This window comes from Rana temporaria, chromosome 10 (genome assembly GCF_905171775.1).
Source record: "Rana temporaria chromosome 10, aRanTem1.1, whole genome shotgun sequence".
Classification (NCBI taxonomy): Eukaryota; Metazoa; Chordata; class Amphibia; order Anura; family Ranidae; genus Rana; species Rana temporaria.
The window spans coordinates 26,009,973-26,131,868 of NC_053498.1; the positions used below are offsets into that span (position 1 = coordinate 26,009,973).

The 121,896-nt window shown below is 43.8% G+C and overlaps 1 protein-coding gene across 1 annotated transcript; it reads left to right on the forward strand.

The window, feature by feature from the left end:
* The first annotated feature begins 7,789 nt into the window (after positions 1-7,789).
* LOC120915819 (carcinoembryonic antigen-related cell adhesion molecule 1-like) lies at positions 7,790-121,539 on the forward strand. The gene is made up of 14 exons (XM_040326618.1): positions 7,790-8,007; positions 24,949-25,257; positions 71,872-72,147; positions 73,867-74,148; positions 77,513-77,809; positions 82,400-82,636; positions 88,977-89,276; positions 90,678-90,773; positions 96,507-96,531; positions 109,882-109,907; positions 115,174-115,244; positions 118,070-118,099; positions 118,364-118,428; positions 120,896-121,539. The coding sequence occupies exons 1-13, from the start codon at positions 7,953-7,955 to the stop codon at positions 118,424-118,426; spliced, it is 2,067 nt and encodes a 688-aa protein (XP_040182552.1). The 5' UTR covers positions 7,790-7,952; the 3' UTR covers positions 118,427-118,428; positions 120,896-121,539.
* Positions 121,540-121,896: the final 357 nt, after the last annotated feature.

Sequence of the window (121,896 nt, forward strand, 5' to 3'; positions counted from 1 at the left end):
GTTCACTGGGGCCCCGCCACAGCTTAAACGTTCTGAACCATCATGGTCACAGAACCAGGAGCATTGCATGGCACGAACACCCCGGCCTGGTAGGCCATCTACCGTGTGATGTGTGGACACCCTGAAGGTGGGTGCCACACCGGAAGAAGAACCCCGCATTCACGGCTTCTGTTGCAGAAGTACCCTCCCCCAGCATGCCCCGCGAGAGAACCTCTCTCCTCATTGGCTGCTGGCGAACGGCACCCAAGACTCGACTCCATTGCTGCCACCTGCCGCCCCGGGGTAGTACGACACCCCAGCCACGACAGAATGGGCACACAGCACAGCCAAGCCGAAACAGAGACCCCTTTCAGAATTCAAATTGAAATCAGAGTCACCTACACTCTGATCACCCCCTAAATTTTGTCAGCACCGGTACTTAGAAGTAACCCGGCGCTACATATGTACATTTGTTGCAGATAATAGTCATTTAGATTATCAGGAAAGTACCAGAGTTCTATTTTAAAATTTCAGAATGCTGCAACACAGTCTCTAAAGCTTCCTAGAGCACAGTTTGCACTTTATCCGTATATTAATAATTTACAGACATTATTGCGATATGCAGTGTGAAGCTAGGTAAAATAAGGAAGCATTGACTAAACAAGGGAATTCCCATATTTACTGCTTTGTTCTGTTAAAATAAGCAATTCTTTCTAAGCCTAAAAGAAGAAAATATTCCTAACTGCAAAATTATAAATTACTTCATCCATATACTACAAACGTATGCAATTTTGACAAATGATGCAGCCAGCAGATATAAATGTCATTTGATGTAATTAACAATTTGAGGCTGCCCATGGGAGTTTAAAGTCAACAAATATTTTTAATTAAAAAAGTTAACTTTTATTGAAATGCATAATAAAATGTCTTGTCAAAGTAGCAAGCCTCAAGAGGGAGCACTGACCAACAATGTAGGAGGGTACACTAAGCAATGACTGCCAATGAACCACCCCCCCCCCCTTTTTGAGGGACCGGTTTTGTTGACACAATTTTTGCCAATGACTGGGGGGTGGAGGCAACTGGCGAATGGGCGGTGGTGTGCGAGGTGGAATGTAGTCTCAGCAGTTGAAGGGGAATTTGGCAGGTGAATGGCTGGTGTTAGCACTTTAATCATCCTGACACCATGCTTGATATGGTGCCAGGATGATCAAATCACATTATTTCTATAACTACATTGTAATATTTAATAAAATAGCTAAATTCACCATAATGTAGAATTAGTGGGAACCCTGAGCTTGTCTCTTGCCATCAGATGCAGTGTGTCCAATTTGTCCACTGCAACATCGCAGTCCAGCTATAAGTCGCTAATTGCCACCATTACGAGTAGAAGAAAAATGAATACAAATTCCATAAGACCCCTTTCACACTGGGTCGTTTTGTAGGCGATATTGAGCTAAAAATAGCGCCTGCAAACTGACCTGAAACAGCCGCTGCTATGTCTCCAGCTTTCACACTGGAGCGGTGCACTAGCAGGATGGTAAAAAAAAGTCCTGTTAGCCGCATCTTTGGAGCGGTGAAGGAGCGGTGTGTATACTCCTCCTCCACCGCTCCTGCCCATTGAAATCAATGGGACACTGCGGCGATACCGCCGGCAAACTGCCTCTGCAGAGGCGCTATGCAGTGGTTTTTAACCCCTTCCTGGCCGCTAGCGGCCGAATAGCAGCGCTTCACCGCCGACGCACCTCCGGCCCCAGTGTGAAAGGGGCCTAAATGTTTCATGTAGATGCTATAACCATATAGGCACAAACCAAATAATATACGCTTATTGGGATTTTTTTTTACCAAAATATGTAGCAGAATGTGTACATATTGGCCTAAATTGATAAAGAAATTATATTTTTTACAATTTTTTCATTGGATGTTTTATAGCAGAAAGTAAAACAAAATATATATTTTTTTAAATTGTTGTTTTTTTTTTTTGTTTATTGTGCAAAACATAAAAACTGCATAGGTGATCAAATACCACCAAAAGTGGGAAGAAAATTACATCAATTTTGTTTGGTTACAGCGTCGCATGACTGCGCAAATGTCAGTTAAAATAACAGTGACGTTTTGCAAAAAATGGCCTGGTCATTAAGGAGGGGTAAATCTTTCGGAGAGCAAGTAGATAATAAGGACCGTTTCTTTAATGTACTGTCTATACCATGGACTTTCTCTATACATCAGGGACTGTGCTTACCAAACAGAGATTAGAACTATGATAGTTACACTTGGTAGAGGGACAGGAGACAGAAGACAATAAAAGTACACAGTGGCTTGTTTTTTAAACAGGGACTATCCCTAATAATCAGGGATAACGCCATAGACAGTAGTGGGTGAAGGAGAGGGACTGGTCTACAGGTGGGTGAGCAGTGGTGAGTGGACGAGCAGTCACTTTGCACACAGCCAGTTTTGTCTCATGTCTAATGCCCTTTACACACGGTTGGAATCTCTCATCTGATCTCTGCTATAAGGACAGCGCCCTGACAGCACCCCAAACAGCCCTTTTTAGGGCTAGTATATCAGTCTGCTTTTTTTTTCTTTCTCTGTAATCTAATTGCAGTTACCTGCCAGGCAGCGTGTGTGTCTCAGGCTCACAGCGTATACTAGTATTTAAAACATTTTTTTTTTTGGCTGCAATAGAGAATAGTAGTCAGTTGTTTAGAGTTACAGATAGGGTTAGGGTTACAGACAGGGTTAGGGTTTCCATCACTATTGTGGCCAGAAAGAGTCCCTGTGGGTTTTAAAATTCGCCTGCCCATTGAAGTCTATGGCGGTTCGCCCGGTTCGCGAACATTTGCGGAAGTTCGTGTTCGCCAACCGAAAATTTTAGGTTCGCAACATCACTATTTATATACTGCCATTTGCTCAAGCCTGAAGCAGAGAAAGCAGCTATATCTATTTTTCACTTAGCCTTATCCTTCCATTTCTCCCTCCTGTCATCCATTCTCTCTCACTTTCCTTTCCTTACATTCCTCTCTCTCTCTTTTTCGCTCCTCTCTCCCCATCACCTCCCCCTCATTGTGGCATTGTACCTTCATTTCTGTTTGCTATAGTGGGTGGCGTGCACCTCACGCTGGCTCTTCTGAGTCCCTTAGCATCTTCCTGCCTGCTCTGCGAATGCGCGGACGTCAGGAGCTGGCTCGGTGGGCCGGGCTGAGTCGGGCGGGCTGCAAAAAATCCTAGTGCTGCCGGCTGCACATGCGTGGTCCGGCCTAATATCCCTACGGCCTTCTTGAATAAGGGCACATTTTTTAAATGTTTTGCCCTCATGCCTTATACACACGATCGGAATTTCCGATGGAAAAAGTCAGACGGAATTTTTTCATCGGATATTCCGACCGTGTGTGCGCCCCGTCAGACTTTTTTCCCTTCAGAATTTAGATGTTATCTTTTTTTCAGACGTAAAAAAAACTGAAATTCCGTTTGTCTGTAGGGAACTCCGACGGAAAAAAAAACCACGCATGCTCAGAATCAAGTCGACGCATGCTCAGAAGCAATGAACTTTATTTTTCTCCGCTCATCGTAGTGTTGTACGTCACCGCGTTCTTGACGGATGGAATTTGTTGTGACTGTGTGTATGCAAGACAGCTTGAACGGAATTCCGTGGGAAAAATCCATCTGAGTTTATCCAGATGGAAAATCTGATCGTGTACAAGGCATTACTTGTCAAAATCATTTTTGAAAGGGTTGTATTTTCCACAAATGTCCCTCCCCTCTCCATTGTTTATTACTGGGGTCTTTCAGCATGGCATCCTGTTGCCATCTTAGGAGGTTGCCTATAGTGTTGCTCATGAATATTCGCATTTCGAATATTCGTTACGAATATGGCATATTTGAATATTCGCGAATAACTCGAATTTCGCGGCCAATATTCGCAATTCCGAATATTCGTATTTTTTCAAATTTATTTTTAAAACAGATCACATCCTATCGACGTCTAAAAGCATTGCTGGTATGATTAGAGACCCTGGGCCGAGTAGCTAAGCTGAGGCGATCCTTTTATGTTGCCGAATATTCGCAATCGCGAATATTCGATTTCCGAATATTCGCGAATACTTTCTCCGCCCTTCTTTTGCATCAGAGCCAATCAGAGTTCTCCTACCACAGTTGTCAAAATCTCGCAATCAATTTCGCATTCGCATTAGCGAAATTTCGATAAAATATCACCAATATTCAATTTCCGAATATTCGCGAATACTTTCTCCACCCTTCTTTTGCATCAGAGCCAATCAGAGTTGTCAAAATCTCGCAATCAATTTCGCATTAGCGAAATTTCGATAAAATATCACCAATGTTCGATTTCCGAATATTCGCGAATACTTTCTCCGCCCTTCTTTTGCATCAGAGCCAATCAGAGTTGTCAAAATCTCACAATCAATTTCGCATTCGCATTAGCGAAATTTCGATAAAATATCACCAATATTCGATTTCCGAATATTCGCGAATACTTTCTCCGCCCTTCTTTTGCATCAGAGCCAATCAGAGTTGTCAAAATCTCGCAATCAATTTCGCATTCGCATTAGCGAAATTTCGATAAAATATCACCAATATTCGATTTCCGAATATTTGCGAATACTTTCTCCACCCTTCTTTTGCATCAGAGCCAATCAGAGTTCTCCTACCACAGTTGTCAAAATTTCGCAATCAATTTCGCATTAGCGAAATTTCGCAATTTTTTTTTTTTATAAAATATCACGAATATTCGATTTTAGCGAATATTTCACGAATATTCGGCTATATATTCGTGATATATCGCGAAATCGAATATGGCGTATTCCGCTCAACACTAGTTGCCTATGCTGGCAGCTCCTAGAGGGGACACTGTTTTTTGCCAATGGTAAATGTAATTTCTTTCTTTCCTTGCTCCAGCTGAAATACCAGTCGCTAACCTTTATCTTTCTCAAACTGATTTTTATGTCTGTGACTTAAGATAAGCATTACGCCAACCGAACAAGACCCTCTCTAACATTTAAGGTAGGGACCATCAACCAGGTGAGTAAAAAAAAAAAAAAAGAGAGCACTTATGCTGGTACATTTATGTTATTCAGCCTTGTACGCCAGAAGAAGTCCCATGAAGTCCCCAACCAGGGCAGGCCATCAGGATACCATGCAAGTGGCAAGGGTTCATCCATGAAAAGACATTTTCTTCACATTCACCAACTCTCAAATCCCTAAAATGCCAAGCATGCAGGACCATCCCATTGGTCTGCAAAAGCTGTTTTGGCCTGGGTTTCCACTATTGCGACCTGAAAGTCATTCAATTTTTGCCACAATTTTGATGCGACTTGAAGCAATGCTGTGTATTCTTGAGGTCTATGGACCTCAAGTCGCATCAAAGTGACACCAAAATAGTGCAGGGACTGCTTTGTAGTCGCTGTGACTTGAAGTCGCACACATATGAACGGTACTCATTGGAAAGCATGGGGTACGACTTGTCATGCGACTTTGCAGTCCCAAGTCGCATGACAAATCGCACTAGTGGAAACCGAACCTTAGAGTCTATGCAGCAGAGAGTCAGAGGGTTAACAGGTAGCTGACCTACTCAAAAAGATGGGCAAGGGTTGCATTGCGGAACAAGCAACAGCAGTCCCTGGACCTGCATTTAACACTTCCTGGACCATCCTCAAGAGAATCCTCTCACCAAGCAGCAAGTATCCCTCATAGACATCTGGATGATAATGGGCCATCTGATGATACCTCAGAAGAGCTCGGCCCTCAGACTTCAACTTTTCCCTCGTTCAGCCCTATGTCCAGGCTGTAAAGCCAGCTATTGGCTGGCTGGAATTTGACACTACATCTAAAGCCTCGTACACACGACCGGTTTTCCCATCAAGAAAACTGCTGGGAGAGCTATTTGCTGTGAAAACCGGGTGTGTGTATGTACCCTCGCCGGGAAACCTCCCGGGAATCCCGGCGGGAAAAATAGAGAACCTGCTCTCTATTTTCCCGCAGGGATTCCCGGCGTTTTTTTTCACCAGATTTACTACACTTGCCAATGGACGAGGGAGCATAAGCCCTGTACACACGGCCGGGATTCCCGGTCAAAGCTCTCCCCGCAGTTTTCCCGTCGGGATTCCTGGCGGACTTTATACTACCGGGAATCCTGGCCGTGTGTACAGGGCTTGAGAGGTTAAAGATGTAATTCCCATTTCTAAAGAAGCAGGTTTCCTTCTTTCCTCCGATGGATGATAGAGACGTTATTGAAGAAGAAAACAAAATTTTTTGTATATATATATATATATATATATATATATATATATACACACATACATACTGTATATATATTATTTTTTTCATTTGTCTAGGAAAACTATATCCACTGTCAGAAAAAGATTCTGCAATGCCAGACAGTCCACCAGAGGTAGACTAGAAGTTCGTATAGCAAAGAATTTCATCTCACCAATCAATGATTCAGCCTCAATTGAGGATCCTTTAGACAGACGAATAGACCCCAACTTAATGGAGATCAACAATTGCCTTATTATCTGTATACAAAGCCCTGTGGGCATGGACCGAAAACATGGAAACAGCGATTCTTCAAAATATCCCTAGGGAAAATATAGTCAAGGCTTTGGATGAGTTATAGCTCTCAGCAGACTTTACTGGTGAGATGAGGATGGGTACAATTTGATATTTCGCAAGATCAAAGTCACTCTTTGTGATAGCCATACGGGCATTGTGGACAGAACCACGGGCAGCTGAGACTGAGTCAAAACAAAATTTGCGTAAAAATAGTTTTTTGATGGTAAATCACTTTTTGAAGAAAGGTTACAGAAAGCCATCTCCTGCTTCACAGAAGGGAAGTCAGACTTGATCCCCCAGAACTGTAGAATTAGACGTACCCAGGAGGATGCTTACTTGCACGCACCCATACTACAACTGCTACAGAAGTACCTGAGATTTTTGGTCGACCGGGTCCATCTACAATTCGAGTCTCCCCTTTGGATTCTGCACTTCTCCCAAAGCCTTCACTAGTGCTCGGATCACTATCCAAGCTTCCTTACTAGAACTGGGTTTCAGATCTTATCACTAATGAGACAATATTCTCCTTTTATCAAGAGATCCAGCCCAGCTAATGGAACACAGGAGGATTTTGTGGTCTACACTATCAAGATACGGTTGGATGGTAAATCATTTTTTCTCCATTTAATTTACTTATGCGCCTTATTCAACACCACAAAAGGGATGGTGTTCCTTTTATTTTCTAAGATTCACTGGTCCTGAGGGAGGAGGCAAGGCAGAGCTTGTCATAGGTATGGTGCCATGGATAGGTACCAGGAAAAGAAAATTACTGTAAGTATGATACAATTTTCACTGGCTTTCCCAAAAGATGTTTATAATATGTTAGCGGTTACCACTTTTACATTTTTCACATTGCTTGCATAGTACATTTTAGAGGGCTATACATCAGAAATAAAAGAGGGTCAACTAAGGTGGAAAGAGGAAAGAGGCCCCCTGAATGATGGACAGCTGGAAGATATACCTTGTGTGTGCTGCACTGATAGATTTAAATGCAGGATTGTCTTGTCCCTGAGTACACTTGTGGCACAATGTAACAAATAATAAGAAAAGATGGGATACTTCTGTCTGCATGAGGTAACCGTATATTGCCAATGCAGTACACATGTACTAATTTAACCTCAGAAAATATTACTACAATGCTGCTACCTGATAACTTCTTCATGTAATTATAACTATTGGCAGAGCATACAAGGAAGCTGGTTATGACAACACTCTACAATGTTCCAAGGGACGTTGTTAAAAATTAATATTTATCACACTTCCCTCTAGCAGTGAGTGACTGTGCGGCTTCATTATGAAGGACTAGAAAGCACAACACAAAGGCTCCAACAAGGAGAACAACTTGGAGGAAATTGACTATACAGGAAACGTGTTAAGCAACCATTTCCAGTTAAAGAAGCAGGAGTACGATGTCAGCAGGAATGGGTTTGATGGTCCATAGTGTTCTCCTGCTGCTAACCTCAGGTAAGTTCACTCTGACATTTAATATATTGATCCAGAGTTTTTAGTCCCGTGTTACTCACACCACCTACTTTTAATAATTCCACCAGATAAATGTACTATAGTGGCACTATAGTGTTGAGATTTGCTGTTTACAAGTTAAAATCATTTTTTTTTTGCTAAAAAATTACTTATGTAGAACTACCCCCAAAGGAGCTGCTGGTTTGTTTTGGTATCTTACTCTGGCTATCAACCCCTTAAACTGGCGCGAACCCTCCCTTGGCACAACTGGTATTATTAAGGATTGTGGATCCCACTGACTGTAGAATTTATAAATAAACTGTTACCTTTGTGTTGTAATGAGTCTAGGATGAGTCTAGGATGAGTCTAGGATGAGTCTAGGATAATGGATAGAAAGCACACAGGTTTAAACTTAACCAAGAGAACTTTACAAGCAATTAAAGTAAATAACAAAGTAAAACAGTTAGGGCGCGTACAGACGATCAATCCATCCGCTGAGAGCGGTCTGAAGGGCAGTTGTCATAGGTTAACCGATGAAGCTGACTGATGACTGATGATCAGTCGTGCCTACACACCATCAGTTAAAAAAACGATCGTGTCAGAACGCAGTGAAGTAAAACACAACGACGTGCTGAAAAAAAATGAAGTTCAATGCTTCCAAGCATGCGTCGACTTTATTCTGAGCATGCGTGGATTTTGAACCGATGGTCGTGCCTACTAACGATCTGTTTTGACCCATCTGTTTGAAATCCATAGGTTAAATTTAAAGCAAGTTGGCTTTTTTTTAACCTATGGTTAAATAACCTATGGGGCCCACACACGATCGTTTTTGACCGATTAAAACGGTCCATCAGACCGCTGTCCTCTGGTTAACCTATCGTGTGTACAAGGCCTTAGAGTCAATGGTTATGATAAATAAATAAATAAATACAGGTTTTATTATAGTACTTGAGATAGACCTGTGTAAGCACACGATAAAGGGGTTCCTTCAGTGAGATATGTCTAATACTGAAGCACTTCTTCACCAGGCCTCACCCAGCTCTCGCTAACAGCAACACTGTGCAACCTAATATAACCAAATGCCAAAGGCCCCAAGCTTCTCATGCCTATACTCCAGGAGACAAGCCTCACACAGGCCTCCTACTTGCTTGGAGAGGCGGTCCAGAGAGAGCGAGGCAAGGACGTCCTCTTCCTTAAATTCCTTCCCCCTGCAGGCTGTGCGGGGCGCAAAGCATGTTGGGATTACACAGTTGCACTCTGGACATTGTAGTCTGTTAATTGACCAGGGCAGTGGAGTCTTTATCTCCCTGTACTTCAATTCCCAAACTGCGTTGCTGTACCAGGGTAATACAAACAGGAGGTGGCTATAACACAATTGGCCACCGGAGGGAGCTGAGTGCCTTTTTTATCTGCAAACGGCAGTCTTTTAACCATATCAAAGTGGCACCCCGCTACACTTAGAACCCCAAACATTATATATATTTTTTTCAGACACCCTAGAGAATAAAATGGCAGTCATTGCAATACTTTATGTCACACCGTATTTGCGCAGCGGTCTCACAAGCGCAGTTTTTTGGGAAAAAATACACCTTTGTGAAATATAGTGTTGCTCACGAATATTCGTATTGCGAATATTCGGCTTGAATATGGCATATTCGAGTATTCGCGATATATATTTCGAATTTCGCGGTGAATATTCGCAATTCCGAATATTCGCATTTTTTCAATTTTATTTTTAAAACAGATCACATCCTATCGACGTCTAAAAGCATTGCTGGTATGATTAGAGACCCTGGGCCGAGTAGCTAAGCTGAGGCGATCCTTTTATGTTGCCGAATTGAAAAAAAAAAAATTGTGAATTTTCACTAATGCGAATGCGAAAATGATTGCGAATTTTCGATAACTGTGGTAGGAGAACTCTGATTGTCTCTCATGCAAAAGGGGGGGGCTTTGTGTATGTTTCTGTTATGAATATTTGTATGTTTGATATTATTTTTTTTTGTAAGAAGGAAAAAATTGCGCATACCTTAAAAAAGGGGAGAATACAGCAGCAACTCAAAAATGTTATACAACATAAATTAATACAAGACAGAAAATGGAGTCGCTCTACAAGAATAAAAAATATGTCTAGTGACAAGACATGTGGGCAAATTATAAAATAAGCAAGCACAAATAACTTGTGAAATACACAGTGAAACAAATATATAAAGAAATATAGTCCCAATAATAGAAAATTAATCTTTCATAAAAATGTCTTTGATATGTGAAGTGAAAAAAAGTCCAAAGCATACAGCATGAACGTGTTCAATCTTCAAGGTGTTTGATTGACAAACGGCTGTGACAGATGGATAGAGTAAAGAATCACCACCAATGCAAAACACTTTTTATTTTCTATTGTAAAATATCAAAGAATATTCTGAGCCAATCAGAGTGCTCCTTCCGCATTTGCCGAATATTCGCAATTATTTTGTATTGTAAAATATCAAGAATATTCTGAGCCAATCAGAGTGCTCCTTCCGCATTTGCCGAATATTCGCAATTATTTTGTATTGTAAAATATCACGAATATTCTGAGCCAATCAGAGTGCTCCTACAGCATTTGTCGAAATTGCGCAGTAAATATCGCATTCGCATTTTGCGAAATTTCGAAAAAATATCAAGAATATTCTGAGCCAATCAGAGTGCTCCTACCGCAGTTTTCGAAAATTTGCAATTATTTTCGCATTCGCAATAGCGAAAATTCGCAATCATTTCATTTCGATAAAATATCACGAATATTCGAATTTAGCGAATATATCTCGAATATTCGACTATATATTCGAGATATATCGCGAAATCGAATATGGCGTATTCTGCTCAACACTAGTGAAATATTCCTTTAAATATCATACCTGCTGGGTGTCTATAGTATGCCTGTGAAGTGGCACATGTTTCCCGTGTTTAGAAATGTCCCTGCACAAAATGACATGTAGGAAAAAAGTAATTTAAAACTGCTTGCGGCTTTAATGTGATGTCTGGTCCCTGCAATATGGATAAAAATAATTGAGAAAAATAGCATGGGTCCCCCCCCCCCAGGTCATTACCAGCCCATTTGGGTCTTGTATGGATATTAAGGGGAAAAGGAAAGGCGTTTTCCTGTGTAAAAGGCTCTATATACTCTGAAGAGCAGTATACAGGCAGTGCATACAAGACAGGGACTGTAGGCTTGTTGTTAAGTAGAATCTGTTTGTGATTTTGAACTGGTACATTTTTTAAAGTGTAAAGATCTATTTTGAAGCTTTTTTGGAAAACAGAGAAGGGTTATCACCCCTGTAACATTTGTTTTGCTGTCTGTGCATCTGTTCAGAAGATTGCACCTCACTTTCTGTCCCAATGACAAATGTTTTTTTGAAAAAAATTTTTTTTAGTGAAACAAGGATTGGTGATAAAGCATCAGTGGACAGGAGACACCTCTTACAGAAGATAATTTCCCTTCCTAGGGGTAGATTTCCTCTCACTTCCTGTTGTCTCCTTTTGTTTGCAAGTATGAGTCGTTTGTAAGTTGGATGTTTGAAAGTAGGGGCCTGCCGTATACACTCTGCAGAAATTTGGCCCTTGGGTGTTGGTGTTGCCACAACACTGTAAGCCCTCAAAGTTAGTCTTGGTGGGTCTTAGCCACTGGTGGCAGTGCCCAGAACCAAAAATGTTCTTACAAGCCATCAGCATGATCATTGAGGAGGAAAAGGATAGTCACTCAGCATGACAGGATAGTCACTCAGCATGACAGGATAGTCACTCATGCTGAGTGACTATTCTGCCATGCTGAGTGACTATCCTGCCATGCTGAGTGACTATCCTGCCATGCTGAGTGACTATCCTGCCATGCTGAGTGACTATCCTGCCATGCTGAGTGACTATCCTGTCATGCTGAGTAACTATCCTGCCATGTTGAGTGACAATCCTGCCATGCTGAGTGACAATCCTGCCATGCTGAGCGACAATCCTGCCATGCTGAGTGACTATCCTGTCATGCTGAGTGACTATCCTGCCATGTTGAGTGACTATCCTGCCATGCTGAGTGACTATCCTGCCATGCTGAGTGACTATCCTGCCATGCTGAGTGACTATCCTGCCATGCTGAGTGACTATCCTGTCATGCTGAGTAACTATCCTGTCATGCTGAGTGACTATCCTGCCATGTTGAGTGACTATCCTGCCATGCTGAGTGACTATCCTGCCATGCTGAGTGACTATCCTGTCATGCTGAGTAACTATCCTGTCATGCTGAGTGACTATCCTGCCATGTTGAGTGACTATCCTGCCATGCTGAGTGACAATCCTGCCATGCTGAGCGACAATCCTGCCATGCTGAGTGACTATGAGCATAGGCAGTCTTGAAGGGATCTGACATTTCAAACCAAAAAAATTATTTGGTTACATCAGCATCAGGTGCTTGGTAGCTGGTGGTGATCCAAGCCCGATTCATTTTTATGAAGGTCAGTCGATCGACCGAGTCGGTGGAGAGACGCACCCTGTGATCGGTTACAAAGCCTCCAGCAGCACTGAATGTGCGTTCCGAAAGAACGCTGGATGCAGGAAAGGCCAGTAGCTCAATTGCATACTGTGCAAGCTCTGGCTAGTGATCCATCCTCAAGACCCAGTAACCCAGAGGATTTTCGGTGGGAAAGGTGTCCAAGTCTGATCTTACCCCTAGGTATTCCCGCAACATGTAAAACAGACGCGGACGATGGTTGCTGGAACTGGTCATACCTTGGGACTGCGGACTAAAAAACGCATCAGTCAGACGGCCACCTTCTCCACCGCTCCTTCTTTGACTGACCAAAGAATCAGCAACACGTTGTTCAGGACCAGGATTTTGTAACCTCCCAGTCTCTGGGAATGCATTGCACAGACCTTTTTGCAAGGCCTCCCGAAGATGTTTCATCTTCTGCTCCCTCTGTGCCGGCAAGATAAGGTCCGCAACCTTACTCATGTAACGTGGATCAGGGAGGGTTACCAGCCAGTAATGATCCCTCTTCTTGATAGCACGAATACGAGGATTCTTCCACAGGCTTTGCAGGATCAGGAAGGCCATGCAGCGTAAATTTGCTGAGGCATTCGGTCCTCTGGGTCACTCAGGACGACATGATCCGCAGCCACCTCCTCCCAGCCATGTACAAGTCAATGGGTTTCTTGGGACTGTAATTGATCCCCTAAAGAATGCTGCTGATGCTGAGTGCTAGGCTCCACCTCCATGCTGACACAATCTTTCTCCTCATCCTCTTCCTGTGTGATAGGCTGGCAAGCAGGAACACTGTCTGGATAAAGGGGGCCTTGAGAGGTAAGGAAGTCCTCCTCTTCCTCCCTCTGTTTTGCCTCAAGTGCCCTGTCCATTATTCCATGCAGCGTGTGCTCCAACAGGTGGATAAGAGGGACAGTGTCACTGATGCATGCACTGTCACTGCTCACCATCCTCGTGGCCTCCTCAAATGGTGACAGGACAGTGCATGCATCCCTGGCGTGGGGAAAAAAATACAAGCTCCCCTGACCCTGTCCTGGTGCCATATTGGCACAGATACTCATTAAAGGCCCTCTGCTGCGTGTGCAGCCACTGCAGGATGGCCAATGTAGAGTTCCACCTGGTGGGCATGTCACAGATTAGGCGGTTTTTGGGCAGGTTGTATTCCTTTTTGGAGGTCAGCCAGCTGAGCACTGGCATTATATGACCGTCGGCAATGCACACAGAGTTTCCTGGCCTGCTTCAGGACATCCTGTAAGCCCGGGTACCTGCCCAAGAACCGCTGCACCAAGTTAAGGACGTGAGCAAAACAGGGCACATGGGTCAGTTGTCCCTGTCGGAGGGTGGAGAGGAGGTTGGTGCCATTGTTGCAAACCACCATTCCTGACTTAAGCTGACGTGGCGTCACCCACCTCTGTGCCTGCCCCTGCAGAGCTGATAGAACCTCTGTCCCCGTGTGGCTTCTGTCCCCCAAGCACACCAGCTTAAGCACTACATGGCATTTTTTTGCCTTTGTACCTGCGTAGCTCTATGAACACCTACGGAGTACCGCTGGTTCCGAGGACAAATCAGCACAGGAAGAGGCCATGGAGGAAGAAGAAGAGGAGGGGGTGGAGAAGAGAGGTGTGTCACAATCACCAGTAGTAGCATTTTGGAGGCGTGGTGGCGAAACCTCCAACACTACTGTACCTTGTCCTGCATCCTTCCCAGCTGCCAGCAGAGTCACCCAATGTGCCGTGAAATATAGGTAATGTCCCTGTCCATGCCCGCTGGACCATGAGTCAGGGTAATATTCACCTTACCGCTGACCGCCCTGTCCAGCGTGGCATGGACATGGCCTTCCACATGCCGGTAGAAAGCCGGAATCGCCTTCCGTGAGAAAAAGGCGTTTGGGAACCTGCCACTGAGGTACCGCACATTCCACAAACTCATGGAAGGGGGCAGACTCTACCAACTGAAAAATAAGCAGTTTAAGTGCTAGCAATTTAGCTAAGCTAGCATTCAACCGCTGGGCATGTGGATGGATGGGAGCAAACTTCTTTTGGCGCTGCAGCAGCTGAGGTAGGGAAATTTGCCTAGTACAATCTGACATTGGTGTACCGAAAGTAGATTGCCCGCAAGTACTTGGCTGTGACACACCTAATTCTACACCTTCTGTTCTATCAGTGCAGGCTTCAGAAAGGACTGAAGGTATAGTGGGGTTGGAGATCCCAGCTGATTAGGAGCAAGGAGAGGTCCGCTTTGTTCTTTGGTGTGGGTCTTTGAGGTACATGTGACTCAGTACTGTGTGCGAGAGGTTTTCCTAAGGGAACGACCGCAAGATGAGTGGAAGGCGGAGCTCGGAAGATTGGTCCGGGAGGAGAGGAAGCTGGACACCAGCTACAGAGCCCTCCGGTGGTTCACGGCTCAACTTTGGCCAGGTACAGCAGATGGCAGCCCGACAGAAGGCGTTGGCTACGGCGGCATGGGGCTGCTCCGTAAAAAATTGTACGGAGACCCAGACTTTGGGAGCGATGAGGAGTGGCGGCTGGAAAACATCCTGGACTTCCGAGATGAGGTGCTGGACCTCCCCGAAGAGGTGTGTGACCTGGAGGAATTGGAGTTCCTGGTTGAGCAGGAATGGGAGCTTGAGATTGCATACAAGCGGCTGTTTGATGGTGATCAGCAGCCTGGCATGGCTCCCGTTGCCTGGGACTGTCCAGGAGAAATAGCGGACAATCACAAAGATGAGGAGCAAATGGGGCCAGGGGTGCCCCTATGTTTTCCCATCCTAACCGCAATGCAAGAAGCGGCGATGATACAGAGGGCACTGCGAGTGCTAGAATGCCGAAATGCACCGGAGGTCCCCCAGGCAGCGAGACAAGCTAATAGCATTAAGGTCTCAGAAAGGGGAGTTGAGACAGGCGCTGGAAGGCTGGGAAATGGTGATCAGCAGCAAGTCCAGAGTATTGCATCCGGTGCCCCAACAGAAGAGCTGGCTACAGGGCAGATTTCCACTGGCCTCTGCCGAGCATCAGAAAAAGAGTTGAATCCGGAGAGTCTGAGAGATGATCTGCATAAGCCGTTTCCCCAACAGCATCCCACTGCTGCCACCAATTGTAACGGCACCCCAAATGGGAAAGGGCTTAAGGCCGTTTAGGATATTCCATTCCCGAACACAAGGCAGCTACCGACACTCCACAGTCAGGTGAACGCGACCCATAGGAATATTACAAGAAACAGCTCTGTATGAAGTTCAAAACAGGGAATGCCTTTAAAGAGAAATACAGGCTCTTATATACAATTTAGGATACCTCAGGAGATATGGCCCGGATCCATCCACAACATCACACAATGGTACCTAACGAACCCCCCCCCAATACACATCATCCTCAATACATCTTTTAGCAGACATCCTGACTCCATGGCCTGACCTAATTTACATGAGCTAATTAACTACAGCTGATGACTCAGACACCTGACCTTTAGGCTGTCTGTTAACTTACAATACACATTATCAGTTATCACAGGACTCCTTCACACAATACAGGGTCAATTAGCACAATCCACAATGAAAGATACTTAGAAGTTAGTCTGGATTCAATTTACATTACACAGGCAGCTGGAGGTGATGACATTAACATCTTTCAATTAACCTGTTGAGTTCAGAATCAACAAACAGTAATTCGTTCTTTACAGATATCCTGGAATATATTGTGGATAATAATTACATAATAGTCCCATCTCAGGTAGTCCAAGATATATTCTGAATGTCCATTATTTTCTGACTCATGCTTTCTAAGAGCTTCTGGGTTCCATGGGCCCTCCCGTTGCAGTACGCTTGCCAACGAACTGCATTGGCCAAAAAGCCACCCTGGCTTTGGCCAATTACGGCTCTCTGTACAGGTGGTGCTGTGATTGGCCAAGCATGCGGGTCATGATGGATGCTTGGCCAATCATTAGCCAGCAATGCACTGCGATGCCGCAGTGAATTATGAACCGTGACACGCCACTCTAATTTGGCACGAACGGCCCATAACGTTCGCAATTCGACAAACGGTCGAACATACGATTTTCGAGTCGAACATGAGTTTGATTCGAACACGAAGTTCATCCCTATTTGACAGTAGCGATGAGCTAAACGTACCAGGGTTTGGTTTAAGGTGGGCTGAACAAGCATTACTAAAGTTTCTGGAGTCAAATCTAAACATTATAAGGGAACCCTACAAAGGAAAACAAGAAAAAAAAGCACGCCCCTCCCCAAAAAAATTTAAATGTATACTAGATACTTACATATAGTTGGTAAGGTTAAATAACAATAGTCCATGTAGTTCAACCTGTGTAGGTGTGAGTGTAGAACAAATTTGTTTTTTCCCCATATCCCCTCATATTGTTTTCGCTAAGATGCACGTCCAAGAGTCTTTTAAAACTAACCATACTTCCTGTCAACACCACCGATTGTGGAAGAGCATTCTACATCCTTACTGCCCTGACAGTGAAAAACCCCCTACATAGCTTGAGGTTAAACAGCTTCCATTACAGTCTCATCATGTGACTCCGTGTCCTCTTACATTCCCTGGGACTTAAAAGTTTCATACTTACACTGGGATCACCATTGAGATATTTGTATATCGCTATCAAATCTCCTCTCGCGTCTCTTCTTTATGGATAATAAATGTAGTGCTTTTAGCTGTTCCTCATAATTGAGGTCCTCCAGTCCCCATATTAATTTAGTTGCCCTTCTCTGAACTCTCTCCAGTTCCAGCACATCTTTTCTGGGGATTGGTGACCAGAACTGGATGGAATACTCCAGACGCGGCCGAACCAGAGTTTTATAAAGTGGCAGAATAATCACTTTATCTTTGGAGTAAATTCCTTTTTTAATGCATGCTAATATTCTGCTGGCTTTGGTAGCTGCTGCATGACATTACATGCTACTTCTCAGTCTGTCTTCTACTAGAACTCCTCAAGTCTTCTCCATCCTGGAAGCCCCTAGGGGGTTTTCCCCCTAAAGAGTAACTTGCGCTTATATTTTTACCCCCCAAGTGCATTACCTTAACATTGTTAAACTTTATTTGCTATGCAGTAGCAATGTCCCTCATTCCTCCTCATTTGTCCCTCATTTTGGTCTGATCTATATAGATGTCTATAAAATGCACTTTTTATCTATCCAAAAGACCAAAAGTGATTTCCAGTGCTAAACCTTTCATTCGAATTTCTAAATTGCTGCATTTGTAAATTTCAAAAGCCAATATAAAGTAATAGTAGTGGTAAAAAAGCACTTGTGGGTTTAACCAATCTTGTTTTTTTGTACAATTCTCCATAAGGGGGTGTGGCCAGGGGTATGTCTTATGCCTGCATACTTTTGCTGCTAGGTGTCCCTCATTCCCATCTCAAAAAGTTGGGAGGTATGACATCATTTTTAATTATTCTTAATCAGCACCATATTAACATTTTAGGATTAAGTGATAGCAGTGGCCACCCTGGCGGTATGATTAAATAAGTTGACCACCAAAGTGTATTTCAAACCGACGGACCGAAATAGCTACTTGTCTATCAGAAGTGGCCATCACCCATCTTGGATTAAAAATATACCAAGGGGACAAATTTTTACGAGTCCGAAGAAACTGCACTAACATTTTGGATTATCACCAACAAGCAGAGCTGCTAAGGGACACATTTGTGCAGAAGGGGTACACTGAGGAATCTCTGAATAATATCATTCAGGAGGTAGCAAAAATCCCAAGAGAATTATGCCTTAAGAAGAAATCTGAAGTCCAGGGCCCTAATAATCAACATCAAATGGGATTTATATCCAATTTCCATTGTCAGTACAAAGACATAGTGGATATCTATAAAAAGACACTGGCATATATTATGCAGGGATAGACACTTGGGGAACATTATTCCTAATCACCCTAAGTTCATTTACAGACGAGCCCCTAACTTTGGAGACCAAATAGTTAAGAAAATGTTGGATCCTCCGGCTCGGCAACAATTTGATTTAAAAGGTTTCTTTAGTTGCAGGAAATGTATATGCTGTAGAACAGTTAAAACTAGCAATAGGGGCAAAACTACAGTCTGCAACAGGGATGGGAAATCATTTGACATCAAGGAGTTTATCACCTGTAACTCCTCCCATGTTGTTTATCTCATGTGGTGCCCTTGTGGGTTATTATATGTAGGAAGAACAAAAAGATTGTTAAGAGTGCGTATTGCTGAACACCTGGCTAACATTAAGAAAGGTTTCCGCTATCATAGCGTGTCACTTCATTTCAGACAAAAACATAATCAAGATCTGACAGTTTTACAGTTTTGTGGTATAGATACTATCCACCCGTCTTGGAGAGGTAATAACAGGGTAAGGGACCTCTCTCAGAGGGAAACCCGTTGGATATTTTTGATGAAATGTTTATCGCCCAGGGGGTTAAACATAGAAGTAGACCTTAACTGCTTCATTAATAATTATTAAATGATAGATACTGATTGGAGAGCTGGGATAGTACTGTTCATCCATAATTTTTTCTGTATTCTTCATAATACTGATAGGACCTTGTTTCTTAATTTAGGGTTTCTTTATTTACATATGTGAGATATGTCGTAATAGGATTATGATACACATATTGTAATAGAGTCAATGGGCAGATTAGGAAGCCCTCTCTAGATGGATCATGGGGAATTTGTTGCAATATATTTTATTGACAACATTGTACCAGTGTAATTTGATCGGCATTTTATAATGCACACTACTTGAGAGTTAATTATTGAGAGTCAATTTAACGTCAATGTTACTTTCACTCATTATTTTATCCTTAGTTTTATATAAATCATTATTGTATTTAACAATTGGTTTATATTAGTCAGGGGATCATAGTGGTGTGTTATGGTCTCATTTGTTTATTCTAATTTTACTCCTGGTATTGGTTAACATGCCCTTATATAATGCTTTCTCATTTTAATATTATTTATATGTGCTCAATTGAGTGACCATGTATTTCTGGGATTGATATTAATCATGCCGTCTGCAACTAGTAATATTATTTTAATTTAGGGTTCTCGCTCAAAATAATTTTAATTGATAAATTTTAGTTACCTACTGCTTTTACCGTGTTATTTATATGCAGATTATGTTGGCACCTTGATGGATGTGGGGCTGATGTGATGAAGTGTGTGCACTTCAAGCAGCTTTCCTCTCCTAAGGTCCGTAGATTGTTGTGCTTTCTGATCATGGGGACATGACGTGCGCGCATGCGCGGGATGACCAATTATGTGTTAGGCAGTGGGAATCTATAAAGGGAGTGGGTGGGAGTTCAGTAGCCAATCCCATGACTAAGCATTTACTGCGAAACATGTCGGGAACGTGGCTACAGTTTTACTAGCTTCACTGACTAGAGACACCGCTGCTGTTTAGACAACTTGCCGTTACTGGGAGCTGGGAATCTGGAGTGTGGTGAGCCTATACCAACTGAGCACACACCTCAGGTCCGCTGTGACCGCCTAGCACTGCAGAGCCAACTAAACACTGATGTTTGCTGTGATTTGTTTGAAGCTGACTTATCATTCATTAACCACTTGCTTACTGGGCACATAAACCCCCTTCGTGCCCAGGCAAAATTTCAGCTTCCGGCACTGTGTCGCTTTAACTGACATTTGCGCGGTCGTGCGACGTGGCTCCCAAACAAAATTGACGTCCTTTTTTCCCTACAAATAGAGCTTTATTTTGGTGGTATTTGATCACCTCTGCGGTTTTTATTTTTTGCGCTATAAACAAAAAAAAGCGACAATTTAAAAAATATATATATATTTTTTACTTGTTGCTATAATAAATATCCCAATTTTTAAAAAAAAAAACTATTTTTTTCTCAGTTAAGGCCGATATGTATTTTTCTACATATTTTTGTAAAAAAAAAAAATCGCAATAAGCGACTGGTTTGCGCAAAAGTTGTAGCGCCTACAAAATGGGGAACAGAATTATGATTTTTTTTATAATTTTTTTTTACTAGTAATGGCGGCGATCTGCGATTTTTATTGGGACTGCGATATTGCGGCGGACGTATCGGACACTTTTGACACAAATTTGGGACCATTCACATTTATACAGCGCTATAAAAATGCACTAATTACTGTATAAATGTGACTGGCAGGGAAGGGGTTAACACTAGGGGGTGAGGAAGGGGTTAAATGTGTATCCTGGGTGTGTTCTAACTGTGTGGGGGGGAGGGGGGTGACCTATGCTGTGTCCCTATGTACAAGGGACACAGATCGGTCTCCTCTCCTCTGACAGCACGTGGAGCTCTCTGTTTACACACAGAGCTCCACGTCCCTGCTGTCTTACCGACGATCGCGTGTACCCGGCGGTCATCGCGGCCGCCAGGTACACGCATCGGCTCTTCAGCGATGGGCCGGGACAGTGTTTACCCGCTGCGCGCCCCCCAGAGGCGCGCGCGGGTAATGCACTTTAAAAGACGTCCAAAGACGTCCACTTGGCACTTGAGAGCCGCGCTGTTGACGTCTTTTGTTAATAGCGCGGGTCTCAAGTGGTTAAACTCACATGTAAAACATTAAGTGTTGCTGTGATTTTGAATTAAACTGGTGGTACAATTTTACACTATTTTAGCACTTCTTTTGTTTTCATGTATATTATTGAGGGATTATCACGGTGGTCCAGCTGAGATTCGTTTATCCATTTGTGGGATCATACACAAGTGATTTAGCCTAACACGAGAGTGAAAGGCAAATCCGTCTGATGAGTGCGTTTTTCAGAGGGGAGTTATCACAGCATGGTGGTGAGGTGGAAGGTTCACAGAATAAGGAATTTTCTCATCGAATTTGTTCATCAATTTTTTATGGACTTTTTTTTACTTGTAACGTGGTGTTATTGAGTTTATATGTTATTGTTTATTATTATATTAATTAGCGCTGCAATTTTCTTACACCTATTTAGGTTATGTTTTTTTTCATTTTAATTTTATATTGTAGGCCTGTAATTCTTAGAAATAAATCACTTAACCCCCTCAGCGGTATTCCCGAGTCTGGCTCGGGGTGGAATTTCAGAACCAAAAGCGGTAGCCCCGAGCCAGACTCGGGATCGCCTCGCAGTGTCCACAGGCAGGGAATTACTTACCTTGTCCCTGGATCCTGCGATATCTCCCCGCTGTGTGATCAAGCTGTGTCCTCGCTCGATTCACACAGTGTCTGTGTGCCGCCGAGCTCCGTTGCTTGCGACGTTACACACAATACATACAGTATACTGTAATCTTATAGATTACAGTACTTTATGAAAAAAAATACACACCCCCCTTGTCCCTAGTGGTCCGTCCAGTGTCCTACATGCACTTTTATATAATAAAAACTGTTCTTTCTGCCTGGAAACTGGAGATTGTCCATAGCAACCAAAAAGTGTCCCTTTACATCAAAAGTGGTTTTAGACCAGCTAGAAAACAGCGATAATAAATTAGAATCACTTGCAGAATTGAGTGATAGTCATTTGTGGGAAAATTCGTCATCAAACACTGAAAGTAATGACAGCGACAATTCTGCAACTGAGCAAATTTCAGTGATTTGATTACATTATTGAATAATTTTTATTACAATTACATTATTATTTGGTATAATTATTTATAATTATTTATGATTTTGTTTTTCAAACTTTATCATACCTGAGATGTCTACTAGACTCTTGTTTGGACAGATTTAAGTGAGTTATTCCTAAGAATTACAGGCCTACAATGTAAAACGCCAAATTTCCATGCAAAATAATTGTACCGCTTTCAACACCTAAAATCTGAAATAATCATACCGCCAGGGAGGTTAAATCTGTCCAAACAAGAGTCTAGTAAACATCCCGGGTATGATAAAGTTTGACACACGAAATCATACATTTTAACGTAACAAATATGTATTAATAATCATAAAAAATTAATATAATAATAATAAAATGTATTTCCCCACGATTCACTATCACTTAATTCTGCAAGTGTTCTAATTTACTGTCACTGTTTTCTAGCTGGTCTAAATCCACTTTTGACGTAAATGGACAATCTCAAGTTTTCAGGCAGAAAGTATATATATATAATTTAAAAATGCATGCAGTGCATTGGACAAAGCACTAGGGACAAAAGGGATGTGAAATGACTTCATACAGTAATGTAATCTGTAAGATTACAGTGTACTTTATTTGTTATGTTTTGCTCCTACCCCATACGTTGCGACGCTCGCAAGGAACAGAGCCTGTCACATTGAGGCTTTGGGCAGAGGACACAGCCCGTGGACACAGCGGGGGGACATCACAGGATCCTGGGGACAAGGTAAGTATACTGCACCAGGATCCTACAATGCAATCCTGAGTTTGGCTGGGGGCAGGCCCGTCGGAACAGGAGAGGCAATGCAAGCAATTGCTTGGGGCCCCGAGCTGGAAGGGGGCCCCCAACTAGGGTGCCCACGTACATTGTCCCAGAATAAAAAGAACACTGGGAACATTCAGGAAATCATAGGACTGAGCCACCATAGCTTTGGCTCTGGCTCCGCCTCCACCTGACTATACACCAAATCACTGGTTGCTATAGCTGCCTAGCGTCTGGCAACCAGTGACGTCACTGCCCTGCTTGAAGGTGGAGGAGGATTTCACTTCCTCCTCCTCTGCGCTAGTGCTTGGTTTTGAATTTGCCTGAGACCCGATCAAATAGTGGTAGCCCTGTAGCACCAATCCTCCTCTCCCTTACAATCTGCTTTCACAGCTTTGACCAATAAGGGAAGGGGGCACTTCAACTCCCTGCATATATTTCTCCCCGCCTCCACCCTCCCCCTTGTGCAGAGCCCGGGATTGTCTGTCCACACTTGGTGAAGGGAGAGAAGTTTCAGCAGCATGGAGAACACAGACAGAGGCAGCAGTGACAGCCCAGAGCTTCAGACATCGGAGCTGTGCAGGAATTCTTCCTCCTCATCTTACTGTGAGTCCCCCCTCCTCCACCTCTGGGGCTGCTGTGTGTATAATGACTTTCTGCATCTGTTCAGTCACACACTATTCACCTTCTGGGGGGGGGGGGGGTCTGCAGTCTTCCTGGCCAGTGCTCTTTTTTTCTATTAGAGGGGGTGAGCAGGGTCCTCACATCACCCCCCTGCAGTTCTCCAAGCTGGGGGTCTTTTTTAACTGGTGGGGGAGGGAGGGGAGTTCCTATTTTCCTGGATGGTGGTCCCCTAATATCACCCCCTGCAATCCTCATAACTGGAGGGGGATTCCTTTATTAGGGACCCTTCTTATTACCCCCCCCCCCCCCACACACACACAGTCCTCCTAGCTGGGGGGCCTTGTTTATCTAGAGGCAGTGTGTCCATAAGGGCGCCACCCCCCCTCTCTCCAGCCACCCCCTCTATCAGACAGGGGGGGCACAGTAGGAGCATTTGATGGAACAGTGACAGCGTGTGTCAGTGTAGGGATCAGGTAGGTTAGTGTAGTGGTCAGTGTAGGGATCACAGGTAGGTTAGTGTAGGGATCAGGTAGGTTAGTGTAGGGATCAGGTAGGTTAGTGTAGGGATCAGGTAGGTTAGTGTAGGGATCAGGTAGGTTAGTGTAGGGATCAGGTAGGTTAGTGTAGGGATCAGGTAGGTCAGTGTACGGATCAGGTAGGTCAGTGTAGGGATCAGGTTGGTCAGTGTAGGGGTCAGGTAGGTCATGCTGGCATCTTTATGCTTCCCACATTGCTTTTATTTATATTTTAACATTTTGTGATAACTTTTATTGGCTATATTTACACCGATTTGTAAGATATTTTTATAAATAAAATTCATTGGTTGATCTACACCATATGCAGCCCTCTTTTATAGGTCATGCTATGCTGGGGCACTAGTGATTCATCTTGCCCCACCATCACCCCTCCATCCACCCGGCTGTTTTTCTGCTTGCTGTGGTTCTGCGCTGTGCGTGCGGGGCGGGGGGGGTTCCTCCATGTCCATTTTGCTTGAGGCCCCCTAATTCCTTCAAACGGCCCTGGCTGGGGGTTACCGCTAATGGTACTGAAATTTAACCCAGAGCCACACTCTGGAAAACCGCCATAGAGGTTAAGAGTCTTAGTAAATCAACCCCTATAGTGTTTACAAAAACTGGAGAGTGCATATTCTGGTGCAGTTTTGCATGGAAGCCAATCAGCTTCAAGATTTTATTGTCAAAACCTAATTGAATACGCTGAAGTTAAAAGCTCATTAGTTTCTATGCACAGCTGCACCAGATTTTGCACTTTCCATTTTTAGTAAATCAATTCCTATTACTTAAAAAGAAAGTCACTTGACTGTAGCATTAACATTTTCTTCACAACTACAGTTTTATTTAAACTGTCTTACATGCCAAGGTTTTTAGATGCCTGAAAACGGCAATTTTTTTCTGCAATGTTAATATTAATATGAATTTTTTTTTTTTTTTTAAGGACACATTGCACATTATATTTACCTCCCATTTAAATCTTTACCCGCAGGCGCTGTATTGGCCTACAAGGTTGAAAATGGAACTTTTGGAAAATCCGTTTATTTTTATGAGTCTGTACCAACTCAAGTTATTCCTTTCATACAATGGATTTTTAACGATAATACAATTGCACAGATCATTCCCTTTGGAACTCCTGTTTGTATTGGAAATCAGTACACAGGAAGATGTAACCTGTATGAAAATGGAACTCTGAGACTGAACAGTCTGACATTGGCAGATGAGGGGAATTATACCATGACTGCACAATATCCAAACACTACACTTATAAAGAGGTCTATCTATGAACTCAGAGTCTATAGTAAGTAATAACTTTCTATTTATGTTATCATTGCTAAAAAATATCTCCTGTGGAAGGGTAAGGTCCACAGATTTTATTCCAGGGTTATTTGCATCTGACTTTACTACATTACTACAAGTACATCTATTTATTACCACTTAACCACTTAAGCCCCAGAAGATTTTATCCCCTTAATGACCAGAGCATTTTTGCTATTCGGCACTGCGTCGCTTTAACTGACAATTGCACGGTCAAGCAAAACTGTACCCAAACAAAATTGACGTCCTTTTTCCCCCACAAATAGAGCTTTCTTTTGGTTGTATTTTATCACCTCTGCAGTTTTTCGCTATAAACAAAAAAAAACTGTATATTTTTTACTTTTCGCTATAATAAATATCCCCAAAAAATATCAAAAAAAAAAATTTCTTCCTCAGTTTAGGCCTATATTATTCTACATATTGTTGTTAAAAAAAAAAAATCGCAATAAGTGTATATTGATTGGTTTGTGCAAAAGTTATTGGGCCAGATTCAGGTAGCTCGGCGCATCTTTGTGCGGGCGTAGCGCATCTCATATGCGCTACGCCGACGTAACATTGAGAGGCAAGGGCAGTATTCACAAAGCACTCGCTCCCTACGTTGCGCCAGCGTAACGTAAATTGGCCGGCGTAAGCCCGCCTAATTCAAAGTCAGAAGGAAGTGGGCGTGATCCATTTAAATGAAGCTTGACCCCATGCAAATGATGGGCCGAACGGACGCATGCGCCGTTCCGTGGACGCATCCCAGTGCGCATGCTCACAATCACGTTGAAAATATTCCATAAGATACGTCGAATCACTGCCTACGATGTGACGTAACCTACGCCCAGCCCTATTCATGTACTACTACGTAAACGACGTAAAATACGACGGCTGTTCCCTGGTCTATACCTTAACATGACTTACCCCTGCTTTAGGAGGGATAACTTTACGCCGGACGTAAACCGCGTATATGAATGCGCCGGGCGCAAGTATGTTCGTGAATCGGCGTATCTCCCTCATTTGCATATTCGAATCGTAAATCAATGGAAGCGCCCCTTGCGGCCAGCGTAAATATGCGCCCACGATACGACGGCATAGGAAACTTACGTCGGTCGGAAGAAGCCTATTTTCAGGCGTATCTAGTTCTGTGGGTACGGCGCACAGATTACGTCGGCGTAAGTGCTACGTGAATCCGGGCCATAGTTTCTACAAAATAGGGGTCAGATTTATGCCATTTATTATAATTCGTTTTTTTTTTTTATTAGTAATGGCAATGATCTGCAATTTAATCAGGACTGCAACATTGCGGTGGACAAATCGAACACTTTTGACACTATTTTGGGACCATTGACATGTCACTGGCAGGGAAGGGGTTAAACACTAGGGGAGATCAGGGGTTAAGTGTGTTCCCTCAGTTTGTTATAACTGTAGGGGAGATGGGCTATCTCTGACATGACAGAGATCACTGTTCCGAATGACAGCGTGCGCTATCCTGCTTTTGCGGACTGACGAACAGGTATATCAGTTTGCGCAGGAGAACCCTTCTGCCGACTTACAACGGTATGTGCCGGTCGGCAAGCGTTTAATTGGCATGCAGCTAATGAACAATTTTTGATGATATAGTATTATCCTGTTTGTTTTTCATTTTGACATGAACATAATAAATATCTATTTGTCCAGTAAATTGGTCATTAACCTCCCTGGCGGTATGATTATGTCTGGAATTTTGTACCAAAAGCGGTACAATTATTTTGCATGGAAATTTGGTGTTTTACATTGTAGACCTGTAATTCTTAGGAATAACTCACTTAAATCTGTCCAAACAATCTCGGGTATGAAAAAGTTTGAAAAACAAAATCATAAATTATAATATAATAACTATAAATAATTATAACAAATAATAACGTAATTCTAATAAAAATTATTCAATAATGTAATCAAATCAAAATCACTGAAATTTGCTCAGTTGCAGAATTGTCGCTGTCATTACTTTTATTTTTTTATGATGAATTTCCCCACAAATCGCTATCGCACAATTCTGCAAGTGATTATAATTTATTATCGCTGTTTTCTAGCTGCTCTAAAATCACTTTTGACATAAAGGGACACTTTTGGTTGCTATGGACAATCTACAGTTTGCAGGCAGAAAGAACAGTTTTTATTTTTATAAAAGTACATGTAGGACACTGGGCAGACCACTAGGGACAAGGGGGGTGTGTATTTTTTACATACAGTACTGTAATCTGTTAGATTACAGTATGCTGTATGTATTGTGTTTATTTACTTTTTTGAATTTGGCGCCGTTCTCCGCCCCCGTGCGTCGTAACGTCGCAGGGAACGGAGATCGGCGGCACACAGGCACTGTGTGAATCGAGCGAGGACACCGCTCGCTCACACAGCGGGGATGCATCGCAGGATCCAGGGACAAGGTAAGTAACTTGTGCCTGTGGATGCTGCGAGGCGGCCCCGAGTCTGGCTCGGGGATACCGCTTTTGGTATTGAAATCTTACCCCAAGTCAGACTCGGGAATACCGCTAAGGAGGTTAAAAGGGGACATTAGGTAGGGTGGTCTGGCACGTGATGCACCCTGCCCAGTGAGGGGCCCCTATTTTAAGTTAGGCTGCGGAAATGAACAAATGCTAGGGGCCTGGCCGGGAACCAGGACTGGTTCAAGGATTTCTCATCCATCTGGCACCCCCCACCCCCACACACACCATCCTCCCGCCACACCCACCATTGTGACAGAAGAGCACTTCAAAAAAAATATTTTGAAACAAATACAAATTTTCATTACATGCTTTTGTGCACACAAAAAAGATATCATTTTGTCTGACTGAGCCTACCTTAGAGATTAACTTAAAGGAGTTGTAAATAAAACATTTTTTTTTTGCTAAAATGTATGTCTGCAAGGTACATAGATAGAACAGTTAAATGATTTTTTTTAAAAACAAGTATAAAGCGATTAAAATCATTCCCATTTATTACCTCTGTGTTTCTAGTTTTGTTTCTGCAATTAACTTCCTGCTTCGTTCATGTGAGCGCCGCCGCTGTACAGTTAAAACATTTCCCAGTATCCATTGCGCATCGCGCATGTGCAGTTAACAAAAACAGACACGAGAGCGCTCAGTCAGAATTTGAATGAACCGCCCACTATACCTCCCACTATACCGTCCAACGAATATGCAAGTCTTGTAAACCCACCCACACAGCCATAATCACACCTCCTTGAAGTCTGTATGCTGTGCAGAGCGAGCATGACGCACTGCTGTAGTCCCGAGGACAGGGACGAACACGTTACTGACCACAGCTAGAAAGCTCCCGTCACTGTGGTTATCTCCAAACAGACAACCAGGAAGTGTCCACAACAGAGAAGAAATAGAGCAACATCAGAGCAAAAACGAACAATGAGGATATGAAAAGAGCACTGCAGTAAGGTAAAGAAAGCTATTTAGATCAAAAAATGGATTCAAATGGAAAATAGTATAAGTAAAACAACACTGCACAAAAATCTATGGGTACCACGAAATTATAGAGTGTTGGATGAAGATACACATGGAATAACAAAAAATGTTTTCAAAGTTTGGGACTTAATTTATTGACAGAATAAATGGACTTACAATTCACCTTTAATTTCACTTACGGAAACTCATTTTTTTATCCCTGGGAAAGGGACTCGGCTGGGAACAAAAATGGGAGCAGCACAAATAAAGGACATCATGGAGCAAGGAAAAATAAAAACATTGCGAGAGATAAAGGAAAAGAATATATGGGACATCAGTGAATGGGAATATATACAACTAAAACATCTAGTAAAGTCAATACCCTCGCCTATAAGAGAAGAAAAAAAATTAACAGCCCTGGAAAAACTATGCTGTATAAAAATCCCATTACGGCATGTTATATCAAAAGTATATCAAATCTTGACAGAACTAGATTCACAAGGAACAACTACACACATATGGTGGGACTGTCCAAGGATAAAGGAATACTGGCAGGAAATTCTGGTGTATATTGAAACCATAACTGGGAAAAAGGTACCTAATACCATACAAGCTTGCTTGTTCCATGAATCAAAAGAGTCATTGATAAATGCCGCAAAGGGACTGATACCAAAAAACTGGTTAAGTATTAGAAATCCCGACATAAAAGAATGGTTCGAAAGGGTGGAAAATTATAACAATCTGGAACATCTATGTAGCTGTGATAAGGGTCAATTTAATACATATAATAAGAGATGGAAGCCGTGGAGAGATTTTAAATCAACGGAGCAATATCTGGAGAACATTATATTAAACAGCAACTAAGGAGGTAGATTAAAAAAAAAAAAAAAAGTATGGGACAAACCATTAGGGGTGGGGGAGGAAGAGGGTGGGTATGGTTTAAATTAACGGAATGAAAAGAGATTAGGAAAAATAACTAATAATGAAAAAAAGTAAAAATATATAAAATAATGTTTGAAATACCACAAATGATACAAAGCCGAAAGTGGAGACGGAATGATGAATACAATCATGAGCAAAGTCTCTTGCTGTGGTTGAGTCTGAGGTGGAAAAAGAAAAAAAAAATGTTTTCCTTTACAACCCCTTTAATTAAAAGAAGTGTAGCAAAGTCTTTAGCCTCTTCCAGTCTAATGAGAACCTCCAAGGCCAAAGATAGCGGACATCCTTCAATATGTAGTGGGTTGTGAGGCATAGTGGGTGCAAAGATGGTGAAAGTCATTGGGTGCCAGACACTTCTTGGATTAAAGAGGTTTTATTTATTTTAACAGTCTTTTTTGTAGTTTTGGTGGGAAAGAGTGTTAGGGCCAGGACACCCTTAAGTAGTTGTAGATTCAATTGGCAGACTCCGAGGCTTCAAAAGGAAGACAGCCATACAGGGAAAGGCCCCAGCAAGGCGCCACATCTGCACATGCAGGAATGCTGTCTCCTATGGCAACAGTCTTTAACAGTTCCTAGCACAACGTAACAGTTCCTTCAGCTTCACTACAACTGCTTCTAGTAGTTCTCCAACACTGAGCTTCCGGTCTGTCACTAGACCCACTGATCCACTGACTCTGAATCCCTTGAGCTCTTCCAATCTTTGCGGTGGCATCTCCCTCAAGCGTCACTCACTTTTCCCTGCTGGGTCCCTAGCTTGGCACTCCAGATACTCCTCAAGCTTCACCACTGCTGACCTGCTTGGTCCCTGGCTTGACACACAAGGCTGCTCTGCAAGCGTCACCTCCGATGGTTGGGTCCCTGACTTGATCACTGCCTGAAGTTTCCCAATTCTCCACCGTGCCCATTCAGTAAGAATGCTGCTCCGGGAGTTGCTTCAGTTAGTCACTGTGGTCCCTGGTAGGGATGAGCCGAATACCCCACGGTTCGTTTCCCATCAGAACCTTCGAATGGGCTGAAATATCACGCGAACTTTAGAACCCCATTAAAGTCTATGGGACTCGAACGTTCAAAATCAAAAGTGCCAATTTTAAAGGCCAATAAGCAAGTTATTGTCATAAAAAGGGTTTGGGGACCCGGGTCTTGCCCTAGGGAACATGTATCAATGCAAAAAAAAAGATTTAAAAACTACCATTTTTTCGGGAGCAGTGATTTTACTGATGCTTAAAGTGAAAAAAAAGTGAAATATTCCTTTAAATGTTGTACCTGCTGGGTGTCTATAGTATGGCATGCGTTTCCTGTGTTTAGAACTGTCCCTGCACAAAATGACATGTCTATAGGAAAAAAAGTCATTTAAAACTGCCTGCGGCGTTAATGTAATGTCTGGTCCCAGCAATATGGATGAAAATCATTGAGAAAAATGGCATGGGTTCCCCCCGGGCTATTACCAGACCCTTTGGGTCTTGTATGGATATTAAAGGGGAACCCCATACCCAAATTAAAAAGAAGAAAGGCGTGGGGCCCCCAGGCCCTATATACTCTGAACAGCAGGGACTGTAGGTTTGTTGTTAGGTAGAATCTGTTTGTAATTTTGAACTGTTACATTTTTAAAGTGTAGCTCCAGCCCAAAAATCTATTTTTAAGCTTTTTGAAAAACATAGGGAAGAGTTATCACCCCCTGTAACATTTGTTTTGCTGTCTGTGCACATGTTCAGAAGATTTCACCTCACTTTCTGTCCTAATGACAAATGTTTTTTTGAAAATTTGGGGTTTTTGAAACAAGGATTGGTGATAAAGCATCCGTGGAGAGGAGACACCCTTTTCCCATATTAACTCTTACAGGAGAGAATTTCCCTTCCGAGGAGTAGATTTCCTCTCACTTCTTGTTGTCTCCTTCTGTTTGCAAGTAGGAGTCGTTTGTAAGTTGGATGTTTGAAAGTAGGGGCCTGCCGTATATACTCTGCAGAAATTTGGGCCTTAGGTGTTGGTGTTGCCACAACACTGTAAGCCCTCACAGTTAGTCTTGGTGGGCGCTGGAACCCCCTGCTGTAAACTATTATATTAAGAATTGTAATTACATGCCATTGTTGAACAGTGGTAGAAAAATTGGGCTTTTGGTGGTAGTGGTGCTGGTGCCACAACACTAAGTCCTCACAGTTACTCTTGGTGGTCGCAGGAATGGGCCCTGCTGTGAAATATTAGATCAAGAATTGTAATTGCATGCCCCTGTTGAACAGGGGCAGAAAAATTGGGCCTTTTGTGGTGGTGGTGATGTTGTCACAAAACTGTAAGCCCTTACAGTTACTCTTAGTGGGCACAGTAATGGGCCCTGCTATGAAATATTAGATCAAGAATTGTATTTACATGCCCCTGTTGAACAGGGGCAAAAAAATTGGGCCTTAGGCACTGGTTCCACAACACAGCAACCTCTCACAGATACTCTAGTTGGAGCGCAGGAATGAGCCCTGCTGCAAAGTATCGCATCAAAAATTGTAATTACACGCCGCTGTTAAACAGGGGCAGAAAAATTGGGCCTTAGTCACTGGTGGCGGTGCCCAGAACCAAAAATTTTCTTACAAGCTGTCAGCATGATTATTGAGGAGGAAGAGGATAGTCACTCAGCGTAACAGGATAGTCACTCAGCATCAGCATAGGCAGTCTTGAAGGGATCTGACATTTAAAAAAAAAAGACTCAGTTACATAAGCATCAGGTGCTTAGTAGCTGGTGGTGATCCAAGCCCGATTCATTGTTATGAAGGTCAGTCGATCGACCGAGTCAGTGGAGAGGCGCACCCTGTGATCGTTTACAAAGCCTCCAGCAGCACTGAATGTGCGTTCTGAAAGGACAGGCCAGTAGCTCAATTGCGTACTGTGCAAGCTCTGGCCAGTGATCCATCCTCAAGACCCAATAAGCCAGAGGATTTTCGGTGGGAAAGGTGTCCAAGTCTGATCTTGCCCCTAGGTATTCCCGCACCATGTAAAACAGACGCTGGCGATGGTTGCTGGAATCGGTCATACCTTGGGGCTGCGGAATAAAAAATTGTCTGAGTGCATTGGTCAGATGGACACCTTCTCCACCGCTCTTTCTGTGACTGACCGAAGCCTCAGCAACACGTTGTCTAGGACCTGGATTTTGTAACCCCCCAGTCTCTGGGAACGCGTTGCACAGACCTTCCAGGGTGGTTTAGTACAGGCCCCACACTATAAAAGGCTGCCTGCAGGTCGGCCTTGTGTAGTGTGTTGCAGCGGTGGTTAAAGACAGAGAGAGAGAGAGACAGTGTAATTTTTTCTAGGTAGATAGAGCAGGCAGGCTAGTCAGTTAAAGTTACAGTGTTTAGAGGATATATATGCATCCCAGGTGTTGTACACATATTTATACACTGTATAGTTTAGCTAGATAAGCTATTCCTAATTTACTGGCAGGCAAGTGATTGTGCTGGCTGCAGTATTCTCACATGGTGTATTGCCTGTGTCCTCTGTAGTTTGCTCCTAAAGCTACTTGGTGTGTGCTGCCCGTGTCCTCTGCAGTTTGCACCTAAAGCTACTTGGTGTGTACTGCCTGTGTCCTCTGTAGTTTGCACCTAAAGCTACTTGGTGTGTACTGCACGTGTCCTCTGTAGTTTGCACCTAAAGATACTTGGTGTGTACTGCCCGTGTCCTCTGCAGTTTGCACCTAAAGCTACGTAGTGTGTGTACTGCCTTTGTCCTCTGCAGTTTGCACCTAAAGCTACTTAGTGTGTAGTGCATGTGTCCTCTGTAGTTTGCACCTAAAGCTACTTGGTGTGTGTAATGACACCCAGAGACTTTGGAAGGATGAGGGGTACTCCTGTGCCAGCGTCACTAATAACTCTTGGGTCTAGGTTTACCCTGTGCCCCTTTTGGGCATAGGGTGACTGAGAACTGATATCTCGGATTACATGAGATGGGACATTAATGATAATTCATATATTGCAGGATATCTTGAGATATTACAAGTTGTTAAAGTCTGACTCCAAATTAAGCGTTTTCATTCAATGGGGGGGGGGGACATGCCTTTGAGGTGTTAATTGGGTCTGCTATGTATGCTATGCTATGTCATTATGTATGCTAATAACACTGTTTGTGTGAAGATGCTATTGATGATAGATATGTGTTGTGAGTTAGCAGTCTAAAGGTCAGGGGTCTCCTTTCAGGGATAGGGAATTAGCATGTCAAATATGTTTAGTAAAGGAATGTGACTTCTCAGCTGTAGTAATTAGGTCATGTTAAATCGGAGACGAATTGTCTGTGGGATAATGAACTCCTCTACGTAATTATCTAAAAGAATGTGATTGAAGCCCATTGAGTGATGTTGGGGGTGGAGAGTTTGATTGTTCCTGTGATTACTGAAACATGCCATGTAACTGTATATAAGAAGAAAGAAGAAGAAAAAAGATGAGTTGCGCTAGGAGTCGCAACTTAATGCGAAAATAATATAAATAAATAAATGCATAAATGAATAAATAAATAAATAAATAAAGTGCTAGTGCAAAAAATAGCAAAAAAAAGGGATGATGCCCAAACAGTTATGGAAAAAACCTTTCGGAGTAAATACAACAATCTGCTATTTGGGACCAAACGCTTAGAAAACTTTGTTAGTCCATTAGCATTGCATACTAATCAATTGTTAGGCAGTCCAAAATGAGAGGGGAAATCAACAGCAGAACCCAAAACATATGAATGTCCAAATAGATGGGCAAAAAACAGTTGCAGAGTAATAAAATGATCCAAATATTGAACAGCCTCTGGTCTCTGGTCAGAAGAAACATATATTCCCACCGAGAGGTAAGTAAGGGTGTGCTCTTACCAGATCCACGATCATAAAAAGCGTGTCGATCCACTCAGGTCATGGAGAAAACTCGGTCACAGCTGACAGGCAGAATATCCTCTCCAATGTGTTTAACGGCTCCACGTCCATCCGGAGAACCAGGGGAAGAAATAGGCTCAGAATGTGAAGTACCGTCAAATATTTATTAAAAATTGTGCAACATATACACAGCGGTACATATAATTTAAAATTGCCGGCTGTATATAAACCTGAGAGCTAACCATTAAAGTGTTCATACATTTTCACTCAGAGAACGGAGCTTGTCTCGTTATTCTGGGAAATGAAATGGATCGTGTCTGCTAGATTGTGGAGTGTCCGATAAGCTGTCGGGGTAATGGAATGGGAATATCGTAAACGGTGGTGACCGTTACAGTGTGTACTGCACGTGTCCTTTGTACTTTGCACCTAAAGCTACTTGGTGTGTACTGCCCGTGTCCTCTGCAGTTTGCACCTAAAGCTACTTGGTGTGTACTGCCCGTGTCCTCTGTAGTTTGCACCTAAAGCTACTTGGTGTGTACTACGCGTGTCCTCTGCAGTTTGCACCTAAAGCTACGTAGTGTGTACTGCCCGTGTCCTCTGCAGTTTGCACCTAAAGCTACTTGGTGTGTACTGCCCGTGTCCTCTGCAGTTTGCACCTAAAGCTACGAGGTGGGTGTACTGCCTTTGTCCTCTGCAGGCCATTAGTATGTCTGGAAGGACAACAAGGAGAGGCAGAGAGTCACGAGGGCAAGCAGGCTCTGTGTCTAGTGGCAACAGTGCTGGTCGTGGACACAGTGCATCCTCATCAGCACGTGGCCGTTGGGACACGCTCGTCCTTGTTTTCGGCAGCTGGCCGTGTTGAGCCGCAACATGCCGAAGACTTGGTAGAGTGGATGACCAAGCCGTCCTCATCCTCCTCATCCTCTCTCACCCAGGCTCAGGGTACTTTGTCTGGCAAAGCATCTGCCAAGGCGTCCTCTTCCCTCTGCTCAATGGCATCAGTCACTCCTTCTCTAGCCCCACCATGTCCTCCTGAGGAGTCCCCTGAACTGTTTGACCACAGTGTTGGGTACATGCTGCATAAGGATGCGCAGCATTTTGAAGGCTCCGATGATGGTACACAGATAGAGGAAGGCAGTAACGTGAGCCCAGGGAGGAGGAGGAAGGAGGAGGAAGAAGGAGGAAGGAGGAAGGAGGAAGGAGAAGATCACTAAAGGATTTTTTTTTAGCTAAATAGCTTAATTTACCTTACTGCAGTCCTGTTTTCATGTCCTCATTGGTCGTTTTTGCTATGATGTTGCTGTAATCCTTCTCTGTTCTGAACAGTCTGTTTCCTGATGAAAAAAGTAATGGGAGCTTTCTCTCTGTGGCACTAATCAAGGAGGTGTGATTATTGTGTGTCTTAAACCCCTCAGAACCAATCACTTTCGTTTTACAAACCATCACTGCCCTCTATTGGCTCTGTGTCTTCTGTACTTCACAGATGCATGAAACTAGATGCATAAACGAAACTGAAACTACAGGTACATTATATGATTGATTTTTATCTATTTTTAATAATTTTTAAAAGGAATCAGTTAACTAATCTGTGACATGCCCACCAGGTGGAACTCTACGTTGGCCATGCTGCAGCGGCTGCACACACAGAAGAGGGCCATCAATGAGTACCTGTGCCAATATGGCAGAGAAACTGGGTCAGGGGAGCTTGTTTTTTTCCCCACGCCAGTGGGCCATGATCAGGGATGCATGCACTGTCCTGCCACCATTTGAGGAGGTTACGAGGATGGTGAGCAGTGAGAGTGCATGCATCAGTGAGACTGTCCCTCTTATTCACATGTTGGAGCACACGCTGCATGGAATTATGGACAGGGCCCTTGAGGCAGAACGGAGGGAGGAAGAGGACTTCCTTCCCTCTCAAGGCCCCCTTTATCCAGACAGTGTTCCTGCTTGCCCGCCTATTACACGGGAAGAGGACAAAGAGGAGGAGGAGGAGGATTGTGACAGCATGGAGGTGGAGCCTAGCATCAGCAGCAGTCTTCAAGGGATCAATTACAGTCCCAAGGAACCCATGGACTTGTACGTGACTGGGATGAGGTGGCCCTGGATCCTGTCATCCTCAGTGACCCAGAGGACTCTGCACCAAATGCCTCAGCAAACCTACGTTGTATGGCCTCCCTGATCCTGCAAAGCCTGCGGAAGGATCCTCGTATTTGTGCTATCAAGGAGAGGGATCATTACTGGCTGGCAACTCTCCTTGATCCACGTTACAAGAATAAGGTTGCGGACCTTATCTTGCCGGCGCAACAGGGGCAGATGATGAAAGATCTTCGGGAGGCCTTGCAGAAAGGTCTGTGCAACGCGTTCCCAGAGACTGGGGGGTTACAAAATCCAGGTCCTGGACAACGTGTTGCTGAGGCTTCGGTGGAGAAGGTGGCCGTCTGACCGATGCATTCAGACAATTTTTTAGTCCGCAGCCCCAAGGTATGACCGGTTCCAGCAACCATCGCCAGTGACTGTTTTACATTGTATGGGAATACCTATGTGCAAGATCAGACTTGGACACCTTTCCCACCGAAAATCCTCTGGCTTACTGGGTCTTGAGGATGGATCACTGGCCAGAGCTTGCACAGTTACGCAATTGAGCTACTGGCCTGTCCTGCATCCAGCGTTCTTTCAGAACGCACATTCAGTGCTGCTGGAGGCTTTGTAACCAATCACAGGGTGCGCCTCTCCACCGACTTGGTCGATCGACTGACCTTCATAATAATGAATCGGGCTTGGATCACCACCAGCTACCAAGCACCTGATGCTTATGTAACTGAGTAATTTTTTTAAAATGTCAGACCCCTTTAAGACTGCCTATGCTGATGCTGAGTGACTATCCTGTTATGCTTAGTGACTATCCTTTTCCTCCTCAATGATCATGCTGATAGCTTGTAAGAACATTTTTGGTTCTGGGCACAGCCACCAGTGGCTCAGGCCCAATTTTTCTGCCTCTGTTTAACAGGGGCGTGTAATTAAATTTTTTGATGCAATACTTTGCAGCGGGCTCATTCCTGCGCTCAAACTAGAGTATCTGTGATTGGTTGCAGTGTTGTGGCACCAGCACAAGTGCAATAATGGCGGTTTAGATAGATGGATCTAGTAGGACCAGAAGAAATAATAATAATCATAAATACCTTATATGCACACAATTCCTTCCACCACAATGGAAGAAAGGAAAATATTGTAGTCAGAAGGATATCATAATAGGGATGTACATACCCAAGTATATAGTGCAGCAAACTAGGAGCTGATCAAATTAGTAAACAGATATACTAATGCAGATATTAGCCTGCATACATGGAAGTGAGGGAAAAAATCCCATAAGAGCAGGGAATTGAAAGAAATCCCTGCAGACAGAGATCAGGAATGTCAAAGGTGCTGCAGTAAACTGGATGGGTGTCTGGTCAAAAGGAAAAAAAAAAAAGGCATAGGCATTAGTGTTGCTCACGAATATTCGCATTGCGAATATTCGACTCGAATATAGCATATTCGAGAAATCGCGCTATATTTCGAAATTCGCGGTGAATATTCGCAATTCCGAATATTCGATTTTTTACAATTTTTTTTTTGAATCAGATCACATCCTAGATATCTCCATCGACGTCTAAAAGCATTGCTGGTATCATTAGAGACCCTGGGCCGAGTAGCTGAAGCGTTCATTGAATTTTCCAGAAAGATCGCAATGCGATTATTCGGCAAACGCAATATCGCGCGATTATTTTCCTCGCCCCGATCTTCCGCATCAGAGCGATTTTTACAGTTTCATTTTTAAAACAGATCACATCCTAGTGATCTCCATAGACGTCTGAAAGCATTGCTGGTATGATTAGAGCCATTGGGCCGAGTAGCTGAAGCGATCATTTTATATTGCCGAATATTCGCAATGCGAATATTCGGCAATAGGAATATTGCGCGATTATTTGCTCCGCCCTTTTGCATCAGAGCCAATCAGAGTTCTCCTTCCACACTCGTCACAGGTTAGCAACCAATAGGAACCTGCCTGCATGGACATTATATAAGCTCACTCCCAGCACCATTTCATTGCAGATTCAGAAGCTGGCTATAGAGTGTGGAGGCTGTTTCTGTGTTCCTGGTTTCCTGTGTCTTTGTTCTTGATTGATTTAGATCATCACCAGCATTGCTATTTAGTGATTCCAGTGGATCTTTTCCAGTATATCAACTGCTTTTTTCAAAGCAATAGACCCAAGAGCTTTTTTCAAAGCTACGTTTTGTGCTGTTTTGTGCTGTTTTTTTCATTTGTGTTACTGTTTGATCCTGCAATCCTCCCTGTTCAGTTATATTTGCAAGAGATTTCAGAACACATATTGATCTGAGCTTTATAAAAGAGCTTTTCTAAAAGCTAAGTTTTGTTCATCTTGTGTTACTGTCAGATCTTGCAGGTTCACTGTTCAGTGATATTTGATAGGCATCTCAGTTCAAATTTTGTTTAGTTTTCCCTAAAGAGCTTTTATAAAAGCTAAGTTTTGTGTTCAGTTTAGTTAAATTTTGTGTAGTAAGTGTACACACTGTTAGTGTACATTTATTTCATCTAGCTTAGCTTAGTGTGTGTTTAGTGTCTGTGTTTTGTGTTTAAAAAAAAAAAAAAAAAAAAAGTTAGTGTTTGTTTAGTGCTTTTTTTTTTTTCTTTAATTTTGTAGTCCTTGTCTGGTGTACTACTTTTCTTATAGTTTAGTAGCTGTCTGTGTACGTCTTTGTCTGCGTGCCTGTCTTGTAAAAAAAACACAAAAACACATTTTGTTCACATTTTCCCCCCCAATAAAGTTTAACCCCCCCACACACATATCAGCAATTATGAGCGGCATCCGTGGCCGTGGCAGTAGGGGTAGGGGAGTTACTCCCAGTGCTGGATCGCTGCCAGCACGGGGTACCTCTCGTGCCCCTACTAGTGGTAGAGGATCGGGTGCAAGGGGAGTACGCCTGATCCGGGAGTTCTTCCCATCGGGCAGCCGCCCGATATTGCCATCTCAGGCTCAAGTAGTGGTGGACTACATGGGGCACAGCAGTGCCACTGAGTCGTCGGTCCCGACTCACAGTAGTACCACCATTACACCGTTGCCTGTACTACCCCCCCCCAGCCCCCAAGAGTCCAGCATCTTACTGTTCGACAGCGACAGTGATAGGGATCTCTTGGGGGAGGCCATGCATCAGGCAGACCTCCAGCTCTGTCCTGATGGTCAGGACCTTTTTGAAGGGATGGATGAGGAGGATGGGATACCTGCTGGCAGTATCCCAGAGACATCCCTTCAAACTGGTGCTGCTGTTTTGGTGCAGGAAACAGCAGCACCTAGTCAGACCCAGGCGTGGGTGAGGGGACAGCGGAGCCAGGCTAGAGGCTCCATGTCACGTGGTTCCCTCAGACCAACACATCTCAGCCCTTGGTCTGACATCTCTGGGGGCGAAGAGGGTGACCCATCATGGTTGCCATCTGACGCGTCGGCTCACTACGTCAGTGACGACGGGGAAGGTAGGCACCCTGGTGAAACGGTGCGCCAGGTCACCACCAGGGAGACCATCGTCAGGGTCTCCACTGGTGATGGCAGCAGGAGGTGTCAGGAGGAGGAGCAGCAGCAGCAGCAGCAGCAGCAGGCAGCTCCACCTGTGCGCACCGAATCCCAGCAGGTGCAAGTAAGCGTCACCCCATCTGACAGGAGGGCGGTGCTGAAGTCACCTGTCTGGAATTTCTTTACCCTGGTGGCAGACAACCCTACCGTGGCCATCTGCCGGATTTGTAAAGTGAGGGTGAAGAGAGGGAAGTGTTTGGCTCGGGTGGGTACCACAGCCCTGAACCAGCACCTCAGGATAAACCACTGGGCGTTGTATGAGGAGATGAAGCGTGGTGGTGGTAGCAGCGCCACCACCACAAGTGAGCAGGGTACAGCAGCCCCTGCCACATCTTCATCTGTTTCCAGCAGGTCATGCCCCCCCGCTCCCTCTAGTAGAGGTACTGGTACCGGCAGCCAGACCTCTACTTCCACAGCACCCTCCACGTCTGTGTCCCGCACTGCCGTCCGGCGCCAGGCGTCGATTTCAGACGCCTTTGACCGCACCACTCCCTTCCCCCCTGGAGACCGACGTGTGCGTTCCCTCAATGGGCTCCTGGCAAGGGTTATTGCCCAACATCTGCTGCCCTTCAACATAGTTGACAGCAACCCCTTCAGGCAGATGTTGGAGCAGGCCCAACCCCAATGGCGTGTCCCCAGCCGCCATTTCTTTGCCAGGACTGGTGTCCCTGCCCTACACCAGCACATTGTTCAGAATGTAACCCTGTCGCTGGATCACGCTGTCAGCGACAGGGTTCATCTGACAATGGATGGCTGGACCAGCAGGCATGGGCAGGGACGCTACATCAGCTTCACGGCCCATTGGGTTTCCCTCCGAGGCGTCGGTGAGGGATCGTCGGCAACCGATCTTGTGGTGCCGCCCCGGGGTGTCCAGGGGAGAACTGCTGGTCTCCCTCAAGCCACTGTCTCCGCAGCTGCTGAGCCTCCCAGCAAGCGCCCCCGTAGCTACTCAAGTGTGGGGCACGTGCGCTGTCAGGCCGTGCTCCAGCTTGTTAGTTTAGGGGACCGGAGACACACTGCAGAAGAAGTGCTGAAAGCACTTCAAGCTCAGGTCCAGAAGTGGCTGACACCCCGAAGGCTCCAGCCAGGTATGGTTGTCTGCGATAACGGCAGCAACCTACTCGCCGCCCTCCATGCTGGCAGTCTGACGCACGTGCCCTGTCTGGCACATGTCCTCAACCTGGTGGTGCAGAAGTTCCTGCGCACTTATCCAGGGTTGAGTGACATTGTGGCAAAGGCGCGTAGGATTGCCAGCCACTTCAGGCGCTCCCCAACCGCTACCGCGTCCCTGTCCAAATTGCAGCGGAAGTACAATCTGCCCCTTCACAGGCTGATTGTGGACAGTGTGACGCGGTGGAACTCCACCCTCCACATGCTGAAGAGGTTGTGGGAGCAGCAAAGGGCGGTGAGGGAGTACCTGATGGAACTAGGCACTCAGAGGGCTTCACCACAACTCCCTTTCATCGCCTGTGCGCAGTGGGGGCAGATAAACCAGGTCTGCCAAGTGTTGTCCTCCTTCGAGCAGGCGACCAAGATGGTCAGCAGTGAGCAAATTGGCCTCAATAGCGTGCTGCCAATACTGTTCATGCTGGAGAGGACACTAGATCGCCTGCTCGAGGCTGGGGAGAGTGCCTTGGTGGAGCAGGAGGAGTCAGCAATGCTCCACCGAGACCAGGGCCAGGACCAGGAGGAGGAGGAGGAGGAGGAGGATGATGATGAAGAGGAGGAGGAGGTGGTTGCTGGTGTCGTCCCGGAGTCAGGGCCTGGTCAGGAGGGAGAGCCGGTGTTGGGGGCACCGATAGTCCGGGGGTTGGGCATGTCTGAGTTTGACCAGCAGCGCCTCAGGGAAGAAGAGTCGCACCTCATTCACCTGGCCAGCATTGAGGAGTCACAGCGGGCTGTGCTCTTCCCCATGGCTGCCCACATGCTCAGATGCCTCAGGAGGGACCCCCGGGTTAAGACCATCAAGACGAGGGATGATTTCTGGATGGCCACCCTTTTGGATCCCAGGTGCAAGGGGAAACTGGAGCAGTTCATCCCAGCCAGCCGGAGGCAGCACCGGATGGAGGAACTGCAGGCAGCCATTGTCAGACGGTTGGAGCAGGCAACTCCCCGGCCTCCAGTTGTCCCCCCTCATCTCACCCAGCAGGTGGCTGCACCCAGCTGCAGCCGAGCAGGGGACCTAATGGAAGAGATGAGGATGTTCTTCCAAACCGAGCGACCCAGTACCACCACCAGCAGCAGCAGCAGCAGTCACCACCAGCGGCTGGCCCACATGGTGGCAGACTACATGGCGTCCGTCGGTGCTTCTGACAGTATGAGCACCGACGACCCCATGGAGTACTGGGTTGCCAGATTGGACACCTGCCGCGAGCTCGCTCAGTATGCGCTGGAGTTATTGTCTTGCCCCCCCTCCAGCGTACTATCTGAGCGGACATTCAGCGCGGCAGGTGGGGTGGTCACGGACAAGAGGACCCGTCTGTCCACAGAGTCCGTGGACAGACTCACATTCATAAAGATGAATGAGTCCTGGATCGGCGGTGACTTTCTGGCACCCGTCGTCGGTTCAGGGCGCTGAAGGGTCCCTTGCCATGCATTCCCTGATGAAGCCCCGGACCTGATGTATTTACAGTGCTGAATATAACTATTTCAACATCAGAGAAAATCAATGTTAATATTTGGTACAGTAGGCTTTCTTTGCAATTACAGCGGTCAAAAATTTCTTGTAGTTTTACACCAGCTTTGCACACACTGGAGGAGGGATTTTGGCCCACTCCTCCACACAGATCTTCTCTACATCAGTCATGTTTCTGGGCTATCGCTGAGAAACACGGAGTTTGAGCTCCCTCCAAAGATTCTCTATTGGGTTTAGGTCTGGAGACTGGCTAGGCCACGCCAGAACCTTGATATGCTCCTTACAGAGCCAATCCTTGGTTATCCTGGCTGTGTGCTTTGGGTCATTCTCATGTTGGAAGACCCAGCCTCGACCCATCTTCAAAGCTCTAACTCAGGGAAGGAGGTTGTTGCCCAAAATCTTGCAATACATGGCCCCGGTCATCCTCTCCTTAATACAGTGCAGTCACCCTGTCCCATGTGCAGAAAAACACCACCAAAGCATGATGCTACCACCCCCATGCTTCACATTAGGGATGGCGTTCTTGGCATGGTACTCATCATTATTCTTCCTCCGAACACGGTTAGTGAAATTATGATCAAAAAATTATATTATAGTCTCATCTGACCACATGATTTTCTCCCATGACTCCTTTGGATCAGTCAAGACAATTATGTCAGCAGTTATTTCACACCCTATATACTCTTATTAAGACTGCTGTACATCATGGCAACTCCTGCCCATGTGATATGACTCTGTATCAACTACTACTGTTAATACTACTGCTGCTGCTTCTGCTGCTGCTGCTGCCCAGTCAAGACACCTATGTCAGCAGTTATTTGACACTCTATATACTCCTATTCCTACTGCTGTTCATCATGGCACCTCCTGCCCATGTGATATGACTCTGTATCAACTACTACTGTTAATACTACTGCTGCTGCTTCTGCTGCTGCTGCTGCCCAGTCAAGACACCTATGTCAGCAGTTATTTGACACTCTATATACTCCTATTCCTACTGCTGTTCATGATGGCACCTCCTGCCCATGTGATATGACTCTGTATCAACTACTACTGTTAATACTACTGCTGCTTCTGCTGCTGCTGCCCAGTCAAGACACCTATGTCAGCAGTTATTTGACACTCTATATACTCCTATTCCTACTGCTGTTCATCATGGCACCTCCTGCCCATGTGATATGACTCTGTATCAACTACTACTGTTAATACTACTGCTGCTTCTGCTGCTGCTGCCCAGTCAATACACCTATGTCAGCAGTTATTTGACACTCTATATACTCCTATTCCTACTGCTGTTCATGATGGCACCTCCTGCCCATGTGATATGACTCTGTATCAACTACTACTGTTAATACTACTGCTGCTTCTGCTGCTGCTGCCCAGTCAAGACACCTATGTCAGCAGTTATTTGACACTCTATATACTCCTATTCCTACTGCTGTTCATCATGGCACCTCCTGCCCATGTGATATGACTCTGTATCAACTACTACTGTTAATACTACTGCTGCTTCTGCTGCTGCTGCCCAGTCAATACACCTATGTCAGCAGTTATTTGACACTCTATATACTCCTATTCCTACTGCTGTTCATGATGGCACCTCCTGCCCATGTGATATGACTCGGTATCAACTACTACTGTTAATACTACTGCTGCTTCTGCTGCTGCTGCCCAGTCAAGACACCTATGTCAGCAGTTATTTGACACTCTATATACTCCTATTCCTACTGCTGTTCATCATGGCACCTCCTGCCCATGTGATATGACTCTGTATCAACTACTACTGTTAATACTACTGCTGCTGCTTCTGCTGCTGCTGCTGCCCAGTCAAGACACCTATGTCAGCAGTTATTTGACACTCTATATACTCCTATTCCTACTGCTGTTCATGATGGCACCTCCTGCCCATGTGATATGACTCTGTATCAACTACTACTGTTAATACTACTGCTGCTTCTGCTGCTGCTGCCCAGTCAAGACACCTATGTCAGCAGTTATTTGACACTCTATATACTCCTATTCCTACTGCTGTTCATCATGGCACCTCCTGCCCATGTGATATGACTCTGTATCAACTACTACTGTTAATACTACTGCTGCTTCTGCTGCTGCTGCCCAGTCAAGACACCTATGTCAGCAGTTATTTGACACTCTATATACTCCTATTCCTACTGCTGTTCATGATGGCACCTCCTGCCCATGTGATATGACTCTGTATCAACTACTACTGTTAATACTACTGCTGCTTCTGCTGCTGCTGCCCAGTCAAGACACCTATGTCAGCAGTTATTTGACACTCTATATACTCCTATTCCTACTGCTGTTCATCATGGCACCTCCTGCCCATGTGATATGACTCTGTATCAACTACTACTGTTAATACTACTGCTGCTGCTTCTGCTGCTGCTGCTGCCCAGTCAAGACACCTATGTCAGCAGTTATTTGACACTCTATATACTCCTATTCCTACTGCTGTTCATCATGGCACCTCCTGCCCATGTGATATGACTCTGTATCAACTACTACTGTTAATACTACTGCTGCTGCTTCTGCTGCTGCTGCTGCCCAGTCAAGACACCTATGTCAGCAGTTATTTGACACTCTATATACTCCTATTCCTACTGCTGTTCATGATGGCACCTCCTGCCCATGTGATATGACTCTGTATCAACTACTACTGTTAATACTACTGCTGCTTCTGCTGCTGCTGCCCAGTCAAGACACCTATGTCAGCAGTTATTTGACACTCTATATACTCCTATTCCTACTGCTGTTCATCATGGCACCTCCTGCCCATGTGATATGACTCTGTATCAACTACTACTGTTAATACTACTGCTGCTTCTGCTGCTGCTGCCCAGTCAATACACCTATGTCAGCAGTTATTTGACACTCTATATACTCCTATTCCTACTGCTGTTCATGATGGCACCTCCTGCCCATGTGATATGACTCTGTATCAACTACTACTGTTAATACTACTGCTGCTTCTGCTGCTGCTGCCCAGTCAAGACACCTATGTCAGCAGTTATTTGACACTCTATATACTCCTATTCCTACTGCTGTTCATCATGGCACCTCCTGCCCATGTGATATGACTCTGTATCAACTACTACTGTTAATACTACTGCTGCTTCTGCTGCTGCTGCCCAGTCAATACACCTATGTCAGCAGTTATTTGACACTCTATATACTCCTATTCCTACTGCTGTTCATGATGGCACCTCCTGCCCATGTGATATGACTCGGTATCAACTACTACTGTTAATACTACTGCTGCTTCTGCTGCTGCTGCCCAGTCAAGACACCTATGTCAGCAGTTATTTGACACTCTATATACTCCTATTCCTACTGCTGTTCATCATGGCACCTCCTGCCCATGTGATATGACTCTGTATCAACTACTACTGTTAATACTACTGCTGCTGCTTCTGCTGCTGCTGCTGCCCAGTCAAGACACCTATGTCAGCAGTTATTTGACACTCTATATACTCCTATTCCTACTGCTGTTCATGATGGCACCTCCTGCCCATGTGATATGACTCTGTATCAACTACTACTGTTAATACTACTGCTGCTTCTGCTGCTGCTGCCCAGTCAAGACACCTATGTCAGCAGTTATTTGACACTCTATATACTCCTATTCCTACTGCTGTTCATGATGGCACCTCCTGCCCATGTGATATGACTCTGTATCAACTACTACTGTTAATACTACTGCTGCTTCTGCTGCTGCTGCCCAGTCAAGACACCTATGTCAGCAGTTATTTGACACTCTATATACTCCTATTCCTACTGCTGTTCATCATGGCACCTCCTGCCCATGTGATATGACTCTGTATCAACTACTACTGTTAATACTACTGCTGCTGCTTCTGCTGCTGCTGCTGCCCAGTCAAGACACCTATGTCAGCAGTTATTTGACACTCTATATACTCCTATTCCTACTGCTGTTCATCATGGCACCTCCTGCCCATGTGATATGACTCTGTATCAACTACTACTGTTAATACTACTGCTGCTGCTTCTGCTGCTGCTGCTGCCCAGTCAAGACACCTATGTCAGCAGTTATTTGACACTCTATATACTCCTATTCCTACTGCTGTTCATGATGGCACCTCCTGCCCATGTGATATGACTCTGTATCAACTACTACTGTTAATACTACTGCTGCTTCTGCTGCTGCTGCCCAGTCAAGACACCTATGTCAGCAGTTATTTGACACTCTATATACTCCTATTCCTACTGCTGTTCATCATGGCACCTCCTGCCCATGTGATATGACTCTGTATCAACTACTACTGTTAATACTACTGCTGCTTCTGCTGCTGCTGCCCAGTCAATACACCTATGTCAGCAGTTATTTGACACTCTATATACTCCTATTCCTACTGCTGTTCATGATGGCACCTCCTGCCCATGTGATATGACTCTGTATCAACTACTACTGTTAATACTACTGCTGCTTCTGCTGCTGCTGCCCAGTCAAGACACCTATGTCAGCAGTTATTTGACACTCTATATACTCCTATTCCTACTGCTGTTCATCATGGCACCTCCTGCCCATGTGATATGACTCTGTATCAACTACTACTGTTAATACTACTGCTGCTTCTGCTGCTGCTGCCCAGTCAATACACCTATGTCAGCAGTTATTTGACACTCTATATACTCCTATTCCTACTGCTGTTCATGATGGCACCTCCTGCCCATGTGATATGACTCTGTATCAACTACTACTGTTAATACTACTACTGCTGCTTCTGCTGCCCAGTCAAGACACCTATGTCAGCAGTTATTTCACACCCTATATACTCTTATTAAGACTGCTGTTCATCATGGCACCTCTTGCCCGAGTGATTTGACACTGTATTGTCAATGTCTACTACTACTATTACAGCTCAGTCAAGACACCTGTGTCCCAATTTTTTGGTACACTATTGACTACTATGACCACTACTGATGCTGTAAAGTATTCCCCAAGTGTTTTTATGCTATGTATTACTATTACCACTACTGCTTGTAAATCATGCCTGTGTGATACTTAGTGGGAATGCTTTAATAAGCATTCCTAGTATGGATACCCGTAAATGTATTAATCTTAATTAGTGTGAATGCTTTAATAAACATTTCCAGTATTGATATCCGTAAATTTAGTAATCTTATTATTCCTTAAGTTTTTTGGTTCTGCGTAACTTCGGCATACTTTCAACTATTGAGACCATTCAACTGTAAAAATGTTCGTCTCGTTCAGCTAATGATGGGACTTCTTCAAGTTTTTTTCTACTTTTTACACTTTTATAAATTTTAAGCTTTTAGACCCTTTTTTTAAACATTGAAGTCAATGAGAACATCCTTTTCCCCTTTGAATTCACATGCCATGCCAAAAGTTTCAGCTACTTCATACTTTCACTTACAGACACTGAAAAAACTTTAAAGCGGTCACAAAATATTTAGCTATCCGGCTATGACTTTTCAAATCGTTATCGTTTACAATTTTTTGGTGAAAACGCAATTTACGTTTTGCGAATTTTTCACAAAAATGCAATAGGTTATAATGTAATCCTATGGAGGGGATTTAGAGTCTGTCAGGTGACCTTAACATTGGAGATCTTTGTAATTAAAAATATCTTTACAAAAAGGGGAAACAAATTGGTCTCACGCCCACAAGATCTACTTTTCATACACAATTTTTAGATCAAAACGTAGCTATGCTTGTCTGGTTTATGGCAATGTGACCAATTCTGCGATACGTATTTTAGTTTTAATTATTGGAGCAACAGCCAGAAATTATGTCTCATAGACTCTCATGTGAAATTATCTAAAAAATGTTGCTGCAGAACTCACAAAGACGCTCTTTTCTAAATCGCAGAAATGGCCACATTTTTAAGTTTATCTACATAAATTTCATATCGATGCGTTTACAAGGGCCGTGTATTTCAAACGGTGTAGTCGTTGTATCAATTGCATGTACGTTTGAGGATTTATTAAGCTTTGTTTGGAGGCTTAAATCATGTATTAGATCTGTGAATTAAAAGCGTTTGTAATGTTATTTCTTTCCATAAATAACTTTCCTGACCTCAGTGCAATATTCCTCCTCACTGACCTGGGGGGGAGGGGAAACCTATTGAGGGGGGGGGGGCGACCAGGAAGTCAGCATACTCTATACTTTGCAGATAGAGAAAGAAGCTGTGTGTCCTAAAGATAGTGTAGTGGTTATGGTGAATGTCTTTGGCAAGGGGCTCACCAATTAAGCTATTCAGCATTCCCACTCGCATTTTCCTCAGGAAATGCATTGTCTAGTTATATTATATTTTAATACTCCTGCTGCTGCCTCCATGCTGAGTAAAGCTTCATGAGCTTTCTGGCACAGCGGATCCACCAACAGCCTCCGCTACAAGCTACCAGACCGGACTACCAGACCGGATCTAAACAGCAAGTGTAACTATAACAATGAACCTTATGTTAAACCCTGTTTTGCGGCATTTATACTGCAACCATTGGGCTGACTGCAAGAGCTCATCTGCATTCTCTCTCTTTCTTGCTCTCCCTCTCTCTCTCTTTGTATATATATATATATATATTGTTGCTTTTGTTATGTTCATTTTTCAACAGTTTATTTTGTGTTCGTCGTGTCTGTGTCGTGTGCTTTAGTTTGTCCTAGGTTAATGTTAAATAAAATAATAGTATAAAATGTTTTTGCTTATTATGAAGTTAAATGTGTTGATGTTGATTTGTTTGATGTGAAGTTAGATGTGTTGAAAAACCTACAACTCTATCTCAAAAAGAAATGAAACATTTCCAAAAAATAAGTTTTTTTAATACAAAAATAAATTTAAATATAGCTCTCAATCCGTTTTTGAATGCGGTGCATTTCCGCAATCTGACCCGATAGCTGCTGCTCTAGCAGAGCATTTTGTTGGTTGAGGTAGCTCATCTTACGCTGGTTCTGAAGGATCTTCTGGTGCGTCTTTTCAATGAGTATATTTTGCCTCTTCAGATCTCTTGATGCTTTTAGGATATAATAAAAAAACATTTGGATTTCAAATAACGTTACCAAATAAATAAATATTTTTTTTTGCTTATTAATCAATCATTATCATGTGTATACACTTGTTATGTGTCTAACACATCCCGGGAGTGCAGAATTATTAGGCAAATGAGTATTTGGACCACATCATCCTCTTTATGCATGTTGTCTTACTCCAAGCTGTATAGGCTCGAAAGCCTACTACAGATTAGGCATATTAGGTAATGTACATCTCTGTAATGAGAAGGTGTGTGGTCTAATGACATCAACACTCTATATCAGGTGTGCATAATTATTAGTCAATTTCCTTTTCTTTGGCAAAATTGGCCAAAAGAAGGATTTGACAGACTCTGAAAAGTCCAAAATAGAGAGATATCTAGCAGAGGGATGCAGCACTCTTAAAGTTGCAAAGCTTCTGAAGCGTGATCATCAAACAAAAGAAGCGTGTGGAAAAACAAAGGTGCAAAATAACTGCCCATGAACTGAGAAAAGTTAAGCGTGCAGCTGCCAAGATGCCACTTGCCACAAGATTGGCCATATTTCAGAGCTGCAACATCACTGGGGTGCCCAAAAGCACAAGGTGTGCAATACCCAGAGACATGGCCAAGGTAAGAAAGGCTGAAAGACGATGACCACTGAACAAGACACACAAGCTGCAACGTCAAGACTGTGCCAATAAATATCTCAAGAAAGATTTTTCTAAGGTTTTATGGACTGCTGAAATGAGAGTGAGTCTTGATGGGCCAGATGGAAGAGCCCGTGGCTGGATTGGTAAAGGGCAGGGAGCTCCAGTCCGACTCAGACGCCAGCAAGGTGGTGGTGGAGTACTGGTTTGGGCTGGTATCATCAAAGATGAGCTTGTGGGGCCTTTTCGGATTGAGGATGGAGTCAAGCTCAACTCCCAGTCCTACTGCCAGATTATGGAAGAGACCTTCTTCAAGCAGTGGTACAGGAAAAAGTCACCATCCTTCAAGAAAAACATGATTTTCATGCAGGACAATGCTCCATCACACGTGTCAAAGTACTCCACAGCGTGGCTGGCAAGAAAGGGTATTAAATAAAAAAAAGTAATGACATGGCCTCCTTGTTCACCTGATCTGAACCCCATTGAGAACCTGTGGTCCATCATCAAATGTGGGATTTACAAGGAGGGAAAACAGTACACCTCTCTGAACAGTGTCTGGCAGGCTGTGGTTGCTGCTGCACGCAATGTTGATGGTGAACAGATCAAAACACTGACAGAATCCATGGATGTCAGGCTTTTGAGTGTCCTTAATAGTGGTATAAGCTGCGCTGCAATGTGATGTGAAAAATCAATATAACAATCAAATTATAAAGAATATGATGCACACAAAACGCTAGTGCAATGTGAAATGATCAGGTGAAGGTGCAAAGTCCATATAAATGGATGTATCTCAGGGAAAATCAGGATGACAGAAAGTTCTCCGAGTGTGTGAAAAAGTATCCAAACTTATCCAGTGAATCTGTAAAGCAGATAGCAAAGTCCTCCACCGTTAAATCCTAACTGCTTACCACAACGATAAGTAAATCAAGCATGTAACCGTGACTGCCAATTCCAAGATTCCAAGGGAAATTTTTCACTTTATCTTTGTTTCAAATATCAGACTATTCACTTTCCAGAGTATGACCCAAAAGAGAAAAGGCTGACATAGCGTGATACCGTAATAAAATTCGTTTATTAGTAAAAGTGTTGCACTTACAGTTATGCAGTAAAACAGTGCGTGTATAGTAATAGCCGGCCGGCTATTACTATACACGCACTGTTTTACTGCATAACTGTAAGTGCAACACTTTTACTAATAAACAAATTTTATTACGGTATCACGCTATGTCAGCCTTTTCTCTTTTGGGTCATACTCTGGAAAGTGAATAGTCTGATATTTGAAACAAAGATAAAGTGAAAAATTTCCCTTGGAATCTTGGAATTGGCAGTCACGGTTACATGCTTGATTTACTTATCGTTGTGGTAAGCAGTTAGGATTTAACGGTGGAGGACTTTGCTATCTGCTTTACAGATTCACTGGATAAGTTTGGATACTTTTTCACACACTCGGAGAACTTTCTGTCATCCTGATTTTCCCTGAGATACATCCATTTATATGGACTTTGCACCTTCACCTGATCATTTCACATTGCACTAGCGTTTTGTGTGCATCATATTCTTTATAATTTGATTGTTATATTGATTTTTCACATCACATTGCAGCGCAGCTTATACCACTATTATTTGCAATTTATGTTTATCTGACATTTTGAGCAGCAGCAGCTTTTTAGTTTCATATTTGTTATTTTAATTATTTTTATTTTTTGTTTATTATTTTTTTCACTGTTTTTTGAACCAATTCAAGTGGTTTCTCACCATATAAGATTGTTTAGACCTGCGCAGTATTTATTTTTATACACATTTTGAGTGTCCTTGCAAAGAAAGGTGGCTATATTGGTCACTGATTTGTTTTTGTTTTGTTTTTAAATGTCAGAAATGTGTATTTGTGAATGTTGAGATGTTATATTGGTTTCACTGTTAAAAATAAATCATTGAAATGGCTATCTATTTATTTTTTGGTTAAGTTGCCTAATAATTCTGCACAGTAATAGTAGTCACCTGCACACACAGATATCCCCCGAAAATAACTAACACTAAAAACAAACTAAAAACTACTTCCAAAAAAATTCAGCTTTGATATTAATGAGTTTTTGGGGTTCATTGAGAACATGGTTGTTGTTCAATAATAAAATGAATCCTCAAAAAATACAACTTGCCTAATAATTATGCACTACCTGTATACTTCTAGCATCAATACCATATTATGGTTATACAATCTGACAGGTGCGCTTTATATGTTGTCCATTTTTATATCTACATTTTGTTGTTGAAATGTTATTAATCATTGTGCACATATTTACCTTCCTGAATGAGGCTCACAGGACCGCTCTCTTCCTCCTGCTCTTCTGCTTGAGAAGTTGGGGTGGTGGGGGGGGGAAGCTCCTCAGCTTGCTCCTCAACAGGAGCTGGGGTTGGGGAGTGGGAGGGCCCTGGCTGCTCCTCCTCATCCATGTCCTCCTCTGCCGCATCCTCCTCTGCCGCATCCTCCTCCTCCTCCTCATCGGCCTGGCGCCTTCTGCGCTTGGCGCGGACAACTGGCATTGGAGCTCCTATAATAACACAATGTTCATATATTATAAAAATGTTTTCTAATGACGTATGCAAATTCTGTGTACTGTGCTGTATTGTATATGAATACAAATTGATTTATATAGACAGTTAACCAATGGGACAATGTTATATTAAAGGGTCTTGTGGGCACTACAGGGGACTGAGCGTGAGCTGGGATGCAACCATGTTAAAATGAGCTGTTTTTGTCTCCTTTGTTTTGTTCAGACCATCTCATGTTAAAAAAAGGGCCTGATGGAGCACACGGGATTACTATAACAACCCCACTCCTAACACAGGAATTTAGTGGTAATCTATATATATAAAACTCAACGTGTGTGTGTGCATAAATGTATGTATGTATGTATGTATGTATGTATGTTCCAGCATCACGTACAAACGGCTAAAGATATTTATATGAAACTTGGCACACAGGTTACTTATATGTCAGCCACAAACATAGGATAGGTGGTTTAAACCTTACCCACCCCCACTTGCCATGGTCGGGGTTTTTCTTTAAAGTCCCATGCAAAGCAATGGGAAAATTATGTTCCCACATAACTTCTGTGTTCCTGTCTGCTGCCCCATGTCTTTTTTCAACAGTACTATGAATACCTTGGCCGGTGGTGATATATGTTAGCACAACATGGCATCTTGGTTAACAACATCTGACCTTACATGAATTACATATGACCTTACATAACTGTCACCAAAGGAGCTGCGGTGGCTCCACGCGATTGCCACTGCACTGACAACTGATTCACCTCTGCAGCTAGGGGTTCGGATCCCGCTCTCGGCTACCTGTGAATTGAGTTTGGTGGTCTCAGCCCCGCCACTGGTGGGTGTGCTATGCGAGGTTGGGTTGGGAGGACCCCCTCACACCCGCCATTGCCAACCGGGGCATGGAGAAAGGTGGCAGATTGCCTCTGGGGGAGGCCTCCCAACTCCTGCAGGCCGGCTCCTCTCTCTTTCGAGTTCACGCACAAAATACACTTTTTTTAAAAAAAACATAACTGTCAACAATAACTTACCTGGATGATATTTAGCCCGAAGACGTCTGACATTACCCATTTGGCGCCTCTTGAGGTCAGACCACTTCTTAACAATGGCCTTGTGGTCATGTTGGCCGCCAAAGTCAGCGATTAGGGCGCTGACCACAGCCCTTTTCTGTGGCTGCCGCCGCAGGTCATCGTATCCTGTTTCCAGGAACTTCTGCAAGATGAAGAACAAAGTATATTGTAATACTTCTGTTGACAGCCTTATGGATATATGACGTAAATGTATGCTATTCAACAATTGGAAGCATTCTCGCCTTATTAATCAATGACAGGGGTAACATGAAAGATTTTATATCCTGCCATTTCGGTCGCCACCTTTTTTGCATAAATATAGCAGCCATTATCATTTGCATAATTATGAATATATTATTAACAACACAGGATACACGTATAGGGGAGATATGCGTTGCTAACTCTTTTCCCTGTCAGGAGCCTAACGCCCCGGGGGGTCAGAGACGGGACCTTTTTCGGAGGACCACTGACGTATGTACCAGTCGCAGTTTTTTGTGATGTCACTCTTTAGGTGTGTGCACATTTTTCACTGCATCCGGGTGGAGTTTTTGGGTTGTGTTTTGCACGCCACAGGCTTTTCAACAGGAAAAAAAACAGCTGGAGGCAGAATGGTTGCAAAACACTACGTGTTTGTTACTTAACTCTGGGTTTCAAGACCAGTCCACCTCCAGCTGTTGCAAAACTACTACTCCCATCAGCCACGGTCTGTCAGTGCATGCTAAGAATTTTACTTTTGCTGCATTTAGGGTGCCACAGTTTAGAGACCCGTGCATAAAGGCCTGAAAAATGGGGGCCTGCAGAACTTACAATACTAGAAGTGCCAGCATTCCCAGGCATGCTGGAAGTTGTAGTTCTGCAACATCTAAAGGGCAATATGTATTCGAACGTCCTTGGGCCTTGAGGACACTGAAGTCAGGACGTTCGCATACGTCCTATGTCCAAAAAAATTTTAAATTCATTATGCTAAATAACAAGGAAAAGTGCCTAAATACACATTTGCCAACCAGGGTGTCTGCAGCTGTCCAGGCATGCTGGGACTTGTAGTTTTGTAAAAGCAGGAGACACATTTTTTGTGAAATACTAATATATGATCATATATACTAACTTTTAAACTAGACTTAAATGCTGGGCTGGGCTGGGACTTGTAGTTTTGTAAAAGCAGGAGACACATTTTTGGTTAAATACTAATATCTGATCATATATACTAACTTTTAAACTAGACTTAAATGCAGTTGAAGATGATGAAATAACAGTGGTCAAAATACTTACACAAATCAGCAACTTTTCCTCAGACTTAGTGAAATTGCTTCCAACCATGTTGCTGTGTGATTGCGCTGCGATCATAAGTTGGAAACTGGCAAGGCTCCAGGAAATGGTCGCGTGTTGTTCGCGTGTTGATTGCGCTGCTTGGACCGAGATGGGTCCATATGGCTTCGGCTGTATGGACCACAGTAACTCTTTTCCCTGTCAGGAGCCTAGGAGCCTAACGCCCCGGGGGGTCAGAGACGGGACCTTTTCGGAGGACCACTGACGTATGCAACCGTCGCAGTTTTTTGTGATGTCACTCTTTAGGTGTGTGCAAATTTTTCCTTGCACCGGGTGGAGTTTTTGGGTTGTGTTTTGCACGCCACAGGCTTTTCAACAGAAAATAACCAGCTGGAGGCAGAATGGTTGCAAAACACTACGGGTTTGTTACCTAACTCTGGGTTTCAAGACCAGTCCACCTCCAGCTGTTGCAAAACTACTACTCCCATCAGCCACGGTCTTTCAGTGCATGCTAAGAATTTTACTTTTGCTGCATCTAGGGTGCAACAGTTTAGAGACCCGTGCATAAAGGCCTGAAAAATGTGGGCCTGCAGAACTTACAATACTAGAAGTGCCAGCATTCCCAGGCATGCTGGAAGTTGTAGTTCTGCAACATCTAAAGGGCAATATGTATTCGAACGTCCTTGGGCCTTGAGGACACTGAAGTCAGGACGTTCGCATACGTCCTATGTCCAAAAAAATTTTAAATTCATTATGCTAAATAACAAGGAAAAGTGCCTAAATACACATTTGCCAACCAGGGTGTCTGCAGCTGTCCAGGCATGCTGGGACTTGTAGTTTTGTAAAAGCAGGAGACACATTTTTGGTTAAATACTAATATCTGATCATATATACTAACTTTTAAACTAGACTTAAATGCAGTTGAAGATGATGAAATAACAGTGGTCAAAATACTTACACAAATCAGCAACTTTTCCTCAGACTTTGAGAAATTGCTTCCCACCATGTTGCTGTAATATTGGGAAACTGGCAAGGCTCCAGGAAATGGTCGCGTGTTGTTCGCGCAATTGCGCATGCGCGATCGAAAAAATCGCAATCGCAATATGTATTTTGGTTAAAATATCATACATATTCGATTTCAGAGTGCTGCTACAGCAGTTTTCGAAATATCTGCAATAAATTTCGCATTCGCATGTTGCGATATTTCGATAAAATATCAGGAATATTCTGAGCCAATCAGAGCGCTCCTCCAGCATATCTCGAAATTGCGCAATAAATATCGCATTCGCATGTTGCGATATTTCGATAAAATATCACGAATATTCTGAGCCAATCAGAGCGCTCCTCCAGCATATCTCGAAATTGCGCAATAAATATCGCATTCGCATGTTGCGATATTTCGATAAAATATCACGAATATTCTGAGCCAATCAGAGCGCTCCTCCAGCATATCTCGAAATTGCGCAATAAATATCGCATTCGCATGTTGCGATATTTCGATAAAATATCACGAATATTCTAAGCCAATCAGAGCGCTCCTACCGCAGTTATTAAAAAAATCGCAATTATTTTCGCATTCGCAATAGCGAAAAATCGCATTCAATTAATTTCGATAAAATATCACGAATATTCGAATTTAGCGAATATATCTCGAATATTCGAATATATATTCGAGATATATCGCGAAATCGAATATGGCATATTCTGCTCAACACTAATAGGCATATATTAAGTCTGGAACTCTACCTCACTAGGAGGAATAAATGAATAAACAGGGAGATAGATGAGAAGGAACCCTGTCTACACTTACCAAATATCAGCCATCATGTTGAGAAAAGCTTGTGGTGTTGGGCTGTCTGATCCATTATATAGGCATGTCTCCAGTCACATGTGCGGGCGGGACTTCCGCATCACGTGACCCAGCCAAAGTCTCCCCGGACCAATCATCCTGCTCGATAGCCCTGCGAGCGTCAGGTGACACTCACAGCAGGCTTACACAATGCAGGGCAGGTCCAAAGGAGAGGGGAGGAGTGGAGACACACGTCCCGCCAATGGAATCAGTCGGGGCATGTCCCAAGTCCACCGCACATTCACGATGGCAGAGCCATCAAGCCGGCGCTGAACGAGGGAGTTGCTCCACTTAACCCCCGGCATCCCATGGCGTGTGAACACGCCATGGTTACCTGGCTGTACAGAACCAGCAGTGAGCCCCCAGAAATCGTGCAAATCCCCGATGACATTGGTGCAACCAGGACCATAAGCATGCAACAATATAAATGATGTATTAAAAAGACAAAAATATGTTTATGTTAGTATGTCTAGCCACTTGGCAACAGCGTGTGGGTGACAATCAATATGCAAAGTATCTTAGTTTATAGTGCAAGCTAGATACAGACATTTTCTTCAGAACATTTTCTTCAGGACAGGATATACATATCTTAGTGGTAATAAGATAGTCAACAGATGAAGGGCAAAAAAAAAAGGAAAAAGAACACAGCAGGGAGGGGGGAGCAGAGCCACAGGTATAAATCAGTTCAAAATACTACCGCAGTTTATATATAATAAATGGAACACTTGAAGGCTATTTATCTTTTTCAGGTGGATTACATATATATTAAGGAGCAGGGACAAAAGCCCTTAAAGTAGTAGTATTCAAAAAATACACAAAATACAAAATTATACCATGAAAAAACAAATGTTTCAATCTCATAGATCCTGTAGCACCAATATATATATATATATATATATATATATATATCTGCAGTGCGACCCTGAAGGTCGCATCACGGTGTGTTAAAGAAATGATTTGTATGTTTGTACTTCATTGATACCTGGAGGTTGAGTGGTATTGAGTCTTTCAATCCATTTTGTTTCACTTTGTAGGATTTTTTTATCCCAATCGCCTCCTCTTGGGTCGCGTTCAATCACAGCGAGAACCGAGAATGAGGCTGAGGATGTATTAAACCGATGGTAAAGGTCTAAATGGCGACTTACGGGTGTCAGGATTTTACCACTGGAGGAATAATATACATGGTCTCTTATACGATGACGTAGTGGGCGGATAGTGTTTCCGACATAATAGACACCACAAGAACACGTCATAAGATAAACCACACCCATAGTGTCGCAATCTGCTCTAAACCTTGGTTTAAATCTTTCGCCATTGGGTAAGATAAATTTGTTTCCTGTTGCAATATATTGGCAAAATGTACAGTGTCCACACCTAAAGATACCTTTAGCAGGCGGAGAATTTCGCCCCACGGGGGCATAATGGCTACAAGTCAGTTGGTCTCTTAGCGATGTTGATCGCCTAAACACCATCTCAGGGCGTTCACCCACATATTTGCTGAGGATCGAGTCCTCCAGCAAAATATGCCAGTGTTTGGTGAGTACCTCTCTCAATTCGGTCTGTTAGTCAGAGTACTTGGTGATGAATTTAACCGAACCATACGGGTCCTGTGGTGTGCGTGCTTGTGTGTGTGCTGTGCATTTTTTCCTTTTTACAATAAAGAGCACGTCTTTTTTCAACAAGACTTTTTGGAGTGCGGCTGTCCATCCATTCTCCCACCTGCTTAATTCTATGCATTGCCAGCACCTGTGTGATTCCTGAGTGGACATTGATTACCTGCCTGTGCTCACCTGGAGCGGCGGTCTCCCTACCTATCGCCTGTTCAACAGGAGCAGGGCGCTACAAAATTACTGTAGGTCCCTGCCTGTATTTGTATGAGAACACCAGCAATTGTATTCAGGTAAGCTTTAGGTGCACACTGTGCAAAGGACACAGTACACTAAGTGAAAATACTGCAGCTAGCACAATCACCTGCCTGCCTGTCAGTAGATTAGGAAGATAATACAGAAACTGATCTAGCTAAACTGAATACAGTGTATAAATATATATACAACACTTAGGATGCATATATATCCTCTACACACTGTAACTGAAGCTAACTGACTTGCCTGCCTGCTCTACAGTATCTAACTCAAATGAAATGATACACTCTCTCTCTCTCTCTGTCTGTCTTTAACCACTGGCCTTATATAGTGTGGGGCATGAACTAAACCCCCCGAGACATAATTGGCCAAAGCCACCCTGGCTTTGGCCAATTACAGCTCTCTGTACAGACGGCGCTGTGATTGGCCAAGCATGCGGGTCATAGTGCATGCTTGGCCAATCATCAGCCAGCAATGCACTGCCGCAGTGAATTATGGGCCGTGACGCGCCACTCGAATTTGGCACGAACGGCCCATAAAGTTTGTAATTCGACGAACGGTTGATGTTCGAGTCGAACTTACGTTAGACTCAAATTCGAAGCTCATCCCTAGTCCCTGGTAATAAGGTAGACAGTCATTTTCTGACGACAGCTTCCCCTCTACCTCCGACCACAACAGGTTCCCTGGCCGACAGAACCTTCACTTCTGGTTGGACTGCAAGCCTGCACTGCCTTCTTATTTTTGGATAGGCCCTCACACAGCCTGGCAGCTAGATGCTCCTGGGATAAGCCTAATCTCCAACCTAGCAGCCCGGTGCATACAACACATGTCCACTGTGACAGACTCACCCGGGACATGCTCGGACTCTCTTATGTCTAAAATAATCCTATGTCCACTAGGGGCATAGGATGAATAAGAAATGATATCTTGGACTACCTGAGATGGATTATGTAATTATTATTCACAATATATTCCAGGATATCTGTAATGAACTATTTACTGTTTGTTGATTCTGAACTCAACGGGTTAATTGTAAGAGTGACTCATTCATACTGTTGGGACACATACTGTTAGATGCTAATGTTCTCACCTCCAGCCATCTGTCTGTTCTCTGTGCTAATTGACCCTGCTATTATGTGAAGATGTCCTGTGTTTACACTTATGATAATGTGTATTGTATAGCAGGAGACGTGACGTCTACTCTGAAAGGTCATATCTCGGAGTTGCCTCGTCTGGGTAAACGATTCGTTAATTAGCTCATGTTAATTTATGTTCTGGTTACCTCCTCTAACTGTATATAAGGTTGTATTCTTGGTTCTATACAAGTCTCCATGTTCATCACACAAACAAGTCTTGTCTCGTTGTGTAAATGTAGGGATATACTGCGCAGGTCACAACATATGAATATAATAAATGATAAAGTAATAAAAAGTGTGAAAATTATAGATGCATATAATAAATGATAAAGTACTAATAAGTGCAAAAAATTATTCAAAAGAAACGAATCATGCTGCTGCAGCAAAAAATGTCAGATATAAACATAGGTAGCAGATAAAATTGTAATAAGCTGCGCTGCATGAATCATCTACTATTCAAGTGAAATGATAGTAAATAGACAAATTGTTTATAACACAAATCGTGTGCACAAAACACCTGTGCAGACACAAACCGTGACCATTAATTATTGATAAAAAGTGAAAAAGCAATAGTCCATAAGAAATCCAAATTCCCATAAAGTTCCAAAAGGATTTCTAAAGAAACAGTGCCAAACAAGTCCAAGGAAACCGTGCCAGAAAGCAGGGTAGCTGAAAACCTTCACCTCTTATCTCTTTATCTGCTTACCGACTCAAGTTGATCTCTGTTACTGAGATTAGTGATGTCGCGAACCTAAACATTTTGCGTTGGCGAACGCGAACTTGCGCAAATGTTCGCGAACGGGCAAACCGCCATAGACTTCAATGAGCAGGCGAATTTTAAAACCCACAGGGACTCTTTCTGGCCACAATAGTGATGGAAAAGATGTTTCAAGGGGACTAACACCTGGACTGTGGCATGCCGGAGGGGGATCCATGGCAAAACTCCCATGGAAAATTACGTAGTTGTCGCAGAGTCCGTTTTAATCCATAAAGGGCATAAATCACCTAAGATTCATAAATTGTTTGGAATAACGTGCTTTAAAACATTCTGGTATGATGTTGTATCGATCAGGTAGTGTAAGGCTTAGGGTTGGGTTACAGACAGGGTTAGGGTTACAGACAGGGTCAGGGTTAGGGTTACAGATAGGGTTACAGACAGGGTCAGGGTTACAGACAGGGTCAGGGTTACAGACAGGGTCAGGGTTACAGACAGGGTCAGGGTTACAGACAGGGTCAGGGTTACAGACAGGGTTAGGGTTACAGATAGGGTTAGGGTTAGGGAAACAGATAGGGTTAGGGTTACAGACTGTAACCCTAACCCTATCTGTAACCCTAACCATTACCCTAACCATAACCCTGTCTGTAATCCTAACCCTATCTGTATCCCTAACCCCATCTGTATCCCTAACCCCATCTGTAACCCTAACCCCATCTGTAACCCTAACCCCATCTGTAACCCTAACCCTGTCTGTAACCCTAACCCTGTCTGTAACCCTAACCCTGTCTGTAACCCTAACCCTGTCTGTAACCCTAACCCCGTCTGTAACCCTAACCCCGTCTGTAACCCTAACCCTGTCTGTAACCCTAACCCTGTCTGTAACCCTAACCCTGTCTGTAACCCTAACCCTATCTGTAATCCTAACCCTAACCCTGTCTGTAACCCTAACTGTAACCCTAACCCTATCTGTTACCCTAACCCTAACCCTGTCTGTAACCCTAACACTACCTGATCGATACAACATCATACCTTATGTTTTAAAGCACGTTATTCCAAACAATTTATGAATCTTGAAGGTGATTTATGCCCTTTATGGATTAAAAACGGACTCTGCGACAACTACGTAATTTTCAATGAGAGTTTTGCCATGGATCCCCCTCCGGCATGCCACAGTCCAGGTGTTAGTCCCCTTGAAACAACTTTTCCATCACTATTGTGGCCAGAAAGAGTCCCTGTGGGTTTTAAAATTCGCCTGCCCATTGAAGTCTATGGCGGTTCGCCCGGTTCGCTAACTTTTGCGGAAGTTCGCCTTCGCGAACCGAAAATTTTAGGTTTGCGACATCACTACTGTACAATGTATCTTAATCCAGATGCGGAAAAAAAGGGTCCTTTTTTACTCTTGTGTGCAAGAGGTCTTAACCTCCTTAGCGGTATTCCCGAGTGTGGCTCAGGGTGAAATTTCATTACCAAAAGCGGTAACCACGAGCCACACTCGGGATCGCATCGCAGGATCCATGTACAGGTTACTTACCTTGTCCCCAGGATCCTGCGATGTCTCCCCGCTGTGTCTGCGAGCCATGTGTCCTCTGCTCGATTCACAGTGCCGAGCTCAGTTCCCTGTGAGTGTTGCGACGCACGGGGACAGAACTTCCGCCAAATTCAAAAAGTGTAAAACACAGAACACATACAGTACTGTAATCTTACAGATTACAGTACTGTATCAACAATTACACATCCCCTTTGTCCCTAGTGGTTTGTTCAGTGCCCCGCATCCAGTTTTATATTATAAATACTGTTCTTTCTGCCTGGAAACTGGAGATTCTCCATAGCAACCAAAAAGTGTCAGTTTACGTCAAAAGTGCTTTTAGACTAGCTAGTAGCACTCTCGCCTAGCAGTAAAAAGGGTTGCTGGTTCGAATCCCGACCATGACACTACCTGCCTGGAGTTTGCATGTTCTCCCTGTGCCTGTGTGGGTTTCCTCCGGGTACTCCGGTTTCCTCCCACACTCCACAGACATGCTGGTAGGTTAATTGGCTTCTGCCTAAATTGGCCCTAGTATAAGAATGTGAGTTAGGGACCTTAGATTGTAAGCTCATTGAGGGTAGGAACTGATGTGAATGTACATTGTATATGTAAAGTGCTGCGTAAATTGACGGCGCTATATAAGTACCTAAATAATAATAATAAATTAGAATCACTTGCAGAGAGATAGGGATTTGTGGGAAATTCGTCAAACACTGAAAGTATGACAGCGACAATTCTGCAACTGAGCAAATTTCAATGTTTTTGATTTGATTACATTATTAAATAATTTGTATTATATTATTATTTGTTATAATTATTCATAGTTATTAATTATATTATAATTTATGATTTTGTGTTTCAAACTTTATCATACCCGGGATGTCTACTAGACTCTTGTTTGGACAGATTTAAGTGAGTTATTTCTAAGAATTACAGGCCTACAATATAAAACGCCAAATTTCAATGCAAAACAATTGTACTCAGATAGCTGGATTCAGCTAGGGGCGCGCATCTTTGCAGCGGCGTAGCGTTTTTACACTACGCCGCCGTAAGTTAGCTAGGCAAGTACTGTATTCACAAAGTACTTGCCTGCTAAGTTACGACAGCGTATCGCAAATGTGGCCGGCGTAAGCGCGCCTAATTCAAATTAGGCTGGGGGGCGTGTTTTATGTTTATATGGGTTGACCTGACGTGATTGACGTTTTTTACGAACAGCGCATGCGCCGTCCGTGTACATATCCCAGTGTGCATTGCGGCAAAGTACGCCGCAAGGATGTATTGGTTTCGACGTGGACGTAAATTACGTCCAGCCCTATTCACGGACGACTCACGCAAACAACGTAAAATGTTCAAATTTTGACGCGGGAACGACGGCCATACTTAAAGGGGTGGTTCCCCCTAAAACACATTGCTAACAATAGATTCGTAAGACCCGTTACACTGCGGGTAGGCTGGCTTTTTTTTTTTTTTTTTTTAGTACATACCGAGATCTCCCCGTCTCGTCCCTCGTCGGTGGGCGTTCCTAGTTGATTGACGTTCCTCGGACGGGCGCGTACGTGACGTCACGACTTTCCGAAAGAAGCCGAACGTCGCTGCGCATGCGCCGTATAGAGCGGAAAGTCGTGACGTCACGTACGCGCCAGTCCGAGGAACGTCAATCAACTAGGAACGCCCACCGCCAAGGGACGAGACGGGGAGATCTTGGTATGTACGAAAAAAAAAAAAAAAAAGCCAGCCTACCCGCAGTGTAACGGGTCTTACGAATCTATTGTTAGAAATTAGTTTTAGGGGGAACCACCGCTTTAACATTACTAGTCCATCTATTTGATGGAATAACTTTACGCCTGAAAATGCGTTACATAAACGGCGTATCTTTACTGCGACGGGCGGACGTACGTTCGTGAATCGGAGTATCTATACATTTACATATTCTACCCCGAACTCAACGGAAGCGCCACCTAGCGGCAAGCCTAAATATTGCACACTAAGATACAACAGCGCAAGCCGTCGTATCTTAGATAGGTTTAAGTGTATCTCAGTTTGAGAATAAACTTAGGACGGTGCAGATTCCGAGTTAGGTCGGCGTATCTACTGATACGCCGGCCTAACTCTTTATGAATCCACCTAAGAGTCTCAGGTAATCGTGCTAGGGAAAGATTTGAGGGGAAAACAGGGACAGTGACCTGAGGTGTGCCGGGGTCACGTGGTCAGTATGCCTTAAAGGGGGCATACCCAAGTAGAAGTAAAAGAGAAGAAATAGCAAGAAAAAAGTTGACGGGTGGGTGGGACACGAGAAAACCGTCACCCAGAAAGGAGGATAGAGGGCGGGTTTCAATACCTCCTGACTCCTCCTACAAATTCAGGCTGACCTGCAGTCAGCCTTCCACTTGTACTCAGAGTCTCGGGTAATCGTGCTAGGGAAAGATTTGAGGGGAAAACAGACACAGTGACCTGAGGTGTGCCGGGGTCATGTGGTCAGTATGCCTAAAAGGGGGCAAAAATAACACAGTAGGATGAGCTACCAAGGAGATTGAAATGAAAGTAACCGTATGTAACCCCGGGCCGCCAATGCAAGAATGCCTGTGACAAACATGTGGATCCGGGATGTCCGGAAATGAAAGCTGCCTCCCACCAAACTAACTCCTCAACAACGTGAATACAGACCCCTAGACGAAAAGCAGCAGAAACTGCACCTGTACTGAAGAGTCTTCCTAGGCTGAATTGAAAATGACTTGTAGATCAAGCTTCATCTGTAACAAAAGAGAAGGCCGAATCGGGAGGTTTCAAGGAGGGCGTGCTACCATGTACAGAACCCCTAACTGGAGAAGGACGGATGGCAGCCACATCTTCGATATCTGCTGCCCATGACATGACCTCTGTGAACAAGAACAACACCATTATAAACAAAAAAATAACCAACGAACCCCAACTTACCTTAGGAAAAGGAAAATCTCTACCTTCCCTTACCGCTACTTACGCAGGTGTTCGTGATTGAGAAACGCAGTAACGTTGTGCAGGAAAAAATACATAGCACAAGACTGAAAATGTGTCAGTCTCAAGGAACTAGCGAGGCTGAGCAATTAAAAACTTAACACTCAAACCTATGAACCTGAAGACTAGTCAGGCAAGTGATGTAAGTAGTAAGATAACATGACGTATGAAAACGTAATGAAAGCCGCGAGAAGCGGATGAGGGGACTTGCCAAGGCACAAGCCAATTAGAAACGAACATCTCAATCCGTCGGTACCCATAAACTTGACAGGTAACCAGCAGTGGAGTGTAGCCATAAAATCTAAGTGAAGATATGAACCTGACATGTATGCAAAGACAATGAAAATGAAATGTAGATAAGTGTAGGACTAACCATGACAGTCTCGGGAACGTGATAGGAACACTGCTGTGGTGTGATGTTGTACAACCTACAATGTGAAAAATGAACCAAACGTACCGATAATACAAGGTATGAGCAGGACTGAGAATGTGACAAACCCATGAATTTGCAAAGTCCGCGCAACCTGTGGCGTAGCAGGCAAATTAAAAACGTAAACTCAGGCCTGATGAACCTGAAGACGTGTCAGGCCATTATATGAGAAATTAAATGACAAGATGCATGAAACATATGAGAAACGGATGGGGAGTCTTGCCACCGTACAAGCCGATAAAAAAACGCTCATCTCAATCCGTAAGCTCCCATAAACGTGATGGGTGACCCCCCCAGTGGTGAAACGCCATGAATCTAACACGAACATACCAATACTTACTACCAACTAGGAAAACATCACGACTGAAAACTGCATGAGAAACGTAAAATTGCATGAGAAACGTTAACACCCGAGAACCTGAATAGCATGAGAAATGTAATTTGCATGAGAAACAAAAGAACATGAGAAATGTAAAATTGCATGAGAAACGTGAACACCCGAGAACATGAGTAGCATGAGAAACGTAATTCGCATGAGAAACCTTAACACTTGAGAACATAAAAATACCATGAGAAACGTAATCGTATGAAAAAACGGAATCGCATGAGAACATGAGTAGCATGAGAAACGTAATTGCATGAGAACATGAGACCATAATACCATGAGAAACGTAATCGCATGGGAACATAAATACCATGAGAAACGTAATCGCATGGGAACATGAATCGCATGAGACGGTGAGACCATAATACCATGAGAAACGTCATCACACGAGAACATTGATACCATGAGAAATGTAATTGAATGAGAACATGAATACCATGAGAAACATAATCGCACAGCAACATGAATGTCATAACATGAATACCATGAGAAACGTAGTTTTATGAGAAACGTAGTCGCATGGGAACATAATACCATGAGAACATGAATACCATGAGAAATGTAGTCGCATGAGAAATGCAATCGCATGAGAAATGCAATCGCATGAGAAACGTAATACCATGAAAAACGTAATACCATGAGAAACGTAGTCACATGGGAAACGTAGTCGCATGGGAAACGTAATCGCATGGGAAACGTAACCGCATGGGAAACGTAGTCGCATGAGAACATAATACCATGAGAACATGAATACCATGAGAAACATAGTCGCATGAGAAACGTAGTCACATGAGAACATAATACTATGAGAACATAAATACCATGAGAAACAGTCGCATGAGAAACGTAGTCGCATGAGAAACGTAGTCGCATGAGAAATGTAAAATTGCAACTGCACCTATCCTGCGTGACTCCCCCCTAATACCAAAATACTGGTAACTGACAGATACACTGCGCCCAGCCCCAACTACCCCAGCCTGAGAGGAACCCCAAGAGCCCCTGTAACCCCCCACCGGACATCATGTGGGAAGAGAGGTGCAACAGGTACCCAGTATGAGTAAAATCCAACAAACTTTATATTGACAGTGTGTGACAACAGGGAGCCCACAGCACTCACTGGGCTGTCACTGGAAGACACATCATATCACAGGAGAGGAGACAGGTCACACTAAGGAAGATTCTCCTTCAGCCAATCAGTGCTCAGCTTACCTGAAACTGCACAGCTGGGAGGAAGCCATGTGTGACAGGATGGATATGACAGAAGACATGACAGCCCCTCCCTCCCAGCACATAGTGGACCCCCCTTACTGGGTTGTAGATAGGTCCGTGGGACATAATAAGAAGGCTGTGTGGAGCAGTAAAGTGTACCAGCTCTGCAGAAAAACGAGTTAGAATTGCCAGTAGCGCCCCCCCCCCCCCGACTAGAGTGACCACGTGTCCCGGATTGCCCGGGTCAGTCCCGCATTTTGCAGGTCTGTCCCAGGCACCTTCATTCCAGGACAATACAGTGTCCCAGAATGAAACTGAGACAGCCACCTCCCGGTGCCAATCTGATGCCCCCAAAAAAGGCCGCCACATCACCACTTTGCTCATTGACAGTACTTGTCCTGGCTGGGAAAGCCTGGAGGAGCATAATCCCCGCCCCCTGCTTGTGATTGGAGAAATCATAAATCCCGCCTCTTGTGTCTAATCACTGTGCTGTGATTCATTACAGAACAAGCTGATTTTTTGGAAGTGGATAGGGTGGGGTTGTCCCTGAATTGTAGTTTGGAAATGTGGTCACCCTACCCCCGACCGATACCTTTGTCCGCACGAGTAGCGGAGAGGTGAGCTCAGCAGCAGCCGCACATCCCCTGGAAGTAAACCGGAAATGTCACGGTCGCACAGGAAGTGACCTGTAACATGGGAGGCCTCACACGAGAAAACTGTCGCCCAGAAAGGAGGATGGAGTGCGGGTTTAAATATAATCTATTTTGTATCTATTTTTGACCTCTCAAAGCATCACCCAATGTTGAAGGGCCCTCAGACTGTCATCAAGGCAGCATACTCAATATTACCTTGCTATCGGAATACCAGCCTGTATGTTCGTTTTGGGAATTTGGGGGGGGGGGGGTGGCACACTTTTTTTTTTACTTGAACAAAAATATTAACCATGGAAGTCCTGAGTATATGTTAAAAACAGGTTCAGTACAGCTGTGGCCAAAAGTTGTGAGAATGACAATTATTAATTTTCACAAAATCTGCTAATTCAGTGTGTGTCGATCTTTTTGTCGGATGTTACTATGGTACTGTATACTGTAAAAGTTTATGCAAAGAGTCAATAATTGCAGTGTTGACCCTTCTTTTTCAAGATCTCTGCAATTGGCCCTGCTTCTGGGCTACATCCTGACTGATGACAGCTCATTCCAGAATCACTTAGGCAGTGGTGTGCAGAGAGGAATGAGATGGTCACTGACAGTGTGTGAGAGACATTGCAGCCACCCACCCTGTTAAGCTGCGTACACACAATCAGTCCATCCGATGAGAACGGACCGATGGACCGTTTATCGGTTAACCGATGAAGCTGACTGATGGTGCGTCGCGCCTACACACCATCGGTTAAAAAAACGATCGTGTCAGAACGCGGTGACGTAAAACACAACGATGTGCTGAAAAAAAGTTCAATGCTTCCAAGCATGCGTCGACTTGATTCTGAGCATGCGTGGATTTTTAACCGATGGTCGTGCCTACTAACGATTGGATACCTAACCGATAGGTCAAAAACACACGATCGGTTTTGAGCGATGAAAACGGTCCATCAGACCGTTGTCCTCTGTTTAACCTATCGTGTGTACGAGGCCTTAAACATTCATAGGATCTTCGGTGCAAGTAAAGGCCTTGGCTGGGCTATAGCCACATGCCTTGTTTGCTTGCTATCCGGTAAGCAGGAATTTTTTGGCGGCACACTTTTTGATGTGAATCACTGGGATGGCATTGTGATTAAGATCTACCTTATCATTCCGATTATGGACACATATTACCATGATATGCAATCAAGGAACCACTAGCATATTTTGGGACTTTATTAGCGCGGCTAATCCTGGCCATGGACCCAAAAATTTGATATTTTGTTCCTCAAGCCACTTAGTTATCACTTATGCCTTATGGCAAGGTGCTCCATCATGCTGTAAAAGGCATTGTTCATCACCAAACTTTTCTTTGGTGGTTGGGAGAAGTTGCTCTTGGAGGATGTTTTTGTACCATTCTTTATTCATGGCAGTGTTCTTAGGCAAAATTGTAAGTGAAAAAAGTGATAAATCTAAAAAAAAATAAAAAATCAGTAGCGCTGAAGATACTACTAAACGGTGCCTGTGTTTACCAGACTATATAGTGATAATATCCTTCAAAAATTACACCCTGTGACATAAGTGTTTATGTGCACAAACTAAAAATATTGTATAAAGTCCAAACAATGTATCATTAAAATCCAGTGCATAAGATCTCTTCTAATCTTCCACCACACCCAGTTTTCAGTGATTCCTCTACCGTCAGATGCAAAACTCACCACAGCAAGTTGCCTCACACTCTCCTGTTTGGCCTGTAAATGTAAACAAAGTCTCACAGATAAGTATAGCCGGTTTTCCAGATTCCAACCAAATGACTGTCAGATTGCTCCATATGCAAATATGTAAAAAAAAGCTCCAATAGCGTGATATCATAAAAATCTGTTTTAATAACACACTGTAAACACTTCAATTATTGCACTCACATGAATCAGAGAAAACTTGAGCATTAAATAACCGCAAACTCTTAAGATAACTGTACCAAAACTGAGTGTATTGGTCGCGGCGGACCCAAGGTAAACCACTGATCTCTCACCGCCTCCTTGCCGCTCTACCCTGGACCTCCACTGCCTAGTTTAACTTCGTGACATCACGCATTCCTTCAGACGGTTGCTGCACAACCACGCCCCTTTTTTCACAAGCGCAGAGCTGGGAACATAGGAAGGGCAGATTCATTTGGTTACAATCTACCTCAAAATTGTAAATAAGCCCACTCCCTTGGCTGAGAAGCAACCCCACACATAAATGGTCTGAGGATACATGCCCCAAACAATCCGAAAATGGATTTATCAGAGAAAATTACTTTACCCCAGTCCTTTTTCCTGTACCGTTTGAAGAATATCTGTCTGTCCCTGTCCATGTTTATTAATGCCACATGCCGATCTTTAGTATAGTATAATAGGTAATCACCACACTGCTATTTACAATAAACTACTGTAGGTAAAATAAAAAAAAGTGTCAGTAAAAGGCTTGCTGCTAAGCACTGTTAGGTGTTCCCACACCACAAAAAAAAGTGCAGCACTAACTTACTAATCAATAACTTAAAGGAGTTCTCTGACCTAAAACTTTTAACCCCCGCTGTGCCCGGGCTGTAAAAATATACAAAATAAACTTTCACTTACCTGCCTACGATCCCCCGTTGTTCCGATATCGCCGTCCCGTTCTCTGGTCCCGGTCTCTTCCGCTTCCTGTGTGTCGGTGACTCATAGTGCGCTCAGCCTATCAGCGGCCGCGACGGGACATTGCTGCGGCCGCTGATAGGCTGAGCGCACTATTAGTCACCGACACACAGGAAGCGGAAGGGGCCCGGGACCGGAGAACGGGACGGCAATATCGGAACAACGGGGGATCGTAGGCAGGTAAGTGACAGTTTATTTTGTATATTTTTACAGCCCGGGCACAGCGGGGGTTAAAAGTTTTAGGTCAGAGAACTCCTTTAAAGCGGAGTTCCACCCTAAAGTGGAACTTTCGCTCATCTGATCCCTCCCCCCCCCTCCAGTGCCACAATTGGCACCTTTCAGTGGGGAGGGGGGACAGGACACCTGTCTTTGAGGCTGCGTACACACGACCGGTCCAAACCGATGAAAACGTACTGAAGTTCAGGTTCATCGGTCCAAACCGTCCGTGTGTACAGCACATCGGTCTGTTGTCCTTCGGACAAAAATGAGAGAACTTGCTTTAAAATCGAACCGATGGACGGCTGACCATCGGTCAAAACCGATGGTTAGTACATAAAAGCATCGGTTCAAAACCTGCGCATGCTCAGAATCAAGTCGATATCTTGGTATGCTGCCCCCTTTAGAGTTTCCTTCACTGGAACTAGGGGGCCAAGCCCAACTCCTGAAGAACAACCCCACACCATAATCCCCTCTCCACCAAATGATTTGCACCAGTGCACAAAGCAAGGTCTATAAAGACATATGCATCAGCCCAATTTATCAACATAAACAAGTGGATATGAATATATATATATATATATATATATATATATATATATATATATATATATATATATATATATATATATATATATACACATCCAATATAGAAAAGTGACAAGTTCAATTATGTCTCCACTAATAAGGTGCAAGGAGTGAAGTGCATAAAAGATCATCCAAAATTGAGTGAGTAAATTAATAGTCTTACAAAAACGATCCCCTTAAAAAGAGTGATGCTGAAACTTCACACAACTGCTCAGTGCTCACAGAACTCTCACCTCCATAAAATGATGAATCAGCCTTATGGATATCCCCATATGTGAAGGTCGCAATCTTGTATTTCTCAGTTCATATGCATTGAAGCTCTAGTCTTAACTGTGTCAGTGCCACAATTATAAGTCTCCATTATTACTGGTAATACGATTGCATTACAAATAACTTTCATTATTTACTATTTCCAGATGTTCTCAATGCTCCTGTCCTCAGTAGTAATAGCACTTCTAATAATCTCATTGGTGGCACCTATGTGTCTCTCCACTGTAATGCCAATGGCCAAACTGTCACTACTTACACCTTCTACCTGAATGGGAAGAACTGCTCTGGATCCCATGTGACCTGCCAGGATGCCAATCTCTACTTCCAGCCAATCACAGGGATTGACAGTGGACGCTACACCTGCACCATACAGAACCCTGTCAGCTCCAGCACCAGCAACACCCTACATCTAAATGTATCAGGTAAGAATTATATGATATGTGGTGTAAAAATGAGACGTCGTTGGGAAATTCTTTCAGCCTTGCTGCCCTCTAGGACTGGGGATATCCTGAAACCACTACAAAAAATGAACAAAAGAGGGTGCACCAGCCTAGTGCATTATCCCACAGAATTTATTTGAGATCAGCAAGAATAATACTCACAAATGTGTGAATTAAAATCGCTCATTGAGCTACTCATCCTTAGTCCAGTAGTCCTAGATTTGGCACACTTCAGAGTGCAGGGGGACCTCCCCAGGATCCTTTATGGCTAATGGATTTCAAAGTTTACCACTTCTTAATCAGAGCCAAGGTTGGTAGCCATAAAGGATTCCAGTGAGGTCCACCTTTGGAGTGTACCAATCTAGGACTACTGGGCTATAGACGAGTAGCTCGATGAGCGATTTTAATTCACATGCTTGTGAGTATTATTCTTGTTGATCTTAATAAATGATATAGGATAATGCACTAGGCCATTGTGCCCTCTTTTGTTCATATCTTGAAATTATTTACAGGGTTTAAATAAAGTGTACATTCCTTCCAAATTTGAAAGGTCTTAAAGTAGTTGTAAACTCTTTACAACCACTTTATGCTACAGGTAAGCCTATAATAAGGATATTACAGTAGGGGAGATGTCTGTGGATATTACAGTGGGGGAGATGTCTGTGGATATTACAGTGGGGGAGATGTCTGTGGATATTACAGTGGGGGAGATGTCTGGATATTACAGTGGGGAGATGTATGTGGATATTACAGTGGGGGAGATGTCTGTGAATATTACAGTGGGGGAGATGTCTGTGGATATTACAGTGGGGGCGATGTCTGTGGATATTACAATAGGGGAGATGTCTGTGGATATTACAGTGGGGGAGATGTCTGTGGATATTACAGTGGGGGAGATGTCTGTGGATATTACAGTGGGGAGATGTCTGTGGATATTACAGTGGGGGAGATGTCTGTGGATATTACAGTGGGGGAGATGTCTGTGGATATTACAGTGGGGAGATGTATGTGGATATTACAGTGGGGGAGATGTCTGTGAATATTACAGTAGGGGAGATGTCTGTGGATATTACAGTGGGGGAGATGTCTGTGGATATTACAGTGGGGAGATGTATGTGGATATTACAGTGGGGGAGATGTCTGTGGATATTACAGTGGGGAGATGTCTGTGGATATTACAGTGGGGGAGATGTCTGTGGATATTACAGTGGGGAGATGTCTGTGGATATTACAGTGGGGGAGATGTCTGTGGATATTACAGTGGGGGAGATGTCTGTGGATATTACAGTGGGGGAGATGTCTGTGGATATTACAGTGGGGGAGATATCTGTGGATATTACAGATTTCTGTGGGCTAAAGAAAGTGTACCCCTCAAAATACACCATGGTGTGGCAGTAATGGGTGGACATGGTAAAAGATCATTCCATTGTTCATTTATGGTTTATTGCAACAAACCCTTTTATGCCTTCCATCATCGTCTTCTTTTGCAGCTCTCTGCATTCAGCCATGTGACCTCTCAAAGCAACAAAAATAATCTTATTGTATGGGAAACCCTAATAAAGTCATGGGCTGGTTATACAGCCCATTTTTTTAGTGCCTAGATTTTTCTTTTTAGTGCTATAACCCCCCCTACATAGCACTGTTGTTAGACTTTGAATAAGGAAATTATGATTCTTTCACAATTTGTTTTTAATTTGGCAGATCCGGTCTCTGACGTGAAATTAACCAGCAATATATCAGGATGGGTCTGGCCGGGAATAGACGTGGTGTCTCTGACCTGTTCAGCTCGTGGTACAAATATCACTTACTCCTGGAGCCTTCAGGGGGTGCCACTGCCCCCGGACTCCCGATACCACTTTACTGTGAACAACACAGTCCTAACAATCAGCAATGTCACTGCTAATGACACTGGAAACTTCACCTGTACAGCCACCAACTGGATAAACAACCAGACCAGCAATGAAGTAAATCTCACACTGGGCTGTAAGTGTAAAAACAAATTACATTTATTACCAATAAGCAATTTTAAATGCAACTGTCTGATTTTTTCATGTACATAGACAGTGAAAGTCACAACTGTGCTTATGCTAGAATTTAAAGGTTCAGTCTTAAAATTGTGCACGTTTTATATATAAGGGGGCAGATCCACAGAGCGAGTACACCGGCGTATCTACTGATACGCCGGTGTACTTTCAAATTTCCCGTGTTGTATCGTTGTTTTGAATCCTCAAAACAAGATACGACGGCTTCTGGGTTAGATCCGACAGGATTTTCTTTTGCGCAAGTCGTCCGTGAACCAGGATGGACGTAATTCACGTCTATGTTAAAAAAAAATGACGTCCTTGCGACGTCATTTAGCGCAATGCACGGCGGGAAATTTAGGGACGGCGCATGCGCAGTTCATTCGGCGCGGGGACGCGCTTCATTTAAATGAAACACGCCCCCCTAATCGCCGATTTTAATTCCGCGCCCTTACACTGCCAGAGATAGACTACGCCGCCGTAACTTATGGAGCAAAATTTTTCAGGATTCGAACCAAAGCCGGGAAAGTTACGGCGGCGTAGCGTATCTCTGATACGCTGCGCGGGTGCAGATCTCTGTAGATCTGCGCCAAGATTTATAACTGCACCTTATTTTACTTTTCCTACTTTTCTGAGCCGGCTGACACTTAGGCTTTAGGTGACCTCTGACCCAAGTTTGACCCTCAAGTTGGACAGTCACAAACTTTCTGCTCAGTGAGAACATACCAAATCGGTATCAACCAATAAAGATCTTTATCTAAGTTCCTGTTACCTAAAAGTAATACTACATTTGCATGGGTGTTTAGGCACGGTGCAAATTGCAACAGCAGAAACCTACTGACTCTTGCTGCTGTTTTTGCCATTGTGAGTGGCTGGCCAAGGCTACCGAATCTGTATACTCTAATGACAGGTTACTGGATGGATAATCAGTCAGTGTCAGTTCAGTGAGGGAGTAGGACGCTTCCCGACGAGTCTGCTCTCTCCAGGGACCAGACAGATAGCCAGCTAGACACCGCAGACAGGCAGGCAGGCTCCTACAATCTTTGCTGCATGAATCAACTTGCAGCCCATAGGACCGGCTCCTTCCTTCCCTTCGTGGGCCCCTCTCTTCAGGTAAGAACCTGTCTTTCAGGGCCATCTTTCCACCCCCAGGAAACGCTAGTGACCGTCCTTTTCAGGACAGCCACTCCAGCAATCCAAATTGCTGCTGTTTACCTTCTCTTAGAGCCGCATGCACCCCAATCAGTCACCCATAATCACCCCGGCCACCCGCCGCGCATAGCAGCGCTTTTTTCTGGCGATCGGCGGCTCTTTCCCGCATTCGCGCCAGACCAGGCCTTATTCGCGGCCGCCGCTTCTGAGCATGCGCGGGTTTAAAACGTCGTTTTAGCCCACACACGATCATTTTTTACTACCCGAAAAACAACATTTTTTAAAACAACCTTAAAAAATGCAGCATGTTCGAATTTATTTTTTGTGAAGCCCACACACGATCATTTTAAATGACGTTTTTAAAAACGTTGTTTTTTTCATGACAAAAAATACAGCTGGCAGGACATTTTTTTGAGCATCTTGTCAGCACACCGCTCCAGTGTGAAAGGCCTCGGGCTTTCACACTGGTGTGAAAGGAGCGGCTCTTTCAGGGTGCTTTGCAGGCGCTATTTTTAGCGTTATATCGCCTGCAAAGCACCTCAATGTGAAAGTAGCCTTACTCACAGGCAGCAGGCACTTATTGGTCAAAAGTTAACAAAATCAGCACCCAGCAGCCATGTTATGTGACACACGGTGACAGAGCCAACCAGAGCCATGATAGACTGCCTGCTGCCTGTGAGTTATCATAATGCTGATGATGTTAACCAGTTGCTGATCACCTGATAGCAGATTTACTGCTACAGGGCAGTCGCGCTGCTCAGGATCACGTATATACATGATGCTGCATTTCAGGTACAGGGATCTATGCATTCCCTTAGTAAAAGCACCTCCCCCACAGTAAGACAACATTTGTTAAGCACACAGTTAACCCTTTGATTGCCCTAGATGTTATCCCCTTCCCAGCCAGTGTCATTAGTACAGTGACAGTGCATATTTTTAGCAGTTATCTTTCATAAGCAAGACTGCACACTTATGCCGCGTACACACGATCAGTCCATCCGATGAGAACGGACCGATGGACCGTTTTCATCGGTTAACCGATGAAGCTGATTGATGGTCCGTCGCGCATACACACCATCGGTTAAATAACTGATCGTGTCAGAACGCGGTGATGTAAAACACAACGACGTGCTGAAAAAAATGAAGTTCAATGCTTCCAAGCATGCGTGGCCTTGATTCTGAGCATGCGTGGATTTTTAACCGATGGTCGTGCCTACAAACGATCGGTTTTGACCCATCGGTTAGGAATCCATTGGTTAAATTTAAAGCAAGTTTGCATTTTTTTAACCAATGGTTAAATAACCCATGGCGCCCACACACGGTCGGTTTTGACCGATGAAAACGGTCCATCAGACCGTTCTCAACGGTTTAACTGATCGTGTGTACGCGGCATCTTTGTATAGTAAATACTGAATATTCAGATTATTGCATAAGCCTCTCTGTATCTAGTAATGTTAAATTAAAGTCTAGGTATAATTTTTATTACATGCAGTAGTTACATTGGTCCAGCTTGGGCCAATATAAGTATGCATATCTCACATGTGAGTGATCAGTATGGCAAGTGACAATCGCTGTAGTAGTTGGTGCAATTAGAGTGATTGCCATTATCTTCTGACTCCTTTCCTCCACCCTGCCAGCAGTGACCCTTGTCCTTCACCCTGCCCGCAGTGACCCCAAGTCCTCCACCCTGCCAGCAGTGGCCCCATGTCCTCCACCCTGCCAGCAGTGGCCCCAAGTCCTCCACCCTGCCAGCAGTGGCCCCATGTCCTCCACCCTGCCAGCAGTGACCCCATGTCCTCCACCCTGCCAGCAGTGACACCATGTCCTCCACCCTGCCAGCAGTGACCCCATGTCCTCCGCCCTGCCAGCAGTGACCCCTGTCCTCCGCCCTGCCAGCAGTGACCCCTGTCCTCCGCCCTGCCAGCAGTGAGTCTTCCACCCTGTGGACCCCTGTACACTGCTCTGCTAACCCCTGTCCTCCACCATGCATACCCTTGTACACTGTCTTGCTGACCTCCCATCCTTTTTCTTGCTAATCTCCTGTACACAGTCCTGCTGACCTCCCTTTTTTTTATGCGTCAATTGCTGATGATGGCATCACAACCTTGTGTTTTAGTAGCTGGCAAATGCTTTTTGTTCAGACTCTCAGTAACAATGACTGTTGTAAATTGCAGCTAAGATCTCGGCTGTGACACTGACCGGTAACATATCGGGATCATATATTTGGGTTGGAGAAGACTCTGTGTCTTTACATTGCTCAGCTGATGGATCGAATGTCACTTTCTTCTGGACACTAAATGGAGCACTAATAACCCCGGGTTCTCAGTATCGGATATCAGAAGGTGATTCTCCTCTACTCTCCAACCTCCTCATCAGTCCCGTCTCTAAAACTGATGCTGGACCTTTCATCTGTGCAGCATCTAATCGGCTCGGATCTAAAACCAGCAATGCCCTGAACCTCAGCTTGGCCTGTGAGTAATTATTTTTCATTGCTATTTAAATATTTTCAAATCGAATACAATGCTAGCACTAGAAACTTGTACAAGAATATCCAAAGTAGATAGGTTAGTTTAGATGCAACTCATCAAATGTGATGTCATCACACTGGGTGGGGCTATTTGGGCAGCCAATCTTTTACCGCTGTTTATGGGAGACAGCTGAATGAATACTGATAGATATGAGAGACAATTGATTCTTGTACTACATGTGAGTGTTTTTATCAGGGCCGTCTTAATAGCATCATGGGCCCCTGGGCAAAGTAATGCTCTGGGGCCCCTACAATGGAGACAGTGCATGTAAACAGAAATCAAGTAGGTAGAAGGTAGGGGATATCTAGGGTGTAGAGGGGTCAGAGTGCTGGGGGATAACTGGGATGTAGAGGGGCAGCCTGGGCTGCCCCAATTTCAGGGCAGCCCGGGCTCAAGGACCAGCTGCTTTGGGAAAAGGGCAGGGGCCCCCCATGCAGCTGGGGCCCCTGGGCAGTGCCCAGGTGTGCCCTCTCATTAAGACAGCCCTGGTTTTTATGCTATGTTTTTCTAATACATTTTACACACAGAGTACTATTTATTTCTCTGCATGAGATGATCTGTGTCCATTGGACACATTGATAATGGGGAGAAAAGTTATTGCATTCTATACGCTGCTCACGCTATACTGACCTTCTATGATTAAGAAGTTCATCTTATAAGGTGAAGGCACATCCATAAGCACGTGATGTGTTTTCTAGAAGACAGAAGGTTTGCAGTTCTCAATGGACTACGATTGCACTCATCGGCACATTTGTAGAACATTTACACTTACTCCAGCATGCTAACTGAAAGTCTGTACATCAGAACAGGCAAAAAGCTGGAGAACATGTCTTCAGGAGCCTGGCATTGCACCCATGATCTGCTGATCGCAAGTGCAATGCTCTGCAGGTTTCTGTGGGAAAAAAATCACTGCACATTTTCTTTGCAAACCAATGTGCATTTATTATTTTATTTCTTTAAGATTAAATCCAGGCTGGAGACAACGTTACCCTTCCAGTGTTTCCCTTTCATGCTGCAAAGGTTAACTGCTTGTTTTGTCTAGGGAGAATAGAATAAGGTAGAATACTTACTGTGATGCATTTGCCTATATGTCTCAGTTTAATTCTCCCTGCTTGCCATGTGTGATTCAGTCCTCGGCTAACAAGTTATTGACGTGCTAATGTCCCCTCACTATTTCTAAAGGTTAATTGATCTATTGTCTTGTGTGAAGGAGATCTGTGTTTAAGTGGCTTGTGTTAATTATTCTGATTGCTCCATTGTGGTAATTATCTCTCTATATGCGGGGTCGAGCTGTCTAGTTAATGTATTCAGTACAACTAGTAATCAGCGTCACTGATCGGCTCCGTCATGTCTGCCTAATCATCTGTATGGAAGCCCCAGTGTGAGGGGGCGGAGATTTGTCATTGTAACAGTTTTGGAAATTACATATAAGCTCTGTGTTATAACATTAAAGTCTGTCTTGTTCTAGCAGTAAGCCTGGACTCATGTGTGGCTTAATGGGCGATCTCAGGAATATTCCTCCTAGTGGAATATTGGGTGATGTTCTTATGGAAGAAGGGAATCTTTGACGGGGATATCATACCAATACCGTCACACTTACCCTATTCTGCATTCCCACAGGCTTCCTCATTGTTATACAACTTGCATTGTATGTGAGGATGCTGAGGGCCCACCAACACTGGAGGAGAGTGGTGGCTGCCAGGGTAGCAAGAAATAAGGTAAATAATTGACTTATTTATAATCCTCTACACAAAAGCAACCATTATGCCCAGTACACACGGCCAGACTTTTGACAGTGCAAAACTCCGTCAGAACTCTGACGGATAGATTGAGAACATGTTATTTATCCAAGTCCGTCTGAATTTTTGATGGAAAAGCTCACTTTTTCCATCGGAAAATCTGGCCGTGTATTCGAGGCATTACAATTATGGTCTTCAGGACTGGAATTCAGCTTTACATTGTAAACAGGTGCCATGGCTTCTTACTGGGGATGGAGGGGGTGGCATTGGACTAAAGTGTATCTAAAAGCAAAAATTAAAAATAAAAGCACATTTCTGTAAATAAAAATGAAATATATTGTAATTTACCAGCTCTTACATGTGGTTTTCTTTATTTCAGTCTTCCTTTTTCTTTATTGAAACCTGCTGATTTCGTTAGTAGCACACTTTCCATTTTAGGATGACAAATCTCACTTTTTGCACAAATCTGTTGCTTACAGAATAAAGCTTGGTGGGCAAATAACATTGTTTGAGATCTCAGTTAAAATCTGATCATTCAGTCCTTGTCCACTTAAACCGGAGAGCACTGGCTGGCAGTTACCATTCTCAGCTCTGCTCCTCCAGTGCTCACCGGAGCATGAGGCTGGGGAGGGCGTGGCTGTGGCTGGCTCCAGTTCTCAGCTGCTCACTGAAAGGGGGAGCCAGCAGGGGCTGCTGGTGGAGGATGCCAATAATATTTTGGGAATCTTTCAGAGATTGCATCAGCTCTGCCAGGTCAGATGATAATGGGTAATAACCTGCTCAGCTAACTCTGGATCACAGTAGAGCAAAATAGTGTATACTTCTCTTTGAATCCACCCCACTGAATTCAGCTACAAAACATAAGGACTAGCTGACTTGCAATACCAAGATAAGAACTGGGAAGGATAAATAGATTATTTGAGTTAACCCACAACATATGCAGAGGATATAGGACAGCTTTGAATTTCTAACAAAGATTGACAGTTTTTTCCACAATATGCATTCAACTATATATTTAACAGATCAAAATGGAGCGAATTAAAAAGTAATTGTTAGGGTTTACAAACACTTTAAGTGTATGTAAACCCTCACATTGGGAAACCACCCAGTTTAAAATAGAAGTGAAAGGCAAAAAACTTCTGTACAGGTATAAAAAAGGCAAAAGAAGGTATGTAGCGGTACCCCCGTAGGGGCTGCTGAATGTTGTGGTCCATCTATCACCTGTCATCTCTGCCCACTCCTCAATCCTTATTTACTCTTAAGACAATGAACAGTCCTGTGCTTTTCTTTTTGTTATTTTATTGAGGGAATTTGAACTTGGGTGGGTAAGGGGTTATAGGATGCCCAGAGATCAATAGTTGGATCAATAAATGATCAATAGAAACTTCTATACACACTGTACAGCTCCAGTCTTCTCCAGCACATCGCTTGCTTGCAGACTGTTACTCACTTCTCCTGCACAACCCTTACTTGAAGCTACAGCTAGCATATGGTTAGGCCCAACTCTGACTCAGTTAGGCCTTAGCAACTGCCATTTGCAGCCAGGGACCGTGGGTCCCTATGATGTAACAACAAAATAGTAGGAAGTTCTTTAGTGCTAGCTGCCCTGTGGTAGAATACTGTTCCCAGTAAGCCTTCTTCAGGCTCTGCCAGCCCTCCTGACTGCAGCTGTCCTACTCCACTGCCTGTAACATCACAGTCCTTATTTCTGGCTCTACATCCATCTCAGTCTGCACACTCACAGTCCGCTCCGGCATGCCTCCCCAGCTCTCCAAACTGTGCCTGTCACTCCTGGCTGCAACCGGTGGATTCCTCCTGGAGACTTGCCTGGCAACGCTAGCTTCTGTTGTCCTCTTTGGTTCCTCTTGGTGCATCCTGTCCAGATACTTCTTGCTTTCCAAAAGGCTCTGACTTTTACCCAAGCCTTAGGCCTCCCTGCCCAGGCTGGGGAGCGCCATCAAAGGCCCCCTGACAACCTAGTGCTCCATTTTCAGCTTCTTCCCCCTGACAACTCCTCCCCAGGGTATTTTAAGGAGGCCTGCCCCCCCCTGCTAATCTTAGTTGGGGATTGGTCAGGGCTCCTTGAGACACCCCAGACAGCTCCACCTCTCTTCCCCTCCTCTCTTCTGGAATCCTCTAGAAGCCAGAGGGAGGTAACTGAAATATGATGCATCTGTGAGTCACTAGCCTACTCTGAGCCACTGCCAGCCCACACAGATCAAAACAAACAGGCCTAGCTTCCAGCTAGACCTGCCTAAATTTACCTGTACTCACCAAAAATATACCTCTAGCACCTACCTAGATAGAGGGTGCTACAGGTATTTATAATGTTTTGATCACATTCCCTCTGTTCTCAGCTGCAAAAAAGCAGGGGGGAGGAGAAGCAGCAGCACACTGTGCTTCCGAGTGAATGTCTGTGTAGGGGGGCGTGGCAGGACAAGTCTGCTCATTGGAGGAGAGCAGGCTGAGTTTCCAGCATAGCTAGAGAACTGACCATGCTGTGTTCAGTGGGACTGGCAGGAACACCAGGGATTGCACACAAAGGAAGCAATACAAAGAACAGGATAAAATGTTGGCTAAACAAACACTTTAAAGCAACCCTGACTGATGGGTATACAGTCAGCAGATTGTAACAAATGAATAACACTTTTTTGTGCACCAATTTATAATGTTCATACATGCAAATTTTCCTGTTGCTCATTTATGTGTGAGATTATCTATAGGTAAACATATAGATTTAGAATGTATAATTGATGATGATAATGTTGCTGAGTTGACATTTTACATTTCGTAGGGAATCCGGAAGAAAACATTGCTTGCTCTGTTATGCCTGATGGACAGGATTTTAAACTTGGCTGTTCCTGGTCAGGAGGGCATCCAGAAGCTAATGTGTCCCTGACCTTCAATGGAACAACAGAGAATGGAACGAACAATGTAACCAGCCCGGCATCCATAGGTGATGTTCAAGGAACAGATCTCACTTGCCTTGGAGATCAACTAGGAAGAAAATCACTTTGCACATTGAGAATAGGTGAGTTTCAGATATGTCCACTTGAAGCCCATCTTCTACCACAGCAAGGGTTGTATTAATCAGACTCAGAGCCCAGATAAAGTAGCATAACCCTGGGCTCCCTATAAAAGGGAGCAAAATCCAGAGCCTATAAAAATATGTCGGGGCAGATCCACAAAAGGATTACGCCGGCGTATCTACTTATACGCCGGCGTAATTTTAAATTTCCACAAAACAAGATACGACGGCATCTGGGATCGATCCGGCAGGCGTACATTTTAGTACGCCGTCGGATCTAAGCTGCAATTTTTCGGCGGCCGCTAGGTGGCGTTCCCGTCGAAATCTGCGTTGAGTATGCAAATTAGCTAGTTGCGGCGATCCACGAACGTATGTTGGCCCGGCGCATTTTTTTACTTCGTTTGCGTTCGGCTTTTTCCGGTGTATAGTTAAAGCTGCTGTTATGAGGCGTACTCGATGTTAAGTATGGCCGTCCTTCCCGCCTAGAAATTTGAAATTTTTACGTCGTTTGCGTAAGTCGTTCGCGAATAGGCATTTGCGTAGAATGACGTCACCGTCGGAAGCATTGGCTTGTTCCGGGTTAATTTCGAGCATGCGCACTGGGATACCCCATGGACGGCGCATGCGCAGTTTAAAAAAAAAAAACGTTGTTTAGGTCGGGTCACAACGTATTTACATAAAACACGCTCCCATCACTTCCATTTGAATTCCGCGCCCTTACACCGCAAAAGATACACTACGCCACCGTAACTTACGGCGCAAATTCGTTGAGGATTCGAAACAAAAAAAAGTAAGTTACAGCGACGTAGAGTATCTTAGATACGCTACGCCCGGCGCAATAATGCGCCGTTGTACGTGGATCTACCCCGTCATGTTTTCAGATCTTTGTACCTATAAACAGGAGGATTTTCTTATTTATACAGAGAATCTTTGGAAACATTGCAAATACTCACTATGGGTTAATTTCCTAAAACGAATAGACCGTTTACTTTGCAAGAGAATTTTCCCCAGAGCTTAACGAATGTGGTGAGATTTTAAAAAAAAAAAGCATTTTTGCTTGGACATGTTCGGATGATGGGAGTAGGTCTTCACCTTATTCCCTATGCTCGGGGGAAATATCCCTTGCAAAGTGAACCACCTTTTTGCCTTTAGTAAATCAACCCCTATTCGTACTGGGGTTGATTTCCTAAAGGTAAATACGATGTTCACTTTGCAAGGGAAATTGCACCCTGCAAAGGAATTTTCTTTTAACTTAGTGAATGTGGTGTACATGCACTTTGCAAGGAAAAAGAATAACGAATCACATGCAAAGAAATAACGCAGTATTTTTGCTAGAACTTGATTGGATGATGGACATCAGCAGTTCTTCACCTCATTCACTAAGTTAAGGGAAAAGTCCCTTGCAAAGTAAACACCCTAAATGCCTTAAGCCAATCAACTCCATTCCAGATAGCAAGCTGCAAGTTTAGAAAATAATATGTTAAGCTATTGCTAGACTTGTCCGACTTCACAAGTTTGTTGCACAATTTCGGCAAGTCCACATTGCATGACTCCAGATCAACTTTCTTTGCTAACATTCTGCAAGTCTGCTGCACGTTTTGGTTCAGTTATGCTGTGCAATGGTCATCCCACCACAGGGGGGCACTGTGGCTTGCAGAGGTCTTGCTGTAGACTCACCACTGCAACTTTGCTCTGGATAGAGACTTGCCATGCAAATTTGCTACAAATTAGAAAAGTGTCAACTAAGCGCATCTGTGATCCACACCACGACCTGGTCGGACCATGCCCCTGTCACCATCACAATTTCTGACTCTCAAAACGTAAGACCTGCGTTTATCTGGAGAGCTAACAACTACATCTTGCAACACCCTTCTTTCTCACCAAAAATTTCTGACCATCTGAAAGAATATTTTGACACTAATATGGGCTCTGTGCCCGATCCAGGCGTGGTGTGGAACGCGCATAAGGCATGTATTCATTTATTAGAGGAATTTCTATTAAACTGAGCTCTACCCATAAAAAGAACAGATCGATAAGAATAGATACTCTTATATCGCAAATAGAGCGCCTTAATAAATCCAACCCGATCCGACTAGGGCCGCTCACATACTTTCCCTAAGACAGGTGCTAAGGCTCCTTCTTCTGCAATCCTTTGAACATAACCAAAGAAAATTGAAAGCATTTTCTTACTTCACATCTAATAAGGCTGGTAAAGTTCTAGCACAACGTATTAAGGGTAGGAGAACTAAAAATAAGATTGACCATCTCTTTCATCCGCATACCAATGCACAACTTAACAATCCCCTAGCAATCGCTGGTGCATTTAGCACGTACTATGGAGACCTGTACAACTTATGTAATGACCATGACACGCATCAACCCTCCCCGACAGACATAGACAACTTTCTCAACCACATATGTCTCCCATCCCTTTCAGCAGACCAACTGGCTCGGCTGAATGAACCCTTCACCATTTCAGAAATTCTTGCAACCATTCACTCTTTACCTTTGGGTAAATCCCCTGGCCCAGATGGGCTCACCGGGGAATATTTTAAACACTTTGCCCAACACCTAGCGCCCACCCTAACAGCAGTGTTCAACAACGCGGCCGCCTCTTCCAAATTCCCTAAAGAATCCCTGCAAGCACTTGTTGTTACTCTGCCCAAACCGGGAAAAGACCCGCCAACACCCCAAAACTTCCATCCGATATCACTCCTCAACCTCGACCTAAAAATCTATGCGAAAACGATTGCCACAAGGCTTATTAATATCATGCCCACACGGATCCACAGGGACCAATCTGGTTTCACAACTGGTAGACAAACGTCAGACGCCACGAGACGAGTGATCGATATTCTACATTATGCCGAGTCCAGCGGAACGCCTTCTCTGCTCCTAGCCTTGGATGCAGAGAAGGCGTTCGATAGAATCCATTGGGGCTATTTACGACGAGTTCTCCAAAAATTTGGGTTCCAGGGACACATACTAAACTCCTTACTTGCTCTTTATACATCCCCGGCAGCACAAGTGTTCTCTGCCGACATGCTCTCCAAACCATTCAACATAACAAACGGCACCAGGCAAGGTTGCCCGCTGTCGCCACTGATTTTTAATCTACTTATAGAACCCCTTGCAGAACACATTAGGCAAAACCCGTACATTTCAGGATTCCAAATAGGTCCCAATTCTCACAAGATCAGTCTGTTCGCAGACGATGTCATACTTATGTTAACTGATCCAACAACATCACTTCTGGAAGTGCTTCAGTGGTTCAGTGAGGTGTCATACTATAAAGTTAAGACCTAAGTCTAGTATATATGATTTGTTGGCATTGACACCACTACCAGGAACTTGGTGCAAACACAATTTCCCTATAAATGGGCAGATCACGAGATATCCTACCTGGGAGTCCAACTGACAAGCTCCACCAAAAATGTAAATATTTAAAAGTAATTTCAAGCCCTTCCTCGATACACTCCAGAAAGATACTACTGACCTAGACAAACATGAACTCTCATGCTCTGGCAGGCTCGCAGCATTTAAAATCATGCACCTGCCTCAACTACTGTATTTATTCCAGACACTCCCCATCCCTATCCCAGCGTCCTACTTCCATTCTCTACAAACTACCCTGAATAAGTTGCTGTGGCAAGGTAAGAAGCCCCGCTGCGCAAAACAACTTCTCACCAAACATAAATCTGCGGGGGGGTGCAGGGTCCATAGATTTTAAAGAATACTACTGGGCCTCAATTCTCACTCAGCTTAGGGATTGGTTCCAGCCGCCCCCCCCTTACCTTATGGGGACAGCTGGAATCATCATTGTTTAAACACAACAACCTTTGTGACTGGATTCTGGGGGTCCCACATGGTACACTTGTCTCCAATTCACTCCCTCCCACGATGAGAGCTTCAGCTTTAGCTTGGAAATTCCTTGTCCAGCAGGGTGAACTTCACCCTCATCCATTCCACCCTCCTATACAATTGAACAGCCTAACGCATTGCACTGAAGACCTTGGGTTAACACATTGGAAAGCCAATGGCATATGCTACATTCATGACATCTTTAGTGGAGAAACATTACTTACGTTACCGCAGATACAAGCAAAGTTTCAACTTAAACAAACGGAACTCTTTACTTACATCAGAATTAAACACTGCATATCTCAGATGTCCAGGCCGTGCTATTCCTCCTAAAGTGTGGTCTTTTTTGACCGATTACTCCTCGAAAAAGAAAGGAATTTCCCTTTTTTATAACATTTTCCGCCAGAAACAGGTATTTTCCAAAGCCAAACCACACAGCCAATGGGACATAGACACAGGCCAAACAATTACTGAAGCCCAATGGCAATCCACACTCAGATCCATTCACAAAGCTACCCGGAATGCGGCGCTGTGGGAACTCACATTAAGAATCTCCCTACGTTGGTATCTCACGCCAGCTAAATTTGGTAAGAACATCCCGATACATGCTGGAGATGCGCCGGTGCTAAAGGCGATATTCTACACATACTTTGGTCCTGTCCGTCCATTAGCCCATACTGGTCCACGATTTTCCGTATTTTGTCAGACATAATTGGTAACCCTCTACCTCCATCCTCAGCTCTGGCACTGCTTAATGTGAATTTGGACCTGATCCCCACTGACATGAGACTGGTAGCCACCAATATCCTTATGGCAGCTCGGCTGAGCATAACCAGACTCTGGAAATCTACAAAACCCCTGACGATAGAAAGCACTATTGGATTTGTAAATCTGCACTATAACTATGAGCCAACATTGGCTTCTAGCAGAGGTCGCCTCAGGGAGGCTCACGCGGTGTGGCTCGCATGGGGACGTTGGTCTAGAGCAGCAATATTTCTGTGAATCCGATGGTCGCAGAGACCACCCGGGTTGACAGTATTTTAGATATCGTAGTCACTTTATGACATGTCTGTATGATCCATTTTCCATGAACACTAACCTTGCTCTTGTTGCCTAACCTGCACTACCTTTGTAACATGTTTACTATTTTTGTGTATTGCATACACACTTTTGACGAGGAACTGGTATGTACCTTGCTTTGTTTGTTCTATATTATGTGAAAATGTAATAAAAACTATTGTTAAAAAAAAAGAAAAGCGTCAATTAGAACTTGTGCTTCAAGTGCTCTGCAAGTGTACAACTTGCCAGTGAAAATGTGCAGCAAGGTAACAAGATTTACAATTCAAAACTGCCACAAATTTGAGGTAGGTTATCCTTGCTATCTGGGATTGTGTATCACAAACAATTTTCATGCACTTCTTTTCTCTCTGAATCATCTTTTCAATAATTTCCTGTCTAATTGCTCTCTAAAGATGGCTGCAGGACCTTTTTCAGGACTGATGTCCTGATGGTGACAACAGTATACCATGCCTGCATAAAGTGTAATAACACGGTCAATTGTGTGCTTCTAAACAAAGATTTTCGAGTTCGTATCACCAGGTTTTACTTTAATTAAAGCTGCAGAATTATTGTGATTTTGAAAGTAATTTTTAATATTTTTAACACTGGTTGAACTGGATAGACTTGTGTCTTTTTTCAACCTAACTATGTAACTATAAAGCTTATACGAGATGTTAGCAATTGGAAATACTAACCTGAAGTGTGCCGTTTTGTGACAAATTTACTGCTGTCTGGTCTCAGTAGACATTCTCACTTGGTCATTCTCAAGGGTATTTCCCACTCACATTCCAGGTTCTGCAGTTTCCTGCTGAAGACCATGCTGAGGTCTAACAAAAATACAATAGCTTGGTCTTAAAATTGTGTAGCCACTTAGACTTTCATGTTTTAACCAGCCATATGCCGCGTACACACGACCGTTTTTCATGTCATGGAGAAAAACTATGTTTTTCTCTACGTGATTCTTGTCAAGCCTGCCTTGCATACACACGGTCGTAAAAAAAAATGCTCTAGCAAAGCGCAGTGACAACAAGTTCGACGGCACTATAAAGGGGAAGTTCCATTCGAATGGCACCTCCCTATGGGCTGATTATGCAAATTTCCCTTCCCATAACTTGCTTCTGAGCATGTGCATTTTTTCCCCGACATTAAAGCCTACACACAACCGTTTTTCACAACGAGAAAAACGACGACGTGAAAAAAGGATGAGAAAAATTAGAGCATGTTCTAAATTTTTAATGGCCATTTTTCTCGTCGAGAAAAATGCTCTGGAGCCCACACATGATCGTTTTTAATGACCAATTTAAAAAAAAAGGCATTTTTCTCGTCATGAAAAACGGTCGTGTGTACGCAGCATTAGGGTTGAACCATGCAGTTGTATAATAATGCGATTAATTGTATGCTTTTTGTGTGTTTATTTCATCAGGACCCCCAGAGGCCCTGGGACATGACAACACCACCATCACTGATACAAGAGTTGGGGGGACTGTAAATCTGACAGTGACCCTGGAACTTGGGCTGCCAGCAACTTTCACTTGGCTCCATTCCCTCTCTAGCCAAAGCAAGGAATCTATCCAAATCCGGGAATCCTCAGAGAGCAGCACCAATTTTAGTTCAAGTTACCTGATCCGAGATGTGACTGTGAATGATGCTGGAAAATATGAATGCATAGCTAAGAATATAATTGGAACTCAGAGCTTTCTCTTCATTGTCAGTGTGACTGAAAGTGAGTCTATTATAAAATCTATATCTAAGAAATATAACTAAAAAGTTTTAAAATGTTAATATGAAAACACTGTTAAACAAAAACTTGAAATTAATGGCATCACAATGCATAATGGTATGTATGATGCCATGCATTGAGGGAAAACATGATAAAATAGTCCATTGCTACAAGCATATGTGTGCAAGTCTTTCATCTAACATTTAATATTAGTAATCACCACAGAATGTTAAATCTGGTTCATTAATGCAAGGGTTATCAACTTTATAAACAAAGTGCTAGATTACAGTATTTGAAACTTTAGAAGGCTAGACATTGGTCAGTGGGGGTACAAAAGTCCCCAGCGTTAGTGGGAGTAAGCAATCCCCCTGGCTCAGTGCTAAGTGTTAGTAAAAAATGTCCCAGGGTTGGGCTTCCGTGGGAGAAAAAATGCACCTAGCATCTGTGGTCAGTGTGAGGATGAATAATGTCACATCATTGGTGCCAATGGGAGGAATTGTGCCCAGCGTTTTTGTCAGTGTGAGGAATTTTGCCCCGCTAGTGGTTTCAGTGGAAGGAATAGTGCCCCATCAATGGGAGGACTAGTGACTCATTGTTGGTTTTAGAGGGAGGAATAGTACCCACTGTTTGTGTCAGCAGAAGAAACTGTGCCAGCTGTTTGTGTCAGTGGGAGGAAGTTTGCCCCACCAATAGTTTGATTGGAAGGAAAAGTGCCCATCAATAGTAATAGTGCTCAATCATTGGTTTCTGTAGGAAGACTAGTGCTCCATTGTTTGTATCAGTGGGTAGTATAGTGCCCTACAACAGTGTCAATGGGAGAAATTGAGCTCATCAATAATGTCAGTGGGAGGAATAGTGCCCCATCAATGGTGTTAGTGGTAGGAATTGTGCCCCATTGTTGGGGTCATTGTAAAGAAGTGTGCCCCATCATTGGGCTTAATGAGAGTATTAATGCAACAAAGGCCAGTTAGAGAAAATCTAAGGGCTACATTTTGGTAACTGCTGCATTTGTAAAGCTCAGGTCCACATGTATGTATTTGCCTGTAGCATGTCAACTACATGCGTCCAGCAGATCCCCAGGTGTATAAACAGGTCAGATTACCCAAATAATCCTCTGTCTGTTGCCTGGGTTTACATCCCTTTCCTGCAATCTTAACATTGTAAATAACAGATTATGGCAGAGTTAGGGTGATGTCAATCATCAGTAAAAGTTTTCACCTAAAAATAGAGAAAAAAGTCTTTATAATGTAAAAGCATCTATAGAGAAAATATATTTTGCTAGTATTTTCCTTTTTGTCAAAATATATGAAAAATATATATAGAATTTTCTAAAAAATAAAACTGTTCGAATTGGCACTATTGCATTTTTTTACATTTGTTTCATAGATGTTATTCCTCCTACAGATGGCTTGACCGGTGGTGCAATAGCTGGTATTGTCATCGGGGTTTTGGCTGGTGTTACTTTAATTGGAATCGCTGTGTTCTTCATTGTGAAGAAAAGTGAGTTTTTTGTTCCAAATTGTACTCTTTAATTTTGTGCACTAAACGTTGTTGTGTTCATTTTGCCCTGTTCTGCCTAAAACCGAATTCTAGGATAAGGCTAACTAATTTTAAAGTAGTTCTAGTGGCTGAAGGGTTTTTTACCCTCATGCATTCAATGGGGCTGAGCCATGCTCTGTGTGTCTTATGGACACACAGAGCGGGGCTAGGGAGGGAACACGCACAAGTACCCCCATAGCAAGCGGATTGTTATGGCGGCACTCAGCAGGGGGAGGAGCCATATGTGCTGGCAGGGTATCCGAGAAGAGAAGGCTCGGGGATGCTCTGTGCAAAACTATTGCACAGAGAAGGTAATTATAACAAGTTTTGTTCTTTTTTTTTTTTTTAAAAATGAGCCTTTAGTATCACTGCAAAATTGCATGTTAACATCCATACATTTTCCAGCCAGAAAAGCCTCTGAAATACTTTATTTTCACTTTGTTGCTGACTTTCTCTGACTTCATGACTAAGCTCCACCTACTGCTACCCCCCCGTCCATTGAGAGTGCCCTTGCTAAGCACTAAAGCAGCTTTACTGCACGTTGACAGAGGATAGCAGGACAGGGAATCTAAATCAGAAAGTGGTACAGAAAAAAATGTTTCTGAATTATAATGGAAATAGCTGGCATCTCAGAGTCTTAGGCAGGACATTTTAAAATTTAAAATGAAGTTCATGACCACTGTGCTTGGCTGTTTATCTTCTCCTTCCAACCAATGTGCCATCTGCACACTTGCTATCAATTTACTTTCAACAGTCTCCTGTTCAACACCACTGCATGCAATCTCTTCATCGTATGCAAAAAGCCTATCAGATCATTTTTTCTTCTTGGCTATTAATGTTTTGTAAAAAAAAAAATATTCTGAAAAAGAACGACTATATTCATGTATCAATTACATAATACTGAGACTCTGGTTTGTAGATCCAATTTTAGGTTGGGCTCCCTAGAAATGGATTAGGGTGCAATAGGGCCCTGAGCAAGGAAGCAGCTGCCTTCTCGCTCATCACTTCAATTGGAATTGAATTGAAATTCTGCATTTTTAGGCAGTTGATAGAAGTTGTGCTTATCACACTGGTTTACTGTAGGAATATGATGGTTGTACCTGGGACCAACAGACATCCACCAGGCCCTAGATTACTACCTAAGGCCCCTTTCACATAGGTGCTCCCGCTATGCGGAATCCACGTGCTCAGTGGAGGATGTCTCTGCTGATGTTGCTGAGCAGGTGGATGACAGGTCCGCTATGCAGAGCAGACACGGATACAGTCCCACTCAACTCTATGGGGCAATCAAATGGAAACAGACCGCCTGTCCGTTTCCATCCAATGACATCTGATTCGAGCTGCTGGACAGATGGAATATAGGACCACCATTAGTCAGTTTTTGTCAGACAGGATGAGATGGCGGTGGGTGTCAGCGCTGACATCTGCCACTCCAAAGGGGACAATGCAGTGTCCGATCAGGTCTGCCTGAAAAACTGACAGGTGGACCTGATCAGGCAGCCTGTGTGAAAGGGGCCTTATGGATAATTGGGCCCTGGTGCTGCCTTACCTTAATTGAATTTGAGCTTAGGTGATACACACACACACTCATCTGCCAGAGTCACTGGTTACATTTCCTCCAACCAACAGGCTTCTTACTTTCTACTCAAAAGTGGAAAACCATTATAAATAATAATTTACTACTATTTTACATATGCCTAATGATACAGTATCAAAAGCAGGTAAGGACTGGAGGGACCCCAAAGGCCCAATAGACCAAAAAACAAGGGGGCATGGGGACTATATCGGTACTAGATAAGAAAATAAAAAAATAGAATAGAGGGGTAGTAGAGATAAAAGACATATGTCAATTTATTTAGCATAGTATCAAAAAACAAGAGACACATATAATCATAAAATACATCGGAAGACAGCAATGTAGAACGATGGACATATTGTACGACCAACCGCACAATTCACCGAGATGGAATAGACCCTGAACACAGGGTGGCGGTGAAAAGAAAAGAAGGGGGTCATACAACACAGGATCTCAACTAGTTTGGCAACAATAGTTGCTTCGTCAGGAGAATTCTAAAAGATGATACATACATGTTAGCATCACAGGCTATAAACATATGGATAAATATGTAAAAACCAATCGGGTATCAGCGAACAGATATTCAGGTATCAACAACATATAATACAAATATTTAGGGTTAACAAATGCTGTGTGGCTTACCTATACAAAGAACTGGGTTCACTCCCCCCGCTGGGCTTATCCCCTCCCCCCCTTTTCCCTTTTCCCCCTTGCTCCCCCCTCCTTTCTTTCCCTTTCTTCGTCCTTCCCTTCCTTTCCCTTTCCTTGTTTATCTAATCCTTGTCATCTCCCTTTGTTTGTCTTCTGCCTGCCTGTTTCCTCCTAATTACCCTTCTCCCCCCCTCTATTTCCTCTCTCCCCCCCCCTTTCCTCTTCTTTCCTTCCTTCCTTCTAATTACCCCTACCTCTTCCCCTCCCTTCTTTGTCCTGCTCTTTCTTCCCTTCTCTGCTGTTCCCCTTGTCCTCCCCTCTTATTTCCCAATTATTTTTCCCCTCTTTTTTCTTTCACCCATCTCTTCTGCCCCTCCTCATTTCCCCCCCCTGTACCCAACAACTGTCCCCATTCTCATCCTTGTTTTCTCTTTTCTTGCCTCTCATCTCTCCTGCCCCCTTCGTCTCCTTCTCCCTCCCCCTCCTCCCCTCCCCCTCCTTGTTCCCCCTCTTCACCTCCACCCACCCCCTTCATTTTTTTCCCCCCTTCCTCTTGACCTCCATGGTCTCTTTGGGCTCTAAGGGTTCTAGTCACTTAGTTCCTATATAATTTATATGGTTATTGGCACTATCACCACGGTGGCACCTCCACTTCACCTCACTATCACCTATTTGCACATAGCTTAGCTCTACTGATGATATATTTATGTACAGTCACGACAGGTCTACCTCCACAGTTGCCCCCCTCCTGGTCACTGTGTGAGAGTGCTCTCCACGGTCGGCTCCTGGCTCCCTAGCGAGTGGTTGCTCTTTGTATACAGTAGGTAAGCCACACAGCATTCGTTTCCCCTAAATATTTGTATTCTATGTTGTTGATACCTGAATATCTGTTCGCTGATACCCGATTGGTTTTTACATATTTATCCATATGTTTATAGCCTGTGATGCTAACATTTATGTATCATCTTTTAGAATTCTCCTGAAGAAGCAACTATTGTTGCTAAACTAGTCGAGATCCTGTGTTGTATGACCCCCTTCTTTTCTTTTCACTGCCTTCTGTTCAGGGTCTATTCCATCTCGGTGACTTGTACGGTTGGTCGTACATTATGTCCATCGTTCTACATTGCTGTCTTCAGATGTATTTTATGATTATGTCTCTTGTTTTTTGATACTATGCTAAATAAATTGACATAGGTCTTTTATCTCTACTACCCCTCTATTCTATTTTTTTCTTATCTAGTACCGATATAGTCCCCCTGCCCCCTTGTTTTTTGGTCTATTGGGCCTTTGGGGTCCCTCCAGTCCTTACCTTATACTAAATTGATCTCCAGGATGATGGTACTATAATTGTCTGTATTTATTGTTTTCATTAAGAGGCTTATATTTAAATCACAGTATCAAAAGCCTCTGTGTTGTATTATAATTTAATTCTCATCTGGTTTTTGTTTCCCCGAGCTTTACGAAGCATTGATCATTATACTCAACAGGTTAAAAAAAAATATTGTAATTACCGTATTTATTAGGGTATAGCGCGCTCCCGCGTATAGCGCGCACCCCTAAAGTTGCCTTGAAATTCCTGTGAAAAAAAGATTTTTGTACTTACAGTTTGGTGTCTTGCACGGCGTCCATCGGCGGCCTCGTCGGGTCCGGCGTCCGTCTGCGGCTTCGGGTGTCCTCTTCGTCTGGTCCGGCGTCCTTCTGCGGTGTCCTCCTCGCTCGTTTCCCGCGCCGAGTTTGAATACTGCGCCGGCATATACCGAGCGCAGTACACTCGTGTATAGTCAGCAATGCTCGCGCTGACGTCCTGGATGTACAGGACGTGAGCGCGAGTGTAGCCGAGACTGCCCGACTATACACGAGTGTACTGCGTTCGGTATATGTCGGCGCAGTATTCAAACTCGGCGCGGGTATCGGCGTATATCGCGCACCCACGATTTTGCCCTGATTTTCAGGGCAAAATAGTGCGCGGTATACGCCGATAAATACGGTACTTATTACTATATGTCAACTATGAAGTTCTAAGGTATCCTGTAATTTAAAACGAAATGTATATAAAACAGTATAAAACAGTCCCATCAAAGATTTGTTGGTGCTGGACTTGCTAAAACAAGAGAAAAAAAAAAATCACAGCAACATATCCTAAATCTTATATACATATGTCAGCCAAAACTATTTACTTTCTTGAGAGACAGAATGATAAAAACTACCCAGGACCACTTCATTCTCTGTAAAATTAAGCAATTGCTCATAGTCCTCTGTAATAACTGATATACGGGATCGTGCATTTTGATCTAGAAGTCATATACATATAGACTTTTGAGAAGGATTCATATTTCATCTAAAACCAGTCAGGTGGGGAAGCAGATTGGGAAGTTTCTAAACATTTAAACAGAAAAACGGTCATATGTATCAGATAAGACCAGAACTGTGTGGATTGCTACAGAGGAAACCCAGACGTGTTTAAGTGAAATATGATAATTTAATAAAGATAAGTGAAATAATATAAATACAGCCACCTCCAATACCACACAGTGCACAACAACCAATGCCAACAGAACCCACAAATAATAACAGTAACAGAACAATATGTAAAAGTAATGGGGAAAACCAGACACATAAACAGGGCCAGGCCAGGGTCGTCAATGGGAGGTCAGCAGCTGGGGAAAGGGAAAAAAAACAGGACAGGGAGAGGATGGAAGGATGGATCACAGGAGGGTACAGGTACAAGGCACATGGTTCAGGGTTCAGATAACGATCGGGTACAGATGCAGAGCTTCTCAGGTTCAGGGTCAAGGCACGAGGAGAGATACCAAGGCAAAGTATGATTGTGTCTGCCGGGTATTTTTACACATCTCCTGCAATCAGCCTCAGGGGACGCCTGATTGCAGGAGTAGATGTCGGGCCCCACACTGCCAGGAACCCCCTGCTGGTGGACGCCAGTACTGTGGCCCAAAGATCACATAATACCACCACCAGGGTAGAGCTCTCCTGGCAGTTCCAGACTGCCAATAGACACCTGCTGGTGGACCACCGTACTGCACGCCAAATATCAGGCAGTGTCACCAGTGGATGGAACCTTTCCTGTCAAAAACTAACTCTATAGTGATTCAAAAGGTTGGTAACCGCTTTAGAGGAAATCATATTGGAGCTAATTTATGAAAAGTGTGACATAAAGATGAATTCTTAATACATCAAAATTAATCCGCTTCCAACTATCCCGGTTTAAATATGAAATGAGGATGATTACTGGTTGCTGTAGAGTATAGACAATATGTATTTTGATTAGCACACTTACACTGCTACATGTCTATTCCCAGTTTTAGATGTGAAGAATACCTTTATAAAATGTGAACAAGCAAAGATAAGATTCATGCAAATATTTATCTTGGCATTTCTGCTGTATTTCTGAATATTCTTTCTTTAGTTCCTTATCCTTTCTCCAACTAAAACTTTTCTTTATCCTGCAGAAACACATATTGGGCGTAACAAAAGGTAAGTCACATATGTACAAATAGGCTTTCTTTTTCCTAAAGGTGGGGGTCACACTGCTAATAGAGTCTATTTACTTTGTGTCTTTGCCTACATCTATGAGCTGGGGCTTTAAACCTAGTAAAAACCCAGTCTGGGACAAAGACCACTTGCCCCCCCTCCCCCACCCCATACAGACAAGAGTTGCCATGTGTAGAGATGGGAAGTGGGTATAGCCCTATGCTTTTTTGGATTGTCTCAGAGCTGAAATGTAAATTAGAATTTAGAAATCTACAGTTTAAAAATTTGAATTACTATAATTCAAGGGTCAATCCCCTTTGAATTTACTTGGTTCTGTATAGGTTCTAGCAAGCTGGATCACATTAGATTTTCTATGTCTGAAGGGATATTGATAGGGACCCATACCCTGCTCGGTTTTTAACTCATCTTAGGTCCTAAAAAAATCAGTATAAGGAGGGACTCCTATGGTAGGAGGAGCTGTGACCTTTTAAGGAGATACTTTGAGGGATATAAGAATACAGCCTACCATTGTTCATCCATCTTGGTTGCCCTAACAGTGCATAGATGCAAAGCTAACAATAATTACATGGGACTTATTGCATTTACTTTCTGTGAATGGAAACATTTGCATATAATTTATAATAATGGCTTGTTTTAGATTTAGTGATTTTATTTTAAGAGCAAAGAAATTTGTAAAGAAAAAAAAAAGCACACAAACTACCCCTTTACTGAGAAACAGAAGGCCTATTTGTTACATAGGAGGTGTGAAAACTCACTGGCCCAGATTCAGGTAGAACCGCGCAATATTTGCGTGGGCAAAGGGCAACGATTTTTGCTCTGCGCCCACAAAAATATTTCGATTTGCCCGCGATTCACGGAGCAGTAGCTCCGTAAATTCCGCGGGCGCTATGCTAATTTGCCCATGCGTAAGGGCCCCTAATGTAAATGATCCTGCCGGGGTGGGAATCATTTAAATTAGGCGCGCTCCCGCGCCGAGCGAACAGCGCATGCTCCGTCGGGAAACTTTCCCGACGTGCATTGCGGCAAATGATGTCGCAAGGACGTCATTTGCTTCTAAGTGAACGTGAATGGCGTCCAGCGCCATTCACGAATCACTTACGTAAACGACGTGAAATTCAAATTTCACGAGCGGGAAGGGTGGCTATACTTTAGCATTGGCTGCGCCTACTCTGAGTAGGAGCAGCCTTATGCTAAAGTCGCCGTACGGAAACTCCGTACCTTGCGTGCGCAGGGCCTGCGCAACTTTTGTGAATCGGTGGTAGTATGCAATTTGCATACTATACGCCGATCACAATGGCCGCGCCCCCTAGCGGCCAACGCAAGAATGCAGCCTGAGATATTAAGGCATAAGGAGGCTTATGTCTGTCATATCCTAGGCTGCAGTCCGCGTAGCGATGTTCCTGAATCAGGGGCATTCGCTACGCGGGAGCAAAACAACCTATGGTTGCGCAGGCGCAATAGCTTCTTGAATCTGGGCCACTGTCTGTCACTTCAATGTTTATAATAATTTACAATTTTATATAGTAATTATTGTTATAATTTTACGTAACTATGGCTTTCAAAAAAAATGTGAGAGTTTTTATAAAACAATTAAAATTCTGGAATTGATGATCATCTTATCAAAGTGTATAAAACAACAATAAGCTGTAAGAATGAACACCCAATTATCTATTTGACTAAAATGATTTAAAATGGACTAATCCACTGATGTTTTGATATTTGTTGGGCAAAGCGTTGAGGGGTTATAACCTCTGTCAGAGTCGGTTCACACAGGGGCGACCTGGGATCAGACTGCAGGTCTCCCCAAGTCGCGCGCTGTCGAGAAAAGCAATGGAAGTGAATGGGAGCCGTCTTAATATACACTACTGAAGTCGCTCCGACTTCAGAAAAGGTTTCTGTACTACTTCAATCCGACTTCTAGGCGACTTGTACCCATAGATTTCAATGGAAGTCGCCTCCAAGTCTGATTCCTGTACATAATGAGGCAACTTAGAGGCAACTTTGCAGGAAGCAGAGAGTAATTTATCCAGAGGCAGTAAGGAATTTACCCAGGTACTCCCCTGTCCGCAGGCAGCCCCCACCTTCCTAGACACATATTACATTCATTTTAGACGTTGTCTCTGTATACCTCTATACACCATGTCTACCAGAGTCAGGGAAGGGAATAGAAGAGAGGCTGTGGACAATGAATCCCTTATAAGGTTTATTAAGGAGAGAACATGCCTGTACAAGACAGACAGACATTACAAGGACCAACTGAAGAGGGACAATGCCTGGCTGGATATCTGTTGCCTGTCCTTTGAGGATTTTGATGTATTGTCCCAGACTGACTGACCGCACTGCCTAATGTAAGTTTTACCTTTACTATATGTCTGTTTTCCTTGGCTAGGCATGATGGTTGTAGTTCCATACAGGCCACTTGTTTTCACAGAGAATGGGTGCATGAACTCCCCCTTGTCTACATCCCTACCCAGCTCTGAGCACCATGCCTTGTTTCCAACCCCTACTCACCTCCAAAGACTACCCCTTCTGCCGATTTGTGGTACTAACAGTTTTGTATTTTTTCCCAAGAAAGGCAGTTTAATAGATCCCTTGCAGACAGCAACAATAGAACACACCAGCGACAATATATTCCCTGGCAGCAACAGTAGATCCCTAACAGGAACACTAGTTCCCCTAACAACAACAAAAGACTGCTGACAACAGTAGATCCCCGACAGGAACAATAGATCCCATTACAACTACAGTAGATCCCTGACAAGAATAGATCCCCTTACAACAACAGTAGATCCCTAACAGGAACAATAGTTCCCCTAACAACAAGCACAATAGATCTGACAACAGTAGATCCCTGACAGGAACAATATATCAGCTTACAACAACAATAGATCCCCAACAACAGTATATCTCTGACAGGAACAATAGATCCCCTTACAACTGCAGTAAATCCCTGACAGGAACAATAGAACCCCTTACAACAGTAGATCCCTAACAGGAACACTAGTTCCCCTGACAACAACAATAGATCCCCTTGCAACAGTAGATCCCTGACAGGAACAATGGATCCCCTTACAACAACAGTAGATCCCTAACAGGAACACTAGTTCCTCTAACAATATATCCCTGACAACAGTAGATCCCTAACAGGAACAATAGATCCCTGACAACAGTAGATCCCTAACAGGAACACTAGTCCCCTAAAAATAATAGATCCCCTTACAACAACAGTAGATCCCTGACAGGAAAAATAGATCCCCTTACAACAGTAGATCCCTAACAGGGACACTAGTTCACTTGACAACAACAATAGATCCCTGACAACAGTAGATCCCTGACAGGAACAATAAATCCCCTTACAACAGTAGATCCCTAACAGGAAAAATAGTTCCCTAACAACAACAATAGATCCCCTGACAACAACAATAGATCCCTGACAAAAGTTGATCCCTGACAGGAACAATAGATCCCCTAACAATAGATCCTTGACAGTATCAATAGATCGCCTTACAACAACAGTAGATCCCTGACAGTAACAATATAACACACCATTGGATTATTTGCCAGCAACAGTAAACCACCCACATACACTTAGTACTAATGTTGCCTGAACTGTATTCACCCATGTTAGTGCTGCAAAAAAAACAGTGTTTTCCAAGAACAGCACCCTTTTCACACTGCAAACGGCCATAGCGGAGCGTTAAAATCGAGGTAAAACAATGCTATTTTACCGTGTTTTAACCGTGATTTTACCACGTTTAGACTCAACGCTGCGAGCGTTATAACAGCGTTTTACAAGCAGAATGGCACGGCTGGGCACAAGCACGTACCTGTACGTCCTCTTTAGGTGCCCAGCCGGCGGCGCGTTCGCGACCCGGTCCCAAGCTCTGTGACTGTGCATGCGGGACACGCGGACGCGATCGCCGCCGGTGTCGCGCGAACTGTCACCGGAGCAGAAGAACGGGGAGAGGTGTGTGTAAACTTCTTCATTGTGGCAGTGATCGTCTGTTCCCTGTTATAGGGAAAGACGATCACCGACGTCACACGTCCAGTCCCACCCCCCTACAGTTAGAAAAATATGAGGTCACACTTACAGTAACCCCTACAGCGCCCCCCTCTCGGTTAACCCCTTCACTGCCAGTGTAATTTTTCACAGTAATCAGTGCATTTTGATAGAACTTTTAGCTGTGAAAATGACAATGGTCCCAAAAATGTGTCAAAAGTGTCCGATGTGTCCGCCATAATGTCGCAGTCACAAAAAAAAAAAAAAAAAAACGCTGATCGCCGGCATTAGTAGTAAAAAATAAATATTAATAAAAATGCATCAAAACTACCCCCCCTATGTTGTAAACGCTATAAATTTTGCTTAAACTAATCAATAAACACTTATTGCGTTTTTATAACAAAAATATGTAGAAGAATACGTATCGGCGTAAACGGAGGAAAAAAAATTAAAAATGTATATCGTTTTTGGGGATATTTATTATAGCAAAAAGTTAAAAATAATGTTTTTTTTTACAAAATTGTCGCTCTATTTTTGGTTATAGCGCAAAAAACAAAACCCGCAGAGGTGATCAAATACCACCAAAAGAAAGCTCTATTTGTGGGGGAAAAAAGGACGCTAATTTTGTTTGTGAGCCACGTCGCACGACCGCGCAATTGTCAGTTAAAGCGACGCAGTGCCGAATCGCAAAAAATGGCCAGGTCCTTTACCTGCATAATGTTCTGGCTCTTAAGTGGTTAAAAATATGCTACGATTATATACACAGACAGCATATGTACTTGCCTTGCAATTGACATCCGTGTATAATTGAAAAACTTGTCCTCAAAACCACGCATCTTCTCATACATCGCCCAGAACTGCCCTCTGTTAGCTCAATTGGAAATTATTGGATGGATCCAGTAGCGACTTCTTCGCATCCTCATCCTTCGTTTCCTTTCTTCCTCTTCCATCAATACTGCCAAACCAGCTGCTATGACAGCTGACATTAAGTAACGCACAGAGAGCATTTTGGACATATAAAAACAGGGAACAGGGAAGAAGGGAGGAAACAGGAAGAAGAATGATGTCAAAAGAGCTGAGAAGCTCTGACTTCAAGTCGTTTTGTAAGTAACCTCAAGTCTCCCCAAGTAGTGCTGTGGTTCATGCTCAAGTCTGATCCAAGTTGCTTCCAAAAGTCTCGCTGAAGTCGGGTTGCCCCTGTGTGAACCGACTCTTAGGCCCCATACACACGAGAGGATTTATCCGCGGATACGATCCAGCCGACCGTATCCGCGGATAAATCCTCTCGAGGATTTGCTCGGATTTCCATGCGATGGAGTGTACTCACCATCGAATCGAAATCCGCGACGAAATCCTCTGGCGATGACGTGTCGCGCCGTCGCCGCGATTATGACGCGGCGACGTGCGCGACGCTGTCATATAAGGAATTCCACGCATGCGTCGAATCATTACGACGCATGCGGGGGATCCCTTCGGACGGATTGATCCGGTGAGTCTGTACAGACCAGCGGATCCATCCGTTGGGATGGATTCCAGCGGATAGATTTGAAAGCATGTCATCAAATATTTATCCGCTGGAAATCCATCCCAGGGGATAAATATCCGCGGAAACAGATCCGCTGGAGTGTACACACCATAGGATCTATCCGCTGAAACCCATTCGCTGGGATTTTTCAGCGGATGGATTCTATCGTGTGTATGGGGCCTTAGATTTATTTTTTGGAAATTTCCCTTGACTTCCTGTCAAAGCAATAAATAATCAGATGTTTTTTTTTATTGTTGTTTTTTTTAAGTGTTTCTGTCCCAATCACACTGGTTTCTATCATTTTCTGTCTGAGTGACACTAGGTCAGATACTGTAAATTTATAAGCAAATCTCCTACATGGAGTACAATCAACAACTAAAAACAGCAGAGGTTCTAATAACCATTGCCTACCTATCTAAAACTAAAAAAGTTTTGGCTGAAGTTTCAGCTTACAATTATTTATGGTGTAGGTCTTTCTGCACTGATGGTTTGTCGGGGGTATGTTTCTACCAAAATGTATTTTAAGACACAACCAACCATTGTGCAATTATTTTGTAGTTGCATTCCTGCATTTTGGTACAGGTAGCTGTCTCAAATATAGCTTTTATCATTTTAGTTTTTTGTTTTTCCTCAAAAATCCTACCCAAATCTGATTCCCATTTCTGGAAAAAAGGCAACTGGGAGTTTCCTGATGGACTACTCAATATTGCATACATTTTATATATTGTATGTATACTTGGTTCTTCTTCCATACATTGTTTCTCAAATTGTGACATTTCCCGATCCCGGTACCATGGTATCACTTGGGAATTTAAGAAATGTGTTAATTGTGCTGCCTGCCAGATAAGCTACATAGATACTACCAAACATAAAAGACGAATGCTGGAGATGTAAGGCAGAAAAAGGTACGATGGTGCATATTTTTTGGACATGCTCTAAAATTAGGGGGTTTTGGGTAGGGGTCCGGAAGATTATACAAAAATTTAGCAAAAAGACTATACCAGAGGACCCAGCCTTCTACCTGCTGCATCTGTCAGACATTTCCTGGGGAATAAAAGGGAACCCATTACTGTATCACCTGTTGAATGCTGCTAAAGCATGCATACCGCTTAAATGGAAACAAATACAACCCCCTACTTTGAGTATGTGGATTAGGAAGGTGGAAGAAGTAAATAGATTGGAGGATCTGATATGGGCAAGTAGGAAACAGGGAGAGGTTTATAGGAAGATTTGGACACCATGGAATGATTGGATTCAGTCTGAGGATGGAGGAGGATTGACGGGGGAGGAGTAGGGTACGTGGGGAGGGGAGAGAGGGAGAGATACAACTTATTTTTTTTCCTTTCTTTTTCCCTCTTTTTTTTTTTTTTTTATTATTATTATTATTATTTTGATTAATTTTGGAATTAGATGGGGGTGGGGTGGGGAAATTTGTGAATGTATATTTTAATAAGGAACGAGAAGGAACTATAAGTACCATGGGGGAGAGAGCACTGGGAGTGGGTTAAAATAAAATAATAGAAGGGAGGGCATGGGATAGCGTCCCCCCATGCCCAAAAATTAGAGGAATTTGAAATTTTTGTTTGTTTATCAAATGCTATCCCTTACAGTGCCCTCCCCCCCTTTGTTTATGGATTAATTTTGGGAATCAATTGGCCATGCCTTCAACTCGGCGAATTAAATAAGGGAGATGGAAAGACCCCAATTGTAGGAATGTGATCGTTTGGTTCCTTCTTGTTTTGTTTCTTTTTCCTTTTCTTTCTTTCTTCTCTTCCTCTCTTGAGAGGAGTGAATAGAGAGATTGTATTATGCTAAATTCTTTGGAATGTATTTGGATCTATTTACTTATATTTGTTCAGATGATTGCTATTTCCCATGTTTTGTACAAATGAATAGGAAAATTTATTTTGGAAAATAAAGAAATTGAAAAAATAAAAAGACACAACCAACCCCCCCCCACCCCCCTTCACCCAAGTCTTTACCCTCATTTTCCTAAGGTTTATATTGAGCCTGCTCTGGTTGTTTTTCTGCTTACTCTTACCTTCCTGTCTTCTAAATTCCGAGATGTAATGTCTTCTTCGTCATATTGGAAAATTTGTTTGTGTACACCTGACTTGGGGTGATATTAATGTTTTATACTGCTGTAGGGTTGCCACCAGGCCCGGATTTCCCACAAGGCCACTGAGGCCAGGCCTTGGGGCGGCAGGGCTCCAAGGGGTGGCAGTGGCATGGAGTCCCCCGACGCCCGGAACAAACAGTTAAGGGCGGTAAGTTATGGGGGAATCCGCTCGCTCGTTAACAAGTGATTGCGGCGATGTCGCCAAAATCACTTGTAAAATATGTGCTCCCGTCCGTCCCCCTCCCCCCCACCCCACATACCTCTCTCTGCTGGCTCTGTCTTCCGGACTCCGTCCTCCCCCCGGCCACCGAGTCTGTCTCCTGTCCCTGCTGCCGATGTACACAGTGAGAGGGGAGAGCTGTGCTCTTCCCATCTCAGCTGTGACAGGAGTTCTAGCACAGTGCTTGGACTCCTGTTTTGGAGGTGACAGGGTCAATAAAGAGAACATGTCACCTCCAATTGCTATCACACAGGAAATTGTTTTCTCCTGTGCGATAGCAAAAAAGTTAAGTGAATTTTTTTTTATAAAAAAATAAAGAAGAAATAATTAAATTAATAAAATAAAAAAGTAAAGAATAAGAAAAATAAGAAAATTATATAAAAATTAAAAAAAGTAAGCGACAAGCTACAAATAAATAAAAATAAAAAAAGTGATAAAAAATTAAAAAAACAAACAAAACATACTTGAACTAACCGTGCCACACATTCTACATTGATTTGGGGGGAGGGGGGGTGTTTGGATGGTGGGGAGGGGGTGCATTGTGGAACCTGGCCTTGGGGCGGCAGGGAGAGCAAATCCGGCACCTTTTCTTCAAGCCAAACCCGAACACTTTTGCAGCACAGGGCAATTTTTGTTTCTTTTGCAGTAAACATAGGATTTTAAAAGAGCTGGGACACATTTGGGTGCCCCAAGGAGGGTATTAATGTAGCACACAGAGCATGCCAGTGGGTGTGGCTAAATTGCTCTTGCTGACATTATCACCCACCTTTCCGTGATACCAAACCTGCCCCTAAACAGCCGCCAGCAGCGGCAACAGATTTGTTTATGATTATCTCACTTACTTGGGGAGCCACAGCCTGGTCTGAATAATGTGTCCGGGTTTCAGGTGGACTGAAACCCAGACACATGATTCAAAACCCGAACTGTCCGGGTGAATCCTGGACAGATGGCAACCCTATACTGCTGCATCTTAACTCGGTCTAATGTAGGTGAGTTGCTGCTATGTCGACATCAGCTGATTCGCTATGTCCCTATTAGATGTTGCTACTTTCTTATTGGTTTGTGTACCAGTCTTTTCTTACTGTACAACATTTCATTGTTGGATTTGTTCTGCCCTGTCTGATGTACTCAATAAAATCTTTAAATTAAAAAAAATATATATATATATATTTTAAGTAACTTGCATTTTAAAACCAGTCCAGTGAAAGCATATGACACTGGTTTTCAATTACTTCTCTACTTTGTTTTTCAATTGTATTACTTCCTTATTTGATCAAAGTGAACAATGTTCCATTAACGTTTAACCTTGACAAATTGCACAGTTTCTAATGATAAGAATTAGACCTTGGTTTCTAAAACTGTTCTGAGCTCTCTGTGTATTCAAGGCCACTTCCTCTTTGCTTACTTTGAGCTATACTGTTTTACACAGAATAACGCTGCACCAAATAAAGCCTACTAAAGCCAGACAGATAGCATGAGATACCCTTGCTGAATATGTAATTATATATATTATTTTTATTTATTTATATTTATTTTTTGTGTCAAAATACCAGCTTTATATACTCACTGGCCACTTTACAGCAGGGGAAAAAAACCTTCATGATCTCTCGAGAGGCAATCGGATTTTCCCTGGATCAACTTTACCTATAAATGTTATTATCCAGTTATATTATGTACATTTAGGAAATAATCTAGGCCTTTTTTAAAGCAATGTACTGAGCTGGCCAGAACCACGTCTGGAGGGAGTCTGTTCCACATTTTCACAGCTCTTACTGTGAAGAAACTTCTACGTATTTAGAAATTAAATATTTTTTCCATCAAGACGTAAAGAGTGCCCCCTTATCCTCTGTGATGAGCTTAAAGTGAATAACTCAACACCAAGTTCACTATATGGACCACTTATATATTTGTACATGTTGATCATATCCCCGCAAATCTCCTTCTCAAGAAAGAATACATTCAGTTCCTCGAATCCTTCCTCATAGCTGAGTTCCTCCATGCCTCTTATCAGTTTGGTTGCCCTTCTCTGAACTTTCTCCAGTTCCCCGATATCCTTTTTGAGAACTAGTGCCCAAAACTGAACTGCATATTCCAGGTGAGGTCTTACTTATAATTTGTACAGGGGTAAAATTATCTATCTCTCTCTCTCTCTCTCTGGAGTCTATGGCCCGGATTTACAGAGCACTTACGCCGACGTATCTCAAGATACGCCGCGTAAGTGTAACTATGCGCCGTCGTATCTGTGCGCCGTGCCCACAATCTGAGATACGCCTAAAAATAGGCTTCATCCGACCGACGTAACTTGCCTACGCCGGCGTATCGTAGGCGCATATTTACACATTTGCTGCTCCCATGGATTTTCTATGCACATATGCAAATGAGGGATATACGCCGATTCATGAACGTACTTGCGCCCGGCGCAGAATATACGCGGCAAATGAGGCAAAACCCATGCAAAGGTATGGACCAGGGAACTCAAGCCGTCAAATTTTACGTTGGTTACGTTGGACATGAATATGGCTGGGCATAGGTTACGTTCACGCCGTAGGCAGTGATCCGACGTATCTTAGGCATTCGTTCCGACGTGATTCTGAGCATGCGCACTGGGACGGCGCATGCGCCGTTCATTATTCGTATCTGTCTGTCTCTTAGCCCATCATTTGCATGGGGTCACGCCTCATTAGCATGGCTCACGCCCACTTCCGCCTACGCCGGATTACGCCGAGGAAACCCAGCGCAGTTTGGGAGGCAAGTGCTTTGTGAATTCTGTGCTTGCCTCTCTGCGCTGCGTCGGCGTAGCGTATATTAGATACGCTACGGCGGCATAAATATGCGCCGATGTATGTGAATCCGGGCCCAGTGGCGGTGCGTCCATAGGGACGCAGGAGCGCCGCCCCATCTGGCTCGCTCACAGCCAGTAAAATATACAGATTCATACACTATATGAATCTGTAAATTTTTGCCGCTGCCGTCCACTATTCAGCTGGCCGGAAGTTGAGCGCCGGTCAGCTGAATAGCGGCAGCTGACTGGCTGTGTGGAAGTGCCTATCAGGGCCAGCGGCTGTGTACTGTATAACCTCTATGTAATTCAATGTTCTTTTGCTGTACCGCAACTCATATTCTATTTACAATCCCACAATCTTCCCCTTTTTTTGACAATTTTGATATATGCAAATAAATCATTTCATACTACATTGTATCCTATTTGTCTAATTGAGCTGCCTAAAAACCCCACCTGGGAAATTTTCTCTGTTGTATCACAACGGGGTGAGTAGCAATTTTTCTCTCCACTCCGTGTGTTCTGTCCCTTCTATTTCTTATTATTTATAACTTTTTAAACTTTGGCCTTTTAAACTTATTGCTCATGGGAATATACTTTGCAGTGAGTTCATATACAGTCTTTTTGAAGAATTCCCATTTCTATTTTGTGTTCATTGATGCTAATATTCCCTCCCAGTCTAAGTCCTGGAGAGCAGCCCTCATCCTTGGAAAACTTCCTCTCTTAAAGAGGAAGTAAACCCTGATGGGTTTTACTTCCTCTTTTTTTCCCTGCAAAGGTAAAGCATAATTGGCTACTATGCATCGCATAATAGCCCATTATGTGGCACTGACCTGCAGGAGAAGCCCGCAATGTCCCCGTCTTCCTCACTAGCAGCTAGCGTCCATTCTTCACCCCTCTTCCTTTCGGGGGGGGGGCGCGAACTCCAGCTCTGTGACTGTCTGCCTTTAACAGCATGACCCCAGCTTGAAACGGCACAGCGTGCCCTTTCAAAACGGCGAAGTGTTTTTATCTTTCCCATATGTGTTTGTTGCTTATAGCGGACATTAAATGAAACCATGTTATGGTCACTGCTACCCAGGTGTTCATTTATAGGAATATTTGTAATAAGCTCTGTATGATTTGAGATTACCAGGTCCAGCAGAGCATCATTCCAAGTCGGGCCTCAAAAAAATGGACCATAAAAATATCTTGTAATAGGTTTAAAAATGTGTGCCCTTTAACTGTCCCAGCAGTGCCATTACTCCAGTAAATTAACAGGTAGTTAAAATCCCCATTATCATCACTGTCATAGCCCTTTCCATCTGCGCAAGGAGCTCAGTCTCCACCTCCTCATTAACACTGGGAGGTCTATAAGAAACTCCAATGATTACCTTTGTAGGACACACACACGTACAGTTTCACCCATAATGCTTCAGACTAATCATACTCTCCATCAACTAGGTCCTTTTTCAAACTCGCTTTGAGATCACTTCTCACACAGAGACAGACACCACCACCCTTCCATTTTACCCTGTTTCTCCAAAAGAGAGTATAGCCAGTCATGTGAAGAATGAAGCTAAGATTCAGCAATACCAATTAAATCATATTTTTCCTTGTGCACCAGAGCTTCCAACTCACCTATTTTGCTTGGCAGACTTCTGGCATGGGTGAACAAACACTTTAATTCATTGTCACATTTTGCACACGTACAGTATGTTGCATATTTTTTACTTTAGTACAAATAGTACCATTTCCAGTGGTTGTATGTAACATGGGAACCTTCATATCATCTGCCATAGCCCCCCAATCTTTCCCCATTCCACACACCAATAGAGGCTGACCCCTGTCTGACATGTCTGCCCCAATATAATCAAATTCACCCTCCCTCCTCAATCCTAGTTTAAATACTCCTCCAGCCTTCCCATACACCTCTCCTCCAGCACAGCAGACCATTTAGGTGCAAACCATCTTTAGCATATGGCATATAGGTTGCCCCCCGATGAAAAGTCAGCCCAGTGCTCTAAAAACCCAAATTCCTCCTTCTTACACCAGGTCTTTAGCCATGCATTCAGTTCTCCAATATCCCCCGGTCTTTCCTGTGTTGTGCTTGCCTCGGGCAATATTTCCGAGAATATCACCCTGGAGGTCCTTCCTTTCAACTTTCAGCCTAGTCCATATATACATTTCCAGTCAACAGATGAAATTGTAGGCTCTTTGTATTCAATTTCTCTTCTAATCTTAGCTTCTCTGTTGAAAAAAAAAAAAAAGTTGTTTTATACAGAACTCAATGGCATCAGCTCCAATTGAATCACAGCATTGACCTTATTTTCTTCCTACGTTTTTTTTCCTGCTTTTTTCAAGCACAGTAACATTTGACTTTTTAATTCGAGAGTTCTGGAATAAAACAGGTCCTGCTATGCTTGTTCTGTAGAAAATACAGAAATAGCTCTGTAATAGCAGTATTGGGAATGTTACCTGTAATCAATGGTTATTTGTAAAGGAAAAAAAAATCTTTAAATCATAAAATACAATTTTTTGTTTTCCTTTGAAATCTCATGAAATCCTATAGTCTGTGTGGTTGAACGCATCACTTGAAAACAAATGTTTTTCCCAATAATAGCTTTCCAAATAAATAACCTAATAAATGTATGAACTGGTGTGGAGAACTAGCAGCATGTCTAAATTAAATACATTCTTTCCTCTACAGAGTAAGTGAACCTGAATACCACCTAGGTAAAGTAGAAATTTTTGTTTACATACACATATGTTTGTAGTATATATATATATATATATATATATATATATATATATATATATATATATATACCCCAGGGGTCTCCAAACTTTCTAAACAAAGGGCCAGTTTCCTGTCCTTCAGACTTTTGAGGGGCCGGACTGTGATCATTGGGAGTAGAAAGATCCCGACATCAGTGGGGAAAAAAAACTCTCAAACTTCGGTGCTCCATCATTGGTGTTAGCATCAATAGACACTAGGGATTAGCCGAACACCCCCGTGTTCGGTTCGCACCAGAACCTTCGAACGGACCTAACATTCGCGCGAACGTATCGAACCCTATTGACGTCTATGGGACTCGAACGTTCGAATTCAAAAGTGCTAATTTTAAAGCCCAATATACAAGTTATTGTCGGAAAACTGGTTTGGGGACCCGGGTCTTGCCCCATAGAACATGTATCAATGGAAAAAAAAGTTTTAAAAACTATCGTTTTTTTCTCGAGCAGCGATTTTAATGATGCTTTAAGTTAAAAAAAAAAATGAAAAATGTCTTTAAATATCATACCTGCTGGGTGTCTATATAGTAGTGGCACCTGTTAAGATTACTATTAGAAAAAAGTCATTTAAAACTACTTGCGGCTTTAATGTAATGTTTGGTCCCTGCAATATGGATGAAAATCACTGAGAAAAATAGCATGGGTTTCCCCGCCCCCCTCCCCCCCCGGTCATTAAAAAAGCCCCTTTGGCCCTATATACTTTGTACAGGTGGTGCAAACAAGACAGGGACTGTAGGTTTGTTGTTAAGTAGAACCTATTTGTAATTTTTAACTGGTAGTTCTTTAAAGTGTAGCTTCAACCATAAAATCTTTTTTTAAGCTTTTCTGAAAACAGAGAAGGGTTATCATATCACCCCTGTAACATTTGTTTTGCTGTCTGTGTGCATCTGTTCAGAAGATTGCACCTCACTTTATGTCCCAATGAAATTATTTTTTGAAAAACATTTTTTTTTGTGAAACAAGGATTGTGATAAAGCATCAGTGGACAGGAGACACCTCTTACAAAAGAGAATTTCCCTTCCAAGGGGTAGATTTCCTCTCACTTCCTGTTGGCTCGTTCCGTTTGCAATTAGGAGTCGTTTGTAATTTGGATGTTTGAAAGTAGGGGCCTGCCATATATAGTCTGCAGAAATTTGGGACCTAGGTGTTGGTGTTGCCACAACAGTGTAAGCCCTCACAGTTAGTCTTGGTGGGCGCTGGAACGCCCTGCTGTGAAATATTAGATCAAGAATTGTAATTACACGCCCCTGTTGAACAGGGGCAGAAAAATTGGGCCTTAGGCACTGGTGGCGATGCCCAGAACCAATAATGTTCCCACTAGCTATCAGCAAGATCATTGAGGAGGAAAAGGATATTGAGTCAGCAGCATAACAGGACAGTCACTCAGCATCAGCATAGGCAGTCTCCAAGGGATCTGACATTTCCCAAAAAATATTCAGTTACATCAGCATCAGGTGCTTGGCTTGGTTGATCCAAGCCTGATTCATTTTTATGAAGGTCAGTCGATCGACGGAGTCGGTGGAGAGGCGTACCCTGTGATCGGTCACAAAGCCTCCAGCAGCACTAAATATACATTTTGAAAGAACGCTGGATGCAGGACAAGCCAGTAGCTCAATTGCGTACTGTGCAAGCTCTGGCCAGTGATCCATCCTCAAGACCCAGTAAGCCAGAGGATTTTCAGTGGGGAAGGTGTCCAAGTCTGATCTTGCCCCTAGGTACTCCCGCACCATGTAAACCAGACGCTGGCGATGGTTGCTGGAACCGGTCATACCTTGGGGCTGCGGACTAAAAAATTGACGCATCGGTCAGACGGCCACCTTCTCCACCGCTCCATCTTTGACTCTTCGAAGCCTCAGCAACACGTTGTCCAGGACCAGGATTTGGTAATCCCCCAGGTTCTGGGAACGCGTTGCACAGACCTTTATGCAAGGCCTCCCGAAGATGTTTCATCTTCTGTTCCCTCTGCGACGGCAAGATAAGCTCCGCAACCTTACTCTTGTAACGTGGATCAAGGAGAGTTGCCAGCCAGTAATGATCCCTCTCCTTGATACCACGAATACGAGGATCCTTAAGCAGGCTTTGCAGGATCAGGGAGGCCATGCAGTGTAGGTTTGCTGAGGCATTCGGGGCACAGTCCTCTGGGTCACTGAGGACGACAGGATCCGCAGCCACCTTATCCCAGCCACGTAAAAGTCCATGGGTTCCTTGGGACTGTAAATGATCCCTTGAAGACTGCTGCTGCTGATGCTGAGTGATAGGCTCCACCTCCATGCTGATGATACAATCCTCCTCCTCTTCCTCCTCGTCCCCTTCCTGTGTGCTAGGCGGGCAAGCAGGACCACTATCTGAATAAAGGGGGCCTTGAGAGGTAAGGAAGTCCTCCTCTTCCTCCCTCTGTTCTGCCTCAAGGGCCCTGTCCATTATTCCACGTAGCGTGTGCTCCAACAAGTGAATAAGAGGGACAGTCTCACCGATGCATGCACTGTCACTGCTCACCATCCTTGTGGCCTCCTCAAATGGTGACAGGACAGTGCATGCATCCCTGATCAAGGCCCACTGGCGTGGGGGAAAAAAACCAAAGCTCCCCTGACCCAGTTCTGCTGCCGTATTGGCACAGGTACTCATTGATGGCCCTCTGGCCATGCTGCAGCGGCTGCACACGCAGCAATGTAGAGTTCCATCTGGTGGGCATGTCACAGATTAGGCGGTTCTTGGGCAGGTTGTATTCCCTTTGGAGGTCTGTCAGCCGAGCAGTGGCATTATATGACCTTCGGAAATGCACACAGACTTTCCTGGCCTGCTTCAGGACGTCCTGTAAGCCCGGGTACCTGCCCAAGAACCGCTGCACCACCAAATTCAGAACATGAGCAAAACAGGGCACATGGGTCAGTTGTCCCTGTCGCAGGGCAGAGAGGAGGTTGGTGCCATTGTCGCTAACCACCATTCCTGGCTTAAGCTGGCATGGCGTCAACCACCTCTGAGCCTGCCCCTGCAGAGCTGACAGAACCTCTGCCCCAGTGTGGCTCCTGTCTCCCAAGCACACCAGCTCTAGCACCGCATGGCATCTCTTTGCCTGCATTCCTGCGTAGCCCCTCGTACGCCTACGGAGCATGGCTGGTTCCGAGGACACATTAGCACAGGAAGAGGCCACAGAGGAAGAAGAAGAGGAGGGGGTGGAGGAGAGAGGTATGTCACAACCGGTAGGAGTGTTTTGGAGGCATGGTGGCGGAACAACCTCCAACAATACTGTACCTTGCCCTGCGTCCTTCCCAGCTGCCAGCAGAGTCACCCAATGCACCGTGAAAGAGAGGTAATGTCCCTGTCCATGTCTGCTGGACCATGAGTCAGCGGTGATATGCACCTTACCACTGACCCCCATGTCCAGCGAGGCATGGACATTGCCTTCCACATGGCGGTAGAAAGCTGGAATCGCCTTCCGTGAGAAAAAGTGGCGTTTGGGAACTTGCCACTGAGGTACCGCACATTCCACAAACTCACGGAAGGGGACAGAATCTACCAACTGAAAAGGCAGCAGTTGAAGTGCTAGCAATTTCGCTAAGCTAGCATTCAACCGCTGGGCATGTGGATGGCTGGGAGAGTACTTCTTTCGGTGCTGCTGGGGCAGGGAAATTTGGCTGGTACAATCGGACATCGGTGTACCGATAGTAGATTGCCCGCATGTACTACTAGGTTGTGACACACCTAATTCTACACCTTCAGTCCTATCAGTGCAGGCTTCAAAGAGGACTGAGGGTATAGTGGGGTTGGAGATCTCAGCTAGCTGATGAGGGGCAAGGGGAGTTCCGCTTTGTTCTTTGGTGTGGGTCTTTCAGGTATGCTTGCCAACGAACTGCATGGCAGGTCGACATATGTCTGGTCAAGCATGTGGTGCCCAAGCGGGTGATGTTTTGGCCACGCGAGATACGCTTGAGACATATGTTGCAAATAGCAACGGTGCGATCTGATGCACGTCTCCAAAAAGGCCCACACCAAAGAACTTTTGCAGTAACGTTGAGACACAGCCGCGCCCTGCACAGGCGTAGCTCTGCGATGTAATGCAGTTGGTGTGCTGCCCTTAAGCTGGCCCCTGGAGGGCATCCTGCCTCTTTGAAGATGTGCCTGTGCCTCTTCCTCCTCCTCCTCCTCCTCTCTCCTATCAGGCACCCACGTAGAGTCAGTGACCTCACCATCCCCTCCCTCCTCATCACTGTCGAAAACCTGGCAGTATGCTGCAGCTGGGGGAACATGACTGCCAGATTGCTGTCCTTCTCGGGCACCCCCTCTCTCTGGGCTCACATTACTGCCTTCCTCTGTGTTCCATCATCGGAGCCTTCAAAACGCTGCACATCTTCATGCAGCATGTACCCAACACTGGCCCAGATTCAAGAAGCAATTGCGTCTGCGTAACCATAGTTATGCAGCGCAATTGCTTACTTGCGCAGGCGTAACGACTTGTCCTGATTCAGAGAGCTTGTTACGCCGACTGCAGCCTAAGATATGTGTGGCATAAAGCTCTTATGCCCTCATATCTTAGGCTGCATTCTTACGCAAGCCGCTAGGTGGTGTTCCCGTTGTGGTCAGCGTATAGTATGCAAATTGCATACCAACACCGATTCACAACGTTACGTGAGCCCTGCGTACGTAGTTTACGTATGTCGGGTTTCGAGTAAGGCTGCACATTCTAAAAGCAGGGGCAGCCAATGCTAAGGATACCCGTCGTTCCCGCGTCGCGAGGTTTAAATTTTACGTTGTTTGCGTAACTGAATCGTGAATGGCGCTGGACGGTACAAACTGGCATAAAGCCTGAACCTAGGAGAAATATATACAGCATCTTGGATGCAACCAGGGAATTTAACCCGCCTACTGTCACAATATATATATATATATATATATATATATATATATATATATATATATATATATATATATATATATATATATATAAAACGCTTGAATAAGGACATATTGAAAAGAAAGTGACCTGTTACAAGATCCAGTGAAGCATTCCAGTGTTTGTTGAATACACAACTTTGTCTTTTTTATTATAAGAACTTCAAATTCAATGAAGATCAGCCATTAACAGACAACCCAGAACATTCTATAATACATTTTTATTGATAATATGATAACGTCATTTTATTTATAATTGTATCTCATTTGGGTTTTAAAACAATCCTTTTACACCATTTACATTTTATCTTTTTTTTAGAAACACCAGAAAATCAAACATATGTAAATGTTCCTGAACACATCTATGAAAGAACTTTGCCAGGCACTCAGGTAATAGAATTATTATTATTATTTATTTATTTGTGTAATAAAAAAATCTTATTAAATTCCACTAAAAGGTCACTGGAACTCGATCATGGAAAATTCCTAGAATCTCATGCTCCAATTTCTATAATAGATCCCAGAAGAAACAAATATTTAGGGTCCTTTCACACAGGCTTTCTGATCAGGTCAGTTTTTCGGGCAGACCTGATCGGACCTTGTGGTCTCCTCTAGGGAGCGGCGGGTGTCAGTGGACACATATCCGCTGACAACCACTGCCATCAGATCCGATCCTGCACGCAAATTCTAGAGAGATGGTGATCATTTTTTCTGTCTGGCAGATCGGATAGGATCAAATGAAAATGTACAGTGGAGTGGACACAAACCTTTCATCTGCCTGCACAGTGGGGATCAGCGGAGCAATCGTCCCTGAGCAAGCAGAAACCTCAAGACAGAGGCACCCATGTGAAAGGGGCCTAATTTACTCGGCAGAAATCCACTGAGTTTACATCTATGCGTTTTTTTGTGCAATTTGCAGTTTGCAGAAATGCACTACAGTTCATTTAACAAGGTTTCCTATGGTACAAGTTCACATCTATGCATTTCACAGCCAGTGCGTTTTTGGAAAGGGTCGGGACTTTTCCCCCTGCGATTTGCAGCAATAAACTCCAATGGAACCGCACCAGAAATGCAAGTGTTATGTTTGTGATGCGATTTTTGATGTGTTTTGCGGTTTTTATTTTATCACTGTATATAGCTGGTTGCTAAGCAGGGGGCCGGGTGGGAACCCAGCCGCCGAGTCCTTAACCAATAATTCATCAGCTATCAGCAGGCTTCCCCACTGACGGCTAATTGTAAAAAATAAATAAAAAATGTTGAACAAAATGGCGTGTGGTCTCCCTTCGGGTCTAGTATGGATTCCGAGTGGACCCTCTGCATATTTATTGTTTTTAAAGCACCCATCCCCCCATGTTGAGGGATGTGGCCTGGTATGGTTCATGAGGGAGGAGGGCGCTCGCTCGTCCCCTCCCTTTCTTTACCTGCCAGGCGGCATGCTCGGATAAGGGTCTGGTATGGATTTTGGGGGGAGTTGGTCCCCTCCGAATCCATACTAGACCCTTGGGTCTATTTTGCCTATTTGCCAAAAAGGCAAAATTCAGACCGAATTCCAGTTTGGTTCTAATCAGAACCTCATCTATACTAACCATATACATAATAGGTACAAAGCACTCCTTTACCATTGGCATTGCATTTGAAATGGGGGCTTTTTTTTGGACCTATGTTCGAACTCCACGCCTATTGATAGATCACAAATAGGTATTACAGTAGCAGGGGGCCGATTTGCTTACTACCCTAATAACAGCAACTTGGAGGTTTATTTTTTAAAACATTTGTTGTACAAATGTCAGAAGTACTCGTGTTCATTAACCACTTCACGACCTCCTCATGTACATTTACATCTGCAGAATGGCACGGACAGGCACAATCACGTACCTGTACGTGCCTGCCTAGACGTGGGTGGGGGGTCCGATCGGGACCCCCCCCGGTACATGCGGAGGTCGGGTCCGCTCGGGGAGCGATCCGGGAAGACGGCGCGGCTATTTGTTTATAGCCGCTCCGTCGCGATCGCTCCCCGGAGCTGAAGAACGGGGAGAGCCGTGTGTAAACACGGCTTCCCCGTGCTTCACTGTGGCGGCGCATCGATCGAGTGATCCCTTTTATTAGGGAGACTAGATCGATGTCAGTCCTACAGCCACACCCCCCTACACTAGTAAACACATACACAGTGATCCCTAAATGTTACAGCGCCCCCTAGGTTTAACTCCCAAACTGCAACTGTCATTTTCACAATAAACAATGCAATTTAAATGCATTTTTTGCTGTGAAAATGACAATGGTCCCAAAAATGTGTCAAAATTGTACGAAGTGTCCGCCATAATGTCGCAGTCACAAAAAAAAAAAATCGCTGATCGCCGCCATTACTAGTAAAAAAAAAAAAAAAAAAATGCAAAAAAACTATTTTGTAAACGCTATAAATTTTGCGCAAACCAACCGATAAACGATTATTGCGATTTTTTTTACCAAAAATAGGTAGAAGAATACGTATCGGCCTAAACTGAGGAAAACTATTTTTTTTATATATGTTTTTGGGGGATATTTATTACAGCAAAAAGTAAAAAATATTGAATTTTTTTCAAAATTGTCACTCTATTTTTGTTTATAGCGCAAAAAATAAAAACCGCATAGGCGATCTAATACCACCAAAAGAAAGCTCTATTTGTGGGGAAAAAAGGACGCCAATTTTGTTTGGGAGCCACGTCGCACGACCGCGCAATTGTCTGTTAAAGCGACGCAGTTCCGAACTGTAAAAACCCCTTGGGCCTTTAGCCAGCATATTGGTCCGGGGCTTAAGTGGTTAAATGAAATGTCCTATCATTTTTGTAAGAGAATAATGCCAATATTTTCCGCTCCATCCAGAGACCAAAATGTGGTATCATGTTCTCATCGAGGTGTTTTAGAAAGTTATGTAGCACTTTGTACACTGAATGGAGCTAAAAAGAATGGAAATTAATCTCTTACAAATATTAGTGACATTTATTTAGCATGTATGAATGCTTTATAAATAGAGCCCTAGGTGTGTGTAATGACAATAAAAAAAAAAGCACACACACACAAAATTTATTAGAGGATTGTAATAAAAAAAAAAAAAAAAAAATAGGTCTGATCTTCAACCTAGTTTTTTGGTCCACTAATTTTTAATCATAACTAAAAATGTTTTGCTGATAACCTTTGTCATTTTTGTATGATGTAATATATGTGTCTTTTATATGCAGGGGAACACAAGTCAAGAATCTCACTATGAGGTAAATATTATACTATTTGTATTGTTAATATAAATTTTTATGCTGGGAATTTGCACTGAAATGGGTTTCTGGCTACTATTACAGTGCATCTAAAATAATCATTGGTGTTCTGGTTATACTGCACTGTTTGGAAAATGCTGCACTGGGAAATCTAATGTTAACAACTTCTATATGAAGAAGATACAGTATATTTTACTTATACTTGAAATCCCAGTCCTATAATTATGTTCCAGCCAAGCTAACTGACTTTCTTTCCACAAATAGCAACTAGCACACAATGACAAATCCATATACAGCAACATGGCAAATACTGCTGGAAAATACTGAAGGTAACAACTTTCTTATGTATATCTGTCTAGTTATTGCTTATCAATTACTTCCTCTAATGACCATTTCCTCTCTTTACATTCTTAACACTTTACAGTAACCCTTTTTTTTTTTATTTGGCGCCCAAATACTAAAATGCACTTTTCTTACCAGAAAATACACCTAAAGCCTCAAAGTATAACTGTTTAAAGCAAGACCGATATAAACTGAACCATAAATGCAAATATTTTTTTCTTGGAGCTAAATATGTGTTTTTATTGATGTTGAAGTAAATGTTTAAAATTTAAAGGGGTTGTAAAGTCCTATTTATTTATTTTTTAAATAACAAACATGTCATACTTGCCTCCTCTGTGCAAGGGTCTTTTGCTACCTCTTTTGGGGTCCACCAGGGGCGTTCCTGGCCCCTCCCCGCATCGAGTGCCCCCACAGGAAAAGTGATTTCCCTCAGGGCACTTATGCAGGCGTGTCCTACTGCTGCATCCATTGACAGACAGCAGGACTCGATCCTGCCCCTGACTCCTGTGTCATTGGATTTGATTGACAGCAGCAGGAACCAGTGGCTCCTGTTGCTATCAATCTATCCAATGAGAACCCAAGACAGTGGCTGGAGCTGGTGTGCTTGTCCCCGTTGCTGGAAAGATCGGGTTTGGGTAAGTAAAAGGGGGCTTTGGGGGGCTGCTGCAGCACAGGTTTTTCACCTCAATGCATAGAATGTATTAAGGTCAAAAACCTCAGGGGTTCTCTTAGACCAGGCCCAGACTGGGACAAAAAATAGGCCTGGGTATTTTGGATTGAACATGTTAACTGGCCCCTTCCCCACTCTCCACCCTGACAGATCCCCTGAGAGAAGGAAGGGGGAAGCCAGCAGAGGTGTGAGGTGGAGGGGGGGTTGAGGTGGGACCAGGAAAGAGCATGGGGTGGGACGAGATCACAGGGAGGAAGAGGAGAGCACAGGGGGCAGCAGAGAGCATGGGGGAGGTGAAGAGCACAGTGAGGTTGGCAGAGAGCATGGGGGGAGGTGGAGAGCACAGGGGCCTGGTGAAGAGCATGGGGGGAGGTGGAGAGCATGGGGGGAGGTGGAGAGCATGGGGGGAGGTGGAGAGCATGGGGGGAGGGCCGCCGGAGAGCATGGCGGGAGACGGAGAGCCCAAGGAGGGCGGCGGAGAGCATGGCGGGAGGCGGAGAGCCCAAGGAGGGTGGGGGAGAGCATTGGGGGAGGTGGAGAGCACAGGGAGGGCGGTGGAGAGCACAGGAAGGGAGGTAGAGAGCATGGTGGAGGGTGCCAGAGAGCATGGGGGAAGGGGGAGAGCACAGGGGGGCTGGTGGAGAGCATGGGGAGGGCGCCAGAGAGCATGGGGAGGGCGCCGGAGAGCAGGGAGAGCAGGGAGGGTAGAGGAGAGCGTGGGGGTGGTGGAGAGCACAGGGGGGGCTGGTGGAGAGCATGGGGGGATGTGGAGAGCACGGGGTAACAGTAAGCATGGTGGGAGGGGGAGACCACAGGGGGGCTGGTGGAGAGCATGGGGGGAGGTGTAGAGCACAGTGGGGCTGGTGGAGAGCATGGGGGATGTGAAGAGCACAAGTGGGGGTGGCGGAGAGTATGGGGGAGGTGGAGAGCACAAAAAGGGCGGCAGAGAGCATGGGGAGGTGGGGACCACAGGGGGGCTGGTGGAGAGCATTGGGGGAATTGTGGAGAGCACAGGGGGCAGTAAGCATGGGGGGAGGTCGAGAGAGAGCACTGGGGGGCAGCAGAGAGCATGGGGGAAGGTGGAGAGAGCGCTGGGGGAGTGGCAGAGAGCATGGTGGAGCCTAGGTGGAGAGCACGGGGGGGTGGCAGAGAGTATGGGTGGTGTGGAGAGCCCGGGGGGGGGGGGGCAGAAAAAGAAGCAGGATAGGAGGAGCAGTGGGGCGGCTGCATATAGAACAAGGCCTCTCATCTAGCTCCTCCCCCTCTATGCTTATGTCCACCTGGCGCGGAGAGGCTGGATGAGTGGCTCGTGCTCAAAGAGCCTTATGCCCTGCAAGAACTTGCAGCCTGGTGGCCCCGGCGGCCACAGCCCACCTGGCAAGTTCCCGGTTTGCCCTATGGCCAATCCGGGCCTGTATTCGACCCATGATGTCATCCTTGTGCACAGTTGAAGCTAATCCAGCTCAGACTGTGCTTAATTCGCTTCTTCCTCAGCCAGAGTTTGACAGCTCTGAACCCAGAAGTTCTCAGAGGTGAGTTTGCTTCTGGGTTCATACTACCCAGGGAAAATCTGCAAATTGTTACCGATGGAAACAAATGGGTTAAACCATATCTAAAGCCATGTTTTTTGTAGTTCATAGAGTAGAGAGGGGTTACAACCCCTGATAGTTGTCTTCCTTTTAGTTTGTTCTATATTATTATACAACACCATTCAATGATGTTTAATACAATATTTGTCAATGTTTACATTTCATTTCATTATTTGTCTTTAATTTTTCCTCTAGGATTTTTAGATGCATCATACTCACATAATGCATACGACCCCCAATCAGCATGAGGACATAATTTCTTCTGTGAAATTCTCCCTGCATCATCTTATCTCAACCTACAAAATAGTGCAGACCAGACCATATACTTTTCACTGTTCTATAAAGAAATAGTACTGCTATATATTGGTCATGGTCAATGAATGAGGGCTGAAGCAAGTTTGGTATTGGTAATTTAAATGACAATGAAAAAGTCAGTGACCAAATAAGTATAATTTTATTTCACCCATGGAGCAGGCAGAATGTTTGTTAAGCTGTTACCTTGCAGTGCTGGGTGCTGTATTAAAACATACTGCTGGTTTGTTGGGCTTCTACCTAGGAGTTGGTCCTGGAATGGGTTGATGACTGTTGTAGGAGTATTAGATTGTTAGCTTTTTCAGGATGTATATGAATTTCAGTGGGGACTGTGTAAAGCTCTGTAGAATATGATGAGGTACTTCTGATGAAGTCAAGAGAGTTCATCAGAGGAGTCAGGAGTATGTAATACACCAAATTCAGGGGTTAGGAGTACTTAATGCACAGAGTTTGCCCAATCGCGTTCTTCGATCAACTAACCAAAATCTACTACAAATTCCCAAGGCCTGCTACAAGACCAAAGGAGAACAAAGATTTGCAGTCCAAGGTACTCGACTGTGGAACGCGTTACCAACCAACATCCGAACGGAAGTGAATTCACCAGGCCTTCAGGAAAAAACTCAAGACCTACCTATTCTGAAGGCTAAATAGAAGGAAATGGGTATCAAGCGCCTTGAGGCGATTCAGTTCGCATTTGTAGCGCTATACAAGTTATTCACTCACTCACTCAGAGTGCAGGGGTCAGGAGTGTGTAGCAAAGTTCAGAAGCAGGAGTTTGTAATGCACAGAGTGAAGGGGTCAGGACTGTGACATGGACAGAGTGTAGGGGTCAGGAGTGTGAAATGGATACAGCGCAAGTGTCAGGAGTGTGTAAGAGTATGCAG

What these genes read in the sequence shown, in the direction of transcription:
- LOC120915819 (XM_040326618.1), top strand. Translation starts at nt 7,953, where the DNA reads ATGTCAGCAGGAATGGGTTTGATGGTCCATAGTGTTCTCCTGCTGCTA. An exon ending in GTTCTTCATTGTGAAGAAAA is followed by an intron (nt 90,774 to 96,506) that starts GTGAGTTTTTTG and finishes TTTATCCTGCAG; the next exon opens with AAACACATATTGGGCGTAAC. An exon ending in TGAACCTGAATACCACCTAG is followed by an intron (nt 109,908 to 115,173) that starts GTAAAGTAGAAA and finishes TCTTTTTTTTAG; the next exon opens with AAACACCAGAAAATCAAACA.